Source organism: Podarcis tiliguerta, assembly GCF_965153285.1.
Source record: "Podarcis tiliguerta genome assembly, chromosome: 5".
In the NCBI taxonomy this organism is placed as follows: Eukaryota; Metazoa; Chordata; class Lepidosauria; order Squamata; family Lacertidae; genus Podarcis; species Podarcis tiliguerta.
Window position 1 is genome coordinate 61,047,136 of NC_139538.1, and position 142,912 is coordinate 61,190,047.

The 142,912-nt window shown below is 41.7% G+C and overlaps 2 protein-coding genes and 1 long non-coding RNA gene across 15 annotated transcripts; 1 reads left to right on the plus strand and 2 right to left on the minus strand.

Annotated features, from left to right (window-relative positions):
* Nucleotides 1-11,506: 11,506 nt before the first annotated feature.
* Nucleotides 11,507-105,670, plus strand: BLNK (B cell linker). 7 transcript variants are annotated; one of them, XM_083443519.1, is made up of 26 exons: nucleotides 11,507-11,593; nucleotides 12,173-12,254; nucleotides 17,114-17,176; nucleotides 50,051-50,097; nucleotides 73,222-73,287; nucleotides 77,427-77,483; nucleotides 79,294-79,340; nucleotides 80,458-80,492; nucleotides 81,754-81,907; nucleotides 83,302-83,459; nucleotides 87,130-87,217; nucleotides 88,543-88,638; nucleotides 90,872-90,897; nucleotides 91,690-91,715; nucleotides 92,513-92,617; nucleotides 94,631-94,673; nucleotides 95,126-95,159; nucleotides 95,481-95,553; nucleotides 95,962-95,992; nucleotides 96,406-96,448; nucleotides 97,664-97,742; nucleotides 99,165-99,196; nucleotides 99,400-99,479; nucleotides 101,037-101,120; nucleotides 102,227-102,382; nucleotides 104,118-105,670. In XM_083443519.1, exons 2-26 carry the CDS (start codon nucleotides 12,252-12,254, stop codon nucleotides 104,235-104,237), a joined length of 1,746 nt encoding a protein of 581 aa, XP_083299645.1. In that variant the 5' UTR covers nucleotides 11,507-11,593; nucleotides 12,173-12,251; the 3' UTR covers nucleotides 104,238-105,670. The 7 variants fall into 7 exon arrangements, 6 of the variants coding, with proteins under 6 accessions (XP_083299645.1, XP_083299643.1, XP_083299644.1 ...); XR_014512060.1 differs by lacking the exons at nucleotides 11,507-11,593; nucleotides 12,173-12,254 and adding an exon at nucleotides 14,133-14,320 and having other exon boundaries at nucleotides 104,118-104,488; nucleotides 104,540-105,670; XM_083443517.1 differs by lacking the exons at nucleotides 11,507-11,593; nucleotides 12,173-12,254 and adding an exon at nucleotides 14,133-14,320.
* LOC310678967 lies at nucleotides 77,551-79,281 on the minus strand. The gene is made up of 2 exons (XR_014512069.1): nucleotides 78,730-79,281; nucleotides 77,551-77,649 (listed from the first exon to the last, which is right to left on the minus strand). It is a non-coding gene; the product is annotated as an uncharacterized lncRNA (long non-coding RNA).
* Nucleotides 105,671-106,540: 870 nt separating the features above from the next.
* Nucleotides 106,541-121,645, minus strand: ZNF518A (zinc finger protein 518A). Of its 7 annotated transcripts, none has more exons than XM_083443473.1 (5): nucleotides 120,100-121,645; nucleotides 116,894-117,010; nucleotides 114,272-114,311; nucleotides 114,023-114,139; nucleotides 106,541-113,603 (listed from the first exon to the last, which is right to left on the minus strand). In XM_083443473.1, exon 5 carries the CDS (start codon nucleotides 113,496-113,498, stop codon nucleotides 109,011-109,013), a length of 4,488 nt encoding a protein of 1,495 aa, XP_083299599.1. In that variant the 5' UTR covers nucleotides 113,499-113,603; nucleotides 114,023-114,139; nucleotides 114,272-114,311; nucleotides 116,894-117,010; nucleotides 120,100-121,645; the 3' UTR covers nucleotides 106,541-109,010. The 7 variants fall into 7 exon arrangements, with proteins under 7 accessions (XP_083299599.1, XP_083299602.1, XP_083299601.1 ...); XM_083443476.1 differs by lacking the exon at nucleotides 120,100-121,645 and adding an exon at nucleotides 120,013-120,031; XM_083443475.1 differs by lacking the exon at nucleotides 120,100-121,645 and adding an exon at nucleotides 118,862-119,769.
* Nucleotides 121,646-142,912: the final 21,267 nt, after the last annotated feature.

Below are 142,912 nucleotides of genomic sequence, written 5' to 3' on the forward strand. Positions count from 1 at the left end.
TAATTTCACTCACTCAGTGCCATTATTATGTAAATGGGGGGGAAATCTTTGGGTGTTTCTCTGGAACCATTTTCCAATGGCCTGAAGATGCCAAGCTATGCATTCTTCCCAAGATGTAAGATCCATTGTACTCACTAGGATTTACTTTGACGTCTAAACCACAGAGCCTAGGGCTTGCCGATCAGAAGGTCGGCAGTTCGAATCCCCACGACGGGGTGAGCTCCTGTTGTTCGGTCCCAGCTCCTGCTTACCTAGCAGTTCGAAAGCATGTCAAAGTGCAAGTAGATAAATAGGTACCGCTCCAGTGGGAAGATAAACAGCATTTCTGTGCGCTGCTTAGTCATGCTGGCTCCCTTGGCCAGTAAAGTGAGATGAACGCCGCAACCCCAGAGTTGGTCACGACTGGACCTGATGGTCAGGGGTACCTTTACCTTTACCTTTAAACATACATATTTTGCTCTGTAAGGAGACCTTTGGCTATTTTTTATTTTATTTTCTCTACCTCCAGTAATCTGAACATTTCAATCTTTGAAATGTACCTTTAGATACCACCCGTAATTATTGCTAGGTTAACTTGGGATAGAGGAGAAAGCTGGGAAACAAGAGGGGCATCTAATATTTTCAAACAAAATATGTTAGCAGAGTTCCGCAACAGTTTAATTTCAGTTATACTGAATCAGTTGAATAGTGAATAAATACCACTATATGGTACACATGGGCCTGTGAATTCCATACAGGATCAAGAATCATTTTTAATTACTTAATTTACTACCAATCAGGAACATATAAAAAGCATTTACTGCTATCACCTGGTGGGTAAATTTGTTCTGACTTTTAAATCGCTGGGTCACAGAAAATGAAAGCATCGCTTTCACATTGACAAGGAACGCAGAGCAAGCAAGCTCGTGATCTCCCCCTTCTGGTTCCCATGAAATCTGCACGGAACGCTTTGGTTCCACTTTTTGCATCACTCCTTCCCTATTAAAGTTTGTGAGGGAGAGAAAAAACAAATCTGCGTGCAGAAGAAAGGAGTCAAACAAATAAAGATGCATCAGCAGGTGAAGAAAAGGGATCTTCTTAAGCACATGCTGGGAAGGTATCAGATGTTCTCAGGTGGTTTGACATTCCCTGCTAAGTATGTTAAACAATAATAACCCACTGGGTGGGCAAAGGGCCCAGTTACAAAATAGCTGCTGTATTTTAAAAGAAGGTAGATCTAGACCTACAGGTAAATCTTGGGTCTGTAGTTAGTGGACACTAGTCCATTAGAGCAAATAGGACATTGCCCCAACAACCTCAGCCAAACAGGAGTTTCTAGTCCAGCAATTTTAATATCCCAAACCAGTTCAGCTCTTGCCATTTGGCATTATTAAGTTATGCAATTTCCCTAAGCGGAAGCTCCATTTAGCAATGATAGCTAATTCTCAGGCAATATCTCCTAACTCAAATGGATATTAACTTACTGTTTGATTTTGCCTGAAAATTCTAGAACCTTTGATCATTCCATGAAGTTGATTTGCAATAACTCTATGACAAAAAAATTAAAGGAAGCCTTTTTCCCCCCTGCTGAACTCATAATTCATTATCAGAATTATGCTTTGACGGTCACTGACATTGCCCACCCAGGAAAGAATTTTTAGCAAAATCCACAGCTTGCAAGTAACTTAAAAGCACCATCCAGCTGTTAGAACAATCAAGAGCTGTTAATTCGCTCAACAACCTGAGTGACCTATTGCACCTTCTTTAAAATACTTAAGAACAAATTAAGCCTTAGTTTTCACTTTGGAGCACGAAGCCATCATTTCTATTCCAAAACAGATGCAGTAGAGGATCCTCCCTCACTGCAATTCCTACATCTAAGTAAGTTTCAAACAGTCAGTCTGGTCAGATTCTATATGTGGAATGAGACGGGTGCCATTTTGTCTTTTGCCTCAGGCAGCAATCTGCCTTGTGCTGGCCTTGGGCTGTGGGCCAGTTCATAAGAGCATTTGAGCAATGATCTCCCCCCACCCTGCCATCCAGTTACATTTTCCAGTATAGTGAAGATAATATTTTTTTTTAAAAAAAGTTAAAGTACACACAGAGGCACCACCCATGGATATCCACAGGGGAGACAGCAAGTCACCCCTGACCACCCACCCACAGAAAGACCTCCATTGGCTCCCAGTACATTTCTAAGCACAATTCAAAATGTTGGTGCTGACCATTAAAGCCTTAAATGGCCTCAGCCCAGTGTACCTGAAGGAGCGTCTCCACCCCCATTGTTCAGCCCAGACACTCAGGTCCAGCTCTGAGGGCCTTCTGGTGGTTCCCTCACTGCAGTAAGTGAGGTTACAGGGAACCAGGCAGAGGGCCTTCTCAGTGGTGGCACCCACCCTGTGGAATGCCCTCCCATCAGATGTCAAGGAAATAAGCTATCTTACCTTTAAAAGACATCTGAAGGCAGCCCTGTTTAGGGAAGTTTTTAATGTTTGATGTTTTATTGTGCTTTTAACATTCTGTTGGGAGCCACCCAGAGTGGCTGGGAAAACCCAGCCAGATGGGCAGGGTATAAATAAATTATTATTGTTGTTGTTGTTGTTGTTGTTGTTGTTGTTAATCCACAGATTCCCAGATTCCATTGTTTTAAACAAGGACGTTTCAAGCATTTGTATAAGTTCAGCTATCATAGAAAATGCACATGCACTCTTGTTCTCATTTTTTCTAAGAAATCAGCCTGACTTCCCACTTTTAATGTTTTTATTATTATTATTTTAAAAAACCCTTGGGGGGAAATCCTGCAGATGCCCCTGGTTCCCCATCTACTCTACAAATGTGGAGATGGCTCTTCAGCCAGTTTTGTAGTGTGAGCATTTCCTCTTCCTCCCACCTACCCAAACAAACAGAAGAACAGCCCTGCTGGATCAGGCCAATGGCCCGTCTAGTCTGGTACCCTGTTCTCACAGTGGCCAACCAGATGCCTGTGGGAAGCCCAGAGGCAGGATACAAATGCCTCTTTTTCCCCTCATGCACTTTCCAGCAACTGAAATAGCGGAGAGCATTTCAGTATCTGGAAGCAACAGGGACAGCCAGAAAGGCCAGCTGTCACCACTGACACCTCTGCCTCTCACTTTCAGCAGCTAGGATTCGCCCCTCTTTCCCTCAAAGGCTGAAGAAGAAGAAGCCAGCTAGGCAAAATGCCATTGCTGCCACCTTTTAAATAGGCTATTAAAAACCACATGCATTTATTTATTTATTTCACTTGGTTTAATGATGTGCTATTTCTTTTGCTGTGCTTATTATGCACTGGAGTATGGTCAACAGGGTAAAAAAAAAAAAAGCTTAAAATAAATAAGTCAGCCTACATAGTTTATTACTGATTTAGTAACTTGCTTCTGCAGCTTGGGAGGCAAGGTGGGAAACCTTTACTGCTTTATCCTTGGGCTCTTCCTGGTTTTCTGGAAAAAAGCAAACTTCAGCAGTATAGAGAGAGCAGCACATACTATGACTTTACTGCCCAGGTTACTGTAATATCTTTCACAGCAGGAGATGTGCGTTCCAATAACGTGCTCTGTAAATATGTAGTTTCTTAGGATGCTTCTGGACAGGCACCTAATATTGCAAATAGGTCATTAGATTGTAGGCAACCGGTGTGGTATTTTTAACATATCACACTTTTAGCAGAAAGGGTATATCCAGGTTGAATAGCGAAGGGAGCGGGAGGATGCCAGCTGCCATTTTGATGCCAGTGACATCTGTTAGATAGTGCTAAAGATTTTCATGCATTGGGAGCACCCGTCTCACAATAAACCCCCTGTCTGGAAGTACCCTCGGTGGCAAGTTCAGATCCAGTGCAATTATTTAGTTTTCTCTTTCTACACGGACGGCCCTGTCATTAGGCAGAGTGAGATGGTCACCTCAGGTGGCCGATGCTGAGGGACACAGAGCGAATACAGAAGTCGGACTCATTTTCTCTTTGTACAAGAACAAGCACGAAGGAGGTTTCCCAGCCCGTTCACAGGTCCTTATAATACCAGTGGAAACAGCTGATCCTGGCGAGTATTAACCGCTTTCAATTTTAACCTGAGGACTTTCATTTGTTCAGTTTTAATTTTAATTTATTTGAATTAATTTTGGGGTGCATTTCAATTGATTGATTGATTGATTTTATGCATATTGTATTACTTATATGATGTTAGCCACTCTCAGCCCGGCTCCAACCGGGAAGGGTGGGGTACAAATAAATAAATAAATTATTATTTATATTGTGCCATGACCTGCACTCTCTTAGATATACCTTCTGCATTTGAGCAAGCATTGTTTTCAAGACCTTGCCCCTCTACTAGGTGTTGAAGTGAGGTTTAAGTGCCTGTTAGATCCATTTGCATACATGAAAGTGGAGGCCATCTTTGCCTCAAATAACTGAATTTCTTGAGCCAGCCCTGTACACACATGAGAATGCTGTCTGGTGTTATTCAGATATACTTTGGCGAATTTTGTTTTATGCATCCATCCATCCTTCTGAAGCCAGGCCTAATGTATTTTTTAAGAGAATGTTTATCGAATCAAGCTAACAACAACCATTTATCATCTTATATCAGTCTAAATTGTTGTGTGAGAGAGAGGAAAGAGAAAGAGAGAAGGAATTGTTTTAGCTAATCAAAGCATTTGCCAGAGAAGAATTTTGTTTCCGTGAAATGTACTTGCTAAGGGCCTTCATTCTTCACAATTGCACTAGCTGTAATTTGTCGGATATGGAGAGTGGCAAAGGCTTGGCGGAGAAATGTTTTGTGTGCACATCCAGGACATGTTTATCAATTTGAAAGATCCAAACCCAGACAATGTCCCCTCTCTAGTTTTCATGCCCCCAAACCAAAAAACCAAATGAATGGAATGAACAAGCATTTAAGATGTGCTAAAGCTGCTGTAATCTGAATCAATGGCACTATTACATAGTCAAGCCATGCAATATTGCACAAATGGAAAGACCTCTTTGCAGGCCAATTCAACACAAGACTCTTTTGTGCAGTATTTTCTGGAGCAGTATGTAACCACCTCAGGTGGAATGAGCAAAAATCAGGAGATTCTCAAGAGAACACCAAAGAGATTCCAAACTGAAATATATTGTTGTGGCAAACAGAATGGAATTCACCTTTGGGGTCCTCTTAAGAGACCCCTGCAAATCAAGAACTGGCGTTTGATCTGCAAAGCAACAGGTATAGCAACCAGAGCCCACTGAACTGTCTAGCAGGGCCAGAGCAAGGGCTGGTTATTCCCTTTTGTGGGGAAGAAGTCAAACAGCTCTTCCTAACTGTGGAATGAGAAGAGGAGGTTAGGGAATGGGGGAGATTTCAAAGCCCCATCTCCAAATTCACATGTCAAAGGCAAGTTTTTGGGGTGAAAATCTTTTAAAATATATTTACCAAGTGTTTTAAGATGTTTTAAAAATTAACTATGGTTTCATGTGGATGAGACGGAAAGAACAAATATTACCGGTAGCTCCCACTCATTATTTGTTTGGGAGTGAATCAACTCACGAGCTCTGGTTCACACATGATGTAAATCCAGCCTCTAGTTTATCCCCCCTGCCCTGCACACCTCCCCATCCAACATGGCAAAATCGGGAGTGGGAATAGAATAAAGCAGGGATCTTTAAACAGCACGCACCAGCACACTACTTATTCACATTAAACCATATTTTAGAGGGCTTTTTTAATGAAAGTTTTTTTTATCAAAACTTGAAAAACAAAACATAGTTTCATTTTTAACTATGGTGGTAGCAAACAGCATGGTGTGAGGGCAAGTACTCACCTGGCCTCACCTAAAGCTGAGTCACTGCCGTGTCATCACAGCTTCCATGGGATGCAGGTGGCACTCTGGTCTAAACCACTGAGCCTCTTGGGCTTGCCAATCAGAAGGTCAGCGGTTCAAATCCCCGTGACGGGGTGAGCTCCCATTGTTCTGTCCCAGCTCCTGCCAACCTAGCAGTTCGAAAACACAGCAGTGCAAGTAAATGAATAGGTACTGCTGTGGCGGGAAGGTAAACTCCATTTCCTTGCGCTCTGGTTTCCGTCATGGTGTTCCATTGCACCAGAAGTGGTTTTGTCATGCTGGCCACATGACCCAGGAAGTTGCCTGCGGAAAAATGCCAGCTCCCTTGCTATGAAAGCGAGATGAGAACTGCAACCCCTTAGTTGCCTTTGACTGGACTTCACCATCCAGGAGTCCTTTACCTTTACCATCACAGCTTCCACTACTGAACTATGGTTTAACCTAGCATGAGAACAAGGTCACCAACTCTAGGGCCCCTTGCCAGAAAAGTCTTAGACCTTCTGTCCCCAATGAGAGCCAGTGTGGTGTAGTGGTTAAGAGCAGTAGTCACGTAATCTGGGTAACCGGGTTCGCATCTCCGCTCCTCCACATGCAGCTGCTGGGTGACCTTGGGCCAGTCACAGTCTCTTGGCCCCACTCACCTCACAGAGTGTTTGTTGTGGGGGGGAAGGGAAAGGAGAATGTTAGCCGCTTTGAGACTCCTTAAAGGGAGTGAAAGGCGGGATATCAAATCCAAACTCTTCTTCTTCTTCTTCAATGCTGGTATCAGAGTGATACACTGTGATAGACATCTTTTGGTGACAAAATGTCCTTGATAGAAACAAACTTACTCCATGCTTTAAAATAAAAGTTTTGTTTTTGTTTGTCGATATCTTAAACTGGCAAATGGATGAGCTCCCTAAGGGGTATGGGGATTACACTTTCCTCTCCGTACTGAGGTAATAATGTAGAGCTGGCGCTTCAATACAGCAGGATACAATAATTCTGAAATGTAAATCCCTGCCTGACCCATTAAGGATCAACAACAAAAGAGATAAGAGAGTTAAAAGAGAAGAGAATGGGTATTGACATTACGCAGTTCCAACATTATTGGTTTTTGTAAAACAAAAATAAAAAGAATCCCTTAACATTGATTTTTCCCAATGTTCACTGGCCAGTTATTCATTGATTATCATCTAGTGCATTTTTACACACAACATAACCTAACAAATTTAACAATTGGGCTTGTCAGGGAGGAAATACCACTGCAACTGTTCTGGCAATATTGGTCAGTATAAAGCAGTAATGTGCTTTTATGTTGTTTTTATTAGATTCACATGAAATTTTTACTGTTCTTGTAAAAGGCTCGGTGGAGATTAAGGTATTATTCCTAGCATACTGTTGACACAGCTTTTTGAACCTGAGCTGCTGAAGCAGAAAAAAAGCACGTGGAGCAACTGCAATCAGAGCTCCTTTAATCCCAATTCCCTGGCTTTAAAGTGCTGCTTAATCAATCAAAACACTGTGTTAGACGCCATGCGGCTTATAACCAAGAGCTACATATCATCTTTAAATAAAGTCTTAAGTTGAAAGCTCATTTCATGCTTAGCAAGAATTTTCTTGCTGAATCGATATTGCCATTGTATGTGCCCTTTGAGCAAGCACCAGTGGTTTCCAGCTACAACTTTGGAGTATTGCAGCATTGTTGGCCGAAACATCCTATAGATGTCTAGGCCACGTCTAGACATCCTAACATTTAAGCTGCCACTTTAAACAATCAGGGCTTCTCCCAAAGTATCCTGGGAACTGTAGTTTGTTAAGGGTGCCAAGAGTTGTTAGGAGACACCTGTTTCCCCCCAGAAGGGTACAATTCCTAGAGTGATTTAACCATCAATCCCTCTTCATAAGAAACTCTGGGATCCTCCAGCCTTCTTCAGCAGATCCTGAGGGTGCCCTTGGGGAGACAGGGAAAAGAAAAGGGTAGCAAAGCACCAGCAGAACAGCTGCATTGGATACTACCCAAGGTTTTCGGGGACGTTTTGTGACTCTTGAATAAAAAAAGTGCAGTTTTCATCCCACAAATGTTAACAGGAAAACATTCGGCACAGCCCTGTTATTTTCACAATACATTTTTTTCTTTTTTTATCATAGATTTTGCAAATTCCTTTTGAGTAGGCTTTTGATATTAACCAATTGCCATAAACAGTATACACAACAGAGACTCTGAAAAGCCCAAGATATGACTGCAGCCAAAGAACAAATATAATTCAAAGAAATTGCCCAATTAAATTGAAAAGCACATTGAAATACACACGCACACAAAACCACAACTGAGCACTTCAGCAACAATTGTTAAAAAGTGAAAGATGAAACGGAATTCTTGATGCTTAAGTAGCAAGAGGGTGACAGACAATTTTTTTTCTTTTTTCCCCAGCTTTACCATGAATTTATGATGGAGTAGTAACTAAGGCAGATTACAATGGTTTTAACATTTACCTGGGAACAGGGGGACCAGCAGGATTTTCTGGGCCCAGGAAACTGTGGGTGAATTGAGGCCCCTGCCCCATCACAAACAAGAACTGAGACTTGCATATAAATTTGAGGTATGTATAGAGGCAAATTTAGAAATGTCATACATTTCACCACAGTGGGGCAGAATGTTACTGGCTGAGGTGACTTTTATAAGTATAAACTTTGTAAAAAAAAAAAATGCCTACATGAAGGTAGACCGTGACCTGAGTTATGTACATTCAAACGTACATAATTGAGATGGTTCAATAATCAGGTAATGCCTCTGTATATCTTCAGGTGGCACGAGAGGCAGCATTTGTTTGAAAGAGGGATGTGGGTCAGGGAATTTGATTTCGTTTGCATTTCAAGGTGAAACCTACCTAATTTGCAGTTTCTAAAACAATATGAAAACCCCAACAGAGGCACACTTCAAAGGTCACACTTTTCTGAATTTTGCACTGTGAATCTCCAGCCACCTAATGTGCACAAAAATGCATAAACTAGGTAGAGTGTTCATTTTTTAAAAAAAAATGCATATATTAGTGAAAATAACATCAACAACACGTTATATTTGAGGAAATGGCTTTGCAAAAATATGTGTGCGAGGCAAAATTTCATAAATATTGCAAAATACACATGTGTGTATTAGGAGAAAATTGCACTAACAAACTGTTGAAATTTCATGGAGACTTAAAAAAAAACTGATGTGGAAACGTGGAGTAGGGGGTTGAACTCACTGGAATTTTTGCATCCTTTCATTTTTGGAATTACCTTGTGCAAGTATGGCTCGTTGATGTCATTTGGTTTGCAAAATGCCTTTTAACCTGATGCCAAATTGTGTTGTTGGGTTTTTTTGCGAAATTGGTGCAAGTCGCCAACTGTATTTTGTCTGCCACAAAAACAATTGATTGCACAACTGAAGGTCTGCTAATGTGAATCTTTGGCTGTCATCTCCACAGGTGTTATTGTGCTCCTGCAGTCTTCCCCAACTTTTTTCTCAGCAAAATGAAGTTTTTTCTTCACCTTAAACCTCAATAATCACACCTTCCTGCAGTTTGTTTCCTCTTTCAGGAAAGGCTGGTTATCTCACTCAGCTTGAAAGGACAATTCATTCTTGTGGTCATTTGATAGTTCAAAGTCACAATTATGCCTTTCCTCTTTTTTGTCAATTTGATTTATCCTCATTCCTCAATCATGGATCCTCATTTTTGTAGTCCGTCTAGATTTTGGAATGGGTGATGTTCGCGCTCTTTCACAGCCAATATACTAAGGCTGAGGTTCGAACCATTTTTGCCTGGGAGTAAGCCCCATTGAATGGAATAGGACTGACTGCGTAGCCATGCTTAGGACTGTGCCTAAAGGAAGCTGTAAGCCTGCTCCTGACACCACTCATTTTACTTGTAGGAGTTTGGTCTCTTGTAAAAGCAGGATTTTGATCTTTTGACTGGCAAAAAGATTTTGATCTTTTGTCTTGCACACACAAAATATTTTTTTAAAGATCTGTCCACCAATGGCCAAGGCAGGGTATGGCATATATGCATGAATTCTGTGTGTCTCTTTTTTATAAAGAACTACTTGCTCAATATAAAAAAGCATTGTAAAAAAACAGTTCAGTAACATTCATATTTCAAATGAAAACAAAAACTGTCTATCCTTCTCCTCAGTGGTGAAAAAGTGCCTGGATTGTTTTCTTTATAAGAACTAAATGAAAAACATGACAAAGTGAGAATGAGAGATGAGCACATTGAATAGAACTTGCGTAACTCAGAATGACCTGTTTTCTTGATTAAGCTCTGAGGCACAAAGCCCCATTTCAGTTTTCCCACCATTTCCCACTACCACCAATGACATACATGGCTGGCTAGCTAGCTAGCAAATAGGATTTGAAAGATAGCAAAGGGAAGATAAAGAATGTTAATGGCTGCCATAAGCAGAGCATATAGGAATCCTCTTCAAATGAGAAAAATAGTTTTGACATAGAAATTGGTTGCTGCATTCACCATAAAGCAGCCCTTTTTTCTGCAGTGATCACAGGAATCGGTTCTCTAAATACTGAAAAAATCCTTTAGAGAAAAGCATTAACTCGACAACTGCAGTTGACATTCGTAATCAAGCAAATCTGTCTCCGTTTGAATGAAAGCTCGATGGTTGCAAAAAATTGAGTGTAGCCCTAATGTGGAGAACTGAACTTAAGACTGGAAAACCAAGACGCTGAGGAAAACCAAAATCAACAGATTTGCCCCTCCCTAGTTTGAAAGCACCCTCCACATCACACATTTGCCATGCCTCTTGCTGACAGAGGGTGGTATTCAACTAGGTTTTTCCTCAAAGTAGACCCATTGAAATTAAAGGACCTAGCTTAATCATGATAATTAATACTGCCCATAGTACTTTTTATGATGTGGGGCAGGGGATTACGTGGACACAATTTCAAACACATTTAATTTAAAGTGATATTTGGTGCAAATGATGACACCAGTTTCACCCAAAAACATCACTGGTTCAAGCAGAGAAGCATCTACCACAGGCTTCCTCAACCTCAGCCCTCCAGATGTTTTGAGGCTACAATTCCCATCATCCCTGACCACTGGTCCTGCTAGATAGGGATCATGGGAGTTGTAGGCCAAAAACATCTGGAGGGCCGAGGTTGAGGAAGCCTGATCTACTATATTGAAGTAATGTTACACAACATAGTCTAGTCTTTTCTCCTTTAGTGAAGGAAGCAGACTACATGTGCAAGGCAAATGTGGCAGAAGCATGTAACCATTCACCTCTTGCTCCTAGCACTGTCCCGGTACTAGGGGAACATTGTCGTTCCAACAGCCTTTTGCATGTGGCACACAGTGTACTTAATAGTAATACACACCTATTTTACTCCAAAACGTAGCATCTCATGCCCCCTCCCACCCAGTTCTCAGTTCCACATAGCAAAATTAAGTAGGCAGTTTCAATAAACGTAAGCAAATTTCACTAATTAATTTTCAGCACAGAACTGGGGGTTTAAATGTTAAAATTCCAGACCTATTCAGGCACCAGTGAAAGCTATCAGTGAATTTTGCAAAGAGGATTATAATAATTGATCTTCCTGGGGATATTGCAAGGGATTTTATGCAATGCATTCCCTGAACTAGTTTATGAATTTAAAGGCTTCTTGTTTCCCTCCCACTGGGCACAGCTAGCTTGTCAATCATCCTCCAAACACACAGAACAGTTAGCTTTCAGAGGAATAATAGACAAAGCAACTGCTCTGGACTTTAAGCAGTTTGATGACTAAGAAGAACACTTGTATGTGGTAAGTTGTTCTTTAAATACTCTATACACAGTATCTTCATATCTGTCTGCATTAGGCTTGTTAATAAAATGCATTTATGCTTTAAATAACCACAGTGCATTGATAGTTGCTGCTTCTGTAATGCCAATATTGATTTTAAAGGATGTTGCATATTTCATATGTTGAATGCTTGATAAAACACCCATGGGAGCAAGTTGCTACAATTTAGCAAGTAGGTTAACAGTATAATTTCGAATTAACTGCTGCTTTAATGGTACAGTGAGAAATTACTTTAACGACTACAGTAGTCAATCCATGTAAACAAGGCTTAGGAATTTGCTTCCTGTTAAGTAGAAGAAGAGTTTTAAATAGTTTGGATTTTTAAAAAAGACAAGAAATATGCTTGCGTCAATCCCTCTAAATACAAAAACTCCAACATAGGAATGAGAGATTGAGACCTGACTTTAAAGTAATAACTTCAGTCTTTAAAATATATATTAGCACAGAAAGTACTAAACAGGAAAAGGAAAAGCAGGATGTGGAACAGAATATCCTCACCCTCCAGTCTTGATGGAAACTTTTACATTTGTCATGTCACAGTGACTCAGGATTCCCGAACGAAACAAGCTGATTTCTGTCGAAATGAGTGATAACTTCATTCCTCCAGCTTTATTTCTAAATGGTAAGGTTCCATTGTATCTTTTTTTCTTCCACTTCCAAAAATGCAACGTGCTTGTTACTGACTGATCTTTAAAAGGCAGGATTTATGCTGCTTCTATAGCTGTATAATTATAAGAACATGGTGGGATTTAGTTTACACAAATGCAGCTCTGTTTTCTCCACCGTCTATTTTAGACTGTAAGCTCATTGGGAGAAGGGACCTATGTTGCCTAATTCTGATTATGCAGTGCACATTAATGACATGGGGCATAGTAACAACAACAAGAACTGCAGAACCCTGTGATCACCAGTGTGACTTAAGTGCCGGAATTTGCTTTGGAAGCAGGAATATGTTGGTGACAAGTAGGGACATCTGAAGACTTGGTTTGACCTGCATTTTTAAGCAAACTGACCTGATATACACTTAATGCACCAGAAGGGCAGTTTCCTCTTCAGGTTTCTGTACTTCTCCAAATTCACGTTATAGTTGAGTACATAAATGCATGCAAAGGATATCTGGAGAGGAAATGCATGCATGCATGCAAAAAAATGCACATTTTGTGGAAAGAATACATTCAACATGTGATTTTTGTGTGTGTGGCTTTCAAAAAAATTAACAGATTGTGAAGCTGAGATGGCTGAAATAGGCTGATTCATATATCCCTAGTGCCAAGATATTCGTTGTCAAACTAACCTTAGTTTGTGTGTGTGTGTGTTTTGTGGAGACCAGAAAAAGTTCTACACAGTAGGCTTGGCTAATGGGAAGCTCATAGGAGGTGCTCTCAAAGGCCAGTTTCCACCTAGCAATGCCCCAATGTGAACTGCAAGGAAAGAACTGGACTTGAAGGATACAATCTCTTCAAGGTCAATTTTGCCATGAAGCTTTTTTTTGGGGGGGGGGACAGGTCCTCACTTAGGTTTGTGCATCTATTTTATCATGAACATAATTAAGGGGGCTTATTTTGTTTGCTTGTTTATGGCATTTCCGCTCCACATTTTAACGTATCTGTTCTCAGGGTAGCTTGAACAGCTTTACTGTCATGTAAAACACAATACAGAAAAATAATAGAAACAAAAACAAAAGCAAGGAAACAACAATGAAAACACCTCGAGTTAGTCCCCAAATGCCAGACAGAATGAACATACTTTAAGTCATCTCCAAAAGGAAACTAGAGAAAACCATAAATGGGCTTCTTTTCAAGAAAAGTAATGTAAGAGCAACAACTAAAAAGGCTCTGTTCCCAGGAGATGCCAATCTCAGTACCCCCAAAGGATGCCACCTGGAGCTAAGTTGAAGAACACAGAATGTGAGTGCTGAAAATCCCGAATTAATTTTGGGGATTCTAAAAATACAGCTGTTTCTCTCTTCTTTTTTCCATGCAGCAGTGAATGTTGACAATAAATTTTAATAGGGATAGCTTGTCGGCATTTACTGGCATATCTCTGAATTTCTGGACAATCACAAATTTATCTGGCATTGCAAACATTCGCTATAACATATTCATACATACACTTACATGAAACAGAATGCCAGAAGTCAGGGCTTCCAGCAATATGTATTTTAAGATGTGATTTGATCAACAATAACACTGAAGAAATCAAGATAAAAGATTTCCTACATACAAAACTTAATACCACCAGTACATGTACTCCAGTAAAGGTCACATTGGCAATACACCATTATCTAAACTTGCTGTTGATGGTGGATATGCTTTTGATCTTTGCTTTGCATTTAGTGGTGAGACATCTTTGCCTCCTTGTCATGTTCATCGCAGCTTATGAGCAGAATGATTGTCACTGAATGAAATGTGAAATGATCACACTAACAACTGTGCAGCCACTGTAAAGGGATGTGTAGCTTTAAGCAATGACGACCACAGGGAGAGAAAAAAAAAGTTGCGAAGGACACTTCCTCTAATAACTTCCAGAATCTCTCAGCAATGTTTAGTAAAGCAAACAGTTTCTGCTTTACCAGAAGAAGCAGGTCAGTTTGCCCTTGTTGTGTGACCCAGCATGGCCACAAAACTACCCTTCCGAGAAGAATGTGAGACTTGGACTGCTATTCAAGTGGCAGATCTCCTGAGACAGGTACTGGACTGATATGATATTCTAGACAATTGACTGTCCAAAGATTAAGAGGCAGGCACGGTTAAAGAGTTGATGTAACATTACTCCATTCTTTTTGAAGACATTGGTGGCAAGCTCTTAGAGGCAATATGCTTGTGAAATTCTTCTATTATTAGCCTAAAGCACCAAGAAAGGGAATATTTCAATAGTCACCTGTGTTATACTGAATGTTATCACAACATGTATAGTTGTCAGATTGCCATTAGGAATATGAATCTGGGTGCAGAACAGTTAACGTATGTAACATTTCAACTTCAAGATCCTCCTCTACATGCAGCCATGAGCAGACTCATATTCTTGACTTCAAAACTGCCTGCACCCTCTCCTCTTACCCCCAACGCAAGGACCTGCCTGGCCATGCAAGATGCAGGGTTCAAGAATTCTTGAAGGGGATCATCCCTCCCCCTCAGCTATGGCGGCCATGTGACACCCAACAAGTCAGCTGACAGCTTCAAGGGGCTCACCAGGCTGTAAGTTGTATTAGGGGAAATTGCTTTGCAATACAAGTTTATGTTAGGCAAAAATATGTACATAGATGTTTACATTTGGAAAAATTCGCACTAAAAGGATTGATTTTATGAAGATTTTTTTTAAAAAAAATGCACACTGGCATTAATAAAATGAAATGAAAATAAATAAATAATTGTACCCTGCCCATCTGACTTGAGTTGCCCCAGCCACTCTAGGCAGCTTCTAACATGTATAAAAACATAATGAAATATTCTGCACCATGCCAAACCTTGTACTATACAGTGTTGAAAGCTGATTGATAAGAGAGAGAAACTGAAATCGTTAGATTTGCCCATCCCTGTACCAGCTCTTGGAGAATCTACTGTACTTGGAGAATCTACTGGAGGACTACTCCAGTCTAGTTTTAAGGGAAGGGTGGGAATTAACAGCTGAATATTCCTCAAATGTGGACAAGCCCTAAGCAAAGCTTGTAAGATTCATCCGCAGCGGAGGCAAGGCAGCAGAGGAATAACAGCTGAAAACAATATTCCTGTGTATGTGTGCACAACCGTACTGGTAACCAGTGTTTTTTTTCTGGGGAGGGACACTGGGGTACACATAACCCTAAACATTTTGTGAATCTTTGTACTTTTGACCATTTACTGTATTTATTTTTCCCGATCTGAACTGTAAAATGGTGATTTTCTTGAGTCAAACTGAGAGTATCCCTAAACATTTTTTTAGAAAAAAAGCACTGCCGGTAATTATATGTGGGGCACAGGTGGTGCTGTGGTCTAAACCACTGAGTCTCTTGGGCTTGCTGATCGGAAGGTCGGTGGTTCAAATCCATGTGACAGGGTGAGCTCCCATTGCTCTGTCCCAGCTCCTGCCAACCTAGCAATTTGAAAGCATACCAGTGCAAGTGGATAAATGGCGGGGAAGGTAAACGGCATTTCCATGTGCTCTGGCATTCATCATGGTGTCCCAGAAGCAGTTTAGTCCTGCTGGCCAAATGACCCGGAAAGCTGCCTGTGGACAAATGCCAGCTCCCTCAGCCTAAAAGCGAGATGAGCGCCGCAATCCCATAGTTGCCTTTGACTGGACTTAACTATCCAGGGGTCCTTTACTTTTACTAGTAACTGTAGATTCCCCTTCCTCACTCAGGATAAATATTTATTTTCTTCCTTCTCCTCATATTGCAGCCTTGTTCTCTTCAGTAGTTTGTCCTGTCCTGGCTTCTGAAACAAGCAGGGGGGCGGTATTATTAAACTGATCGCACCCTTGTCATTTTCACCATTTGTAGAATGTGTGATCTCACAGTGGCTCTGGTGGTGCTAATCAGAGAATAGCTGCAACCCATGACACACTTAGCAACACTTACTACCTGGTAAGAGGTTATGGGGATGTGGAAGTGAAGCAAGAACTCTGCACTCACAAAGCCTTTTTGTCAAAATATTCTCATTTAGCAAAAAGGGCGTATATAATACTGAGGTATTTATGTCATTAAACAGGGCAATCCTGAAGGTGTTTGCTTTTCACTTCTATTCCCTTCTATAAATTCACAATCTTTTAGAAGTCACATTTTATTGTACTGTTTTTCCCTGACCTTGCATTTCTACAACGGATGTCTGCACCGCAAAAAAAATTTCCACTCCTGCTAACTTCCTCTTTAAATCTAGACATACAACACATCTGTCCATGGTACAGGGTACAGGTCAAGAAAATATGACGTTTTCAAAATAGTGTTGTGTAAAATTTTTAAAAAAGAAAACAACTCCAAAGGAAATGACCCAGCAATCTTCTAAAAAAGGAACGGTGGAGAACTTTCTACTGAAATACTTAGTACAAACTTATCCTACCCAAACTGCCTATTAATAGGTCATGTCACTGGCTATTTTACAACACAGGTCACACGTGTGGCATAAGCAACAGCAATTTGAGACACAACTGGATGCCAGCAGGAGGGCTTATGTCTCCTTTTCTGTGGCTCACATGCCTAAAAAACTGTTGGCCATCGTGATACTAGGCAGATTATGTCCCAGGGGCTTAGTCTGGTACAGGGGTCAGAGTATCAGAATGGGATGTAGAGACCCATGTTCAAATCTCCACCCAGTCAGGAAGTTTACTGGATGACAGTCACCCCCTGTTCACTTAACTTACCTCACAAGGTGGTTGTGAGAATAAATAGACACTGTGCTTAAAATTACCATTCATCAAGGCACTGTGTCAGCCTGAAAGCCATCTAAAAGGTTTGTGTAATGTACATATCACCAACTCTAATCTCACCTTTCCCTCCCTTTTCAGTGTGGGATGCATGACTGCGCTCGGATAGCGGAAAAATTAAAGATAGACGGAGCTCGGTTTTTGGTAAGCATTTTTCATAATTTCTCTTAGAAATTGTTAACAGAAAGATGGCCTCCCTTTTAGTGAAGGTATACAAGCAGCAATGATCGTGCCCTCACACTGTATAACACTGATAAGAGTAACACCAGTATTCAGCCTCAGATGCATGAAGGCAACAGAAAAATACCAATATAAAATGAACGCAAAGAAAAGTGAACGTTTCCCTTACCTTAAACATATAAGCCAAGCAATATATATTGAGAGTTCTTTTCCAATTGTGTTGCAAGAAGTGATGAAATGTCATGTGACAAAAGATCTGGAGGAACTTTCATGGGCTCTTCCACTTTTCATCACAATTTAATATTGTTCAACACGGTTGACAATGTAACATCAAATCCATAGTAAATTTATTCTTCTGCTGGCATTTTGCCAATGCTGAGTGATTAGTTATGTGCAAGTTAGGCTGCTTACAAATCTAGAACTATTCATTTAAACTAAAAAGAAAAAGAAATACAGGCACAAATTAAAATTAAAATATTTGGAAAAAGCTTTCCCTGCCTTTCCCCTTCACTGACCTTCCCTTCTGTTAGGAGTCTTGCTTTATTTAGACTGTAAGTCTGTGTCTAATTTTAATTTTATATACAGAGCCTGCTTCTTGAAGGAAGGCTGTATGAAATTTAATCATACAGGAATCATGAAGAGAAACTAGCATTTTATGGCTGTATGCACTCTGCCAGTTGACGGTCTTGAAATTTGCACAGAATATGACTCCCTGGAGGGTTTTGTTTTTAGAAGTGTGTGATTTTAGCCCTCATCACTGTAGAGAATTTGTTCTAAAGTTAGGGAACAGCCTGCAGATCAGGGAAACAAAAGTACACTTTATGTGCTATGTTCAGTGGGATAAAGCTGTGAAAACATTATTAGTCTTGTGCCCTATGACACTCTCCCCCCTGTGTACAATAAAGGAGCTATACTAAGTTTAGGTGGCTCCCTAATCCAACAGTCAGAGAATGCAACTTCATTAATGCTAATCACTAACAATTGTAGAACTTGAAAGTCTTGTTATCACCTCATTCACTTGCCAGAGCAAGGAGGAACCATCAAATTACGCTGGCAAAGCGGAGCAGCTCCCCCCTTCCGACAGCTCAGGGTAGGCTTGGGAGTCACAGCAGGCAGCGCACCAAATGTCACCCCCGCAGCGAAGACACCCGGGGCGGGTGATGACATCACTCCAGCTCTGAAAAAAGGCCCAGAGCTGTGCTTCCTCACCCTACCACACTAACTGCTTTCTCCCCGTGGGATTGGTGCCCACACCCCAAGTCTAATATCAGCTTGCTCTCCCTGAAACACTGGCAAAAACAAGACTGGTTTAAAGCTTCCAGACAATAGGGCCTTCCTTGTACCAAATGGGTTTTCAGAAGCAATCCACAGGCTATTACTGAACATGTGTCCTTTATTTTCTACATATATTTCCACACATAAACCTCCATCACACTGGTCCTACTGCTCATCCAAATCCATACCGTCTTTTACCTTCCACTGTTCATTCCTTGCACACATATTAAATGATATTAAATATTAAGATTCCAAATAATGTAGGGCCAAAAAGTAAAAACTAAGACTCCAAAATTGTCAAGATTTTTTTCAATTGACTTGCCCAAGATCCAGGACAAAGCACCCCCTTTCGGAAATTCCACCGGGACATCAATTCTATCTTTGGAATCCCAGTAATGTCTGGGGAAATCCAGACTTATGGCAGCCCTAAAATAATGCAATCAAATCAATTAAGCAAAGTAAACCTTTGGACATGTATGTATTTCACTGTAATTAAAATCATGAGGGCAGAATATCTTCAATGGCATTTTATTTCTCCCTCCTCCCTTTCTAGATTAGAAACAGTCCTGCTTTGCAAGGCATTTTTCCAAATTAGGAGACAGTTGATTCAATTCAAAGGGTTTTAAATGCCAAGTTGAGAAGACGCAATTGGCTTCATTTTTCTCAGAGCACTGAACATTCATTACCGAGGGAAGAGAGTGTAGTAACAGAACAAACATATAAAACTATTGCTAGGGGGTGGTTTAGTTTCAGATCATATGTCAAACACTGCACGTTAATTGAAAATGAGTCTGAGCGATTCAATTGGATAGAGCGCTAAAACCTGGCAATTAACGCCATGCAAATATCCAATGGTGCCATAAAGCAGGCCAAAGCATCTTCAGTTAATTGGTCCAGAATTAAAACAACAAGCACAAAATTTAGTAATAAAACTGGCACTCAGATTCATCCAGAGTGTGCCTCTTTTGCGCATTTCTCAGCTGCCTTGGGCCTATTATAGCCCAACTGCTTTTGTAGTAGTTCTGTGTTGCAATGACAAACTCATGGCATCTTAAGACTGCTGGCTTGTTGGTAGCCGAAAGGGTAATCATTAGACAATTGCTCTTAAGTCCTCCAAATGGTGCAAAAGCAGACATTGCCTCACCCCCACAGCTAAGGATGATGTAACCTCAGTGTGTCTGTATGAAGAGAAGCAATAGAAACTGCCATTTAAGCAGGGGAGTGAGACAAACTGATAATTTTCCTTCCTGTTAAACTGTGATGGATTTGATGCAGGTTGCCTCTGACAGTTGTTAATTGGTGCTAGCCTGCAGGCTCAACATCTAGATCAGGTACAGGCAACGTGTGGTCCTCCAGATGTTGCTGGATGCCAATACCCATCAGCCCCAGCTTGCAGAACCAAAAATATAGTCAAGGATAAAGGGAATTGTAGTCCAACAACATCTGGAGGGCCACAGGTTCCGACCTAGATTCAAGCAGGGCCAATTGTGAGGCAGAGTGAGGTGGCTGACTCCGGAAGCAGACACTTAAAGGGAAGGGAGGTTGATTTTATTTAATATTTGCATTCTGCTTTTCCAACAACAAATGTTGAGCTCAAAGCGGCTCACAGTAACCACAATAGCATTAGGAGGGGGAAAACATTGTAAACACCATAATATTAAACACAGAAACATATAAATAAAGCAAACAACAATAAATTCATCAAAACAGCTAATAACAGTTCAGCAAAATCAAAATATGGGAAAGAGCACCAAACCTGTACCAGATTATTTCCTCTCTCTTGGAAGGTGCTTCTTTGCTCATGGCAGCAGGTATCACACACCCCAAGCAATTTTAAACTTGACTTCTTTTCACCCTACTGCTCCCTTGCTTGATCTGGGCACAGGGCTAGACCCAGACCATCTCCAGTTTCTGGTTCTCTTTGAAAGGTGACCCAACAACGATAGTAAGGACTGAGCTGCATGTGATGTGCATGAGCTATCTTGCACCCCCTCAAATCTGAATTGCTATCCTTAGAAGATGCAGAGGAGGATGCTGTCCTGTTGCATTGAAAGGAGTTTCAGCTGTCAATCCAACTGGCTTCTGTATGTGGAATTGAGAGGGGATGCCATCTTGTCATTTGCTCAGGGAGCAAAACACTGTGGGCTGGACATGGATTCAAGAGAGCTGTATGGAGGGTCACACGATTATGAATGCATTTTTTTAATGTCTGAATGTTGCTCTGGTGTTTTATCCTCCCACATTGAAGCTCATTGATCATAGATCATTCAAGTTAATGCTGGTATTCATAGATAGGGTTCTAAAGGAAGTAGCGTCCTCAGCTGCTGCTTGAACCCTGTGCTGCTGCTAGTAGCTCCCCACTTTCCAGACTTTTAGTCTGCATGCCCCTACACTGGCATTCTGAAAAGCTTCTGGGTATGGGTGGTAGGTAATGTCTGTGGTCCCAGGCAATATTATATCCATGAAATTCAGAGCCAGTACTATTGTCATTTGTGTTTGTTTGTTTGTTTGTTTGTTTGTTTGTTTTTTAAAAAAGGATGCCTACTATAGTCATCACCATTCCTTAGCTGGAATTAAAGGACCTCAAGTGATATGCCATAGCTGTGCATGATATTATTTCCTTATAAGTAAAGGTAAAGGTACCCCTGCCAGTACGGGCCAGTCTTGACAGACTCTAGGGTTCTGCGCCCATCTCAAAGAGGCCGGGGGCCAGCGCTGTCCGGAGACACTTCCGGGTCACGTGGCCAGCGTGACATCGCTGCTCTGGCGAGCCAGAGCCGCACACGGAAACGCTGTTTACCTTCCCGCTAGTAAGCGGTCCCTATTTATCTACTTGCACCCGGGAGTGCTTTCGAACTGCTAGGTTGGCAGGCGCTGGGACCGAACAATGGGAGCGCACCCCGCCGCGGGGATTCGAACCGCCGACCTCTTGATCGGCAAGCCCTAGGCGCTGAGGCTTTAACCCACAGCGCCACCCGCGTCCCTGTATTATTTCCTTATAACTGGCAGTATAAAAATACTCCATTCAGCTACTGTACTGCTTTACAATACATATCCTTATGACAGGAGTTCCCAACACCAGTATTATAGTGACAATCCTAAAATTATCTTGTAAAAACAGAGCACTTGTATTAATCCCATTTTCATTCCAATGGTTTTAAGTTGTCTCAGGCTTCCCATCTACGCTTCTTTATAGCCTTCCTTAAAATCACTAGCTATGCTGGAACTGCCTTGGAGAACATACTGAAGCCCTTCATTTTCAGGCTGCTGCTGATCTCACAAGACCACCAAGCTCCTTTTCCTTTTTGAACCCAAAACTAGAGGATGCTCTTAGGTTGAACTGAAGTGAACCCAGAGTCATTCCAAAGGGCAACTAGATTCAAGAAGGCAAAGTAGAAAGATCGAGAGACAAACTTATTTCATAACCAGTGTTCAAAAACTTATATACAGTGGTACCTCGGGTTAAGAACTTATTTCGTTCTGGAGGTCCGTTCTTAACCTGAAACTGTTCTTAACCTGAGGTACCACTTTAGGTAATGGGGCCTCCCGCTGCCACTGCACAATTTCTGTTCTCATCCTGAAGCAAAGTTCTTAACCCACGGTACTATTTCTGGGTTAGCGGAGTCTGTATCCTGAAGGGTCTGTAACCTGAGGTACCACTGTACTAGTAATGAACTCTTTATCCAAGTGTGGATTATTATGTAGCCAAAACAGTACAATCTATGCAAAAGAGGGAGGTATCAGCAAGCTTCATAGCCATAGCCAAAGGGGGGCAGGGGAGCAGCTGCCCTCCCTAGATTAAGTACAATAGAAATACTTAACTGACCAATCACATTGGTTGTGCCCCACCACAAACAAAAGGCCTGCTCCCCCTAAAAAAGGCCTGCCCCCCCCCAAAAAAAAAATCCTGGCTATGCCCATGGCAAGCTTAGGGAAATAAAAAGGTTTGCATAAGGGGGGGGGAAATCTGAGGGTGGCAAAACGGATCAATGAGGACTGAGCATGCTGGGTGCATACCCTCCAACATTTCTCCAATGAAAATAGGGACGTCCATTCCGTAATGATAATTTTACTATTTGTACCCCACACATCTTATTGGGTTGCCCAAGCACACTGGGCAGCTTCCAACGTATATAAAAACACAATGAAACATTAAACATTTTTTAAAAAGAACCTTCCCTATACAGGATTGCCTTCAGTTGGCTCGGGGTTGGAAAACTCCATACCCTCAAACATTTCTCCAATGGAAATAGGGACAGCCAAAGGAAAAGTGAGACATTCTAGGATCAAATCAGAAACTGGGACGGCTTCCCTAAATCAGGGACGTCCCTGGAAAATAGGGACACTTGGAGGGTCTGTGAGTGGCTATGGACTGGAGGACCCCCTTCAGACTGGTGGTGTTTTGTGGGTATACACAACATGCCAGATACAATAATTGTGCATTAATAGTGGATTCATACTGTGCTGTGTACACATCATTCTGGTTTACTGATTGTTCTGTGATGCTTCCCTAATGATACCACATTACTGTATCCTCTTTGTCCCACTCTATGGTCTTCTTGAACCACAGAATGGGACAAATAAAAAACAGCCTAGGTGGAAAATTTTGGATATAATGTTACAGGATTTTAGTCGGTGTTTCAAGACATGCTCTGATCGGAAACAGAGCATATGTTTCCCTTTGAATGGGAATATGAATGGGAATATGAATGTTCCCTAACTTTTGCAGATGTAAGCAGTACTGAAAGTGGGGCCTCAAGTAACTGACTATTGGATGGGAATGGAATATTTAGGAGGACGTTGTGGTTGGCTGATAGATCTCACTTGCTCTGCCTGATATTGGTTATTTTAAAATGGAATAAATAATGGAGGAAATAAGCACTTTTGTCTCCTCCATTTCTAGTTCAAACATAGAAAATACAAAATGGAGGAAACCCCCATGCTCAGTATTTGCATCATCCCTGCACATGCACAGCTGTGCTAGAACCTTGGAGAATCTCTTCAGACAATGAGTTGTTTATTCCTGTTCTTTTAATCTGTAGTTCTTTCTTAACCTCCTTGGCTAGCTTTATATTTCCTGGCTCCCTCTACTTCCCACATCCCTTACGGCTGGGGAGTGCTTGCACTACATCGACAGTCCCAATGCCCTTCATTTGCAGGCTGCAGCTGATTTCAGAGGCCACTAAACTCACTTTCCAGTTAGAACCACAGTGAAAAGGTGTTTCTGAGGTAGAGTTGGATGTAGAGTCATTCCCAAGGGCTACCTTATTTCCTAGTTACTTTTCAGCATTCAGCTTTATACTGGCTGTTGTGGCCAAAACATAAATTGAGTGAAAGAGGAAAGATATCTCCCCTTCTAGATTTGTGGTTTTAAAAGAGGAACGACAGAATTGTAGGGTGGGATGGGACATGTTTAACACTTGCCTTGCAGTTCAGTGTGAACCTAATGCTTTATTATAGCTGTCAAGATATTGCTTCACTGTGTGTGTGTTTTTATATAAAGGTATGTATCATCAATAATACTTTAAGTAGAGGAGGGAGCTACATTATTTATGCTTACTAGATGTTACCAATGACAACCGTGGCCTAGTTAATGTACTGTAAGCATGCCAGCTACTGCAGATAAAGAAAGGGAATGGTGCCTTTTAAAAAGATACAGATAGAATTTACAGTGCTTGGCTATCTGCCTCAAAACACTTTCAATCTATGTTTGCTGTGTTGAGGAAGGGCTACTGTTCATCTTAGAGTTATTCTTTATGTTAAAGCTTTCTGGATTAACCTTGACATATTGTTCTCCACTATATGATGCATTTTTAAGCCTTTTGACTGGTGCAACTCCCATCTGCCCCCAGTCAAAGGCTGGTGCAATCTATTGCTAGCAACGTGTGACACTATCATGAGCATTTTTCAAAGAAAGAAGCCGAGGGTTCTAACAAGTAAAGGTTGTTAAAGCAAACGGCATTTAAAGCAAACGGAATGAGGAGACCTATTTTAAAACCTGAGTTTAGAGGATTTAATACAGTGGTACCTCTGGTTTCGAACTTCATTCGTTCCGTAGGTCCATTCTTAACCTGAAACCGTTCTTCAACTGATGTACCACTTTAGCTAATGGGGCCTCCTGCTGCTGTTGCGCCGCTGCCGCACAATTTCTGTTCTCATCCTGTGGCAAAGTTCTTAACCAGAGGTACTTGTTATGTACTGAAGTTCTCACCCTGAGCCAGCAGGGGATACTGTAGATAGTTTTCACTCAGGTCCACATATGCAAATAGGGGATTGTAAGTGACGTTCAGTGATTGGATAGTTACAGAAAGTGGTTACTGTTGCGTTGTAGTGGAGCTCTATATAAGCAGGCTGGCTGAACCCTTCTGTTCTGTTCTGTGAATAAACAAGAGCTGTCCGAAGAATTGCTGTGTTGTCTGATATGTCCACCCACAACTTAACAGTACTACTTCCAGGTTAGCGGAGTCTGTAACCCGAAGTGTTTGTAACCTGAGGTACCACTGTAGTTGAGTACATTTGCACTCCTCGGCAATTGCTCTTAGTCTCTTTAACAAGCTATGTCGATATGCCTCCAATGGAATGTAAAACTATAAAAAGCGAAGACATATTTTTGTCTATTTCTTCCTACAAGAATAAGACAGAAGCCAAGTTGAGCATTGTTGTGTAACCATTACTGTTGATGACTAAACTGTCATCGATCTGTAATAAGCCAAGTAAATGAGTGAGGAGAAAAGGGCAAAAATATGGAAGGTTCATCTAAAAAGTCAACACATATGTTGTTGTTGTTTAGTCGTTCAGTTGAGTCCGACTCTTCGTGACCCCATGGACCAGAGCACGCCAGGCACTCCTGTCTTCCACTGCCTCCCGCAGTTTGGTCAGACTCATGTTTGTAGCTTCGAGAACACTGTCTAACCATCTCGTCCTCTGTCGTCCCCTTCTCCTTGTGCCCTCCATCTTTCCCAGCATCAGCATCTTTTCCAGGGAGTCTTCTCTTCTCATGAGGTGGCCAAAGTATTGGAGCCTCAGCTTCACGATCTGTCCTTCCAGTGAGCACTCAGGGCTGATTTCCTTAAGAATGGATGCTTATATACACATAGGCTTAATGCGTTTCCAGTGCTGGGTTTTTAATCCATGGGTGATATTAATCCAAAATGCATATGTAGCCTTTATTTTGCTATAAGATGCTTCTGTATGATGCAGAGTCCTTAAGCTTTAGCATTCCCACTCAACGGCACCTCTTGATGTATGCACAAATTGAAGCTGTGCTGATATGAAAAGCTAGGGGGCAAAGAGCTGTGAAACTCACTGGGAAAACCACTAAAAACCCTGAGGGAGAGAACTATGAAGGTTTCTGAATAAAACAGCCCTCCCCAAGCTGGTGCCCTCCAGTTAAGTTGAACTACAGCTCCAATGAGTCCCAGCTACCATAGCTAATGGCCATGGATAATGTTAGTTGTTGCTCAAAAAAATCTTTAAAGCACCAGGTTAATAGAAAGCATAATTTCTCAAGTTGTTGGGGATCATAGCAGCCAATGCCTAGGAGCTAAGCTCCCTTGTCCCCTCTGAATATTTTATGGGATTGCCATTCAAATGGTGTCTGTGTGCTGTATCTTATGCAGGATGGGGCTTACCTGGGCTCCCCCCTCCATATTCCCTTGTTGAGAATGGGGAGTTACCAGTTCCCTTTCTGGTTTCTAATCCATCAGCAAGTTATTTCTACAACAACTACTACTGCTAGCTGTTAATGTACATTTTACAGGGAAACAAGCAGAAACAATCCTTTCCCTATGAGGAGTTTTCACTCTAAATGTTGATAGTGAGAGAGGGTAAGAAAATCCCTTCTGGATCAAACCAAATACTAGTACTTCTTTAGTCTAGCATCCTGTTGCATAAATTGGTCAACTAAACCATGGTGGCTGTTATACACTGGGGCTATAAAAAAGGTAAAGGACCCCTGATAGTTGTCCAGTCGCGAACGACTCGGGGGTTGCGACGCTCATCTCGCTTTACTGGCCAAGGGAGCTGACGTTTGTCCGCAGACAGTTTTTCCAGGTCATGTGGCCAGCATGACTAAGCCGCTTCTGGTAAACCAGAGCAGTGCATGGAAATGCCGTTTACCTTCCCGCCGAAATGGTACCTATTTATCTACTTGCACTTCGACGTGCTTTCAAACTGCTAGGTTGGCAGGAGCTGGGACCAAGCAATGGGAGCTCACCCCGTCACGGGGATTCGAACCATCGACCTTCCGATTGGCAAGCCCTAGGCTCAGTGGTTTAGACCACAGCGCCACCTGCGTCCTAGCACCACTCGCTATAATAAATAATAATAATAAATGTTTTATACCCCTCCCATCTGGCTGGGAGGCTCCCACTCTGGGCAGCTCCCATCAGAGTATTAAAAATCCAATAAAACATCAAACATTAAAAACTTCCCTAAACAGGGCTGCCTTCACATATCTTCTAAAGGTCAGATAGTTGTTTGTTTCCTTGACATCTGATAGGAGGGTGTTCCACAGGGCGGGCGCCACCACCGAGAAGGCCCTCTGCCTGGTTCCCTGTAGCCTCACTTCTCACAGGGAGGAACCACCAGAAGACGCTCTTTCAGGTATACTGGGCTGAGGTCATTTAGGGCTTTAAAGGTCAGCACCCACACTTTGAATTGTGCTGTTATTGTGGAAAACAGGGAGGCCAACAGGAGGTGGAGCCAGAGCCAATGACTGGCAGAGCTGCACCCTGACTTTTCTGTAAGCCAGAAGGCAGGCAGGGGGGCTAGTAGAGCCATGCCCCTTTCACCCTAATGGACCAGCCTCCATTGCAACCAGATGCCTACGAGAATCCCACAAGTGCAATAGTCCTCTCTCACTCATGATAATCTCCAGAAATGGGCATTCGGAATCATACTGCCTTCAATACTGGACATAATATATATCAGTCATGATGAGTAGCCATCATTAGCCACAAATATGTCTAATTGCATTCTGAATGCATCTACATTCTCAACGCAAAACAAGCCAACCCAAATTAAAAAGTGGGGGAGGGGAGAGGAATGCTAGTACAACAGCAAGGATGGTTTATCATAAAAAGATAGGGTACAAATGCAAAAAATAAATAAATAAACATAAATAACTCATATTCGCATTAAATATAGATCAAAAGAACATCCTTTGATGTCTAACCCTTTGTTCTTAAAGTTTTACAGCTATATTTTCAAGTAAGATGAAAGCTGTTTCTTGGAGGTAACATACTCTGGGTGCTTGTAAGTGGCTTTGTAAAATACGCCCCCCCCCTTAAAAGAAAAAAGAAAAAGAATCCCATTCAACAGTAGAGAAACTTGGAAAATTCACCCAGCATTTACATCTATTAAATGATGCCCAGTTGCTGGCCCATAGTTCTTAAAAGTAATTTTCTTAACTCTCATTTTAAAGAGAGCAAGAACCTTTCCCACCAATTTCAGTGGGATTTAAGGCAGAGCAAATAACTTTCTCTGTATTGCATCTGAGAGGTGATATAACAGCCACCTTCAAATATCAAAAGGGCTATCACATGGAAGATGGAGCGAGCTTGTTTGCTGCTGCTTCAGAGGGTAGGACCCAAACCAAAGGATTCAAATTGCAAGAAAGGAGATTTCTTTGGGAGGAAAATAATGAGCTCTGTGATCCACATGTGGGAAAACAAAAGAACTAGTTGGATTCAAAACACCAGGTTTTATACACTCTCTAGTAGGGGAAAACCCACACGGGAGAAAATTAAGCAGCTGTATACCATGGGAATGTAGGTTGTTAGACCCCTATTATATTGGCTTACAGTACTCGCCCCTTTGTTTGCCAGAGGGCAATGAACAGACCACACACTGTTAAGTAAGTTTAAAATACTTTACTTACAAAACCCAAAGGTCTGATTCATGTGTTATTCCATGCCACAGCAAGGAAAACACAGGTAGAATACGCTTGGGTACAAAATACAGAAATAGCTTCAAGCATGCTGTCTGAATTGAGGGGGTGTGACCTAACCGAGTCTAAGAACACAGCTCTGTGGTCTTAACCCCTTCATGTACTAACTAGCACTCACACATTTTTTACTGTAATTTCTCAGAAGGTGGCAGACTTTTGTTCATTGGAAGTTTTTAAACAAAGGTTGGATGGCTGTATGTAGCTGTGATTCCTGTATCACAGTGGATTGGACTAGATGGTTCCTGAGATCCCTTTTAACTGCAATTCTATGACTTTTTCTCAACACCCCCTTCAGCAAAGAGCTGCTGATAAGACAAGGGACCTTCTGCTCCCCAAGAATCAGAAACTGTAGTTTGCCCCTCACAGACCTATAATTCCCAGCACCCTTAAACTACACTTAAGGGTACTTTAAATGGGCTTTACATTTATGGTACATATGCAGCCACCATTTTATATTCATGGTGCCTTTGGGGAAGAATTTGGCTCAAAACACATTGGCCTCAATAAATATTTTCTCTTGTGCCTCTTTCCTTCCTTTTCTTCTTGTCATAATACCAGATAAGTTTGCCTCGAGACAAGCCAGTGGGCTGGTGACAGCAGCCAATCATTATCACTTTTATTCTAACTATTATTCCCCAGCCCGCATGATTCTTATAATAGTTTGGCACCTACTTCCAACCACACAAAGCTTGTCAGAGCTTCTCAAATTACATTTAAAATTATGCTTAGCTAGCAAAGCTGTTAAAGGTGGAAAGGAACTTCCTTGATGGCTTCACAGAAAAAGTACAGACTGAACACTCAGGATTTCCCCTCACTAATATGATGACTCCATCCTGCCTTCTCCTAAATTACACCATCTGCTATGAATATGAATGAAGCCAAACAAGCAATGGCAGGGACAGAAGAAGCCAGAAGAGAAATCAGCATAGGCCTAATCACTAATTAGTGTCAACCTGCAATTGTTCTCAACTTAAAAGGCAAAAACCACCAGACTTTTCAGGGTTGCCGGCTATCTGCAAAAGGGGACAACTATTCCTTTAAGAGATTTGCCTAAGAGCCACTCAGGGGCTGTGTCAAGCTTTCTTCTCTGCGGGAGCTCTTAAAGGAACAGCAGTCCCCAACTGGGCTGGAACTGGCAACTCCTGGTGAAACACGAACAATCTGTCCATTGTCAGCATTCTCTGCCAATGAATGAAAACTAGCAGACATTCCTCTCAGTGAAGCAGAGGAGGTTATTAAAATATTTATCAGCCATTCCATATTTTAAAACCCAGGGAGTTTGCCCCCGTTACAAACAAATTCAAAGGAAACAGAAGAAAGGCTTCGATTGCGGAGGGTTGTGGTCCCCCCCCCCACCTGCTAGCCCTGTTTGGTTGTTCAGATTTTAACATTGTGTAATCTTGTTCCAAATTTTGATTGCATTTGATTGCACACACACACACACACACACATATATATATATATATATATATATATATATGCAGGTTTTGGTGTCCTCGGGTGTCTTCCCGTGTAAAAGTTGGGGTGTCTAGGCGACGTTTCGACGAGGTCTCACTCGTCATCTTTCGACCTCGTCGAAACGTCGCCTAGACACCCCAACTTTTACACGGGAAGACACCCGAGGACACCAAAACCTGCATTCCTGTACCCGTGAAAATCTACGAAAGCAAATATATATATATATATATATATATACATGCGCAGTCTGGTGTCAACCAGCATGGGGAGAGACTGGTGAGAAAATATGGTCCCCAAAGTTCTCCCAGTCCTGTGCATAGCAGGAAATGCTTAGATGTCTTGATCATTTTAGAGCTCTTAGGCTCCCATCCTATACTTGCTTACCCAGAAATTAATTCCAGTGAACATAGTGGGACTTGCATCTTTACTGCACTGACTGCAATTCACTTCATTATTCCTCCTATGGACAATCTACAGTCCAATGTCTGTCCTGACTATAGTATAAAATAGTATGTTATGTCCAGGGTTGCACTGCTCAAGGCAGTGTTGTACAGCTCCACGCCCCCCCCCCCCCCCGCTCATTGGCTTTTACATAAGATGAGCCTGCTGAATCACTCTAAGGGCTCCTCCAATGGCCAGTCTAGCTCTTACAGTGGTACCTGATGTCTGCAGGGTGCCTATGAACAAGATCAACAGCAACTGGTAATTCAGAGGGATCTGACAGTGGAAGCAGAACCAGAACCACTGTCTACCGCCATTCAGCACTGGTAATGCTTCCAGATTGGTTTTACTTTTCACGACTAGAAATGGTTGCATTTGGAAGCTAAAATAAATACCATGTTAAGAAATGGGACAAACAATGGCTTCCTACAGAGGTAGCTCATTCCCATCATCCCTCATCATTGCCCATGCAGTTTGGGGCTCATGGCGTAGGGCATGTTGTTTTAGGAGGTGAAACTTAATTTTTGCAAATTGCTTCAGTGGTGGAGGAGCTTAAAAATATTTCGGGGGTATGAGGAATTCAAATCTGCTACTAATTCTTGTAACTGGACAACATTTAGCTTGCTAAATCTACATTTGATTAAAAAAGCACATGAACTGATCTCAGAAAACCAAAGAAACTTGATTTTACCTTCTGAAAATGTCAGGTAATACTATCAAATAATTAGTTTCTCTGCATATAACTTATCCTACAAAGCAGACAACATTGCCTTGTAATCATAAAACATTAGAAAGTAATGGTATCGGTTAATAAGAAACTCGTCGGTTAAAAAATCAGTTAATAAGGAATTTCATCAAGTCTTGCTACGTTCTGGGACATCAGTCACCAACTTGTTTCTTGGCCTCACATTTCTCATGTGTGTATACCCTACTTGCTGCCTCTGTGACTTGTTTCACACACCTCTCTATAGACTGAGCATGGCAGGGCCACTGTGGAACTTGCATGGGCTTTTCAATGAACTTATTTACTTCCATTGAGTAAGTCTACATGTCAAAGGAGGTCCATATACCCGTCAGACCAGTCCATCAGTTCCAACAGGGACAAAGCACTGGGACTGATGGAAGATGTCCTACTTGGACATAAATGTCTCCCAATACGCCATCATCTCCATCCCTCAAGTCAACAATCTTTTGGACACCAGCTGTCCTCTCCTGTCCCCTGAGCTCAATGATCAGGTATGAGGAGGTTGCAGTCCCGCAACAACTGAAGGGCCCATGCCTATCTTACAGGTTCACCCACTCCCCATCAATGAAAAGGTCAGGAATGACAAACAAATTTGAAAGACATCTTGCCTAACCATAAACTATTCCCTTACACTGCACCGATTTAGTGGAGTGTTGGGTGTATTCTAGGGCACACTGTGAGTTGAGGAGACTGGGTGATATCAGCCAAGGTCCAAGGGTTTTGCTGCTCCTAAAGGAAAAGAAATAATGCAATATGCTCGATTCCACATGTGTACGTTTAAAGTTCATTGTTAAAAGTAGCTTCAATTTAATTGTGGTTGATTGTCTTTGGGTGCTTCTAGAAGCTATTGTTCCCCTTGTTAACTCTGCAAATGCTCTGGGGAAGCCAGATGGCATCATAGCATGAAGGCAGAGCCAGACGGTAGCCCTTTTTGGATCATGCAGCTGCCATCTGCATTGGTGAGTGAACAGCTTTGGCGAGGGGTACTCCTATGCCACCCTGTTCCAATTTCCAAACAGGAATAAAGTCCCTTCTTGTGCTTCTTCCTGCAAGAGATGGAAATGCACCCCAGTATAGTGCTCTTCAACCTGCCAGCAACCCAAATAAACTGTGCAATGCCTGTCTGGTGGGTCATCAAAAGCCTATTAGCATGTCATCAGGTGGAAATAGCAGTTTGTGAACTCTGTTGTGCCTTGGCCCTCAAATTCTTTGTCCCCTACCTAATTTCCATAGCAGCCAACGAGAAACAGACAACTCTCTGAAAATAGAAGCCAGCATTATTTTATTAATTTCGCAGTGAGGTTTTTAGAGAGTTTAGATTTTACAGATCAATATCTGTAAAAACAAGAACTGCGGGCTCCCCCCCCCCTTTTTTTTTTTTTAGAAAATCTTTGTCTTTTTCATAAAGAACAGTAAATCTGCATTAAAGTAATTTCCCCATAACTGCCCTCTCTGCTCATTTGCAGCTCGTTTAAGAAATTGGTTTTTCTACTTCCTGATTTGAGAAGTTGCGCCAGCAGAGAAAGTATAGCTTTTTATTGCTCTTCAGAGAGTTAGCAATTTAATTGCAAAAGAAAAGCTGGCATTTGTAGTGAAGCTCTAAGGAAATGGAACCTTATATCTGAAGGGATGAGATCATTGCTGATGGCAAGGAGCCACTAATGAAAAACAAAAGCTGCTTTGGCAAGTAGCGCTTAGTAATATTTAGTAAGCCATTAAGTAGTTTGGTAACAAAATTGCTTTAATTAAAATTGATTGAAATCCCCCAGTTAACACTGTGTTTTGATTCTTCTTGCTTAAAGACGATTGGCTCCCCACTGACAAATACCCTAATAAAACTGTTACTTAAGCTTTCCTAACACAGAGGCTGAAGCTGAATAACCACAATCTATTGTGAAAATCCATGCACTGCTTGCCTTATGCGCATAAGCAATTGTAGAATTTCAATATCATTTACTGCTTTTGAGGGAGGGAGAAAGAGACTGAGGGGGCGCATGCATTGGTAAACACCCGCAGTCTACAGCAGCCTGAAATAAACAAATGTGCAATACCCCTGGTACACATCTTCTTGGTGCGTAATGGGTTGTGATTTGGTAACCAACATAAGCAACCACTTGCAGCTCATTCTCAAATCCTACTTCAGCTAAATGCCATCCTTCTGCAGAAGAAGTTGTACAAAGCCATTGAGACAGTATTAAATCTTGCCTCACTACAGGATTTCAATGGAGCAATCATGACCCTTCCTCCCAAGTATCCCCTGAAGCAGGGATGAGGATCAGGTGCTCAGGGAGTTGTTAGATGCCAACTCCCACCAGTCACCATAGCCAATCATCAGGGATGATGGAAGCTGTAGTCCAAACCCATCTTTACACACGTTTGCCGCCTGTGTCTTGAACCAATTTACCTCCCTCCCTCCCTCCCCACCCACTCTACTGCACTATGTAGAAGGCGGGGGTGTTGTTAGGCGAAGCCAGCCTGCTTTTGTAGAGCAAGAGGATAGATGAGGTTTCACTATATGCTGCCATGAGGGTGCCAGTGCCTGATCTTTTCCTCTGCTCCTCTTCACAGTAGAATTCTGAACCAGGCTACTTGACTGATGAACAAAGACAAGCTTCTGGGTTCATTCAGCAGTCTGGGGGTTTTTTGTGTTTTTGTTTTTGTTTTGTCTGTAATGCAAAACTCTACTGAACATTGAGGTATAGAAATGAAATTTAGGTGCACTCATTCTAGGTGTAATTCCACAGTTCAAATTTGTGAAAATGTTGAGCCTGTGCCTGTTTTCAAAGAGGTGTGTGGGAAAATCCAATGCAAAGCAGTATCTTACTTGAAGGTTCACCCCTTTCTATTCCCATGTAAAATGAACACATGAGCAGGAATGAGAATGCTGAGCTCTGGTATTGGTAAGCCCAATATATATGTAGCTCATACACTCAGACTGATTTACTTCTAAAAGATATGCAATGGTAATATTAGCATGAGACAGTTTATGCTCACAGAATCCTCATCACATCAGTAATTGCACTTATTTTAATGGGCCTATCTGCTATTATAAAGAACTCATTTGATGAAGGGAGGGTTTTGGTTTTTAAAATGCAGTAGTGTTCTCCAGTCCCCCAAAGTATCAAATGCTATTATGGGATACAGAAAGTATGGTAATGTATGTTTAGCTAGGAGCCGTATTTCAGTCATGTAGCACATTCCACCTGTGCTATAGTATGATCACCATACTGCAACAGATAATGTTTACAAAACAGCTGAGGAGCTTTTATGCTTTTTTAAATACAGTACATGGTAGATTTTTACTAAGCCAGCTAAAAGCATAGGTTTGCAGCATCCTTGGCTGTCTTATATATTAAATGGGTACGTTTAAGATATATGTTGGGTGGAGACAAAAAAATGGTAACCAAACATGGGGTGCCAGTTCTTCAGTGCAAAATGTTTAAATTCATGTAATTCAGCCATTTTTAAAGCAAATTTTCTGAGATTTGGTCCCATCCAACCCCTGCCTAATCCATTCTTATAGGACAGTTGGTGCTTCTCATGCTGGCAAATTTGTGGCAGAAGTCACATACAGTCATACCTTGGTTGACAAATGCCTTGTGACTTGAACGTTTTGGCTCCCGAATGCCACAAACCCAGAAGTAAGTGTTCAGGTTTGCAAACGTTCTTTGGAACCCGAACGTCCAATGCATCTTCCACAGCTTCTGATTGGCTGCAGCGGCTTCCTGCAGCCAATCAGAAGCCGCGGCTTGGTTTCCGAACATTTCCAGAACAGATTCCATTCGACTTCCCAGGTACCACTGTATTATCATTCACATCATAATAACAGCCTGCATTCCTTGCTCCCGCCTCCTTTAACCCAGATTTATCATTTCTGGGTAAAAAACAAAAAACCAATGTTGTTGGGTTTTTTAATGTTGCCAACTACCTATTTAGGATATCTCAACAACCCATTTTCAAACTAAGCACCCAAATCTGGAAGCACCAGAGCCAGACCTACTCTTAGGCAGAGTGAGACTGCTACCTCATACAGAAGTCACTGGGGCTGGGAAGGGGCAGCAGGGTGTTGGAAGATACAGCTGTGTATGCCACACAACCCAGCCTGCAGCCCCTTCTACTACCCTGCCGCCCCCAGGTGCAGTGAAGGACATGGTCTCCAGTCTGGTTGACTTCTGTGTATGTGAAATGCTGAGGGAGAGACCTTGTCTTTTGCCTCAGGCAGCAAAATGCCTTGTTGTTCCTGTTTACACTCCCCTCCTTTTCTCATTCTCCACTGAGCTATTTCCCACACTTTCTTGTTTTTCTCATCCAGATGCAGAACAGGAGGGACAGAGAGAGAGAAACAGCTACTTTGGCAGTCAGTGTCAGCAGGGAGCGGTTCTGCACAGTTCCCAGGCCCTCAGCCAGCAGGGACTCATTAGAACACAGAGGTGACTGACCACAGTCTTCAGTCACAAGCTCTTCCTTCCATTAAATTCTTGTAAACTCTCATTCTCCCTCTCCCCTCCAATCCAAATGTTTGCCTTGTGAATAGTGACTGAGGAAGGATCCGCAGAAGATGATGGTGCTTAAGGATGTGGTAGTGTTAGTCCTTTGGCTTCAGCTACTGCTGGAGTTTAACCTGTGTTCTCATGTCAGCACTCAGCTCCAATCAGTTTCATTTCAAAGAGTCATTAGGCTATTGCAAAAAAAAAAGAAGCAAATTTAGCTCCCCCAAAATTACATAATCAAAATGAAGCTGATACAAATCAAATTTACAAACGTGCATGACTTGTTTAGCAGCAAGACACTTGTATAAGAGCCAAACTAAACAGGACATTTGATGCATATAAGCATTTCACATATACATTTTTAAACATTTAGATAGGAGCCAAAGGAGGGAAGCAGGTGAGGGGTGATGAGGATGGGATTTAACCAGACAAAACTTGCCTCAGAGACTGCAATTATCTCTGGGAGGAAAGCTTCCATTGGTGACAATTTACTTCCATTCTTATTTGTTAGAGAGCCAGCAAGAACTGCTTAAAACAAAAATGATCTGCAAGTTATAGCCACAGATGAGCGTTCTGCATAAATGTTGCAACTGATGCAAAGAGAGAAAGAAACCTGGTCCAGAACTATTTGGCCCTTCCCATTTCATTAAACACTGTTACAGATTTATAGGTGTTAGGATTTTTTTGAGGTTTGGAGGTGTCAAAGCTAATTTCCTTGGAAGAAACAGCCATACCCAAGTGTGTATTAAGGCTGTGGTGGACTCACTGATAAGCCTGTGTTATTGTAAAAGCTAGTTAAGTAGGCACACTTGCTGGGTTTTGTATTGGATATTGTAATCCTCGCCAAATCAACAAGTGTTAATGAAGTTAGACAAACTTCTTTGTGAGATGACCACCTGGGAGAGTTAACCTTTAGGAGTTCAAAGCCTCAGAGGAAATAGGTGTTGGAATGCAAATGAATGGAGTCTTCCCTCTGTAGAACCCCTGGCCTACCTGGCAGCAAGTCAGTATGTCAAGTCCAGGGATCAAGCCACACAAGCAAAGTCCAAAGGTCAGGAAATGCAGTCCAAGGTCAATCCAAGAAACCAAGTCCAGCAGTCAGGATACAGTCCAGCATCAAACCCACAGCACAGTCCCATAGAGGCCAAGGTCCATCAACAAGGGCAGTTCAGCAGACACAGCACCTCAGCTCTGCTTCCCTTTTGCAGCATCTGGGCTTGATGAGGCATGTGACCCTCACCTGCTCAGAGTCTGCTCCTGCTGAGGAATCACAACTATCCTCCCAGAGCTAATGAGCCCCACCTGGCCAGCTAATGAGCTGGGTTATGGGCCCTTGCCTGCCTCAGCCTCCTAGAGCACCTCTCCTGCTGCTCCCTACATCTCAGAGTCTGCCATGTTCATGGAAATAGGGCCCCCTCTGGCTCTGAGGATGGGTCCTGCTGCTCTGGTTCCTGTGCATTGACCTCCACCCCCCTGCCAACCTCCCTCACACTGTGAGTACTTCCTTCCCCATCTCCTGCTTGCCCCTGTGTGTCCCAGGCCTGGCTACGCCTCTTGTCATGATCCTTTTCCTCCTCCCTTTCATCCTGCCAGTTCATGACAAGGGTTTAGTTTAGGGAAGGGGGTTGGCAGGGTTGTAATGAGGAAGCAGAGAGGAACAGTTAAGCTGGCAAGTATCCTGCAGAGCAGGAGAGGCTATGAAGAAAAGATACTGATACTATGGAATAAGTTGGCATGTTTTGGGCACTGCTGCTGTGAGCTCCTCCATAAGCAGGTTCAGGTTATATATCTGTGAAATTAAAACCATATCTCTTAAAGACACTTCAATCTCTATTGTGCCTCATTTTTGAACCCTGGTTAAATGCCAAGACACCTGGAATCTTGTGCACAGCTGGGCAGGGGTTGGGGTGACCTGTAACAATATGGAACATCTATTAAAATTGCCTGACAAGAGTGGAGATAGATTTCCCTTTCCTTCTGGTGCAAGCAGCATGCAAAACATATACAGTAAAGGCCAAATACTTTACTGCCTTGGCTCAGTAAATGCGGAAGCTTGTAGTTGAACTCAGCAAACGCAGGTCTTTAGAGCAGGGAAATCTCATGGCCCATGACCCAGTACTCAGATGAGAGCAAAGTTCAGGATACCAAGGGGGAAATGGCCAGCTGGGAGAACATCCAGGGCTCTCCCAGCTGGAGGACACTGTCCTGCCATTACCCTCTGACTCGGAGAATGAGTCCTCAGCATCTCTGCCTCCTCAGCCTTTCAGAAGCTAAAGACTACAAAATAAGGTGACGGCCCTTGAACCAGCAAGTCAGCTCCTCTAGGGAGGTGGAGCCTGCTACACTCCAGGCCTGCTCAGAGGACATGAGTCTTCATTTGGCTATAGCTTCCTCCAAAAACACCTCCTATGGCTGATTTAGGAGGGCCACTTGGAGCTGTCCAAAGCCCTGTATGATCCCTGCATTGCTGGGGCTCTTGACTTTGCCTTTTTCTCCTGAAAGATCCAAAGACACACACAGACTGACAGGTTGGGAAAGGTGTGACTATCCTGATGTTACTGGACTACAATTCCCATAATCTCTGATCATTGGTCATGCTGCCTAGAGGTACTAGGTACTGGGAAATATCCATAGGGCCACAAGTTCCCCACCCTGGCTTTAGAGCGTTTTCTTGCAAGAGGCTGAAAGGCAGGAAGTGAAAAGTTTTGTCAAGCTAAAGGGGGGGGGAGTCATAAAAAATGAGGAGGCTACTGGGATAAAGCCACATTTGAACCATTTTGTGTTATCATCTTTTTTTTCCTGTACCACTTTTCTTATAAACTCAAGGCAGTAAATAGGAGTTTCTTCCCCTCCCCCTTTCCATTTTATCCCTATTTAAGCCCTATGTGGTACATTAGGCTGAGAGATGGATATTGCCTAGGGTCTAGGCAATATCCATCTCTCAGCCTAATGTACCAGGAGTCTACCAGGAGACAGCGGGCAGCATTCTAATACAGCATGGCAGAAGCCTGCTGCCCCTCCAACTCTCATCAGCCCTAGCCAGAATGGCCAGTGGTCTGAGATGGTTTGAGGTGGAGGGCAATAATAACTAGATGGCCTGTTCTGTACCCCTGGCACATCTGAAGCTGTGTTGCCCCCTCCCAAATCACTAAGTTCTTTGAGCAGGTAACAGTAACAGTAATAGTAAAAACATTGAAATACAAATTTAAACCATAAGATTTGGCTTTATCTCTTGTTCTTGGTGCCAGGTATGTCCAGAAGGCCAGGTTTCCATGGAAATATTTGGGCTCACTGCAAATCAAGAGTCAGAGATTGATCCAGCTGCCCCAGAATTGTCTATTAACTGGCCTAACCTCCCAAGCAAAAGGCTTAAGTATGCAGTTGATAGTTAGCATTGCTACCTGATTAGGAATGCACACATTGCATATTAAGTTCCATCCAGCAGTGGGCTGAGTTGGATGCAGTGCAGTGCTGGTCATGTGTCCATTGGTGCTGGGGAGCTGTCAGCAAGAGCTCCAGGTCGGCAGTGGCTATACATATTTGCACATCTGCAGGATGTTGCCACTGCCAGCCCAGAGCTCTCCCAACCTCACTGTTGCCTTGGCCCACCCCACCTTGATCGTGGTGAGCAGCAGCAGCAGTGCAGCTATCAGGAGAGCACTACAGCCACTGCGTCCTTCCTCAGGCATTGCTGCAGCCTCCACCCTGTGTAATGTTCCATGATTATTTGAAGGAAAGGACATCTGAATATAAGAGCCCTGTTGCATCAGATGCAAAATCTGTATCCCAGAGTGGAACGCAAGACTAAACACAAAATATGTTGCATTAGTAGAAGAGGGCTGGTCTAGATGATTGCATTCCTAACCCACAAAGTCTATTCTGGATAAGAAATGAGCCCATTTCCCCAAAATAAAAAGTCGTTATCTCTAGGGCTGGATATTGCTTTTACCTGACCTCTGGCCACACTGTCAATATTCAAAGGGGCCAAGAGACACCCATGTGTTCCACCACTGGAAACAGTCAATTGACCTTTTAATTCTGAGCAAGCCCTTGAAGTTGTAAACCCCAAACAAAAGGAATCTGACATCCACATTTAATTGACTCCTTTTCTTTCTCTCTCTGAGCGATTCCCTATGAATAGAATCAAATGCTGAACTCTGATCAAAAGGTATCTTCCCATGACCATGCAGGCTGGGTGACAAGATGCAAAGTGTTGCTGAGTTGTTCAACAACTTTTCTAAAACTAGGTTATACAGCTATGAGAGATTTCATTTGCCCAGGATTCTAGGGTTCCTAAAAGAAGACCAGCATAATGTTTGGCAACAATATTGATCTGCCTTACTGAAGGTTAATTTTTTGTAGTTGATCCCCACCCTCCCATACATGCCCCTTTCTTCAACTCCAGAACAAATAAGGCTGCAATCCTGTGCACACTATTGTGGGAATGATGCTCACTGAAACGAATGGGACTATAGTAGACATGCTTTAGGGATGCTCTACATAGTATTCTGTTACAGAGAGGATTGATTTTGTATCTTCTGTCTTTTGAAAGGTCTGGAAAGGGATGGGGAAACTGGGGCTCTCAAGGTGTTGTTGGACTCCACCTCCCAAAGTGCTTTGAGACATGTGGGTGAGAAGTGTGTATAATTTTTTAAAAATTAAATTATTCCTGACCATAGGCCATACTGGCTATGGCTGATGGAAGTTGGATTTCAACAACGTTTGATGGATCAGTGGTTAGACATCCCTGATCCAGAAGATGGAGGGGCTTCTGGGAAGCAGTTCTCTAGGTTGAAGGAGGACCATCCTCCAGCTAGGAAGGCACAGGAGAAGCTACTGAAGGTTCTCCCCTGTGGAAAGTGTCCTGAGCCTTCTCTTCACCTGAGCTTTCTCTTCAGAGCTGGGGACCATGACAGGCTGGGCCCCTGAAGGCACTGACAACCGTCTTAGAAATGTCATTCAAATAGAAAGCAAATCTAGCAGGTATGTTACCTAGAGACAAAAATGGACTTCCCACGTTGAATGCAGGGGGCGAGCATCAATGTTTGTATTAGTCTCATGAACGACAACTGCCAAAAATTAGAGGAGTGTCTACCCAAAGCAGACATCTTCTGTTCATGCCAGAGATCCTTCTGATATTCTGTCTTCTTCAACACTAGAGTTTTATATTCTCTTGGACGGGCTACCATTTATTGTTATTTTTGAAAGGATCCCTCCCACCCTATTAAAAATAACTTGAATGGTGTAGTCATCAGTAGGCTGTTTATCATCTGATTTAGAACAGCTAAGGAACCTGCTGGTTTTCCCAACCCATTGATTCAACAGAGTACAGTTTATCTGTAGCAAAATGCAGTCGCCAAGGTAGCTTCTGCACTGATGCTAGGACTATCACAATATTCAAAATATATAAGTAGTACGAAGGCAGGCTTAAGAAGGAAGGAAATATGCTGGCAAGAGGAACATAGAGCTGGCAGGCTCAATCAGACTAAACTGCAAGCTGCTATTGCATCATTGCAGCTAAATATAGTTTTACGGGAACCTTGATACAAACTGAAATAGTCTAACCTTCAGAGGAAGTTCTTCTCTGTGTGCCATGGCTCGGCGAAGCATGTTATGTGGTGATGAGAGAAAGAGCCCTCTTTGAAGTGATGTCCTACTTTTGGAATGCCCTTCCCTTAAAAGTGTACTTAGCACCCAACCTTTTTATCATTTTGGTACTAAGGAAAGACTGGCTTGTTTGCCCCTGCATTTTCAATATTCTATTGTATTACATTGAAATGATAGGTTAGCCCGTTTTGTGTTTTTAACTACTTTTACGGTTTAAAACGGATTTTGTATTATGTGATTTTGTGTTTTGGGTATTTTCTACCCTGCTGTGGCACCTACTGAGTGGAAAGACAATATTTCAAATAAAGGCTGAATTGTATCCAAACTTAAGTAAGAGTGGATCTGTAGAAAGCAATGGGCTTAAGTTACTGAAGTACATTAATTTCAGTGGCTCAACCCTGAAATTATTTAGCTGGATACAACCCATGATATTAGCTTCTGTTGGATGCAAGGACACACAAATTGTTAGGAGAGTCAAAGAGGCATTTCATATGTGACACTATACTGGAGTCACAAAGTGGTTTCCAGTCAAGCGGAAACACCAGAAAGCTCCTGTTGGACCCTTCTCCAGCAGTGAACCACTTCTAATCTACTGCTGGTCATTTGCAAATGCTACCACACTTGGGGCATCCAGAACCCAGAGGCAAATTACTAGAATGAATGAACTCCAATCTGTCAGAAAGTCAATGCCAGTCATAGTACAAGTCTATCCTTAGAGCTCTCAGATTTCAGGAGAGACCTGTGTCTTTGAATACACAACTTGGGTGTATTCTTCTGGAGTTGCTATTGTTGTTGTTGTTGTTAAATTTTCCAAGTAATAGTGAAAGAATACAACCAGTAATGATAAATATAACAGCTTAGAAAGGCATAAGATTACTCAGCCTTACACTTTCAAAATAGAATACTTCCAAATAACACCCATATAGAAATATTTTTAAAACAGAAAATTAATAATTTATCCTTACAGGTTTTTATGTAAACACCCTTATGAGTTTTTTATAACAGAAACATGAAGAGGCAGAATTTGAAAAGACTGTTCCAAATATAACATGCAGCTGAAATGTGTCCTGTCTGGCTCTTATGTTGGCATGCAAGGATAGTTTGCACATTATTTTAATTTGCAATATGTTATGCTATTAAGCTTTTTGGATGGTTTGAATCTATTTTGCTCTTTTTATTAACCTTTTAAACAATATGTGTGAAAGCTTTGAGAACTGGGGGGGGGGGGCAAGTCTTATTCTTTTTAAATTAAAAAAAAATTATTTATGCTTTTACCGTAAATTGGTACACCCAATATATTCTTCATTATCCTATATTATTTGACTTCCCCACACCTCCCACCATGGTGTTCCTTTTGACTCTTAGTTGTGCTACATATCTTTCTACACCTTGTAATTAATTTAGCTGCTGTTCCTATATCTAGTCCTACTTGGAGATTTATGTAACTGCTATAACTCTTTAAATATTCTCCAAAGGTTTCACACTCCTCTCTTATGGTATGTTCATCCTGGTTTCTTAACTTTGCTGTCACCACATAGTCTATTAACTCATTCCGCCAATCCTCTTTGGTTGGACTGTTATTGTCCTTCCACATTTTTGCATAGGTTATTCTGGCTGCATCAGTTGCATAAAGAAAAAGATTTAATACATTCTTAAGTATCTTTTATTTATTTTACTCATTCATGCATACTTATCGCGATGTTAGGATTTGGAAGATAATGTGGTCCAACCTTAAGGCAGGATCCTGAGTGCTTGATTCTCTCCCACACCACACAAATCTCTCATGGGAGTTTCAATCTCCCATCTGTAAGACTGGAGCAAAATTAACTGTAACAGGGATCTGTTCAACAGGTCTGTTACGAAGTTGAACAGGTGTTGTACATCACTTTTACTTTTTGATTCTCTCCCTCTTTATCACACTCCAGGCCCTTGTTACTGGTTCTGTGGTTCCGCCGCTCACAGTTGCCCTTCTTGTCAATGTTTGTTCATTTCCTTTCTGAAACACCACAACTGCCCTTGTTTTGCAACATAAGTAAAGGTAAAGGTACCCCTGCCCGTACGGGCGAGTCGTGTCCGACTCTGGGGTTGTGCGCCCATCTCACTTAAGAGGCCGGGGGCCAGCGCTGTCCGGAGACACTTCCGGGTCACATGGCCAGCGTGACAAGCTGCATCTGGCGAGCCAGCGCAGCACACGAAAACTCCGTTTACCTTCCCGCCAGTAAGCGGTCCCTATTTATCTACTTGCACCCGGGGGTGCTTTCGAACTGCTAGGTTGGCAGGCGCTGGGACCGAACAACGGGAGCGCACCCCGCTGCGGGGATTCGAACCGCCGACCTTTCGATCGGCAAGCCCTAGGCGCTGAGGCTTTTACCCACAGCGCCACCCGCGTCCCTATTGTTTTGCAACATACTCATGCCTTATTTTAGGCTTAATTTAGCACATTCCTGCTTCCAACAAGTGGAATCCAATAAAAGCATACAGATTAATACATGAATGTTTCTTTTAGATGCCTGCAAGGTCACTTTACTATTAAATGAGAAGTGTAGTTTTAAAACTCTTCTCACCTTTAGTTTTTCCTTTGTTCAGGATATGGCCTATTAAAGTTCTGGTGTGTCTGACACGATCCAGTCTTGCAAGTTTTTCTAAGTTCTAATTTTGTAGCTCTGGCCCAATTTGCAAGAAACAGAAAAGCAAATTGTGTTGCCCAAGAGCATAGGAAGAAAAGGATAAAACATGACAAATGCAGGAGTCATTGCAATAGTGAAAGAGTATGAAATAACCAATTTCTGGACACAAGAAGAATGTTAAGATAAATGACCAAGCAACTTTGGTGTGAACAGGAATCGTCTTCCTGACCACTGGCATATCTGGGAAAGCAGCTTGAATTCTAGATGCCACAAATACAGCACATCAAAGCACACAGTACATTCATAAGAAGAATTTAAGTGATATAAAAGCCCTTTTTCATTTCTTTTTTTCCACAGTTAACTTCACTTTCATTTAAAAATATCTCAGAACCCTGGCTTTCAATTCGCATGACATAAAACAGCTTCTGAGAAGAGTTTTTAAATGCACTTTTCATTAAGACCGCCAGATGTCAGAGTTTTCTACACTGCAATGGCTTTGAAACCAAATTATCTCCTTGCTTCAATCAATGCATATTTTCCGTTTTAACTGGTCACATGCCCTCCTCTATGTTTCCGAACTCTGGTTTTCCACCAGATATCCTCACATGCCAGGATGAGAGGTGCTATTTGACTTTGTAACCTCAGTTTGTGGCTTAGAGAAACTTAGACGTACATACATTACTCCGCAACCTCAAGGGTATTTTCACACCTTACATACTTTAACCAATACTGGAAATATAACCTTCTCTTGACTTCCACATCCTTCTAGAATACATTTCAAAGAATACGACCATGATCCTCCCACTTGGTTCAGTTCAAATTTATTAATAGTCTACAAACCTTCATATTCGGGGAGAGGTATTTGATTCCATACACTGCCAGTAGTCTATATGGTTTTTTTTCCTAATTGTTTTGCAATGTTTGGTAACTGATACATTCTTAAATTATGTTTGTGTTTGTTAGTCCTCTTCGGTTTTGTTTTGTTTTTAAGAAAAGTGGAATATGTTTAAAATGTTTTCTTTTTAAATGGGAAGAAGATTTGGACTTCGGATCTTATTTTGGGGGAAGTAGGTTATTATTCAGAACATTCAGATTTTAACTTTGAACTCTGGGAAGAAATTCTGAACTGACTAATTCATTTCTGTATAGCTCATAAAACAAGCACCATTCCATACTAATTAGCCCAATATTTCTCTCTCTTTTTTTGTCTAGCTGCAAGGAATGCTGGGAACCCATTCCAAGCTCTTGTTAGAAAAGCTTTGGAAAGCAAACGATAAGAGTCCAAAAGAGACAGGCGAAAAAAGGATTATCTCAGTATTAATTTACTGACTTGGCTGACGCAGCTAATTAGAGGTTGTAAAAGCATCCACTGGTTGCCAAATGCTGAAATGGTCACAGAGGGCATTAGCAAATACTTCCATGGGGAATTCTAGGAGTAGCTGGGATATTTTAGAATTCAGAATTGTGTGCGTGTTTTGCTCATATCCCACACCCACTGTTTGGTATTGTACAAGAAAAGTAGAGCATTAAACTGCAAATGTACCAGCGTACACATAAGAAAAGCGACACCTTTCCTAGGGTGAAGAGTGGGTTATTGGTGTTTGCACACATGAATTCTTTAATGTTGCCTGAAGAAAGTATGATGTGGGACATTTGCGTAGCCATCAACAAGTTTGCTTTAGGAAGTGACTTCTCAACAGATGTTACAATGCAGGAAGTTTTTATTTGAAGGCAAGAGCACAGTCTACTTCCTTAAAGGCAAATGGTGATTTGTTTTTCTTTTAAACTAAGCATGCATGGTTTTCAGGCTAGCCGGCATGTGAGCAAAATCAAGAGGTGGAGGAAAGCCAAAATGAATGTTTGTGCCAGAGTTTCTGAAGCATTTTATACAGTGGTACCTCGGGTTAAGTACTTAATTTGTTCTGGAGGTCTGTTCTTAACCTGAAGCACCACTTTAGTTAATAGGGCCTCCTGCTGCCGCCGCACTGCTACTGCGCAATTTCTGTTCTTATCCTGAAGCAAAGTTCTTAACCCGAGGTACTATTTCTGGGTTAGCGGAGTCTGTAACCTGAAGCGTATGTAACCTGAAGCCCAAGGTACCACTGTACACACGGAAGAAGGGAGTTACTACAGCACAATGCTAGAGTAACTCATTTCTAGGTTTATTTTCAATTAATCACATTCCAGTGAACTTGAGGTTCAGACCAATGAGCTATCAATAAATAGTACTTACTATCTAACTACTAGATGTGGTTTTATATGTGTTGTAAGCTGTCCAGAGTGACTGGGAAAACCCAGCCAGATGGGCAGGGTATAAATAGTAAAATGATTGTTGTTATTATTAATAATAGTTAACTGAACAATAAAATCCTTAATTACTCCCTAGATGAATGCAAAAATCCTTCTAGAATAACCAAAAAGTTGACAAAGTGAACCGAGACTTTCCAAACATTAAGCACTCTGTTTTATAGGAAGTATATCTAATATGTTAATTCCCAAGATCAATCTGTCCAAATGATAGTAACTGTTTGACTTCCAGTTTTTGGTGGTAAATTGTTTTGGCAAATCCTAATAAATACTACCTCGATTTCTGATCTGAATCAGAATAGTGACTATACTAAGCTGCATAGTATTGTAGTAATTCCTTTCCAGGGTTGCCAACTTAAAAATAAATAAATAAATAAAAATCCCTCATCCATCCTACCACGGACTCCAGGCATTGCTACATGGCCTCTCCCAAGTCAGATGTTAGGGAGCAATAACCCTGAGTATCATCATCGTACTGACCCCAAACTCCTAATTACCCCTCCCAGCTGCTTCATATATATGTTAAATAGCAGTTGGGTTAAAGCAAGTACCCTGTGGCACCACATAGTGGAACTGCTAGGGAGTCAAAAAGCACTCTCCCAATGCTGCTCTCTGGACTTGGTCCCGTAAGTAAAAAAGAAAAAAGGTAAAGGATCCCTGGACAGTTAAGTCCAGTCAAATGCAACTATGGGGTGCAGCACCCATCTCGCTTTCAGGCTGAGGGAGCTGGCGTTTGTCCACAGACAGCTTTCCAGGTCATGTGGCCAGCATGACTAAACTGCTTCTGGTGCAACGGAACACTGTGACGGAAACCAGAGTGCACGCAAACGCCTTTTATCTTCCCGCCACAACGGTACCTATTTATCTACTTGCACTGGCATGCTTTCAAACTGCTAGGTTGAAAGGAGCTGGGACAGAGCAACAAGAGCTCACCCCGTCACGGGGATAAGAACTGCCAACCTTCTGATCGCCAAACCCAAGAGGCTCAGTGGTTTAGACCACAGCGCCACCCGATCCCATAGGTCCCGTAAGTAGGACTGGCACCGCTGTGGCACAGCACCCCTGATTCACATTCCCCAGAGCCAGCCCAGGAGGATACCATGTTCAGTGGTATCAAAAGCTGTGGAGAGAGTGAGAGAGCAAGAAGCAGGAGCAAGGTTCCTCTCTCCCTGTCTTGCTTTCCATAAAAGTCATCCTTTACAAGTAACTCATAACAGGCTTGAACCCAGACTGAAACAAATCTGCAAGGCAGATCCTGCTAGAGCATGTTACAGTAGTCAAATCAAGATGTAGCTAATACATATAGGACCATAGTCAGGTCTGAGCATATCAGGAATAGGTGCAACTGATGTACCAGCCAAGCGGGGGAAGCTCTACCCATTAAATTTCTGCTTCTCATGCAGATCTTAATGGCACATGAATTGAGGCAGAAAAAAGGCTGCCTGCCCCTTTCCTTATCCATATATATATATATATATATATATATATATATATCTCCATAGGAATTTGCTGATTTCGAGACCTAGTCAGGCATCCCCTAATTATGGTACATGCAGTGTGTGAAACTGGTTTTCTGTTTTGTCTTACAGTATAATTACAGGATTAGTATTAAATATAGATGGTTTTCTAGAGTCTGAAATGCCACATTTTCCTAATGCAGATAAGAATCATAATGAGAAGCAGGGATACATTTGAATTTGAAAACAGTCTGTAGATACACAGTTTTGCTGAGATACTGCATATGCCATATATATATGGGTTGGGGGTTGGTGGAAACACTTAGTTCCACTCTGAAATCAGTTTTAGCTGAGCCAGCAATATTCCGGATTAGATTTCAGAACCTGGACTGCATTCCATTCCATGCTTGTGAAGAGAACAGGATTGCCAGTTCTTGAAAATAAACATTGGTGAAGCATGGATTTAAAGGTGAAGTCAAGATTACAGAGTTTTTAGGTGGGTCCGCATGTGGAGTTCAGTGGTCTACATTAGGCTTGGAGGTAAAGCTCAGAGCAAAAATGGACTCTCCCAACCAAACTTTCCTAGTAGTTGCTCCCCCCTTCCCCCCCCCCAAAAAAATCCCAACCAGGATTTACAAAATGTTAATAATAATCAGAAACCAGTGGGGCAACAAGATCACTCTGCTTCTGACCTGAAAGTCAGCACTAGTTAACAACGTAGGCAAAGGCATACTAAGGCTGAAACTGCAGAGCTAGAAATAATCAGATTTAATTTTGCTCATTTGAGCTTGGTCAAGATGATTTGTTTTCTCACTACAGCTGTTGAATAGCAAAGCTAGGAAGACTGAAGAGGTGCATGGTCACTGAACTTACCTTACCTTTGGGCTTTGTCCCACTGACAGCACCTCTAGCATTTCTTGGCCTTTTGGACAGACTGTTTGCAATTTGTTTTTCTAAACCCATTGTGTGTTTACCTGTGCATAGGTATGTGTCAACCTTCACCCCACAATCAATATATTAGATGTCCAAAGAGTACGTCTTGCTTTCACTGCAGAACTTCAACATGACTATCACTCTGGATTTGTATTGGCAGAAATCATGGATTTCAGCTGAAGACTAGTTAACTTAAGGTACTTTACAGAACAAAAGTTACTCTTCCCCATGTCTCATCCTACATCACTCAGGAAGGGCCCTTGACCTTCTGGAAAGGTTTGGGGGGGCGTGGATAGTTGCAGGGAGGACATGAACTTCCTTAAGTTATCTTATCTGAGGAACCGAACTCATGCTTTCCATGCTATCTGGTTCTCATGCTTGCTGCGATAAAGTTGGGGTTTTAAAGCCCTGTTTTGAAGTTCACCCTGCTTTTTGCTTTTAGAACACAGCAGAAATGGTAAATCTATCAAATTCAGCTTGTGTGCAAGTAGACAGATGGTTATAAATTTTGTAAAAATAACACGCTCAAGCTTATGTTACATCAAGATAAAAAATGCAGTGAAAACTTTATAAACAGAACGTTGCTGTCTTTGGTTTGAAAGGGTCTGCAAATAAACACTGAAGTCTGTGCTAAAATATATGTTATTTGTCTGAGTGATAACAGTAATAGAAATTTGTCATTGTGTGCAATAGTAATATTTATAATCCTAATGATACGGCGACCCAATAGTTCAACTGGAGGAAGCCAAAAAAAATCTTCTAAATAAATAGGAATAAAACTAGGTTTGGTGATGTTAAGTTCTATAGATGAGGAGTCATGGCCAAGGGCAAAGACTCACTGAACGGCAATGGCAGAGTGGAGGGACACTGGATGCGGCCTTCACTGGTAGAAATCAAGACTTGGATGGCATCCTGCCATGCATTCATGAGCATAAAACTTGGTGAATGATGTTTGCTCCAAATCAGCTGTAAAGAGTGAGTTTTCCTGAGGAAAGCAGTGGGGCAAATGGAAAACTGCTTGGACTCATGCCTAGAAAGTATGGGACAAGCAGAAAACTTTGGACCTGTGCCTTCTAGCCATGGGGCAAGTGGAAGTATGGGTAGCCCTGAATGCCTTCATTTCTGAGTAGCAGTGTTCTTTGACGCCTCTCCTTTCCCTCAAACCCTCAAGGATTGCAAGACTCCTGGAGCCTCAGTGGACATTCTGTGGAAGCTCCAAAAAGGAGACTCATCCAATTCATCCTCTTGCTTGCAGTTTTAATAATCATTCATTAACCTGTGTGTGTTTTTTTATGCACAGCATTCCTGGGAAGATTTTGCACTGTACAACATGTGCCACTTCCCCTCCACAGTATCACCAGGTGTTAGTAATAAAGAGTTAATAAGTAACCAGGACTTAATCCTTCAGTGGCATTAAAAGAATATGATTACTTAACTCCACAGAGTAATCTAACTGTCCTCCAGCTAAAGTCAAACTCAGTTTCAATTAATTCCTCATTTGTTTTGGCTGTTCCCTACAAAAACACTTCTCTCTCTCTCTCTCTTTCAGAATTTATCAGAATATGAGATGAACAGATTCTGTATAATGGACCAGCCGTAAGTTTTCACTTTTTTGGCCTTCACAAAGTGGACAGATGTTTTGTTGCAATTCATAGTTAATTTTGTATGATTCATATTTAATTTAATATCCTCCTTTCATCCCCCCCCCTTTTTTTACATAGAAGAGAATCAGACCATAACCTCATCCAAACTGCTATATTTATTTTGTGTTTGGATTAGAACAAACTGGATTGGCTTTGCAGAATAAATTCCACCTTTCGTTTGGGTATATCAGCCTATATCAGCCATAAACACTATGAGTTTATTTTGTAATTCAATCATGCACAAAGTAAACTGAAAAACAAGACAAAAGCAAAAGCAAAAAATAAATATCAGTCTCAAAGCAGCAGATTGGATACAATTATATTAGTCTGTTCTTATTTCTGCATTATATATTATTTCTGCAAATATATTAAGTACATTAAGTATATTCACACACACACACACACACACACACACATATATGTAACACATAAATTAATATATACAATGTATAAATGGTCTAAACATTATAAATTATTTCCTATAAACAGTAAAATGTACCATTATCAAAAGAAGAAATATTTGTTTAAAAAGCAAGTCAAAAATATATTTGCAAATGATACAACTTCTAATGGAAAGACAAATTAACCCAGTCTCTATTAATTCAGCATTACTTGAAAACCACGTATGGTCTGTTCTGATCCCTATATTCTTTTCTTAATTATTTGTGTGACTAAGTACCATCTATTTGATACTTCACTAAGTATTGACATATGATGCCATAATGTTAATTTTTTATCACTTCCAGCTTGTTCTAATAATTTCCAAATGAAGTCCTGTTTGCTAGACATGTGTCCTTACTTCCAAGTCTGAGCTTAAAAATCCTTGCTAGTGTAATTATGCGCAGGACAGGTTACACTTTTTTTAGTTGCAGGTGTTGTGAGGTTTGCATCTGAGCCCGCAGGTGTGTCCAGCACTCGCACATGCTCAATGCACACCTTCAAGAGAAAGTGGAATCTGTTATGAATACACATTTACCCTTAACCTTATGCCCCACACTGGGAAAGAAAGGTTGGTTTATTACATGAAATAAAGGTGGGAAAGTATATGGATGCTGTTTCAGACAGCAAACTTCCTGCTACATAAAAGTAAGTCTTAGGTTGTGGTTCCATACACACCTATGTAGGATTAAATACCAGTGAACTCTGAAGTAAAAGAATTCTGATCAGGACTCTTGTGTGAAAATACCCTCCAATATTTGTCATTCAGGACATTTTCTATTTACGGTAAATATCTTCTTAATTTCTAAGTGCCTAAACATTGGTCATAGGTAAGTAAAAGAACCCTGGAAAAATAACATATTTTTGTAAACATTTCGAGCCCAGAACTGTCTTTGTTTTCAACACAGTGACTGCACCATAATTATATCTGCTTCCTGAGAATATATTTCCAAATTACAGGCCCAAACCAGACAATTATCTGTAAGATTCACACCAGTTTTTGCAACATGCAAAGTACTAAATTCTAGTCTCCCTTGCAGTGCTCATTAAGCAGTATCTCATGTGAGTTATGTCTGGAAAGGTGAGGGTGAACACAGATATTTCATATTTTATATTCACATTTTTAAAAAAAAAATATTGCACATTGCTCACTAAAGCTTCATGGTATTCCTTGATTGGTACCCAGGAAGATTTGGCTAGCTTAGCTTAGCCCCCAACTTCCAGCTCTATGGCTGCAGAGTTTATTCCTCATAGAGCTACAATTCCCAGCACCCTTAACAAACTATAACTCCTAGGTTTATTTGGGGAAGAGGATGTGCTTTGATTGTGCTTTAAAGGTATAGTGTGTGCACAGCCTGTTTCTCCCATACGAGCTCTTTCCTAGAATGTTTCTAGTTGGTCTAAAAAGTTGGTGAATGTGCATTTTAAAGATTTTTGTATCCAGTTTCCAGTTTTATTTTCGTTACAAAAAAAACCCAAAAACTTATTTCAGCTGGTGTTTGTATGGGCAATTTATTTGCTGGCAGCCATTCCCATTAGTAAACAAGGGTCTGTCATGTGCTGATTCACATTATGTAACTGCTTCCTTATGAGAAGAAATTATGCACCTATATTTACCAGAATGCAATAGAAGATAAAGTGTAACCAGGGTGCCACAGTATCTTTTCAAAACTTCCTCACATGTTGCACTTGCTGGGTAACTTTGTACAAAGTCATGATCTTTCACTCTATGGCCATTTCAACGATTGCTTGGGAGACTTTCACTTACACGTAATACATTAATTTCCTACTCCACATCCTTTGTTGAGAAACTATTGATGTAAGAATTCAGATTCAGCAGGGTCAAAATGAGAAGGAAGCATATCTTTGGGAGTGCCTGAAGTTTCATGTGAAGAAATTCCAGGAAGTAATCAGCCATCATATTCCAGAATTCCCATCAAAGAGTCTCTCTCATATACTCTTATATAATATATTCTCCTTGATTTATCGGGATTACTGATAAAGGAAGTCTATAATTATGGAAATACATAATTTTTTCTTTGTGAGTATCTGGAACAAATTATGCATTTGGATATGAATATATTCCACACACACACACACACATTATGGGATTAACATGATTTCAGAATGTGTGGCCATTGTGCATATTGAGCACACATCACAGAGAATTTGCTGTGTTTTAGCAGCATCCAAGTGAGGAATTTGCAAAGTGGAAGAGTAATGCATGAAGTGCCCTATTCATGTTGCCAAGTCATGCACATTTCCCAACATCACTTGGAGACTAAACGTATTCACCTGACAATGTCCCCTGTTTATGCTGTTCAGTTTTGCTTATTCACCATGGTATCTGTTGAATCTGCACAACGGCTGACATTTATGCACATTATCCAATGACTTCACATTAATTACACATGCACTGACTTATTTTTACAAAATGATGCATTGTATCCTCACAGTGGGGTGGGAAATGTGTGCATCAAAACGATTACAATTCCAGTGCAAAGAAACCAAAATTCTTCAGCATGAAAGCTCAAATGTATTCAGAGGCATGCAACCCAATACAATATATGCCTATACAGTGGTACCTCGGGTTACATACGCTTCAGGTTACATACGCTTCAGGTTACACACTCCGCTAACCTAGAAATAGTGCTTCAGGTTAAGAACTTTGCTTCAGAATAAGAACAGAAATCGTGCTCTGGCGGCGAGGCGGCAGCAGGAAGCCCCATTAGGTAAAGTGGTGCTTCAGGTTAAGAACAGTTTCAGGTTAAGTACGGACCTCCGGAACAAAGTACTTAACCCGAGGTACCACTGTATTGCTTTATTCTGCCACAGTAAACATATCTTAGCAGCAGGGCACTTTTGTACACATTTGTATATGCAAATTTATATGTGTAGATGAAAACTTATGGGGAGAAAGCAAAGTTGATTATTTTCAAAGTTTTTTGGAGGGAGCAGTTAATCTGAGACGAGATGGAAAAACCCAGGGTGCAAGACTCCTGTACCACCTCCAGCAATACCACTGTTTACAATGATTAACAATTTGCCGTGCTCATCTGAATCAGAAGGCTCCATGCAAGATAAAATAACAAAGATGAAGCCTTGCCATTTTTGCAAGGTCTGAGCCCCCCACCCTTCCCTCTTTCCAGACAGTCTGGTAGAAAGTACTGCACCTGGACCTCAGCAGTGAGAAGAAACTTGCCTTTCACTCAAGCATGAAGAAACTGCACATTTAGATTCTCAAGCTCTGTAAGGAAGGAAACTGTGAACAGATGCATCAAGTAATCTGAAGTCCTATCTCTTTCGCATTCGACACTGAAGTTATTTGTGCCTAGTATGCTGTCGCCATACGCCAGGCCTCGTTCCAATCTGAGGACCAGAACGCTCGATTGTTGCTATGATTGCCCCATGCTATAAAAGCCATGTCACAAAACACAGCTGAAATTGCCTTAAAGTATTATCCCAAACAAAAAGAGAAAAGTATTCTCAAATTTAAAACAGTTTTAGCTAACTAGTAATAGTTTGAACTATCTTTTCTTTTTAATTGCATATTGCAACCTACAATTGTATTTTTGCTATTTCATAAAAAAGATAAATGTGCAAATGATTCCACATTGGCACTTTCCCCCCTGTCTGTTTTTCCAATTCTGTTTTGTTGTTCATAGCATTCTCTAATTAATTTCATTTATTTGGAAATACTGGTCTTTAATTAGCACAATTACTAATGAATTAGCACACTAACTGTGAACTTCCGTGCATGTTTACTCAAGTGTTAAATGGGGCTTACTCCTTGATGAGAGCGCATAAGACTGCAGTCTAAGTGGGAAGACAGTTTACCTCTTTTATGTCTTTAATACATATTTCTCCTGGACAGCTCACTTTTAAGAAATGCAAATTCAAAATTCTGTTCTCCCATACAAGGTACAAGCCCACTGTCTTTTTGTAAAACAACAACAAACAAACAAACAACTGGCACAAATAGCGCATTCAAACATGGGAAAACAAAATGCTGTTGTCTTTTAGTTTTCTTATGCAACAAAATAAACCCAATTCCTCTGCCATTATATGTCATGGTATCCTAATAATGGAAATTTTAAATCACTCATATTCCATGGTCTGAGAGCTGCACAAATAATGGAAAAAATTCTGTGGTAAACCATTTTCAAACAGCAAATTTCCAGCTTCATGTTACATTCCTAAGACATAAAGAGGGAGATGTTTCTGTCTCTCTACAGAGTATAGAGTAACCCTATACTCACTTACCTGGCTGTGTGCCCCATTGAACTCAGTATGGTTTACTTCTGAGTAGACATGTATAAAACTATGCTGTGTGTTTCTTTAGCTATGTTGCTTGGTTAAAACATTTGAAATACTTCAGGAAGAAATATTTTTACTGATATATATATCTATTGCTTTAATGAGATGCTAAAACAGTACATTGTCAGATTTTGACCTGAATCTTACTGCTAAACAAAAATGGTTCCATATTGAAGTCTCGGATTCAAACCACTACTTAATAGTTAAGCCTAGGGTCTAAGTTATGATCGACATATGGTAAGATCCAGGCATCCACAGCACCATTGGGTGAACCTGTATTTCAGGGATGGAGAACCTGCAGACCACCAGATCTTTCTGGGCCCCAGTTCCCATCAGCATAGGCAATGGTTAGGGATTTTTAGAGTTGCAGTCCAATAATGTATGCAGAGCCTCTGCTTCCCTATCTCTCCTGCATAATAACAGGTAAGGCAGAAAATCAAGCCTTTTAGTTGATATGAAGCAAAAGTCCCCCACTGACTGAAGAAGCAATCAAAATAATTTTTTAAAAATAATAAAAGCAGAAGTGTTAACTGTACCTCCAAATTGCGATTTTGTTCTCAAGGGAAATTAACTGTGGCTGGAACAGTTGCTAAGTGAATCATGAAGACAGATCCGGCATGAGAATGTGCTGTTTTCATGAATGCCTTCTGACTGTCAGTGTTTCCTAGTAGAAGTGGAACTCTACTACCTAAAAGGAGTACATGTGGCCCTCCAGATGTTGTTGCACTGCAACACTCAACATCCCTGGCCGTTGGTTTTGCTGGCTGGGACTGAAGGGGAACTGGAGTCCAATGAGGAATCTTGGATGTGCATTGACACAACTTGTTTTTACGTTGGGACTGGAAGATTTTGCAGATCCTGAAAAATACGGTAACCTCAACAATGCCAGGCCGGAATGAGCAGGTTGAGGACCAGAGAGGTTGTGTGATTGCTCTGTCATATTCCAGCAAGAACCCTAATTACTCCAAATCTGCTAATTGAGTTACCCATTACAGGACTGTAATGTGCAAAAAAGAAATGTCCCAGCTGCCTTTAGAGCCGCATTTGCAGAGGAGGCATTTAAGTAACTGAAGCATCAAACTGAAAACCTTCTGCTGGGTGTCCTCCCCTCCCCCCCCCCAATTTCTCTTATTATTAATCTGGACTTCCATCAGGAGGAAGGGCATAATATAAGAGCAATAAAAGAAAAGGTGAGGGGAATGAGAAGGAAAACGCATACATTTTGAAATCGTAAAACACAATTCAACACATCTCCTGCAGCATTAGAAATCTTGGTGGAGTTGTCCATCTTTGTGCATGTACAGTCGTACCTCGGAAGCCAAACAGAATCCCTTCCGGAAGTCTGTTTGACTTCCTCAACGTTTGACTTCCAAAGCACGGCTTCTAATTGGCCGCAGGAAGCTCCTGCAGCCAGTCAGAAGCTACAGAAGCCCCGTCAGACGTTTGGCTTCCAGTGTGGTGTAGTGGTTAAGAGCGGTAGTCTCGTAATCTGGGGAACCGGGTTCACGTCTCCACTCCTCCACATGCAGCTGCTGGGTGACCTTGGGCCAGTCACACTTCCTTGAAGTCTCTCAGCCCCACTCACCTCACAGAGTGTTTGTTGTGGGGGAGGAAGGAAAAGGAGATTATTAGCCGCTTTGAGACTCCTTAAAGGGAGTGAAAGGCGGGATATCAAATCCAAAAGAATGTTCGAAAACCGGAACAATCACTTCCAGTTTTTGGTCATTCGGGAGCCAGAACGTTAGACTCCCAAAGCTTTCAGGAGCCAAGGTAGGACTGTATGTATATTTAACACACATGACTGTCCTCAAAGAAGCCTGGGAAACATAGTTTGTTTAGGGTGCTGGGAACTGTACATCTGTGAGGAGTAAACTACAGTATAACATTTACGGATTTGTCAAGGTCACAAAACCTTACAAGAAGAGAAATGATTCATTTTGGAATTAGGTTTCAAACCCTCATGGTTGAAACCAGGTGGTGACATTGTGAAACTCCAAGAGGCACACAAAGTACCAAAAACAAAATAACATAACATAAAATAATTTTTAAAAAAACAATTCCTTCCAGTAGCACCTTAGTGACCAACTAAGTTAGTTATTGGTATGAGCTTTCATGTGCATGTACGCTTCTTCAGATAGCAAAGAACAGGTGTTGGAGGCACACTGAAGAAGCTGCTTAAATTTTAGCGTCTTCCTGAATTTGAGAGCATGATAAGATCTGTAGTGCCCAGACCCAGCATTAGGGATGGTGCAACTACTACAGTGAAGACTGGAAGCACTCTTCTCAAAGCATCATAACTTCACATGACCCTACAAGATGCTTCAGCCCACATGACTGACCAGAATGGGACCAGAGCGGGTGGTGCTATGGTCAGTTCCTTTCCATTGGGCATGAGGGGGAAGTACCCAACAGAACCCAGTCAGGATGCAATGTGGAAAACATCTGAATACACCTCTGCACTTGGACTTGAATGCCCAGGTTCAGTGTCCGCCCCATACATTCAGTGCACGCGGCTTTCCCCAAAGAACCCTGGGAACTGAAATTTTCTAAGGCTGCTGGGAATTGTAGAAGTCAGCTACAGTACTCAGGATGGGGAAAGCCAGGTGCTTTAAATTTACAGTGTGGGTGTGTGAGTCCATTACATGACAGTGGCCAGCAGCAATGAAAGTGCATTGCCTGTTGTTTTTCCAAAAGTGTTCTGTTGTGCCAGTAGCGGTTTAGTCATGACCCGGAAAGCTGTCTGTGAACAAATGCCTGAAGCGAGATAAGCACAGCACGCCATAGTCGCCTTTGACAGGGCTTAACCATCCAAGGGTCCTTTACTTTTCCAAAAGTCCTATTTGAGATCTGTAACTCTCCAACTGTTTGAGTTATGCCAGACTCCCAATGTAAATTTGACTCCCAAGCTGCTGTTCAGCCATTGGTGCTACTGGTAGCTTTCCTTCCAAGGCAAATAGCAGCTTTGCAACTACCTGTGGGTACATCATGACTGTGGTATTGTTCATCTCCTCCTCCCCATGCAGTAAACATAGTTCAAAGCCTAAATCCTGATCCTATTTAAGCATTTTTTTAAAAATAGGAAATGTATTCACCCATTTCACACACCATCCCACTGACGAGATTTCAGCAGGCGTGCACACAAGCTGTAGTTCATTTCAGCCACTGCTGTGGCTGCTACCACAATCAGCTGACAGTTTTTGCCTGGTTCCAGGTTTAACAGTGTTTTAACATGCAGCCCCCTCACTTTTCAAGTTCCTTCGCAAAATCTGTTCTTGCTCATCGAAGAGGAACAAAGGGTAGTGTTGCAAAACACAGTTGCCACGTTACTCTCACTATACGCGGTATCTTCACAGCCCCTCGCCTTTGTTTAGATCAGTGTGTGTTTGCTGCTAACACTCCCATGGTGACCTTTCTTTTCCTGCGAAGGGAGGGGGTCAGCATGTTGCATTCCCATGTTAACCCTCCCTCTACACTTTCTTTTCAGCAGCATTCCTGGGCCAAAAGCAATGAGGTAGCACAAATGAATAGGCACTTCAAGAAAGATACCGGTTGGCAAAGACTAAGGTTGTGTGTGCGCATTACTGATTTAAAACACAGCTTGGTCATTCTTCCCCCCCCCCCCCCATATCCATCGAAGTTCCTTTAGGAGAAATGCTTCAAAACACAGCATTTCATAGGAAACAACAGGGCACCTGCAGGATATGGTTTGTACAGCGCTTGCCCAAGCAGTGGTGGGTGCACATTGGATGCAGGGTAAATGGAAGTGTGTGCACGTTGTTGTTGTTGTTTAGTCGTGTCCGACTCTTCGTGACCCCATGGACCAGAGCACGCCAGGCACTCCTGTCTTCCACTGCCTCCCGCAGTTTGGTCAGACTCATGTTTGTAGCTTCGAGAACACTGTCCAACCATCTCGTCCTCTGCTGTCCCCTTCTCCTTGTGCCCTCCATCTTTCCCAACATCAGGGTCTTTTCCAGGGAGTCTTCTCTTCTCATGAGGTGGCCAAAGTATTGGAGCCTCAGCTTCAGGATCTGTCCTTCAGGTGAGCACTCAGGGCTGATTTCCTTAAGAATGGAGAGGTTTGATCTTCTTGCAGTCCATGGGACTCTCAAGAGTCTCCTCCAGCACCATAATTCAAAAGCATCAATTCTTAGGCGATCTCTCACTTCCATACATCACTACTGGGAAAACCATGGCTTTAACTATACGGACCTTTGTTGGCAAGGTGATGTCTCTGCTCTTTAAGATGCTGTCTGTGTGTGTGCCCAGCCTGACACAAACAGCATCTCAAGCAAAAGAGAGCATGAAATGATCATGGGAAGCATGATGCGCACACATTGAAATCGACACGGAAGAGAACATGCTTGCCTTTCATGAGCACAGAAGACGCAATCTGCGCAGATCCTCCACACTGAAAGAGAGCCACTGCAGTGTAGCAGTTAAGAGTGTCAGACTAGGACCTGAAAAGCAGAGTTCAAATCCCCACTTGGCTATGAAGAAGGCTCACTGGGTGAACCTTGGGCCAGTCACTGCCCCTCAACCCAGCCTAGCTCACAGGGTTGTTGTGAGGATAAAAGGTGCTGGAAGGAAAACTATGTACACCACCTTGAGCTCTTTGGAAGAAAAGTGAGATATAAATAATAAAAATGGGATTCCAAATATGTTTGGATGCAGCCCGCTTTATGGAAGGAGCATAAGGAGAGTCCTGTGGGCACAGATCCACAGAAAACCAACATTCCTTCTCCAACAGCAAGTCGGCCGGGCACACCAGGAAAAACTCTTCATAGAATCACACCAGGAAGAACCCTTCCCGGTTTCTTGTCTCCAATATCTGGTATTCCGAGGTAGTCTGCACTGGAACATGGAGGCTCTGCAAAGCGAACTTTGTGTGTTGTTGGGGGGCGGGCGAGGCATCCCATTGCAAGAGAGGAGGGCCTTTCAAGGCAGCAGAACGTGCAGGAAACTCTTCCAGGTAGCAGCCGCTTCAAAGCCCCGGGACGGCGACAGGAAGTGTTCCCAGCTTGATCCCTGGGATGAAACGCCCGCGGCGCACGAGGCAAAGCCGCCAGGACGTCAGGAAGGACTTCAGCCCCAGACGGGGGTGGTTTTGGACACGCCCAATAGGTGCGGATCTTCTTCAAGTTTGCACAAACACCCTATTGCCAGCCAAGCTGGCTCCGTCACATGACCCCCTCGAAACATGAAACCCGGCCGGGCGCTCGGGCAAGTTTTGCTTCTCGTCCCAACACACGAGGAGTCGCCTGGCGGGCCGCGCGCAAAGGCGGCGCTAAGGGGATCCGCGAGGAGGCGAAGCAGCCAGGGGAGTCATCAAGGGGAATCCAGCCTTTCTCTCTCGGGAACGAGCCAGGAAGCCCCCCTCAGTCCCTGCCGACTCGGATGCCCGTTTGTCCGAGGCAGTCGCCTCGCCTGGCAGCATGGACAAGTTCAATAAAATCACGGTGCCAGCGGGACAGAAGTTCAGGTATGGTTTGAACCGTGTCCCTTGTTTTCCTCTCGCGCTTTTACGCCAAGGCGCAGAGGCTGTTTCTTTCTCGGAGGCGCGCACGAGAGGGATCTGGGGGACAGAAGCAGGAAGAGATCGTGTGGCACCTTAAAAAAAATGGGGGGGGGATAATAGGGTTTCCTTTTCTATCTGCCGAACTGACTTGTCTTCCACGAAGGCTTATGTCAAAAAAAGTCTTGAAGGTGCCACTAGAGTCCTTGCTTGCAGCAGGCTGACAGCCTTAACCCTTCTTTGGAAATGGCCAGGGAGGATAAATTTGTGTGTAAGAAGATAAAGCAATCGAGGGAGGATTCAAAATGGTTGTTAGGGTAGCAAGCTGCAGAGCTGTACAGTTTTCTCAAATGGGACTCAAAAGCATTCAGGGAAGAAGACTGTCTCCAGTACTTTGATGGGATAGTAAACAACAACAACAACAACCTGTGAATCGCTTGCTTCCAGATTGTTGCTAGCTTGGGGAAGGATTCAGTGGCATACCAGCAAATTCAGGTTGGACAATTATGGTCTGTTGGGAGGTCTTGGGCAACAAACTCACTTTCCCGGAAGATTGGATGTTTGGTGAGAAGGAATGGGAAAGGAATAGGCAACATCATCTAACCTCCCCACTAACCAAGCAGAATGCGTGCTCAGTGAAATAGCCAAACATCATCTCATCTCCCTGCAAACAAGTCAGGATGAATGTGCAGTAAATATGTCATCTTGAAGCACCTTACATTTCCCTCTTGAGAAATGCTTCTTCCTTTGTTGAGTGGCAGCCGGTCACTAAAGGTGCCGTAGCCCAACCAAGCTGGCAGGTTTGCACCTCAATATGCCAGCACGTATTCAGAACGTTTGGGAGCCTGACATTTGTTTAAATGAGGATACACTAATGCTCCCTGTGTTCCTTTTTTGTGCTTTTCTCTCTTTTTTTGCAAATTCAAGAAGCATTGCTGTTTATCACATTGGTGCATGCATCCTTCCTCTGTGTGGGCAGTGCCACTATCTTTGAGCTGTTCCTCTTCTCTGCGTTGGGCATCCGTCTAGAATTTGCACAGGTGCTGCACAGTTGGCAGGAAGTGAATGTGCGAGGTGGTGGTGGTTTTTTGCATGAAACTCTTCAATAGCTTTTATGGCAGCTTTCAGATTTATGTTGCAAAGACAAAAATTAGTCATGGTCGGTTGACCGGTTACTGAATGCCTTCCAAAGAGATCTCCAAAGAGCAGGACTTCTCTGTCTGCTTCACAAGGGAAAGCCAACTACTGCAGATACACATGTGTTCTACAGGTGTTTCTGCAGCAAACATGTCAAGTGTGGGTGATGCCACGCAGGTGTGACTCAGGTACACCTGTCTGGGAACTTTATATCACAAACTGGCCTTGAGACAGAGTGTTTCTGAAAGTGCTGTACTGAAAATTAATTTAAAGAAACTGATGGCACGAGGAATCCAGTGGAGAATTAACAGTGCCCACGGGACTTTTGATGATGGGACATGTAAAAATGTTCTGTGAGTCAATTGATCTAGGGGAAGATAATTTGGTTGGAATAAAAAGTAAAATCTAAGAAGCCATATTTTTATGAATTGCATTTCTAGATTTCCCTTTGTCCTATAGGAGCACAGAGCAGTTAACAAAATAGTAATATATAAAACAAAAAGTATATGCCTCTTAATTGTAGTAAAATTGCAGTAAACATTTACAAGAAACATTTAAGCCATCAGTAAAATCATCGACAAACAATAACAAATCAGTAATCGTAAGCACTTAAATTTACATACCTACAAATGCCACAGCAATTATACTTTCCAGCAGATTAAAAAAACTATTAATTAGAGGTTTTATACAGATATCCCACCAAGCAGCTCAAGGTGACGTACATGGTTCTCCCCACCACCACCACTTTATCTTCACAACAACCCTGTGAGGGATGGTGCCTGGCCCATGCTTACCCAGTGAACTTTGTGGCTGAGTGGAGATTTTAACTCTGGTCTTCCAGGTCCTAATCCAACACTAATCTCTACTACACCATACTGGCTCCTTGATATGACGTCAGTGAGGAATGTGGGGAAACAAATGCAATTACATACACATAAGGCAATTGGATGTTAATGAGTTACCAGTGCTTTGATGATGCAGGAAGGAACAGGTATGCAGTAAAGGTAAAACCCTTGTCCGATGTTCATCACTGTGCTTGGAGCATGGATAAAACAGTACAGGAGCACTGACAAAGCATGTAATTCGTCAGCCCATATTAGCTAAAGCAATTATTGCAAATGAGCATTTGGCAGAGGATGGCTGAATAGCTAAGCCTATGTCTGTAAATTTTGCAGGACTCTCTGTTCTTTCCTGACAGAGACAGAGAGAATTCATCTTGCCCAGTGTGCTAATTCATCTCAAGTCTTGCAAGAAGGCAGGATATATCTTTAAACAAATATCTAACACAATTGTATAAGTGTGGCTGCTTGAGTTTAGCACTGTTGTTCAGGACTTTTCTCCACAGAATAAGGGAGGAGCCTGGAGTCAGTGTTGTGTTGAATACCACCTCCTGCCGAAACTTCTACATGTAGTAGCATGTCGGTACTGCTAGACACATTTCAAAGAGGTGCAGTCTGCAATCCCACGCATATTTGGTCGGGAATAAACACTACCAGAGTTAATAGGACAAGAAGTGCTGGAAAGTAGGGACACAATGATATGAGGGAAAACTTTTGAAGCTCCCCACCCCCACCTCAATGGTGAGAAAGAACATCCCACAAACTCATGCATACACTCTTTGGACACTTGCTGCCACATCAAAGCTTGTTCCTCCACCACTGCTCCGTCATAGAAATTAAAAGGGAAATGAAGCAGGATAAGAATTAAAGACAATAGCAGAGCTTGTTAAGAGTCTTGTGGACATCTGGGAGAAGACAGCATAGTACCCAGAAAAGCAGTTGCTCAGCAAAGGCCCAGATTCTATTAGGAACATAGGAAGCTGCCTTATTCTGAGCCACACCATTGATGCAACTAGCTCATTAGTGTCTACACGGACTGGCAGCAGCTCTCCAGGCTTTTGGACAGGGGGGGCTCGCAGAACTATCTGGAGATGCCAGAGGTTGAGCCTGGGACTTTCTACATGCAAAGCAGTTAACTATATGGCCCCTTCCACATTCAGGTGATCTGCTCACACATTAATCAGTAAGAGGTGTTCAGCAGTGGAAAGGACTAGCTCAGAAGGTGGTGGGTGGACTCTCCTTCGTAGGAGGTTTTTAAGTAGAGGTTAGATGGCCATCTGTCTGGGATGCTTTAGCTGTGATTCCTGCATTGCGGGGGGTTAGACCACATGACCCTTGGGGTCCCTTCGAGCTCTGGACATCTATGATTATAGGAGTGAGGCCACACTGATCAGCTTTGCCCTTGGCATTGTGCCTTCCCGTTAGCTCCACCTCTGGCATTCTCACTTACAGCACATTGTATCCTCAGGGTTCCAGATCACACGGAATGCACAAATGTTCTCTGCCTGCAAACATTTGCACTGCAAGTCTGGATGCCAGCTGGAGCATGCAAACTAGCGGGTGCAATCCTGTCCACACGTTGATTGGACAAGTGAACACGTCCCTTTAATAAGGCTACCAAAGTAATAAGTTGTAGGAGGGAATTTAGAAGAAAAGAAAATAATTTGAAAGACAGAGTTTCTGGCTGTTCCAGAAACTGAGGATAACCTAGCAGAAACCAGTAAGGTGGAAGTTTAAGTTACAAGGAAGATGATATATGAGATTGACCTTTTTCCCCAATACAGTGGACTCTCGGGTTGCGAACATGATCCGTGCGGGATGCACATTCGCAACCCGCTTCTGCGCATGCGCAAAGCACAATTTACCACTTCTGCGCATGCGCAACCGCCGAAGCCCGGAAGTAACCCGTTCCGGTACTTCCGGGTTTCCGCGGTCCGAAGGTATGACTGTAGTCTCTGTGCCGTTAACAGGCATTCAACAGGCAGAAATGCAGCAATCCCCACACCTGAACAGCTTCACCCCTCTGATCACATTGAGTGAAGGCGAGATCCAGGTTTCCTCAAACAGACTCCTCCACGTGGCTGGGAGCCCCATCTGTGAGGGGCTTCCAGTCGCATGAAGGAACCTATGGAAGTCAAGCTGTCTTCCACCTTAAGACCTTTACCAAAGAGGCAGAGATCTGCTGGGCAGCATGTAACCTCACAGGTGGGACCAGCCGCCTGTCCCTACTCTCTCTTATCGAAGCGTTATCCTTCAGTGCAGCAGATATAGGAACAGGGCTTTATAGCCACACAATCAGATAGACCGCATTATTCCCCAGAAGCACTGGGAACATTTCGACTACCTAAATACTCCCAGAATTATTACTGTCATGCACTTCCTAAAATATGCACTGGGAAGTTGGCTTGAAACATGAAATGATGACGGTCATCGTAAGAGGACCCCCCTTTTAGCCTATAAACATTGCAGCTAAAGAAACAAGGAAGCTAACGAAATCCCACCAAAGCAGCCGACGTTCATCGCCATGAGCAGGTCTAATGATAGCTTAGAGACGGTATAAAGAAAATCAGCCGTACAGGCCACAATCTTCTGCTTTCGCTCCAGCTACTTCATTGTATAAACAAGCATTCATCTACCTTAATAACATGCTTTGCCCTGCTTCACTTTAATAGAACTACTCATGCTTAACAGAAATTATTTGAGTGACCTTTCGAGATACAGCTTCAGGTCCAGTTATGTGGAATGAAATCAGTGGGACTTACTTCCCAGTAAACGTTATGAGGACTGAAGTGTTTGGCAACCAGCATTTTAAAGCTTGGTTTCCCATTTTGTATGTACAGGAATAAATGGGAGGTGGGGGTGTTCTGCCCAGGTTGAGGTGTGTACATGTCATATGCAGCAATGACTGCTGTACAGTAAGCAATAGAAACAGAAATAATGTGTGTATAGGGGCGGGGACCAGGATAGAAATATGTGGGGGACTGTTTTCCCCCAAGCATTTGTTTTATTTTTTCCAATGGAGAAAAAAATTGGGAGAAATTGAAAAACATCCTTATTATCTACAGTGGTGCCTCGCAAGACGAAAAGAATCCGTTCCACGAGTCTTTTCGTCTTGCGGTTTTTTCGTCTTGCGAAGCAAGCCCATTAGTGGAGTAGCGCTATTAGTGCTATTGGCGATTTAAGGGCTAAAAACGGCTTTTTAAGGCTTAAGGGATTAGCGGTTTTGCTGCTAAAATGCTTTTAGCAGCTTAGCACTTCAGGAAAAGGGGTTTTGGAGCGGGGGGGGAAACCTGAAAATTTTCGTCAATTTTCATCTTGCGAAGCAAGCCCATAGGGAAATTCGTCTTGCGAAGCGCCTCTGCAGACGGAAAACCCTTTTGTCTTGCGGGTTTTCCGTCTTGCGAGGCATTCGTCTTGCGGGGCACCACTGTATTTTCCTTTTGTAGAATAACAAAGATGACATTTTTAAGGCAGGTTTTACAAGTATTCCTTAAACTGCGCTGTGCTCCCTTAGAATGATTTCTAGTACCAGTATACCGTATTTTTCCATGTATAAGATGCCCCCTATTTTGGGGGACTCAAAATTAAGAAAATGGGGAGAGATTGCCCCCGTGTATAAGACTACCCCCTTTTTAACATTCTTTTTTAGTAAAAAAACAAAACAAAAACAACCTAATCTTATACATGGAAAAGTATGATAATAACTATGTGATGCAATGTAAAGTGTTGGGTAATTGCAAACCCCTCCATTCTTGCGGTGGCTAATTTGCAACCCCTGCAGATGACATTGTGGGACTCCAGCTCCTATCAGACCCAGCTGTACGAACATATGAGGAACAGCCTGCTGGATCAAGCCAGCATCCTGCTCTCACATTGGCCAACCAGGTGTCTTGTGGGAAGCCTAAAGCAGGGCATGAGCAGAAAACACTCTTCTTCCACTCCTTTGCTCCAGCAACTGGTATTTATTCAGAGGCATGTTGGCTCTGTAACTGAAGGCAATATGTAACCCCACCATGTCTAGTGGCCATTGACAGCCTTAACCTTCTGCATGGCCGACAGTTAGGGATGATGAGAGCTGGAGTCGTGAAACATCTGGAGGGCCAGATGTAAACCGAAGACAACAAATCCTATGCTGCTTGGCTACAGATAGACATTAACTCTTTTAAAGAGAGGTGGAGACAGTTTGAAAGAGGAATCATTGTTTCTTGCATTTTAATCGTCCCATTTTGTGGAGATATAGATATTTGTGGTGGTGTTTTTTTCTGTTTCTGGATCATTATTTCCTAAATCAAATGTGTATTTTTAAAAACAATAACAAAAAACCTACCCTACTACAGCACTGTTTTAACCTTCCCCTCATTTCCCCCCATGATACTTTTTGACGCTTCAGGGTGCCTCAGTTTTGATGCTCCATCTGGGTTTATTTGTAATGATTTGAATAAACTAACAGTGTAATTCAATACAAGTTTACTTGGAAGAAAGTCCCGCTGCATTCATTGTGGCTTACTCTAAATGTGTGCTGGGTTGCAATTGATAGAGTGTATGCTTCTGAATTTAACAAATATAGCCAACATGTACAATTCCATGTACTCTGATATACATAATGCATTTTAGGTTCCAAACGTAGTAAAATAGGCTTAGAACTGACAAGAAAGTAAGTGCTGCATATATTTCTATTTCCACACCAATTTCCTTCTATTTTAGAAGGAAGAGTGAGGATTTCCCTGTCACCCTCAGCTTCGAAATATTTGGAAATTGTACATATTTTACCATTCTTCTACATAAACCATTTTTCTCAATTTGTCTCTTTAAAAAAATGGATAATTGTAACACCTCTGGAACACTGTTACAGTGTTACAGAGGAACAATATGAAGCACATCTTTACACAAATGCTGATGAAACAATGACTTGGTTCACATGTCATGCAAGGCCAAAGCAATGGCTTTAGTGCAGGAGTGGAGAACTTCTGCCCCGGGACCGTAGGCCAGTCTTGGCCCACAAGGCTATTTCTCTGAAACTACATTCATCTGCCAGTCAGGTGACATAACCCTGATCAGGGAGGGAAGTGAAACCCTCTAGAAAGAGGGCCTGAGCCCTGAGTCACCCACCAATCAGCTGATGGACAGGGGAGGTCAGTCCTGCCCAGTTAAGAGTGTGCAATAGAGCTCTCTGCAATAGAGCTCTCTTGTACACCTGAACCCGGCAGAAGCAGGACAGAACGTCAGTCGTGGTCTGTTCAGGAGCAGTAGGTTCCCTAGTGCCTGCCAACCACCTGTCAAATCATCTGACACCCCAATATGTGTGACTGACAAGTGGGTTGTTAATATTACTTTCATTTCTTGTTGAAGTAGAATGCCAGACTTTAAAAAGCAACAACAACAACAAAAGTGTGCTATTAAATATCAGCTCCACTAATTAAAATAAATTAACTAAGCAACTAAAGCAGTAGTCAATTCATCCCCTAATTAAAGTTGGCATACTTTAACAAAACAAAAAAAAGTTTGTTTTGGTAAGAGTTCTCTCACTGATAAGTATGTGATCGAAGGACATTTTAAAAGTAACAAATAGCCCGTGCAGTCTCCCAATACTTGTAATTTGAAAGAAGCTGTGCAGTGCAGTCCCAGACACACTCACCTGGGAGTGTATCCCATTGAATTCAATGGAGCTTACTTCTGAGTAAGCATGGGTAGGTTTGCACTGTTAATTGTCTCAGGTTTCTCAGGACCCAAAGGTACATTCAGCAAAACATTGACCCTGAGATGTCTTTAACTTTGGGTTCACCTGCTTCTATTTTTTTATGAAGCTAAACAGAAACCTGTTTGACCTCTTCTCAGCTGTTTGTTTTGTATGATGGCTGTCATTTCAGCTTCTTACTCTGCACGCTTGTTTCCCAGACCTGACTGACGTTATAATCACATGTCATTGGCCACCAGGCTTTTCTAAATAGAGAAGAACCTTCAAGGAGTGTGACGCTTAATAAAAGGAAAAGCGGAAGTACTTGATGAAGATAACCACACAAAATCTCAGCAGGAAGGCAAGGAAGGGCAATCTGTAAAATGTGACAAAATTTTCAATAAAGATCCAGTAGAGCCGTGTTGAAAGCTGGTGTTCCAAAGGTTGCAAGGAAGGGCATGGCTCTGGGGAAGCAAGTGTATCTCACATTTGGTGGGACATCATTACAGCTGTCATTCACATCCCCATGAGAAGCAGCTGCTTTTCCTGTATAAACTTCTCAGATGGGGAAATCTGACCCATGGGTCAAACTCCATGCACTGATACCACAGTTATCACCAGTCCATCGTGGGCATGAGTGTTTCCCTCCCATGCTTGGCCTTTTGTATGTTGGGCCCTCTTTTTTTGTACATGACATTTATTGGCATCTGTCTGCCTCGGGAGACAATGCAGTGCGCTTCCAGGGGTGAAGTCAAACCACTGCATTAGCAACACCCAAGTGACCTTTCTAGGGTGCAAGCTTGGGCAGTGTATATGGAAAGCCTGGGCTGCCCAGATGACAGGACCTCCCTCTTGCCCCCTGATGTGGTCCAAAGCAGAGCAATATGTTTGCTTGGCTGCATGAGTTGGTGGAAGGTGGTGCACAAGGTGCTATCCAACCGTCTTAGGGACTCCACTCCAGATCTGTGTAGGGTTTATTCCTTAGCCTCCCCCTGCCCAAGGCAGTGGACGTTCAGGATCAGAGTTATCCTTCTAGAAGGACTACCTTCCCAGGTTGATGAGCTCCATCTGCTCTTCAGTTCCCTCTACAGCATGTGCAGAAACCTCCTTCTTGACCCACTATTGGTCTCGTCCGCTCAACCACTGGAGCTTGTCATCGCATGCAGCAGGAAGTCCCTAATTCACTGAGGGCTTGAGACCCATCAGCTACCCTCACCTGGTTTAGCCTGCCTGTCAAAGCCATTCCTGGGGTCTGGCCGCTGTCACATGCAGCTCTAAAAAACCCTTTAGCTCTTTCCACAGGAAGGAGTTCATCCTACATCCACGTTGTTTGTAGCTAAGAGTGAAATATCATTGTCAAGTGTGCATATGCTGAGCACGTTGCTCCAAAACATGATCTCACAATTTTGTTCTTGAGTCCTGCACTTATAAACGCCAAACCTTTCAGGAGTAAAACATTTACTGGAAGTAAAAACAGACTGATTTATGAGAATGAAACAAGTGACAGCCCAAAGTTAGTCAGCCTATTGCCATGAATGTTTACTCAGAAATAAGTTGACTCCATAGGACTTACTGCCTAGCATTGTATAATTTGTTCCTTAAAACTAGAGGGACTTAGTCACAAATCATTTGCCCTGTTTATTTCGGCAGGATTTAAAAGTGGCTTTATCTAGATTGGGACCCCATGCAGGAGAGTTCTCTGGACAGGGACCATAGCTCAGTGGTAGGCAGGGCCACCCAAGACATTTTGTGGCCTGAAGCAATGGGCGAGGTGTCACCTTTCCCCTTCCACAAACAGTAGCCACATACTCAGCTGGCAGTTGAGTCTTACTTCAACACTGATGATGGCACAGCTTCTTCCGTTGCATCTGAGGACAGCTTAAGGGGGGCAGGGCAGTTCTGCATCTGCCGTCTGAAGCAGTTGCCAAACTTTCCAATATTAGGAATGGCCCTGATGGTAGGGCACATGATTTGCATGCAGAAGGTTCCGGGGCAAACCCTGCCATTTCCAGCATAAAAGCATGAAGTTACAGATGACTGGGGAGAGCTCTGCTGAGTCCCCAGAGAACTGCTGCCAATCACAGTAGACAGTCCTAAGGTAAATGGATAAAATAGCCTGGCTCTGGTATAAGGCACCTTCCTGTATACTAAAACTCTGATTTCTATCCTACAGAAATGTACATTTAGAAGTTAGTATATTGTGCGTCAGGATGTGCCTTGCCAAATGGGAGGGTGAAGAGGGAAGGGATCCTTGACTCTTAAAACATTCTCCAAATCGGCTACTATGTTTTTGCTTTTGTTGTTTTATTTGGTGCTGCGGTTTACCTGTTTCATTACTTGTTTTTATATATGTATTGTTTTTAGTAAATCATTTAGAGATTGTTTCGGTATTAAGCAATGGATAAAGATATGTAATAAGTAAATAAATATAATAAGAAAAATATATTTACAATATCCATTATTGACTTAATATTTGCAAATATCTGCAAAATATTTGGGGGTGGGGTGGGTAATTCTGCTTAGACCTTTTTAAAAGAAAAAAGAAGCAAGTTCCTAATTTATAACTGGGGGCGGGGGGAAGCAATGGATTGTATGCAGAGTAGCGCTAAGTGACACATTCCATCAACTCAAGAATTTCTACTTGTACAACAGAACTTTGTCCTCCCCTTGTACACCTCCTAAATCTGTTAACAGGATCAGGCCAATGGCCCATCTAGTCTAGCATGCTGTTCTCACAGTTGCTGACCAGATTGTGCAAGCCGAAATCCATTGCCCTGACAGAACACATTAGTTGGATACCTACTGCCTAGTGACCTTGGCATAGATACAAAAATCAATGCAAGTGGCAATTGACTGTGTACTCCTTTGTGTGCCTACTCCTTGGAACACCTGGTTGCTACTGGCAGCTCAGACACTTCCCATCTTCCAGTTAAGAGGGAAAGGGTAGCAGAATTAAGTCACCAACTGAACAGTGCTACATTTGAATGGCATTACCTTCCTTACTGGATTGATAGCATTTGTATTTGACTTTGACAATTTTAGAACCAACAACAATATTTCTCTGTCCTAAGTTATTTTTTTGAGGTTGGGCATAATGCTGAGAAACCAGTCTGATACCCCCTTTTGAGTGAACACATCCTGATTAGAGAGTTACTATTTATTTTACCTGTCTCATTGAAATAAAGGGAAGGACTGTGGGGGCATTCCTAACTTCCAGTGGATTTTTACAATCTGCCTGGAGCTGGTGAGCTCCATTCATTGCTCAGAAACTATAATCCTCTCTCTTTCTTTAATTTCTGTTTCACCTGCACACCTGTTTATACAAAACTAAAAGTCACGTCTACCAAAACAAAAACGAGCTGAGAGGTAATTACTATGTCATTGCCTGAGTACAGTCCAGCTCCATTGAAATAATATTGACTAAATGGGAACAAGCTCTTTGACTCCCTTTCTACAACAGTGAGGTAGAGGTGAAATATGTCTCTTCTACCCCTCAATGTAGGGGCAATACTAGAGTTAACTTGTTTTCCAAGACCATAGGAGCTAAAATTGTAAACTGGTGACATCAACTTAACATCAACTTGATGTACAAGAATTAGCAAATAAGGTTGCTCATGGCATGGGTATAAGCTTTAGCACTTGATAACATCTGAAGAGTTGGGGATGCGGGTGGTGCTGTGGTCTGAACCACTGAGTCTCTTGTACTTGCCGATCAGAAGGTTGGCAGTTTGAATCCCTGGTGTGGAGTCAGCTCCTGTTGCTCTGTCCCAGCTTCTGCCAACCTAGCAGTTTGAAAGCATACCAGTGCAAGTAGATAAATAGGTACCACTGCAGCGGGAAGGTAAACTGCATTTCTGGGCACTCTGGTTTCTGTCACTGTGTTCCATTGTACCAGAAACAGTTTTGTCATGCTGGCCACATGACCCGGAAAGCTGTCTGTGGACAAACGCTGGCTCCCTCAGCCTGAAAAAGAGATGAGTGCCGCAACCCCATAGTCTCCCTTGACTGGACTTAACTGTCCAGGAGTCCTTTACCTTTTACCTTTGCCTAACATCTGCAGATCAAATGGTTCAGTGTCTGGCTTAGAGATGGGGAATATGTGGCCCTTCAGTATTGCAACTTCCATCACCCTGAGCACTGGCCATGCTGGGTTGGCTGATGGAAGTTGGAGTCTAACAATATTTGGCAGACCACAGGCTCCCCACCTCTAATTCATAATACTGCAAGGATGCTCTAATTCTGCAAGGATGCTCAAAAAAGGTGTGATTAAATGGGAGGGGATTCATTATGATTGCATGTTCTTTTGCAGGACAGATCAGGTTCTGGAAAAGGTGTCTTGAGCCTACCAAAGGTCTTTTAGTTGAAATCTTCCTTTCCACTAATTAACTGATTTGGGTTAATAAAATTACACGTGGTACCGGGAGAGACCAGATAGAGAGAAGAGTGTGTGTGCACTCTCTCGAATAATACTAGAATCTGGTTTATCCAATGAAGCTGAACAGTGAAAGATTCAAGACAGACAAAAGGATGTACTTGTTCATACTATGGATGGATCAACAATGGGATTTCCTAGCCCAAGATCTGGTGTTGGTCACCAATTTAAATGGTTTTGAAAGCAGATTTGGACAGATCATAAATGATGACTATATACTACCTCCAGGACCAGTTAGTTGCTGAGAAGCAACAGTGGGGAAGACAATTGTCCTCATGACCTAAATCTCTTAAAGTTTGCAATCTTTTTTTAAAAAAAATAGAAACCTTTTGTAAACTAAAAAATGCCAAAGATTCCCAAAAAAGGAATGCCATAGATTCACTTTCTGAGAAGTTGCTCAATAAACTGGTTGAATCATTGTCATCAGACCAATGAGAAGATTTGCACTGTAGCACTATGGATGCTTATTTTAGATTGCCGCGGTACAGAACACTTTGATGAGTTTTTCTCAACAGATGCTGGGTTTACCAACAGCTTCTGAGAAGAATTAACACTTCCACCAAGAAAAAGAGTGAAAGAAAGAAGTGGTGTGGGGGGGGGGGGAAAGGAACATATGACAGCAAATATGGGGCTTTTGATGTGTCTAGTTATATATGTTGTAATACACCTTCTTGTTCTATTAATAACCACAGCCATGATGAAAGATGTCCATGCTTTATTTTCTACAGGCAACTTCAAAAGATAGTACACGATATCAAGAAAAATGACAGCGGAATAATGAGCAAGTTCAAAAAGTAAGCTATGCACATCCGTAATTTACATGATTGAATGTTTTACTCATTTTAGTGCCTATTTTTGATACATGTTCAGCAGAAGACTGTGCATGCCTACTCAGAAGTAGGTCCCAGCATGTTCAAGGGGGCTTACTTCCAAATAAGTGTGCATTAAATGGAACACTTTGTGGTATGTGACGGGGGGCCCAGATGCCCAACTGAGCATTTTGAAATTCTCAGTTTTGCTCATAACAAACAGTTCTAAATAGTCTTCTTAATAACAGTATGTATATGAGGCCACATTCACTCCATACCTTTAGAGAACTATAATAACACTTTAAACATGAGAGCCAGCATGGTGTAGTGGTTAAGAGCGGTAGACTCATAATCTGGTGAACTGGGTTTGATTCCCCGCTCCTCCACATGCAGCTGCTGGGTGACCTTGGGCCAGTCACACTTCTCCAAAGCCTCTCAGCCTCACTCACCTCACAGAGTGTTTGTTGTGGGGGAGGAAAGGAAAGCAGATTGTTAGCTGCTTTGAGACTCCTTAGGGTAGTGATAAAGCGGGACATAAAAAAATCCAAACTCTTCTTCTTCTTTCTCCAAGTTGTGGGCTCTGTAGTCTGTTAAGGGTACTGAGACGCCTTATTTCCTCCCAGAGAGCTACAATTCCCAGAGTTCCCTGTGATTGGTTGTTAAACTACTCTGGAAAATGCAGTCATCATATGACACATGCGCCATTTTGAACCTCAAAGATGGTGTCTCGGATTTGGGCAGTGTTGTGTTGGAGGATATGCATAGATGCCCATAACAAAGCAGTTTACCCAACAAGCCGTAAAACAATCCATCAGTCAAAATAATAAAGTGCTGTAACAAAACCAAAGGTAGATAACCTAAGTTCCGTAAATGACTTCCTTAAAATGTCTGCTGAAATACAAAGGTCTCCGTCAAGCATCTGAAGTCTAGCAGAAAGAGGGCCTGTCTCATCTCAGGCAGGGGAGGGGAGCTTCACAGTATCATCTCCACAATGCTGAATGGTGAATACAAATCATGGACCTGAGCCATAGGAGATCCCTAACAGAGACTTACCCAAGGTGATCCTTAAGGTAACCTTCACCCAAGTTAAGGGCCTTGTTAATTGACACAAGATCCTTTAATGTGACCCAGTAATATGGGCAACTGGTGCAAGCTTTAAAGCATCAGACTTATGTGATGGTGCCTCCTTGATCTCCCCTGCAGTATACATACCATCTGCACAAATGTCAGCTGAAGAGTTCTCTTCAGATGTTTCTCAGTGACAACTCACCACTGTTCCTAGGTGTATGTGAGCTTCAGATGGTCTGCTTCATTGACATTTGCTTGCAAACGCAACTGATTAAGAATTACGGCCTCTTCTTTGTCTGAATGAGCCAGCAAAAGACGAGGCAGAAACTCAGGTGTATGTCAAAAGCTGGCTGAAAGTTACATCATGAATGGTCTCAGCCTCAGTAGGAACACTGTTACTGCTCCTCTGCCTCATGAAATGCTTATGGTTAGGAAGCATATCTCCTTGTGACGTGCTGTTCTACAAAGATTACCTCAGAAGGTGATGAACTCTCCTTCATTGGAGGTTTTTAAACAGAGGTTGGATGGCCATCTCTCAGTCATTTTTCGCTTGGATTCCTGCATTGTAGGGGGCTGGGCTGGATAACCCTTGGGGTCACTTCCAACTCTACAATTCTAGGAGGTGAAGGAGAAATAGAAGTAGCATGCAGATCACCTTGCAAATAATTCCACTGAATAACCTACAGTGGATTCATTTCAAAGTGCTCAGACTTACAAACAATGCAATCCCAGCCACGTCTACTGAGAAGTCCAACTGACTTCAGTGCTGCTTGCTCCCAGGTACATGGGTTTAGGGCTGAACTTTTATAAGGGCATCCCTTTTTGACCCAGCTGTTATGTATTGTCCTCCTATTGGACAAGCACTTTCAACAACTGCGTTTAAACTGGCATCTCTGTATTACAATGGCATGATAGCAACATGTCTCAACAACTTCTGTTGCAACAGACCTGATAAACCAAATCAACAAGGTTGTTCTCCCTCCTTCAAAGAGCTTGCAGCAATTCTTTTCTTTAGAGAGAGAGAGAGAGAGAGAGAGAACCAATTTGCCCCTACCACAACTGCTATGTGTGTGCTCTTAACTCTGTATTTATCCTTAAAACACTTGACTAAATATAGATGCCTACAGAAAGGCACTCTGGAGCTAGACTCGTTTTATATTAGCTCATATATCACTCCTGCAATTATTACCTTCCTTCCACTCCAGAAAATGCTTGTGCTTCTCCTTGGCTCTAATGGCATCAATAGATAGCTGTGGGCAAAAAAAAAATTAGTCCCACAATCTGTTACCAAGAACAAGCAGCCAGTTTTGCTCACATGCAGGGCAAGAAGGAGGTATACTAAGTCCCCCATTCACAGCTGCTGCAACATCTATATCTTACATTTAATGCACTCTTATACTACTTTAACAACCATCATTCACCCAAAGAATCCTGGGAACTGTAGTTTGCTGAGAGTGCTGGGAATTACAGCTCCCTGAGAGGTCTGCTAAAAACAGATCCCTCTGGGAGATCCGTATGGCTGTATTTAATCAAACTTCTTATATTTTGAGTGCTGTGAGTTTTGTTGTTGGTTCCTGTTGTGTTCATACTGTTTTACTGTCTCTAATTGACTCTGCTCTGACCCTCCTTAGAGAGAGAAAGAGCAGGATAAGAATGATCATCATTGAATAAATCACAATGCTAAAGTGATGAAAGAAAACGCACTTGGTGTAACTTTCTTTTCTGTGCAGAAGTGTAGACATCCTTGAAGTTGTACTGATGGGCTCGGCCGTTTCTCTGTTAGCAGAAGCCTGGTTTTGAAAGCATCTGCCAAACACCACATGAGTAACCTTGCACATGGGCAAACTGGCTTACAGGCGCATGCATGACCGAACACACCACATTTGACAAATACACGACTTCCTTTTTTATTTACTGTAAAAGCAAAGCTACTTTGGAGTACAAGAACCGGGTCACCATCTTTTGACCCTCCCACAATGGGAAAACGATATCAGTGAAAATAGCTACATTTTGCATGCTGACTGTGCAGTCAAGGAAATGAATTGAAGCATAACATGAAAGGGGAAGCTGCACTGAAAGGAGGGCCATAAATTGTAGCATAACTGAACTAAAATGGGGAACTAGAGGGGTTTATGGCAGAATATCTAGGCCTCTAAACCTTGTGATGATGATGATGATAATGGAACATCAATCATGTTCTCTCACCTTCAGACAGAGGCTTTGTTGTGCTACTTGTTGCAAAGAAAAACGTAGGAGTTTTTCGTTCATCAGGTTTGTTATCAGCCTGATAACTATTGTGAAATTTTATTATGAGGGTTGCAAACTTTTTCTGCAGGATCCCACTTTGTGGCTTGATCTGCAGATATCAGTATCGCTTGCTGTTTGGTGCTATTAACAGATACAAGAGCAGGCATGACCGGTTTCTTTTCCCCTAGTCCATCAACAGTACTGTTCTTAATAGCAGGGGCTGAGAGCATGATCTTCCCAGATGTTGCAAGACTACAGCTCATCGCCAAGCATCGTTCATGCTGGCTGCGGCTGATCAGAGAGTCTGACAACGTCTCGAGGGCCACAGGTTCCACAGCCCTGCTTTATGGTCAAGCCTGTAAATGTTATAATGCCAGTGATTCCCAAACCAGTTGAGCAAGGTTACGTGACCTGTAAATGGTTCCATTCCATTGACTGCTCACCAGATGCACACATATTCAAGCAATACACACACACACACACACACACACACACACACACAGGAGCTTTCTGTTTACTTTCTCTAGCAGCAGGTTCACCAATCTGAACAGCCAAAACTCACAAGACATAAAAATGCAGCTGAATGATTACTTTAGCAGCTATTGGGTTGAAGCAACTAGATACGTCCTCCAAATGCACATGTGGAACTCATACCATCAAAGACTCACTATGTGATGCTACAGAAATACCAGTAGTGTGCATTTGTGGTTTCGTTCCATTTGCAAGTACGAGTGTTACATCTTTCACAAACTGACAGACCTAACCTGCTTGAGAAACGTTTGTCTTTTCTTCTCTCTTTTGATATTTAGGTTCCAAAATGAACAAATGGCCATAATTTGCAAAACTGGAAAAAATACATGGGATCGGTATGGCGATTGAGAATTGCACAAGTTTTGGTTGTTCAGCATGAAGTCTTGTTGCCTGCTTTCAGTGTACTGTTTTTGTGTTTTTTGCCAAGGTTTACTTGTAGAAGCAGAGCCTTCTCTCTCCTGTCGAGTCCCTAGACCATCAGCCTCTTAATTTTCTTTTTTCCTAAAAGTACATAGACAGAGCAAACTTGAACATCCATTCCACCACGGGACCATCTCATGGATTGTTTTTCCAGCACTTACCTGTGTGGTGTATGTTAAAAATGTGACACATAGTGTTTAAAAGCATGTTTAAGCATGTGTTTGATGTGGATAGCTGCTGCAGGAAATTCCAACTCCTTGTAGCCTTGTAACTGTATCAAATGATTTATGGCACCTACAGGTATTTTGTGAAATCCGCTAACAGCTCAGGGCTGTAGAAGCTGGAATGCATTTTGTTTAGTTAAACCCACAAATAATTCAAACAACCATGTCATACTTCAGGCCAGTCCCATTTGAAAAAGACATCTACTGCCATCCTGAAAAACAGATAAATTTCACTGCACTCTCATATACTGTGATCAAAGATAAACTCATCCCTTTTAAGCATGCCAGCTATGGTTAACTTCATTGGCTTGGATTCTAAGATAAATTACCTTAAGGAAGCTCACAGGAAGAAATACTTCCTAAATTCTACTCACTACTGCGGTCACAAGAACAGAAAAGAGCCTCATTGGAGGGTTAGGAAGCCCCTCTGAACAATCTGAGATAGGGCATGGGAGGCTGAGAATCGGCCACCATTAAGCAGACCTCCGTCAGATTTTGAATGATTAACAATGTTATCCTCTACATGCCCACTCAGAAGTAGGGATGAGGGAGACATTCATTTCAGTTTGTATTTAAATGTGCACTGATAACATTAAAAATCTAAACAGTATAGGGATGAATAAGTAGACACAGCAATAATTGTAAACATCTTTTAAACACTTGCTAAAAGATGCATGGCTTTTAAACAGTGCTGGGGGACATGTGGCCCTCGAGATTGTTGTTGGACTCCAACTTGCATCAGCCCCAGACAGCATGGCTAATAATCAGGAATGATGGGAATTGTAGTCTAACAACATACGGGAGGCTACAGGTTCCCCATGCCTGGCTTACATTGTATCTTTCAGATGCTACAAATTCAAAATCAGATTGGACATTTCTTGGAAAACTCCCATCCACCTAACTAGGATCATTCCAGCTAAAACAGCTTATGAATCACCATTATCTAAGAACCCAGCTCTGCTTAGATTTGCATTCATCAGCAGCTCCTCTTAAGCTGGTCAGGATCAGAACTGGTCCCTAGGCCCTGGGGAAAACAAATTGAAATTTTGATTAGCAAAGAAGAAAGGAACTTGTTTTCAAGCAAAGAAGCTAGAAACCAATATTGAGATGCAGAATCAGATTCTGATTCAGAATAGACAAGAAATACTGGATGCATTCAAACCTAAAATTTGCAGATTAAGAGGACATTTCACTATTTAACATTCTAAATGTTGTATTGGATAGTTTTGTAACTAACAATCTGCATTTCTTACATCCTTAATTGTCTGTCCGTTGTGTTTTCCTGCAGAAATATCCATGTTCATTACATGCATTCTTTCCCCAGAAGTATCACAAACCATAGATTTGTTTGCATCTTCATGTACCTCTTGCTAAGTGTCTTTGTCGTGGTCTTTTGTCACCAGCTTTTTGTTACAGTTCGTTTTCGCCAAGTGCTTTGTTGCTGTGCAACTATTATTTAATGGTTTGGAAGTGTAATATAATACTTTTGTATTTTTCACAGGCTAACAAATAAACCACCACCAAGTGTGCCACCAGTAGATTATAGAGGTATGAACATGAAACTGTTTATTAACTGTTAATTAAGTCCTGTGGTTGGTACCAACCACAGTTTAGGGAGTTTGGGGCTTATAAAGGAAGGCGAGGGGCAAGTCGCATGTATCTTGCCCTTGGGGGTGCCCGTTCCTTGGTGGGGGCCCATGCAGTTGGCCCCCACCCAGATGGTTGGGTTAATTAAAAGTTATCTCAGCTACATGGAAACCACTCACAGAAGTGGTTCCGACATGGCTAGGGCATTGGTTAAATGGGCACTTAATCAATGACTTCATTGCATAGTGTCATGTAGCTAACGTGAACACTGCATCCCTATGAAGAAATTTGAATCATTACCTCGGCTATTAGATGTGAAAAGGCAACCGCAGAAAAGCTGCCTCAGCTAAAAGATCAAACCATAAGAAGTACCTAATGAAACATGACCCTTTGCTAGCTTTCAGAATAGTATTTAGGAAGCCTCAGGAGAAAAGTAGTACTGTACTACATTTAGGCATTGGAGGCTGTGATTTAAGAAAGCAGTTTTGGATGCCCATTATACACAGTGCCTTGGCCTCAGATTTCCTGAGTAACGTTTTGCAAGATGTTTCCTCTCCTTCTTGGTTCCTGTTTAAACAGAGATGCTGACTTTCTTCAAGAAGAGGGGTGCCTGCATTTGCCTCGTTCCTGTCAGAAGATTGTATTAATGTCTCATGCAAATGGTGTGCAGGCAAGGGATAGGAAATCAGTGTTGCAGACTGGCTAGCATACAGCTATTGGGGATGGATGGTCAGGCATGCAGGCTTCCGCTGGGAAAAACAATAGCTGCAAATATCACAGCATCTGACAGCCTATGAGAAGTGGCCAAGAAGATAAACAAAGGGGAGGGGGAGCAGCTTTCCCACTTTGCCATAAAATGCAAATGCCGTATATTGTAGCACATGGTTATCGAATTGTTTCCTCAAGTACCAGTTCATTTCACTACCATAAATCTAAGATACAGTATTGGCTAGCTGTATGAACACCTCAGTTAGGAGCATTTTGTAGACAGAGTTTTGCAAGAAGGAAGTATTTGACATCTTGCTAACCTGCATGCTCTTCAGTGGCTAGCAAACTAATTTTATTTGTTTTTACGCAGAGGCAGAGGAAGAGGAACAGTGGTCAGATGAATTTGTAAGTATATTCATCACACTTCTACCATTGCACCTAAATAACTATAAATCTGAGTTGTGGAATTTTTGACTCCAAACCATCTATTTTTGCTTCCGTTTATATAAATGATATTATCAGTCTTCTAGTCACACTCTTGAAGAGCTGGAGATGTGTGTATGTGTGTGTGTATCTGCATTACTACCAAAATGCTCACAGCAGTGGTCTTGTGTCTGGATAATAAGAAGTTGTCACTTAGATCAGAACTGGAGTTGGGAGTCCAATAACATCCAGAGGGTCACGGGTTCCCTATTCCTGACCTATGTAGTTCTGATCCCACCACCCATTTCCTCCAGCACCACTGCATGACAAATGCTGATAAGGTCTGCTATTTAGTACTGTCACCTCGCCTCACTGGCTGCCATTAGGATTCACCATGGGGCATAAAAACCCACTGAGTGTGCTACCAGCAAAAAAGTCACTGGTCCTCTATTCAAATTATTTCTTGTCTTGTTTTCCCTGAAACCCACACCCACATGGCTCTGTTCCTCTGCACCCAGGGTGGGGAACATCAGGCCCATGGTCCAAATGTGGACCTCCAAGTCTTTCCATTTGGCCCTTGGGACTGTCCTCAAGCAAAACACCCACAAGCCACACACACCCTTCTTTCTTGTCTGGAATGGGTCCTTGACCCCCTGTGGTAAGGTTTCTGGCCTGGAAGGAGAATGGAGGTGTTTGTATATAGAAGCCTCTGACTTTTGCATAGCTGGAATGTAACTTAGGCATGTGATCAGAGTCCCATTCTTTGCTTAGTCCACTTTTGCAACTGCCCCTGCCCACCACTGCTATGCCGCTCTCAGAAGGTGGCCTATGAAGGTATGTAGCCCTTTGCCTGTAGTTTCCTTGCCCCTGCTCTTCCCCATAATCGTAGGCTGCTTTGTAAACTCAGGACAGGTTTAGATTGTCAACTGAAGATGTGGACTGTCCCAGAAAAGATTGCATCCAAGTTGTTTATTGAGCGCTGGGGAATGTTCTCATGTTGTGACTAGTCTCTGGCAGCCCATTCACATCGACAGGTAATCATTATACATCACAGGGACTAATCATGTTCATGTAAACACAGAATTAAAAGACTTTGGGGGAGCTGCTTACTTTTTGGGGTGGTGTTAAAAATAAACAATACTATAGCATATCTCAACCCAATGCACGTATTCTCTCTAAGAGTTGCATCTTACAGGGTTCTAAGAAAATGAATGATGCCCTATTTTTTTTTTATTTTTTTTAGGATAGTGATTATGAGAATCCTGATGACCACTCTGATCCTGAGATGTACGTGGTTCCCACCGAAGAAAACCCTGATGACAGCTATGAGCCCCCACCAAGCGAGCAGGAAAAGAAGATTCCAGCAGCCTTCTCATGTGCTGGAGGAGAATATGCAGGTAATCTTTATGCCTCATTCTATGCAGCTGTTTTCCTATTCCAGAACATAATGAATGGCATAGAATTTGAAGGAAGCAGGAGGGATTGAAATGGTGGTCACACCCCATTTCCCCGGTCTCCTAATCAGGGCTGAGCCTCAGTAGGATGATCTTCCTGCATTCCTAACTCCCACCTTACAATTGTTTCCTTTATGTATCTGCCAAAGTGGGCTTGAGTCCATGAAAGCTCATGTCACAGTAAGTAAATTGGCCTTTAAAGGCCACAAGCTCTTTGTTGTTGTAATTTCTAATTGTCAGCTGAGGTTACAGTACCGCTCCCCCGCCTTTTTAATGGCACACACAAGTCTAGGGTCATTCATTGGGTGCTTTTCTGGGAGGTGGAAAATTAAATTATAACAGAACTCAGAGCTGAGCTGCACATGACACCCTTCACAAAATTAGCACAAGTGACTTTTCAAAAGTCAATTTCAAGGGCAATCTGGACCAATGGGGCAGAGGGAGTCCAGATCAGGCTCCCCACATCTGCAATTGACTTTTAAAATGCCAGGCATAGAAAAGTCCACAATATTATCCCCGCCCCCAAGATATGAAGTTCCTGTCCAAACAATAAAGGCGTTTAAAAAATATATAGCTTGTTATTAAACAAAAAAGCTTTATTTTATTTTTTTAAATTGCTGTGCAAGCTGATATGGAAAATATTCAGAACACTCAGTTCTCTCAGTGGTGTTGTTTTCTCAAAAGTGATCAATTCCAGGAGTCGGATGATTTTTATGACTTCCCATTCTGTTGCCGGGGAGTCGAGGGTAGGAGGTATTTACAGCGCCCAGTTTTAAAATCATGCATTTTATGTCAATCCCCAGAAGTGTTTTTTTGCTGGGATCTTAGGGAGGGTTTCAAGCACAAGTAACTTTGACTGTTGATCCAGCACAATATACTGAACCTGCTTTGCAGGCACACTAAACCATAATAGAAATAAGCTACAGTTATTGTGTATGAGCAGCGTGCTGGTACGCACTGCCGAAACCACTCCTGCCATGCTGTTAGAAAACAAGCCATGGTCTGGCTTGGCATGTCAACTTAACGAAGGCTTATGGTTTGTTTGGTAGAAACAAACCACAAGCCCAAGTTCAGATGTCACAACTAGCCAGGCAGCACAGCTGGAGTGGGAGAGGAGTGACGTGCCCATAGTTTCAGCAGCATGCTGTTCATTCACATTAAACCATTGTTTTTAACTATGGTTTAATGCACCTAAGGTCAGTTGCATGTCCTGTTCCCTTTACATCAGTCGCACATCTGAAACTGATCTCAGTCTATGACTAGATCAAAATGGAAGGGGATGGAGGCACCCTTTTGAAAGTTAAGGATTCTTACTGGATTTTCTTTCTCGTTTACAGACAACAAGCAGCCTAGTCCACAGAAGCCTTGGCCCGTCACCAAACCACTGCCTACTTTGCCAAGCAACTCTTTATCTAAACCAAAGAAACTGGCCACTTTGCCCTTGCCGCCTGCTGCTCTCAGGCCAATACAACCACCTAAGCCTAAGGATGATGAGGTAATGCTGACAGATAAATCAGGATAGTTATTAGATACAAAAGCTAGGCACGGCCACCTTAAGAATGAATCCTCTTGAACATGGCGATAGGGAGGTCACAATTTAAAATAATAAAAATGATGACAGTAATGATTTAAAAATTATTGTTCTAGGACAATTTGCCCATTATATGAATTTAGCACATTTCACATTCTCTACATACAAAAGATTCAGAAGTAGAAGGGAGAGTTGTAGGAAGCCGCATGCTTATTCCTGTAAATAATATTACCCTGGCACTAACAAGCACTTCACATACAGTTTATTTATAAAAGCAGGAAGAACAGAATGGAGATCAAGATAATCAAGGCATAGGGAATAGGCACACAACTAGTGGCAGAAGACAAATATTAGAATTTCTCACTTGCTGCTGTTCTTAAAATAATAAAATAAAAGGAAATAATAGTAGTTATTTATCTATTATTATTATTATTATTATTATTATTATTTTCTTCTTCATCATACTAATCTTAAATCCCTGGGACTGGCAACAGTGTTAAAGTGATTGTACCATCTGAGGTCTTACAAACCTTCACATGCTCAAAGTGGAGACGTGCAAAGGGTCTCATTTAACAGAATGGCAGTGTGCTCATTTATTGTTTGAAGCATTCATTGCATTGCTCCCCCAGTGCTCACATCACTTGTCATACTCCCACAGTTGTACTAAAACCTCTAGAAGAGAAAGGCTCAGAACAGGTTCTCAACCCAGACCTGTCACTCCAATCCTCGTGTAGGAGCTCGGATGTTCCCTGTGCAGTTCTGGAAGATCAAGGGATGTTCTGCTCCTTTCAGTATTCAGAGGATGTGCCCATATTAAATGGGAATGGCGTGTGTGTGGAGCATTCTCTGCCGTTGAAGAAAACTAGCTGCTCCTGCACATGTGGAGGTCTTTGTGTGTGCACAAGAGGCCCCATGGAGCTTTGACTAATGGACAGTGAGTCACCCCCAAATTATTCACATGCAGTCGCAGTCAGACATAATCCATTCCCAGTATTACATTCTGTCCTTATAACAAACAGCCTTGGTCCCGCATACATTACGGAGCATCATTCTCCCATCCTTTCTTCTTCTTTGGTTATTTCTTTGTCTTAAGGCTTGATACATTCATACCCCAATCCAGGAAGAAATGCTACGGAACAAGAAGGAATAAAACTATTCATATATCAAATACAATTCATACACGGTTGATGCACCGAGTTTATTTTTTTATGAATTTATTGTGTTTTTATGCTGCTCTTTGGTCACATTCCCAGGGCAGTTGGCAAAATAAAAACCCACCCCCAGCCCCAAAACAATTAAACTGTAAATACAACTGTGTTACTGCTGTAAATACATTTTGCAGAATGCAAAACAAAAAGGGGAACCTGGTTCGTACAAGTAATAAAGCAGGTGCAACAAGTTTTAATTTCAGTTTAGTACATTGTTTTCCAAAAAAAAATCAATACAAGGATTCTGTTCTGTTGAAAATTTAAGAATGGGTTCCCTAAATGAAAAGGTAGCAAATTGTTATCTTTGAATGTCATTATGATGATTATTATTTCCTTTTTTCTACCAAGAGGGGAGGGATAGACATGTGAGATTTTCTGACTTGGGTCCCAAAAGAAGCTTCCATCCCTTAATCTGACCACATCGCTTAGTGGTCTCAAATTGATTAATAATTGCATAAAAAATCCTTGTGGAAACCAACAAGGAGAAGGCACCTACTTGTACAGAGCAGACATGGTGAACCTTTGGCCCTCCAGTGAAGCTGAACTATTAACCCCCATCAGTCCCAGCAAGTATGGCCCAATGGCTAGAGACTATGGGAGTTGCAGTTCAGCGACATCTGGAGGGCCAGAGATTCCCCAAATTTGCTGTAGAGGAGAAGTAAATCATAGCTGTTGGCCCAACTGCTATTTATTTGTTATTGGATCCATAGCCAGCCTGCTGTCTCAAAATCCCTCACAGCACCTTACAACATATAGTTAAAAACATTAAGCCAAGCATTGTAAAAGTACAAGTAAAGTAGTACCAAAATCTTAACTAAACCAACAACCTAAAACAGTTGAAATCACCCATAGGTCTGTATGGAGCAGTATGGCAGCCATGATGCAATGGACCCCACTGCAGCTCAGTCCCTCCCCAACTTCAGAATGGCCCAGCATAAGGGGGGTTAGTATTGCACCTGATGTCATGCTCAGATTGGACATTGAAATCAATGGACTGAAGCTTCTTGTTACTTAATTAATTCCATTCATGTCAATTCATTCATTCTTGAGTCGGATACAACTCAAAGGTCTCAAAAGGGCCATTTTTTATCAACTACAGTCAAACCTCTTCTTACGTCTGCCTCCGCTTGCATCCATTTTGCCCAACGTCCGTGGCAAACCCAGAAGTAACCGCCGGGTTTGCTGCCGTTCGCACATACACAGAAGTGGGAAATCGCCGCCTGTGCACAACGGCGCCTCTCCCAGTGACCCATTTTGAACTCCAGTCAGACATCCGGAACGGATTATTGTCGCAGGTAGAGGTTCCACTGTACTTAAAATCCTGGTGATGGATGCCAAGCAAGCAGACCTCTTTCTTCCATTGTTCAGGTGCTCCCACAGAAAAACCTATGCTTCTAGCGCAAGACAGTTTCAGCACATACATGACATAAAACCCAAAACACTCAGTTAATCTTGGTTCACTGGAGCTGGGGGGTATTTATGGGAGAGGTTTCCCAAGCTTCGACCTTTGTGTGTGTGTGGTTTTTTTTATAAAAAAAAAAAGTTTATTGAATATTTTATAATTATGAAAAGAAAGACAATAAAGAAAAACAATACATAACTTCAACAAACAATACATCAACAATAAAAAGAATACAATACAACAACACAACATAAAGGAAACAAAAACATTTAAACACACATCCAAATTTTATGTCTATATCTTTCATTTGCTTATTTCCTCGACTTCCTCACACCTCCCTTTTTTGTATTCTAGTTCAAATTGCTGGTTCAACAAATCCTTTCCCTCTTCTTCAATTTTTATTCTATAATTTATCCTAACACATTTTAACTTTGAATTTTCCACTTTATCCCATTAATAATAAATATTCATATAATTCTTAATAACACTTCTGCTAAAACCTTATAATTTCATTCCAATATTCTTCTAACATTCATTAATTTTGCAATATTTCTGTAAATATACTTTGAATTTTTTCCAGTCTTCCTCTGTTTTTTATTCATCGTCTCATAAAGACAATTTATCTAGGTGACATACTACATCTTCAATGTGTAAAACAAGGCTAAAACACAACACTGAATCCAAACCCGGCATAAAATAATGAAACAAACAACAGCCATAGCAACGCAACTTTATAACATGAAAAGAGAACAAAAACGTACCAACCCCCATCATCCAGCAGAGATGAATGTTAAAATGATTGGAAGGGGGTTTTCCTCCCAAGGAAACTGGCTATTAATGGCTTTGCCAGGACAGAAAAGATAACAGTGGCACTTTCTACATCTCATTTATTTCACAGGAGAAATCTAATCGTGTACTGAGAGCTCTGCATTGAAACCGCAGGGGAACGCACAATGGTCTCCGGCTGGGTCATGTGCTATTTTATACATACCCTATATTAACTCATCTCTGCATTTTCCTTCAGGCAGATTACGTTGTACCTCTAGAAGATGACGATGAAGAAGATAATTATATTCAACCCACAGAGGAGAGCACTCCGCCGCCTAAAAAACGTAAGCATCTGGGTTGTTGTTTTTTTACACACAACTTCATGAAGCCAACCAAGTGGGCAAGGTATTGGATCTGAAATGTGTAGGACTCCATTTCTGTCCAACAGACAGCAAGAAAATTCTCAGAATTGGGCGTGCAAATTTAGCTAGCAGGGCCATTCCTTTTGATAAGATCCGGTCTCTTCCCTTTCCCTTCCAAAGGACTACAGAGGTGAAGGGAAGAATGCAGAAAATTAGGGCAAGCAAAAGCCACATTTTGAATCTGAGAGGTGATATTTTATGTACCGTATTTTTCGCCCTAGAGTACGCACTTTTCCCCCTCCAAAAATGAAGGGGAATTGTGTGTGCGTCCTATGGGGCGAACACAGGCTTTCGCTGAAGCCTGGAGAGCGAGAGGGGTCGGTGCGCACTGACTCCTCTCGCTCTCCAGGCTTCAGGAGAGCCCAAATGCCAGCCCCACAACCTCGGGGGACAGCGGGGAGGTGGAACGCCGCTATCCCGCTGTCCCCCGACTTGGTTAGAAGACTGGCGGGGGGGAGAAGCCTGCTCCTCCCAGTCGCCAGCCCCGCAAACTCGGGGGACAGCGGGGAGGCGCAGCGCGCCATCCCTCTGTCTCCCGACCTGGTTTGGAGGCTGGCGGAGGGCTTCCCCCTCCCCCAGCCCTGCAAGCTCCCAGAGCGAAGCCCTCCGCCAGCCTCCAAAAAAGGTCTGGGTCCCGTTCTGGGGGCTGGGGGAGGGGCTTCCCCCTCGCCCAGCCCCGCAAGCTCCCAGAGTGATGCCAAAGCTGCACGCAGCTTCGGCATGGCTCTGGGTCCCGTTCTGGGGGCTGGCGGGGGAGGGGGAAGCTTGGGCTTCCCCCGCCCCAACCCCATGCCGGGGGGGGAAATATTTTTTCCCCCTTTATTTCCCCCCCCCCAATCTAGGTGCATCCTATGGGCCAGTGTGTCCTATAGGGCAAAAAATACGGTACATTTTTAAACTTTCCATAGAACTATGAGGGCTAGATTCTTGGCTGCTGATTTTAATATCTTTCTTTCTTTTTCTTGGGGTTCTGCACATGCCACTAGATTTCTGCTGTAGGATTGCTGAACCATGTCTCTCCATGTTTGAACAGACCGCTTCCTTTTTAGAAAAGGAGCTGTAATGCATATTTAAGTACACCTCTAAAAGAGGGGGGGGGGCTGGCATATTGCTTGCAGCATAAAAGAGCAAATTTCAGTTTCAAACAGTTTTAAGGAAACTAATTTAGCCAAAAATACTACCCCCCAATACATGTGACTTTGGTTTTCATTCGTGTGACATGCCTATGTTTCTTTCATCATTTTAAGCCCCAGTGGTGAACAGATTGATCAAGCCCATGCAAAAACTCGATCCTCCCAGTTCGCCAGCATTGCCTCCTGTTCCTGCATCGCCTTCAACATTAGGTATGAAAGAATGTGTATTAGTATAATTATAAACACCATTTTATATGTTTTTAAGTTGTGGTTATATTTTGCAGTCCTTTTAAAAAGCCATCATAAAAGCAAGATCTAGGTTGGTACATATATAACCATTGGCTGTGCTCCTTGAATTTGCAGCAAACTCGGGGCTGATTTTGCATCATAAGTCATCCTGGATCTACTATGTTGCCAACTAGAGGAAATAGCTCACTGTTTTGTCTGATAAGACTAGCAGGCTTCATTAATGCTGTACAGTGTAAACAAGCCACACCAGAGAAGGGAGTTTTTTCTACGCACATTGTTTGGAACGTCAGAAAGTTCATTCATAGTACTGATTCTATGATTCTACTCCTTTCGGTTTCTTTGGATGGTAGCAATAACTTTGCTTTCAAATAAAGCAGCACCCCCTAGTGGAATTTATTAATGCTACAACTATCCCTAATTTCATCCTTTGCATCAATGACAAGTGACATTATTATTTAACACAGTTAGGAAAGCTGGGTTTGAATCATTTTTCCAACCAATTCCTTCTAATAAGTGAACATACACTTAGCCATAACAGACAGTAAAACACTGCAAGACAAAAGCTTGACTTTGTTCCTGCTGAAATCGATGGGATTTAACTCATTTGTCCTGTCACATTGATTTCAGTGAGGCCTGAATTCGCATAATTTAGTCTGGACATAACCCAATGTATTCAAGTCAGAAAAAAATAGAGCTTTGATCAAATGCAGTATGTTAGTAATATGCTTAAGAATTTTTTGCAAGGATCCTAAGATAAGTGAGCAGAAAACTTAACAGAAGGGAAATTTTCCATTCCCTCCCCTCAGCCTATATCCCCTTAAAACAGTGATGGCCAAACTTGGCCCTCCAGCTGTTTGGGGACTACAATTCCCATCATCCCTGGCCACTGGTCCTGTTAGCTAGGGATTATGGGAGTTGTAGTCTGGAAACAGCTGGAGGGCCAAGTTTGGCCATCACTGCCTTAAAAGCTTTTCTGAGATGTCAGGGGACCTTCTTCAGTAATATGGGGGTGGACTGTTCAGGAAGAGCAGTTCCTGTTATGAGCCCCATGGAAACACCTTGACAGGAGTCGGTCGATGGGGTGGGAAGAGATATGGGAACTGGAGGACTCTGACCCGCAGAGGGTCCCAGCAGAATGGGAGGTGCTGACATAGACCTGGGCAAGGGGCCGCGTTGGTTGTCAAGAATACAGCCTGCCTTAGGGTCATCTGATACTCCCAAGTGTAATGTCTTAGCCAGTTGATGTGACTCTGCTGCTACTCCCAGCCAGCGAAGAGCCACTCCCAAGGGGAGACACAGAGGGATCAGTCAGACAGTGAGCTGGCACTGTCATCACCAAGGAAATTGCAGCAGTGCAAACAGACTTCACTCCCTCAACCGGCTCTCAGGAGTGCTTGTTTGTTTGACCAGGCCCAAACCTTGGGGCATCACAGTGCCTCCAGGAAGCCCTCCAGCAGGAGCTGAGGATAATAGTTCTCTCCTGCTGTTTGCATTCAGACCTCCAAACCTGGAAGTAGCACATAGCCACAATGGCGAGTACCCAGTGATAGCCTTATGCTCCACAGGGTTTGTCCAGTCCAGGGATCACCAACCTTTGGGGGCAGTGGGCACCCTTGGAATTCTGAGAAACTGCCATGGGCTGCTAAGGGGGGCATGGCATAGCACACATTATAAACTGACATCAACTGCATAAATGAAGGTGTCCATCACACTCTTCAAAAGGAGAGCCCAGGGTGTGCTTCAGAAGCTTAGGTTCTACCTAGCCATGAACTCTCGAGCTCTGCCATGCCTCCAGGATTTGTGACCTGTAACCCAACTTATGTTTAGGTACTGTAGTGAATTTTGGAATAAAGCTTTCCCCCCTAACAACCCTTTGTCTTACCCAGTATTGTCAGTGAGGTCCCTGACCGTTTCTTTCAGTGAACTTTTTTCTTTTCACTTATCTTAGGACTGGAGCCAATGATGCTTAATATTGCTAATATTTTTTGTTTTATTCTGTTCCTAAATATCAGTGGCTTTTCACCTTTCAGAAACATTTTAGCATGATCTACAAGTATCAAATGTCCTGCCAAAACTGGTTATCATTATAAAAAAAAAATTGAACTCTCTCTATATATAGTCATTCCTGTATCTATATTTGTTCATGCCTGTTTTGAGTTTTGTTTCTAACTGCGGAACATCCTTCTTTTTCCAGATGTCTATGAAATTCCTGAGGAAGAGGTAAGACCTTATATACATGCTTTGAAAACCAAAATCTCACCTGTGCAGAAGGATCCTGTTTTTTACTGGAGAGAAGACATATTCCATCCCCAGAGTTGGAAATGGCATATGGTCCATTTTGTGCTCAGATGAAACCGTGTGCATGTTCAGAACAGTATTTCACACATTTGAAATATCAAAGGGAATACATTCTGACCATACCAGACATGGAAGTTTCCTTGTACAGTGGTACCTCGGGTTACATATGCTTCAGGTTACATACACTTCAGGTTACAGACTCCGCTAACCCAGAAATATTACCTCGGGTTAAGAACTTTGCTTCAGGATGAGAACAGAAATCGTGCTCCGGCGGCGCAGTGGCAGCGGGAGGCCCCATTAGCTAAAGTGGTGCTTCAGGTTAAGAACAGTTTCAGGTTAAGAACAGACCTCCGGAACGAATTAAGTACTTAACCCGAGGTACCACTGCATCTATAATATTGTGACGCAGGACTTCCAAGTCCCTTTCCATTTTCATCACTTCTTTTCCTCATTGCCAGGAATGTTCTGTTCATAGTCCTTCTTCTAACTCCATCCAATACAGCTTATGTCTCGACTCTGTCCTCTTGTGGGGCAGGTTTTGTACAACCTGTCTTTTATTTGGATGGGTGTGTTTTAGTTTTTTTTAGGTTTTATTGGCTTGTTCAATTTTGTAATTGGCTTTAGTGTTTATACTGTTTTGGAAATCACTTTGGGTAAACATGACTAAATAATAATATTATTATTAATAATAAACAATTCATTCTCTCCCTGCAGGAAAAAGCACTGCCTCCATTGCCCAGGTAATGTGAAACCTGTGTGAAATTCTGTATAAAAAAATTATTATGTGATTCCCTGCACAAATGTATGTCCTCCTAGAGGTGTATTCATCTACTCCAGATACTTAAGGCACATTTAGATCAATGGTTTATGAATGGACTAGAATTCAACTTGACTTAAGTGGAAATAAGGTGGGGGGGGGGGAGAGAGATCAAATGAGAGGGAGGTTTGGCTTTAGGCACCAGGCAAAAATGCTCCTCTTCAACCAGGCCTTGGGCTAATTAACGTCCAATGCCCTTTTAAATGTGTTGTGGGAGGGGGCATCCTTGATTGGTTTGTTTGTTTTTTCTTATTTTATGTTATATTTTGTGTTTTTTATATTGTATTTTTATGTTGTGAACCGCCCTGTGATCTACGGATGATGGGCAGTATACAAATGTAAATACTAATAGTAATAATAACAACTAACACCTTTAGGATTATGGCCATAGTCATCTGACTGGTTTACCTTATTTGCAAACTGAAACCATATAGTCTCTAATGCTACAACTGAGACCTAGGAATTTATTAGAAGATGGATGCATATTTATGGTTATCTTAATAGGAAAAATATGCCCAGCACCATCTTTTTCAAGAAATATGTCCTGTAAACTTCTTCCAGCATCTGTCTTGCCTTCCAATTATGAGAGTATCTGGGCAAGAAAACTGCTCATTAATCCAAATTCACAACAGCTGGGCAAAACTTGTGGGCTAGTTCACATTTTTTGTAAACATAAACTTTTAATATGGAACCTAGACTTTTAATATTTTCATCCCTAAGGAATTCCAAGCAACTTCCTCCAAAACCTGGACAGAGACCTGAACCCAGAGGACACTCACTTGAACACAGTGCAGCTAAAGAGCCCTTTAAGCCTGACGTGCCCAGGTTAGTTATGAATAATAATAAGAATATCTGTAACAATCGATGAGTATGTTACACGAAAAGGGGTTCACACTGAGCATTCAGTTTGGCATTGTGGGTACTGCATGTTCCATTTCAAATGCCCAGGCTCCATATGCACTATGCATTTAAGGCAGGATCATACCATTTTAAACAGTCAAGGCTCTCCGCAAAGAATCCTGGGAAGTCTTGTTTTTTAAGGGTGCTGATAGGAGTTGATAGGAGACCCTTATTCCCCTCTCAGATCTACAATTCCCAGAGTTGGGAATTGGGGTTGGTTTTGCTCTCTGCATTTTTCTTGAAGCTGTTGAGCAGTGAAAATTGTGTCCACTGTCCCGCTAGAAGGTCGAAAACCATTTTGGGATTCAGGAAGGGTAGCCTCGGATATAGTTAGGAGATGTTTTGCTAAGATCCTTGCAAGAATTTTGCCAGCTGCAGCTAATAAAGAGATGCCTCGATAGCTTCTGCAGTCTGCTCTATCACCCTTTTTAAAACAGTTGATAATTTTGGCATCCCTAAAGCCTACTGGGATCTCCTCACTCTCCCAGATTTTTTTGATGAGCTTGTGAAATTGTTGTACAAGTTCAGTTCCACCCACTTTGAAGAATTTGGCAGGTATGCCATCAGGTCTGCTGGTTTTGTTGTTTTTCATTTGGTTAATAGCTGTACACAACTCTCCCAGATTTGGAGATACTGCAAGCTCATCTCTAATTTGTTTTGTGGAATTCGTGAGAGGACCTCAGCAGCCACGGGGGAGTTGCAGTTAAGGAGATGCTGGTAATGTTCTTTCCAGCACAGTACAATAGCTTCTTTATCTTTTAGAAGTGGGGCATATGCATAGGGGGCATATGCAATGATTTATTGATCCATAGATGGTCTTTGTAGCTTTAAAGAAACACTCTGCATCATGAGTGTCGGCTAAGTGCTGGACTTCTTGAGCTTTTTTTATCCACTAAGTGTTCTTTGGTTCTCTGGTTCTTCTTTGAACTTCAGCCTTAGCATTGGCATAGGTTTTTTTCTTAGTGGCGCAGTTCTATCTCTTTGGCAGATCTGAAAGGCCTTTCTTTTCTTGTCAATAATGTGTTCAATCTCACTATCATTCTCCTCAAACCAGTTCTGATGTTTCTTGGTTTGGTGTCCAATAGTTTGTTCACAGGCTGCAATAATGGAGTTATCAGGGAACTCTGAAAGCAGATGGTCCTTAAGGGTTGTTTGGAAGCAATCTCGCTTAATAGGATCTTGAAGGGCTTGAGTGTTCATTTTGTGCCTTGATTTCCTTCCTTGAAGCCTGTGTTTAGGTATAATCTTGATAGCCATTGTGGAATGTATTAATCAGTGATCTGTCCAGCAGTTGTCGGCACTCGTCATAGGAGAACATCACAGCAATATTCAGCTTGGACAATTACATAGTCTAAGAGGTGCCAGTGGTTTGACTGAGGGTGGTTCCATGATGTTTTAAATTTATTTTTTTTTGTTGAAAGAGTGCGTTGGTAAATAACAAGGTTGTGCACTGCACGTATAGTCAAAAGTAGGATTCCATTCTGGTTGCTGTTGCCAGTTCCTTCTTTCCCAATAGTCCCAAGCCACAGATCAAAATCTCTCCCAACTCTTGCATTAAAATCACCTAGGAGGATAATTTTCTCCTTAGGCATCTCTGATAGGATGGCATCCAGCTAAGAATAAAAAAATTCTTTAATGTCTTCATCGATATCCAGTGTTGGTGTATAAGCACTTAAAAATAGTAGCCTGTTGGTTTTTGGTGAGTTTTATCCAAAGGGTTGAAAGTTGTTTAGTGCTGACATAACAGCACTAAATGTCAGACTTCTCTGCTTTACAGGAAGTCCACTAGTCTCTCTCTATATATACGCATAGTTCATCCTAATCAGGGTGCTCACTACAACAAAAGTTTCAGGTGAAACTGAAATTATAGCAAATCAGATAATTACTGTTACAATTAAGAGCAAAAAGTTTGATTGAAACATTTTATATGCTTTCCAGAAATGTTTTGCCACTTCCTAGGAACCGGCCTCCACCAAAAATTGTAAGTTGTTAACCACCTACCTAGTTTGAAAGGCAATTACTTGCTGTTGCTTGAGGGACAGAAAACCAATTACCTTCTGATTTTTGTGGAGAAAGAAGTCCTCTTGTCCTGCTCGTAGGCTTCCCATTGGCATCTGATTGGCCACTGTGGATAATAGACTGATGGACTAGATACTTCTTTCTTCTTATCTAGAAAGCTTCTTTTTATGTTGTGCTTTGAACTAACGAAGATCTTCACCAAAGGATTGGAAAATGGCATTTCTTTTTCTTCCAGTTTTGTCTAAATAATTTACGAGAGCTCATCTCCTCTGATTAAGATATTTGTTGGCTCAGAATCCTTCTCTGATTGTTCCTTCAGTTTTCTGTGGCTTCATAATCTGGCTTTTCTTATTAAGTAAATGTTGTTTGGTATATTTATATACCAAAATCTGACAACTGTTATTTTGATTTCAGGAACCGGATAGCCTCGGAATACAAGATGATGACAGTAAGTATATTCTGCCCTGGACACAATTGAGGGGCCTTTTGTACTATGACTGGAGGGCATCAAAAGCCACTCCAGCACCAATTTCATGCCTCCCTCTTCATTCCACTTATACTGAAATCCTAACAGACTGGGGCTATATTCATACATCTGCACTGTTAATATTCTCTGTGTATCTAATGCATATATTTCTGTGGCATATGTATTTCAACCTGGAGCCCTCCAGATGTTTTGCATCTATCATTGCTGGGTATTGGCTACGCTGGCTAGAGATGATGGTAGTCAAAAAAGGGGGGGCACTAAACATTGTGTCTGGATTTTCAGCTCTCAGCAGCAACAGTGCTCCAGAATTCAAGGCTCCTTCTGCTACAGTCCCATCTCCATTTCCACGGATTCCGTAAGTTATAAAAAGATTCTGTAAGTTTATAAAAAGCATGTACTGGAGGCAGTAAAGTAGAGGCTGTCCTATGCATTAAACCCATTATATAAAGGACCCCACTGGATTCTTTTTAAAATGCTCATCACCATTAAGCTGAGCAACATAAAAGTTGGGTTTCCATGGGCTGGATTCCCCACTTCTCAGAGGGCTTTCCTGCCTCCCTGTTCCCACTGCAGTCCTCTGTAAAGGCTCTTGGAAGGTCTAAGGATTTCTCGGGCACTTGATGTGGCAGATGGGGCTGGAGGAGGAGGAAGGGGGGTGGATTCCCCTTGTGTGAACCAAAATGCCTTTCACTCCTGTAGTGACACTTTTGCCTCCAAGCTTATGAATCACATGCAATAACTCTCTCTTTTCTTTCCCTTGCAGGAAAAAATTACCAAATCCAGCACTGCCATCAGTAAGTTGATTTTGATTTTTAAAATATTATTACACATTGGATAATAAATGAGAATACAACAAAACTTTCAATCATTCCAGAACACTAAACAGTGCTTAACACAACCATTATCCTAAATCAGCCACGCTGTTCCAATTTCTCGGTGCTAAATGGTAAAGAGGCTATTTGTACAGTGAATTTTGCTTCTGCTGACAACCCAATCCTCAGTGTGCTACTGAACGGAGCAGAAATTTATTACAGCTAATTGCTGTGGCAGATATTTGGTGCTTCTCTTCTTACAAAGTACTTCAGTGCCTAGTGAAGGATATCCTCTACCACAAGCCTAGAAGGGAGCAGGGATCTCAGTCAGATCACTGGTCGAAGAGCATTTTACCACACAATCTTAACCCAATTTACTTCCTGTCTCCTCGTAGAAACCAAGCCTCCCTGACAGAGACCACCTAAGTGTTATTGAAGGTAAACTACTTCTACTGTTCAAACATTTGTCTACCATCTTCTTATTAATAATGTGTAAAACTCTGTAGTGCCGCAAGGCCACATACACTATTGAATCCCACTCAAGGCAGGATTGATTTTGTCTAAGGCTACTACGAAAATTTCAGACAGGGGTAGACCGTAGCTCAATGGCATAGCACATACCTCCATAGCATCTCCAGTGAAAAGACTAGATAACAGAAGATGGGGAAGACCTCTTCCCAAGACAATGGAGGACTGCTTCCAGCTAGGGTAGAACATATTGGGCTAGATGGAACAACAGCCTGACTACTAGAAGGCATTTCCCTCTATTCCAAGAGAGCTTTTGCAAAGTAGAATTAGCAAGGTATTTACAACCACATCCAATTGCTAGATGTACCAACTAGCAATGTCATCTTCTCCTAAAGTGTTTAGTATGTATTGCCTGGATTTGTGCTATAGGGTGGGAGGGGGTGCAAGTAGATTGGTCAGTGGTCTACTGGGGCTTCACCAGTCAGTGATCTGCTGATGGACCATCTCCTGCTTGCTGGGCTTCTTGCAAAAAGTGCTGAACTAAGTAGTCTACATCCTCCAGGTCATGAAATATAGACTAGTAAAACCTGTTAAAGAGAGACTGGGTATTCGCTTTTGCTTTGCAAATTTATCAAGTGCATGTGAACCATGCGGATTCCCCAGAGAGAAGACCACCACACAGATCTGAAGTCAACTCTGGCGCAGTGCACTATGCACCCATCTCATTCTGCTCATTTCAACAAGGTGCAGTGGGACTGGTAAAAAGTCTCGCTTCGTTGCAAGGTGTTGAGCAAGTGGTATCCAGTTTCCCTTCCACCTGTACGTATAATGCCACTCTGGTTGTAGAACTGAGGACTGAAAGCCTGAGAAGCCCATTTTGCTCTCCTCTTCAGGATTGTACCTTGTATTGCTTTATAGCCAGAAAATGAATGCTGTGTGATATAAGGCACAATTCAGATGAAGATAGCCAAACCAGATTCTCAGCAGAGAGCAGATGAAGGACTAAAAGCTGTTGTGCCTTGACTTTCAGTAGTTGCAGCTGCAGCACAACAGAAAGTGGAAGGTCAAATCACAAGGTAGTGTCCTTGCCGCTCATGCAAGCTGAGCTACGCAGTATGTCACCAAGGGCAACCAAGACCTATTTGCATCCTTTCCCTAATCAGACTTCTCTTTTTCCACATGTAGATAAACCTATACCAGCCGAACGCCGGCGCGTTTCCAATCATGATATCCCTCTTCCACCCATCCCACCCAGCATCCAAAAGTAAGCACATAATTTGCTTTAAATTTTTCGTTTTTGCTCCTGAGTTGTGATCTGCTGGTTTCAAAGTCTAAAAAGAAAGAGAATCCAAAGTGGGTACAACTGATTATTAGGCAAGAGATGGAATTAGGTACAAATGTCTTCCTTAACAATTTGCACATTAAATCCTCATAGATGAGCACACTGCCATGTATTTGTATTGGGGCCCTGATCCCCAGTGCAATCACTGCCATTGCCTTTCACCCTCAGAAGAGGGGGAAATGAGCTTTGGAGCACCTAAAATTAAAGAGTAAAAAAAAAAAATCCCAAGGTGCAAGCATAATAAAAGTCAAGAAAAGTAGTTTTAACCAGAACAGCATGTAAGCTCCAAAATTTGTAATACTGTTTCTTTAACCTCCTGACATTGTTGCACAAATTGGAGTTTAAGTGCTATTACTTGAGGAAGCTACTGACAATTTAGAAGATGCCCCTCTTTTCTTTGTGGCAAATATTTCCAGCAGTTGGGCGGGCATCATCAGCAAAACATAATGGATTGGATTTTAACAATTGTTCTTAACTCCTCCCAACTGCAGCTCTGCATCCTTTTCTTCTACAAGCAGAGCATAGAACAGGCTGCAGTTAGAAGAGAGAACTGTGCAGGTAGAGCTGCCTCCTGCTCACACTAAGGTTCTGTGGATACAACCCACTGTATTTATAAACAGCAGACAGGGGATCCTGCAAGAGCTTGAGTAAATTCTTCTCAAAAAAAAAACCACAGGAATAAACCAGAGGAGAACATTTCCTCAGGATTATAAAGGATGTATAAGTTTCCCCGAAGGAAAAAGCATGTCAGAAGAACCTTGCTGGACTTCCAGCATCCTATTCTCAAAGTGCCAACCAGGTTTCTCTAAGAAGCCCACAAGCAGTACCCAAGCGCAAGAGTAATCTCAGCACTTACGTTCCCCAGCGATCAGTGTTGAAAGTTATACCGCCTTTGGTAGTGGAGTCAGTACACAGCCATCATGACTAACAGCCATTGAGAGCTTTCTCCTCCATGAATTTGTCAGCCATTGGTAGCCACTGTGAATTTGTCTAAGCCAGGCATGTCCAAAGTTTGTTTCAGGGGCCTAATCCAGCCCCTTGGTTGGTTTAATCCGGCTCCCGTGGCAGTTTATTTCCTGGGGTAAAACCCTAAAAAAAACCTCACTTTGGTCGGCCCTTCACTTCATCAAATCTGGCCCTCTTTGAAAAAAGTAAATAAACTGCCACGGTAAGCTCTTTACAGTAAATACCACCCTTTTTGCTGCTTTGTATTTTTCTTTATTCCCTGTACGGCTTTCTCCTTTTCTGGTTAAAAGAAATGGTGAGCAAAATGCAGTTCCCTCGCTTACCTCAGTTGCAATGTGTAATACCATCCTGCATTTCCTCAATTTCTGTTTGTTTCAGACCGCTGCCTCCGAAGCCAGCAACACTGCCAAGTAAGCCCTTCTTCATTTGACTTAAGTTGGGGTGGGTTTCCAATTCATGCATCTTCAGCACGATTAAGGAAGATTCCTCTCATGCTGTCTTTATGACTGGCATGGCAGCAAAGGCAATAGGCAAATGGGGCTGCAATTTTATATAACAGAGCCCTCTCTTGTTTAAACATGGAATGTTACAGCTTGCCTTGTATCTTCCCCAGGACTCCCAGAACCTGTGAACCGCACCTCATGTGCTCCACGTAGCAGTAGCCTGCAAGGTGGTTCTACTGCAGCAGAACAGGTACGCCACTATTGAAATTCATTTTTAAAAAGAGGGAGATTGGAGAGTGTGTTCCACAAACATTTGGTCAAGATATAATACAGCCGTAGGGAATTTCCAGGCCCTGGGCAGGGCTCCCCATTTAGCACACCAGGTCGTTTCAGCCAAGCCACTCTCACCTACCTTACAGCTGATGTCATATATGATGTCAGGTGTGCGGCAGGTAAAAACTCAGCCGGGAAGAAGAAGAAGAAGAAGAAGAAGAAGAAGAAGAAGAAGAAGAAGAAGAAGAAGAAGAGAGTTTGGATTTGATATCCCGCCTTTCACTCCCTTTAAGGAGTCTCAAAGAGGCTAACATTCTCCTTTCCCTTCCTCCCCCACAACAAACACTCTGTGAGGTGAGTGGGACTGAGAGACTTCAAAGAACTGTGACTGGCCCAAGGTCACCCAGCAGCTGCATGTGGAGGAGCGGAGACGCGAACCCGGTTCCCCAGATTACAAGACTACCCCTCTTAATCACTACACCACACTGGCTCTCAGAAAGGGACGTTTGCAAGTGCCAATGATAAACTGGTTGTCAGCACTTGCAAAGTGCTGTGCCTGTGTCCACCTGGGTGAAAATGGGTCACTGTGACATCAGATGATAAGCCTCACCCACCTGTCAAACTAGACATGCAGGGAGAGGGTACAACAGATTCCTCCTATTATAAAATGCCAGTCCTCAGTTAGGTCCTTCAGCCAGTTCACCACAGACAAAAAGCATCTTTTAAAACAAATAACCTGTTTAACATTCATTTCCTTTATGAGGAGTTAAATCTGTTGCAATTACCATACTCGGTGTGTGGACTGATTACATTTAAGGCCACTCTACCAGAAACTAGGCAAGTGTGGGTCTAGATGGGAAACCTCCTAAGGACCACATGGGTAGGTCGCCTTGTGTTCCATGATAAAAGAAAGGTGGTTAATAAAATGTTAGTAAATACAGCAGAAAGGTATGTGGGAACAACTATTAGCCACACAATTAAGTAAGGGATATAAGCTCTTTTGTCATGAATTCTGCAGCCTACATTTAAAAACTCTTCATAACCTGCATTTTAAAAATAGAACAAAAGTCATTTCATGAATAATTCTGAGAGTACGAAAAATTACACTTGTGAATGTCTGGTGGTTCCCTCACTGTGAGAAGTGAGGTTACAGGGAACCAGGCAGAGAGCCTTCTCGGTAGTGGCACCCACCCTGTGGGTGTCAAGGATGTAATGGATGTCAAGGACGTAAACTATGTGACTTTTAGAAGACATCTGAAGGCAGCCCTGCATAGGGAAGTTTTTAATGTTTGATGTTTTATTGTGTTTTCATTTGCTGGAAGCCACCCAGAGTGGCTGGAGAAACCCAGCCTGAAAGCTACGCAAATGCTGGTTCATTTATAGATATGTATAAATTTATACATTGCCTCTTCATTCATATATGCTTCTGATCTTAAATATGTATTCCGATCTTAACATTGGTTTGCTAAGGCAACACAGCAAATCAGTGCTTTTTTTTTGAGTGTGCAGATGGAAATGCCTCTCCTTTTCACAGGATGCCAGCGTTCATGGGAAAGCATGGTTTATGGCTTCAAGTGATCGAAAAACAGCTGAAGATGCATTATACAAATCAAACATGGTAAAAAATAATTTTCCAAACACTCATAGCTTGTAGTAACTCCTTAGAAGCATAGAAGGGGAACGGAACTTGAAATTTACAAAATAAACATCAAGAGGCATATATACTGTATGTCTGACGGGAACAAATGATACTAGTTACAGGCTTTTCATACAATATAATTTGGGAACACTGATCGCAGAGCCCTCTTTCACAATGCATAATTCAGCCAGTTTGTGCAAAGATTAAACCCTTCCAAGTCTCTTAAGAAGGCTGAGGGGTTCGCTGCAGGCTGACACAGAGTAATGGGATAGAATTGCCACCTTACTGATCTTGCAATGTAAGTGTACCATAAAGGCAAAAATGCACATTAGACCATGCAAGGGATGAAAGGAACCACCAAAATAGGGATCCAATCATTCTTGTTTGGGTCTGTTTAAATTGATGGACCCATTCTGTTCCACAGGAAAGAGTCTTGTAGAACACATGTATTTAAGCATGAACACATGTATTATGGCATGTGCTGTCCTGGACTTCACTTCATCAGTGAAGTATTAGCCGAAGTTGCAATTCCATAGGTACATTGTTAGATGCTATGAAGATTTATCCTGATGTAGAACCTGTCACGAAAAACTGATTTTCCAGTCTGGGAAAGGAACCCACTTCCTAACTACAGAATCCTGCATTCTAGAACAGAATGCAATATTCTTAACAAATTCTACACCTCTCTCTCTCTCTCTCTCTCTCTCTCTCTCTCACACACACACACACACACAATTATCTTGTCACATTCTGTAGAAAAAGGCCATTTCCTCACTAGTACATGTAACACTAGCATAAGCTATATATAATAATTCAGATACAATAATGCAGTTTGCCTCGGAGACTTTTAAGCACCATTGATGTTAATTGTAAAGGTAAACAATAGACTTTGCCCAAGGGGAGTGGGTAGACACCAACAGGGATGAGAAAACTAGAAGACCCCCATGCTAATATTTGGGAGAGCTGCACATTAGCTAGCATTTTTCAGTCTGTTAAGATCTTAGGAAAGAAAGGGTTACAGGGGGAAATGAATATCTATGTTATGAACCCTCATTAGTATTTGCTTTTTCATATATGACTTCTAGGATGGATCTTTCCTAGTAAGGAAGAGTTCAGGACAAGACTCAAAGCAACCATATACACTTGTTGTGCTTTATAACAAGAGAGTATATAACATCCCAATCCGATTTATTGAATCAACAAGACAGTATGCTCTGGGCAGAGAAAAAAGTGGCGAAGAGGTAGGTGATTGCATTTCTGTTTTATTTGGATGGAAATTTTAGTTACATTGCTTCTGGGCATGATAATGTATAAAAAGAAAATCTTTTTAAAAACTGATTTAATATTACTTTTTCTTACACATTAAACTAAACAGAAAAGGAGGTGATTCAAATCCAAACGAGACCTAATTAAAATGTGAGTGCAGTTCTTTTTAACAATCAAGCCCTTCATTAAAGAACTCCCACTGGGAGCCCCTAACTGTAGCTTTTCCCTTAAAGACAATAAAATGAAAAGCACACCAAAATACTATCATTTATCCAAACTGTAGGGATGTTGTGCAGGTGGGGGCTTGTGGGGATGATAACAACTTAATTGAATGGAAGACAGATACACTCAATTCCCACTTGTAGGCCACTTCCCTTCACGCTATGAAGAAAATAGCCAAACAGTTGGATCCAAAGGTGTCTTATCTTATCGGAACACTTGCTATACACTTTGCTTTGTGCTAGAGTATGAAACTAAGCCCACAGAGGGGGAAACAGGACTATTTGAACTCTTCTACTACCCTTTATATAAGTGGGGCAGCACTCAACACTACACTAATTTTGCTTGTGAGTAGGATTCAAACAGTCATTAATTAGCAACTTCATAAAATTGACTGTACAAAGGACATTACTGAATTTAACAACAATTGCCGTACTCTTCTCTTTCAGAAGATTTTAAACAAACTCTGCTGATTCTGAAAGTTCTGACCAGTACATATTACTTGTCAGGCAACTAATTTTTGCCCCCCTCCCCACCTCCAAAAAAAAGTGTGTATTTAATGTTTGGGGAATATATTGTAATAAAAGCAAGTGTGTATATTGTCTTCTCACAAAACTGGAAATTTAGTCGAAGTATCCACTGTTAAATCAGAGAGCTCAAAAGTATTGTTTCATATTTTTAATTCTCTCTTGGGGATAGCCTTTATATTGTGCTAGCACAGTAGTAGTACACATTGCAGCCTAAGGCTGCAATCCTAACTGTATCTACTCAGAAATCCCACTGAATTCAATGGGGCTTTCTCCAAGCAAAGAATGCAGCCTTTAGTCTTTTTTAAAAAAAACTAAACTTAAAAATATTGAAGGTCCTTGAAATGTTAAAAACTTTACTGTACTACCCCATACGAAAGAATATCCTTTCACTCTGAAGAGAAATGACATTGTTGAGTTCTTTTGATCGATATTTCATCTTTAAATTTTAAGAGGTGTAAGTTTTAGTTTTTTTTATGAAATGTGGAAGTGTGTTTTTCTTCAGTCTGTCATTAAATTTAAGACAAAACGTTAATTCAAAGCATTTAGTTTCCAGTGTCATGAGTAAAATTTTGCTCTGCTTCATCCACTTTTTAATATGACTCTCAATGGAGCCTTGTAAAACCAACACAAGTGCTGGAATGAGCCTGCTAAGCTCTAAGTAGGTGAAACTCGAAAAATTAGAATATCGTGGAAAAGTTCATTCATTTCAGTAATTCAACTTAAAAGGTGAAACTAATATATGAGATACTCATGACATGCAAAGCGAGATATGTCAAGCCTTTATTTTTTCTAAATGTGATGTTTATGGCGTACAGCTGATGAAAACCCCTGTATTATAATCAAAGTTTAGTTGTTGTTTTTTACCCAAATCTTGATGATTCAGTTTTTGGCTGAACCAGCAAGATTTGTGTTTTCATCCATGTTGAGTAAGCCATCTTGAACTCTTGTTTTCCCAATCCAGCACTTCAACAGTGTGGCTGAAATAATAGAGAATCATCAACGGACTTCTCTCGTTCTCATTGACAGTCAAAACAACACAAAAGACTCAACCAAACTGAAATCTATTGCTAGAGTATCATAACTGCACTGAAGATCCACGGGGGGGAATCTTCCAGCCCTTATCTTCTGAGAATTTAAGATTGAGCATCTTAATAAGCACCATAGCCTGAGAAGACCACACAATGTGTAAGAAGAGAAAGAGAGATTTTATTTGATATAGTTACCCAATCTTTGAATAACCTACTGGTTGGCTGAATGATGAAGTGGCAATTTTACAGTCACACCAGCCTCTAAGTTGTTATGTACTTGAATGTACTTAGGTACTTTTAAGATGTTCCAAGTTCAGGTAAAGTATTCCTTGACATGCAATATATTCAGAAGAAGTGTACCAGCTACATCTTAACTGTTCTTAAAGCAACTTCTTGGGAAAATTCACATTTGTTAAACCAGGATGTCTACGCCAAAATGAGCCATCATGGAACAAGCTAAAAACTGGACCTTTTTTCCCTGGGACAGGTCTAAAAATTCAGTTCTATTTAATGTAATGCAGTAGATTTGTATTGGCTTCAACTGTGCTAGTTGAGAGCATTGTTACATGTTTATTAAATGTACATATAAATAAGAATATAAAAAGCCTATGATAGAGCATAGTTCTATGCAATTGTGACTGAGTGTACTTGTTGTAATCTTTCACATTTAAAGTACAACTTACCTACCTCTCAAATTCTATTAAAATGGGACATAATCGCACACCTCTGTTTTTTTAGAAATGGGTAACAGGCAAATTCCTTGTGCTAATGATTTTACTGATTGTGGGCATTAAGGATCAGCTATCAAGGTTAGACTTAAGTTTGGAATTTTAGACTGTGTACAATTTAGGACAGGTGGGCATAAAATGAAAGTCTAATCATTAACTGATTCTTGAGGGGAGGGGGGTGTATTTTCTTCCATCACAGAATTTAAGACAAGATAGAAGGCACAAAACATGGCTTGGATCCAGCAAGGTAGCCACAGTGCTTATGGAGCTTTTCCTATAATTAGCAAAGAGAGCTCTGTGCATTTCTTGCCTTCTGTCAGTGAAACTAGAGTTGAGATTTTGTTCACTTTCCAAAGGACAACCCCCTTATTTCTAATCAATGGCCTTATTCCCCACCTTCCTTTTCCTTCCAGATATATTTTGCATCAGTTGCATTTTACTATGCCCCAATTGTTATCTAAATAATTTTCCACTTGATTCTGAGTTATGCTAGAATTTTTTGGACACAGAACATGTGGCTTGCCTTCCTGTTACTTCAAAACTGAGTATTTTTCTTAAAACTCCCATTTCAATAATACAGTGTTTCTAAATGAGAATTGAGAGCAAAGACCTGGGGTCACGTTTTTTGTCAAAGCTCTGATAACTACTCTCCTTCAGAAGGGAAATGTATTTCTGCTCAAAACTACACGCTTGTATGATTGTATAGCCAAATGATTTTCAGCTCTCATCTCAAGGTGAATAAAGGTAATTGAACAATGCCTCCAGCACTATCCTAATTAAACCCAAGCCCACTTTCAAAAGTCCTTTTCTTCCAAATCACAGTAAGTCGTGCTGGACCTACACAGGATATTATGGTTAAGACGTGAACTTTTTTCTTTCCAAATCAACCAATTCACTGTTAAGCGCTCTTCAGGCATTCTATGCAGAAGTACATTTCAAAAGGGAGATGGGTTGATGAGCAAGCTATCTCTGCCCACTTCTGCTGCTTCTTTTAGAAATTCTCTATGGATGCAAAAAGCTGCTCTGCAGAGAGTTGCCTTCCACAAATTGGAAGGCAAATGAAATGGAGACAGGTTTCCCCACTGCCTACCCTCACATTTTTACTTATATCCTCATTAGGAACACCTGAAGAGGCCTAGTGTTTTACAGCAAACGAAGCATGTTTTCGGAACCAGTTTTATAGTTTACCATGACTAGGCCTGTCACATACCATGTGATTTGCAAAAACGAAAGTGGAGGAGGAAATGTTTTTTTCTTACCAGTCAGTATCGCTACATTAAGGAATACTTCATTTGGGTTTCAAATTCAATTAATGTAGAGTTAGTTGATGAACAACAAGCTTCAGTAGCTTAGGGAAGAAATGGTAAACCGGCAACAGGACTGATGCTCCAGAGTTGGGGCAAGTATTTTTACACAGCAATCTTACACATTCACTCAGAAGCAAGTCCCATTGACAAAAAACTCAGCTTCTGAATGCAGCAGCAATTTAAGGCCGTTTTCCTGCCTTGAGTACATAATACTAGAAGTGAATGCCATTTAACACAGATATCAAAATTGTATAAAATCTACCGTTTCCTCAAAACCTTTAGCAAATATGTATATAAATAATATGATGCTCTCCAACCTTGTTAACTGTGACAAAGGATTAAAATTTAATAGCAATGTTACAAAAAAAATTAGTGGCAAAGAAATTACAGTCACCTTACAAACACCCACTCATGCAGCATTAAAAGTAGTTGTGCTGTAGCAGAGAACAAAAGCCACATTACAAATATACTGCCTGGCTGCTCTACAGCTCAAGCCATGTGGCTGAACTTTTGTGGATGGCATATAAATATTTAAAAGTCTAGCAACAGCTTTACAAGATCTCCTTTCTGGCTTGCATGTTTGTTCAAACTCTTACATTCAAGCTGAGGCTTGTGTCATTATGAAATATTTTCTTTTATAAATACCCAAAATAATTATGAATATAAAAGTTGGAATGTCCACACATGGAAATAGATGCACCATACTACCTCCTTTAGTAAAGTTACATTGTAGCTACCTTTTTAAAAAGTGTGCATCCTGTAATGTATATGAGGATGTCACCTCAAGTAACTAAGACCATTTTTTAAAACTATAAATTTCTATCGGCAAGGTAATTACTGAATGTTACCATAAAGACTGGTGTGTTACTCATTGTTGAAAATTATTCAACACAATTAAAGAACAATATATCTCTGTAACAAATTTATTAACACCAAGCATGTGCAGGGGAATTTTTAAGAGGTAATTCTGAGTTGCATTTCTTGTTTAAAAGCACATCATTTTCCTGAGATACTTTACTTTGTAGGAACTGTTTAAACACTGGAAAAAGTTAAAAATACAAATGTGAACCTGTTACTGCTCATTACACTTGATTTTTCTCCCTGCCCCATTCCCTTCAGATATGTCTAAATTTTCTACAGAGGACCAATATATAACTTAGGTACTGAAACACTGCCAATACTCAAATTACTCCCTGGCCTTACAACACAAAAATTAAGTATTTGTTATTTCTATCAATACGGATTATTCACAAAATGCCTGCTCAGACTTGACTTGCTAGGGACAAAGTTGTCTCAACACTAGTAGGTGTTGGGGCAGGTATGTTTCTCTTTATCCCTTTCACTTTGGCAGCGGATAGGAGGAGAAAAAGTACTGTTTGATCCAGGCTATCATATACTTATTTAAATGCTGAAAATGTGCAACACATTTTTTTTCCAAAATCAAAGATGCAATGTTCTGTGTTACAACATGGATTATTGCACAATCAGCAATAACTTCTCCAAACTGAGATTTCTCTCCTTTCTGTCCCATAAGTAATATCTGAACAGGCCAGACAATTTAAAGATGTAATCTCTAGCCTACAAGGAGAAATAAAGACTGACTGCAGGCTATAAGAGGACAGTAGTTTGTATAGTGGATTGTGAATCAACACAACTAAAAGCCTGAGAATCTTGAGTAAAAACCTGATACCATTTCTAGAACATAGCAGCCAGTGCTATACTGTTAAAAAGACAAAAATCTATTCAACAATTAAGAGAGCACAATCAAAATGCAAAGAGTTTTTTGTCCAAATCAGAAGATAACCAAATATAAGAGGGTTTTCTTTCCTATTGTGAAGTGACAAATACTCCAGAATTTTATGAGGCATCAATGTATGGGATAAGAAAATCTAGATTGGAGCACTCTTTAAAAACTAAGTTATACTCTCTAGCCACACAAAAAGACTTACAGAAAAATAGCCATAATCCGATTTCTAGCAAAACCAAAGCCACCACAGCCACAGGCTGCCCTTTATATACATCTGGTGGCAAAATTATTCAGTATAACACAAATCATAGGGATGTCAAACATCCACTTGGAATGTTCTTCAATGTACTGTACAAATTGTGAATACATTATATTTACAACTGATCTCATTATCAGGCTTAAACACAGTAACATGTTTATTGATTTATATGAAAAATACTTCACTAAGAAAGTAGACAAACTGCACAGAAATAGTACAAGTGTCATGTGCATAGCAATATAGCTTAAAGCATTCACATATGGCTTTGTTTAAAAGAAACTGTTAGAAAACCTGGCCCTATGAGGGCCTGCAGTTATACAGTTGACACAAAGTAAACTGCTTCACATCTTTTAGGCACTTGCTAACAACAGTGTTCATCCCTGGAAAAGAAAAGGGGGCTGTCTTGAAAGAGCGAGGAAAAATACGGCAATAGCTGTGTGTAGCTGAAAAACATTTTTTTAGTAGTGCATGCACAGAGCTGAAAAAATACAATTCCTGTGCAAGATTTTATAGCAAATAACTGAAGTATAAAAATATGTACACACTTTGATTTTTAAATATATACATAACAAAAGCCCTGAAATTCATTCTCTAAATATATCACATGATAGTAGTAACAAAATGCAATTTGAACTGCAATTGAAGCTATTTAAATTAAATTCATACAGGATAATTTTAGGTGTTAACACATTTGTTTCTCTTTTAAAAACATCATTTTGATGCTGTCATCCAAAATAACCTGCAAGCAGATGAACTCTTTTGTCTTTTTCAGTCATCACAATAAATTACCCTAATGAATTCCAGTCTCGAGTGGCTTCCATTAGGTGACGCTGTCCATGTCCTACCCAATTGTCCTGATTGTCAAATATCCTCCCACAAAACCAGCACCTAAATATAGTTTTCAGCGTATTATCAGAGGTAGTTTTCACAATCTGATAATTGTTTTTGCTCGTCTTCTTCAGTGTTAATTTTAAAACAAACCTTTCTTTTACAGGACTTACAGGTTTGAGCATTTTGCGTTTTCTTCGAGAGAGATCATTAGTAATTATGTACAAACTGTTATAATCTGCTGGCTCCAAAAGAGCATCAATAGTTCTCTTTGACAAGGAGACCTTTAGCACATGTCCTTTAAATTTAGAAATAGTCTTCATAACATTTACAACTTCTGGAACATCTGCATCAGGATGGTTTAGCACTACAACTGGCTGATTTCTTCGGGGGCATTTGATTAATTGTTTGGAATTAAATGGAAGTAGCTTTAGAATCCTCACAGTGTCTTTTGACAATCTTGGTCTACAAGGGGCGCGAATTAAGGATTCAAATTCATTCACATCCATTTGATTTTTCGCTTTACATTTTCGATGCAACATTTTCTTTCTAGGAGGTTCTTGAAGGCCATCTTTAACTTTCCGTTTCAAATTCCTGTTCTTCTGTGAAACCGTAGCATCCGAAACTTTAGCACCAGTTTGCTTTGAATGGCGTTTAGCTTTTGAAAATTTGTTTGTTGGTGGCCCGGTTGACATCTGGGTTCCAAAAGCGTTCCCTTTGTTAGCACTAACTGTTTGTGCTGAATCAGACGGAATCTTTTGTGACCGTGTCTTTAAATTCCTAAGGGAATGTACAGATTCTACAGAAGTAATAGGATCCTTTGATTTATCACTTGCCAAACAGGCATTTGCTGGCATCAATGTACCTGGAAGCAGTAAGGCATTGCTAGGAGAAAAAGCTGCCTTTTTCTGATCTAGTGCAGGACTATTAAGGGAATGCATATTATCGAACTGTAAAGATGACTTACTGTTGCTAATTGACTGACAATTGTCAGCAGCAGGAAAGGTCTTAATTTTCAAAAAAAGCTTTTGTTGCATTGCTCCAGTTTTCTTTGGTTCACAATTTTGACTATTAGCAGTACCTTGAAGAACATTATGCTTCTGTACTAGGGACTTGTTTGGCGACATGCATTTAAGAAAAACTGCTTGTCTACCATCAGGCAAAAGTGCATAAACAGGTTGTTCTTGTCCAACCTCTGGTTGTTTTATTGACTCCAAGGTAGCAACATTACTGCCTTGATGTCCAGCCTGTATTTTCACGGAAGAAATTCTGCTCTCTGAATTTGTCATGTTAAGTTGCTCCTTGTATGACATGCCAGTGGATGAAGCAACCGCTGTCCCACTAGCACCAGAATAATTTCTTATACTGCCAGAGCTGTCTATTTTAAATTTCATACCTGATGTAGCTATTTCTTCTTTACCACACTCTTTAGATGCAATTTTCTCTAAAACCTGAGAACTATTTTCAGTGGCATTTGCAATTGTTCCAATTGAGCCACTACCAAAAGTCAAGATCATTCCAGGTCCTTTGTTTAAAAGTAAAGGTGTAGCTCTTGTTGCCTGAACATCTGGTGAACTGTTTTTTGGAGAAGGCTTCCCTGAAATAACATGTAATCCTTGTTGATGGGCAAGGCGCAAAGGTACAAAAAACCTTGGGAGAGATGACTGAAGTAGCACTGATTTCTTCTGTTCTGGAAGCATTGGACGGATAGCATTAGGGACATTCAAACTGTAGTGCATCTTGTGTTTTTCCAACTGCTGTGCTAAAATTGAATCTGTCTGAGTTTTAAGCAATGCACCAATGCCTGTTGTCCTCGAAGTAGAATGCATTTCGTCTGTTCTATGAGCCATCACTGGGAGTCGTCCTTCATTCCTAAAATACACACCTTCATTCGTTGCACTGCCATTCGCATTCAACTCTCTCTTGAATTTAACAGGAGAATTGGTTAAACTGCATGCAGCAGTTGAATCTCTGAAGTGTGCAAATGTTTTACAATCCATTTTATTATTTGGAAATGAGTTGTCATAACCAGTTTTTATATAGTTGAGTGGCTGAGTAGCAGGTTGCCCTCTTAGAACATCTTGTAATGACTGGTTTACTTCAGGTGACAAATAGTTGGATGCCTGAGTACTCTGGAGTGAGAAAACAGATGTTATTTTAGGCATAAGTGATGTATTTACACAATTAGAGGCATTTTCTTGTTTTGATTTTTCAGCTACATGTTCCACCACTTGATTTACCTTTGTATTCAAATGCTGCTGGTCATCATGATGATTTTCTATAGGATGCTGTCTGTCAGTAGCATAATTGGATTGGTTAGCTGAAAATACTGGAACATTGTTTGTATTTACAAAGCCATGAAGAGACAGCAATGAAGATCTTCTTTCTAGATTTAACACTGTTTGTTGTTGCAGATAAGTGGTTTCATTTACAGGCCTACTCTGGAGAGAAAAGGCGCTGTTGGACATATGGTGTTTGGAGCTATCCAAAGTATCTATTTTGGAATAATTATGGAAAGGCAGTGGTACTTGATTAGAAAAATCAGTTGATGGGCAGTAGATATTACTGTATTTACTGTTGTTTACTTCACCATTCCGTACTTTTAATTCTGTAGGAAAGGTTTTTTTCATAGGGTCATAATGTAGCATGTGTGCACCAGCAGAGGATAAAACCTGAGAATGGTCCTGAGGTACACAATTCCTCCACGAAGAATCTCTGTTTCCAGCCTTAGCCACAAAATCACAAGGAAGTGAAGAATCTGGTTTTGCTGGCAGACGAGTTGTACAGTTTCCTACCATTACAATATGAGGTTCTACTGTTCGAGATGTATTCAAACTAAAATAATCTGGACTTTCTTGCTTTATTTTTCCTGAATATTGATTAGAAAATGACAATGGAGATGATGCCAATGAGTGAACAGAATTATTTCTAGACATTTGCTGATTAATTTCATGAGGTCCAGAAGCGGAAGGTAAATTGAAGTTGTCAGCTGTCTGCTGCAGACATTCAGTTGAACCATCTTTTACCCCATCAACCTTATATTCTGTTGGCAAATTCGGTTTATCTGTAGGTAGCAGTTTTATTACTATATGCTGTTTTCCATCAACCACCTTGAAGCCCATAAATTTAGCACTGTAATTTGCAGGAACAGATATTTTGTTGTTTTTAACCATCAAAACTGTAGGACCATGCACAGCTTTTTTCAGCACACCAGAACCCAAGCCATCTTCTGCTCTACTGTATGGTATTGCTGGAGAGGATTTTGCCCCACTGTAGCTATGCCTTTCATTTAGAAGATTGTTGTCTTCGCTGAGGTGTAATTCTTTTGTAGGCTGGCCTAGCTCTTCAGATTTAGGCTGAATTTCCTTCATGTTTTTGAGAACTTGCCTGTCCTCTTCTCCAGTTCTACAGCTGCCAGTAGTCATTCTTTTACGTCTCCACAGGGCCTTCCTCGATGCACCTGTTTTGTACCTTTTCAAGATAAGTTTTAGTCCTGTTGAAGTTTTCTTCATCTTCTCATTGTTATCTGTATCTGTTTTATCTTTTGCATAGAGGTGGTCTCTGTGTAATGTAATAATATGTTTTAAAAGATAGTTTTTCCGAGATGCCATGTAGTTACAATATTGACAACTGAAAGGAAATGTGCCGGTGTGTGAAGCAACATGTTTCTGAGACTCTTCTTTTGAAAAACTTGCATGGTGACATTTATCACATTTATATTGTATTTCATTGTGCCGATGAATATGCTGAACAAATGTGCCAACATCATGGGTGGAAAATCTACATCTTTCACATTGAAAATGGCCATTTACACAGTGCCTAGATGTGAAGTGTTTTGTTAGGTCCAACAAAGTATATCTATTATCATCATTACAGATTTCACATTTTACTAAAGTGCTACGATGTGTTCGACGGTGTTGATTAAATGATTGGAAGTCATTAGCTGAAAAATTACACATTTCACAGGGGTAAGATGGCAACTCTCCACGATGTAACAGCTGGAAATGCTTCTGCAGATCATTTGGACTGTACTTAACATTGTTTCTGCATTTGGTACAGCTAAAATTCAGTATCTTTGCAGATGTTTTCAATCCCTCCTCATAATTCAGTCTTGGTTTACTATGTGGAATATCAGTCTCAGAAAAGTTGCTTCCATTCACATCCATGTGCATGGAAAAGGCTCTTGCAGGCTTTTCTTTACATTGAAATACTTTCATGTATCTGTCAATTTCATGTGTACATAGCACTTCATTTGGAATATTTACCCTAGGCAGCTCTATTTTCACATTTCTCAATCCATAGGTGAGAATATCTGAAATTGCAGGTTGAGTTATATACCCCTTAGCAGAAGTATCCAATGTAGGAACACTTGTTCTATCTAACTCATTGTTATGTAACAAACTTGTATTTTGGATGCAAAAGGATGGTTCTTGTTCAGATGGCATTTTTCCTAAAGTACTCTGTAATTTACTATTTTTGTACTCTTCGTTATTTAAGAGACTCTTGTGCAGAAGTACTCAGAGTTCCAGGATTTCCTCAGTTTAGTAAATCTGGAATTAAAAGTACAAAGTTAATTTTAAAGGTTAAAAGGGGGGAAGATACCCATAGTTTCACATACTAAAAGCAGCATAATGACTGACACCTGTGTGCTAACATAGCCATTAAAACTAAATAGGCACAAAGCTTTTGATCAACGTTGTTTTTTTGTCACCACAGACATGTCACATTTCCCCCCATTAAACCCATAATCCCCTTGATGTGGATTAAGAATTGAAACCTTCACAGTGACACTCAAAACCTCTCAGCTATTGGGCTCTGCTTTTAGATACTCAGATTACTTTGCTCCTCCCACATACAAGTTATTCTCATTGGTTAATTCCTACATGAGTTAATGCAGTGCCAGAAGCAATGTGCCATTGTTTCAGCCACAGCTTTTCTCCCAAGTCAGTATAAGACAGTCAAACCCTACCTAGTTATGTTCCTGGCCTTCCACCTCCAAGGTGATCAGTAACTCAATCTTCACCCAGTTTCCTATGATCGCCCCATATTCTACACATTTGGACATGATGGATGCTTAACACAGAGGCTGCCAACCATTTTATAAAAAACAAAATACAAAAACAGGAGACTTAATTACCAACAAGCACAGACTGTACCATGACAACATGAAATGAAAGTAACCTTAAATGTCAACTAGGACTTCAAGCAGGCAACTTACCAGAAATCTCAATTAAGTAGATTTTAAAAGATGCTTCACTCTGCAATACAGCAAACAAAAAAACCCTTACTACGTGTTCTGAAAGATAAACTCTCACAGGAATAATATGTATACATCAGGAGCAAAAGAGAGAAATTTGAAAATATGTGCCTCAGTGGTATCAGACCTAAACATTTCTAACACAGGTCTTTCCCCTAAGTAGATGTTTTGCTGTGTGAGAAATCCTCTTGTCGGGGGCAGGGGGTATCATTAAACAGAAGTGCTGTGCAGGCATTATGCCTGAACGAGGAACTGGGGGGGAAATAGGAAAGACAGGGTCATGCAAGTTGCCCCCGTTAGCAACATTCTTGCATGCACCAGCCTTCTTCCCACATTGAGCCAGAAGGTCTGAGGGGGTTTTCTAAGTACTTTTGGTTGAACACACTTAGAAACCCCTTTTAAATCTTACCACTCAACACATGAAGGTCAGGGTAGATCCTGCACATACAGAGACATTGGGCATACAGCAGTGTGTGGGCCTATTCCCCTTCCAGGATTTGAAAATTCTAACACCTAAACAGAGCTAGAGAGGTCTTTGTTTTCCTATATGCTGTTATGTTATCTATAACGTTGTTCACCGAATTAAAGCAATGAAGCCCAAGGGTTCCAACACTGGTTGGTGTTCTCCTTTTCTAGCTCAAAGCATAGTAGCAATGTTTGAAGGTCTCAAATGGAAGCAGCATTAGGTAATTTTGTACTTGGTTCAAATGCCATGTCCTTGCCATTGTGCAACACCTAATGGATACCTCTATATCCAGTCCATCACCAGATCATATAATCTATTACAATGTCAGAAAATATAGCCCTTCCTCTCTGCTTCCTCAGCAAAACTCTGGCCCCTGCCCTGGTAATTTCTTTCTTTAGCTACTGCCATCTCAGGTCTTCCACTGTCCCATCTTCATCCAATCATCTCCATCTAACATTATGCTGACAATGTCACCTCCCTTGGCAAACTGACCATGTGATGCTCCTTCTTAAATCCCTATACTGGCTTCCTATCCCCTTCCAGATCCTGGACGACTCAGCTCCCAAGTATCTTAAAAATTGTATCCATTCATACTGACCTTCTCAGGCTTTTAAGATCTACAAAGGGGGCTCTCTTAGTACAGTGGTACCTCGGGTTACAGACACTTCAGGTTACAGACACTTCAGGTTAAATACTCTGCTAACCCAGAAATAGTACCTCGGGTTAATAACTTTGCTTCAGGATGAGAACAGAAATCGGCAGCGAGAGGCTAAGAATGGACCTCCAGAACGAATTAAGTTCTTAACCCGAGGTGCCACCAATATTCCACCAACCACAGAAGTAAGGGAATAGAACCCAAGAGAAGACTTTCTCTGTGACAGCCTCTAAATTATGGAACTCCCTACAGAGCTGCATTTAGCATCTTCACTATACAGTGGTACCTCTGGTTACGTACTTAATTCGTTCCAGAGGTCCGTTCTTAACCTGAAACTGTTCTTAACCTGAAGCACCACTTTAGCTAATGGGGCCTCATGCTGCCGCCACGCCACTGCTGCACGATTTCTGTTCTCATCCTGAAGCAAAGTTCTTAACCCGAGGTAATATTTCTGGGTTAGCGGAATCTGTAACCTGAAGCGTATGTAACCCGAGGTACCACTGTACAGTTTTTGCTGTATGCTGTAGACAAACCTCTTTTACCCTGGCCTTCAACTGTTTCATGGGACCCATCACTTTTGCTGAATTTATATTGTTCTGCTCAATTTTGAACGGTTTTACTTGTTTTATAATTGTAATAGTTTAGCCTTTTTAAATAATTGCACATTATACTGTTGTAACTCACCCTGGGAACTTATGGTGAAGGGTGGGTGAGAAATCTGACAAATAAATAAATAAATACATTTCTTGTGCTCATCTTCAAATCCTTCCAAGTTCCATGGCCTTCCTCTCCATTATCTCTCTGCTCTTATATCTTAACACATCTCTCTTCCTTTGGCTTCAGCTCCATTACCCACTGTTGTCTAAAAGTCCCATTCTCTCCCTTGCTGCCTCAAACACCTCCCAGAATGTGTCCAACCATCTCCCTTACCTCATTCAAATTTCTCCTAAAAACTCACCTTTGAAACAATCTTCTAGTGATAATACCCTATAGTAACTAAGCCAAAGAAACTTAATTGCATCTTATTCCCCTGTTTTCCACAGCTTTCATTGCCCATGTTATTTTCCTTTGTTAGGTTTCAGATTGTAAGAACATGTAAAGTGCCATGTACACAGATGGTGCTATATAAATAATAATAACCAACATAGGCAACCAGGCATGTTGTGATTTACAAGTCTGAACACATACATAAATGTAACGGGTGATATCCAACTATTCTGTGAACTGCCCTGAGACCTCTGCGTATAGGGTGGTATATAAATTACAGGTATAGGGCGGTATAAAAATAAATAAGTAAGAGCACACTCATTGCAATCAATGGATTTTAAGTTGATTTTGGTACTACTCTGAGTGTAACTAACATTAGATATCACTCAACAGCATTTGATAATACAGGATCTTTTAAACAAAACTCTCTCACAGTGAATTTTTAACTTTAGCCACAGATAAGTAATAAACTTACTGTTTAAAAAGATTAAAAATCCATTCTTCAGTAGTCTGTTCAATACTTTTCTTTTCCAAGAGATGAAAGGCATAAAACAGAGGGTCAAGAGACACTGCATTCAATGTACAAAAAATCCTGAAATAAAGAACATCTTTTTAAAAACACAAACATAGGAACAATTTAGAAGTCACTACCACCTGAGATCTAACTGTGCCTGATCCTAATGTACCTACAGCAAAAAATTAGGTAATTTTACTCTAAATGTGGTCATTCATAATATGGCCAGAAAAGGGGGGGGGGGCTATGTCAATATCTAGAAGTTTTGCAAGTTTTTGTAGTTCTTCACATAGCTGGCACTAAGTATTTACTAATACTCCCTTTAAAAAATGATATTGTTGACTACAAATCTGTAGCATTTTTTGACTCCTGACTTTTAGCAGGATAATCAAAATCAAATAAATGCCCACTATGGCAGAAATTCTAAACAAATACTGTAAACTAGGGAAATGCCAAGTTTAATTTATTCTCCTAAATCTCACCAACCTTATACATCTGTATATCTGTACACTTTGGAATAGAAACCTGCTAGCTAACTTTAAAGCACATGTAATGAGCTTCTTTAATACCTAATATTTACATTACTTATTTGTAAATTAACCTGCAAATATTTATCTGCAGAAACTCGAAATCTAACTATTTCCCAAAATATTCCAAAAATAGTTAAAAGATGTCAGGAATGAATTTGTTGATGTAACAAAACAAAGGCTGCACTCCTACTTTTGAGTAAACACAAAGGGGATTGCACTACACACATGCACCTTATTGATTTTGCAAACTTTAAAATAGTGCAAACACCACTAGTTTACTAAGGGTGCAATCCTGTGGTACCCGGGAAGGACCCCCAGACACCATAAAATATCTCTAGAAGTGGACCACTGTTAGGTGGTTCCCTGGATGGCAACAGTGCTTTCTGCTGCCATGGCTACCCTACCAGTGGTGGGCCCAAAACTAGAAGGATATTAGCATACATTGAGCTGGATCCTACACTTCTTCATTCACCCATCATGACTCCAAATGGAGCCAGAAACCACAGGAGCCTAAGAGCTGGCATACCTAATTCCCTGCAATGGAAAACAACCATAACAGAAAAAATGGTCACCCATTCCTCACCTTCTGCCAAAGCCAGCAAGGCTTTGAAAATGGAAGTCGCTCTTCCACAGATCTTTCCCACCCAGTAGGACTGTTCTGCTCACTTCCCGCTTCCCCAGATTAGATTACTTACAAGTAAAAAAAACCTGTTTAAATTTAGGATTTTCTAGACAGCAGCAACTTGAAAACCAGAGTACACAATCAGAAGCATGAAATCTTTCACAGAGAAAGAGGTCTGTTCTGTGCAGAGGTATGTGCCATGGGGACCAGAGAAGGAACTTAACAGGCTAAATCACTCTGCCCAAAGATTAAAAGCAGATATACCTAAACAAAAGCAAAAAAAACCCCAAACCTCAAATTTAGAACAATTTTAGTATCTCCTTATACAGGCTGAAGCCTAGAATATAGTTACCAAAACATGCATTATTTTAATGGCAAAAAACAAACCCAATAAATCAATCTTACAAACTATCATTCTTGGTTCAGCATTGTAACCTACATGCAATGTAGTCACCTTTCTTAAAAGAGATGTCTCAAGTCTACTGATCAATTCCCTATACAAAATAGCCCATATTTTGCAAGAGTTGAAGGAATAGCAAAGACAAATTATCTCCATAGATTGTATAAAATGTGTCTACTTGTAACACTGCAACTTCTGGTAGTATCTTTCTTATTTCAGAACCAAGCCTTTGTGTTTTCACGTCTCAAGTATATGTGAGCAAGACTGGACTGGCAGATTTAGAATTTTCTCAACTTAAGTTGTAATACAGGTCCATCTTACAAATTATCCACATAGGTACATCCCACTATATTATTATACAGTAATATATCACTCACTATAATTTAGTGAGACGGCCAGTGAGAACAAAAATGATTAGTACATTTCCATGGTTATATAAGAATCTTTGCACTATCTTAAGGAATTTTCATGAACAATTGGCTTTGTTGGTTTTCCTTTCCAAATAACTTCTTTCTAGCTGCAGCAACGCATGCTACTTAACTTCAGTCCTGGGGTAACACAATCATAAATATCAGCAACCAAAATCAGCTCAGTACTTTGTTGTGAGCAAGAGAGGATTATCTTGGCAAGTCTTTTTTAGTGCAAGGCTACACCCAAGCAAAACAAGATGGCAGTCAACAACAAAGCGATCTCCCTTCCACTCTCTCTCTCATTCTGCAAGAAGTGCTTCCTAGCCATTTCCAAGTTAATCCTTTCAACACAATCCAGATAGAGCAACGCTTAGCATCTGCACTTGAAAAGGGCGAAGGGCCTTTGCCCCAAGTCAAGCCCATGATAACCCTTGTTGAGTTTTGAAACCATGGAGTCTGGCCTGCCAACTTGCTGTCTTTAGGTCTCAAGACCTTTAAGGTGCTGGGGGAGTCCATAAACTGGAGGGGGGGGGGAAAGACCACCCAACTCATCTTTCTGCCTGGACACAAAAAAAGCCCTTTCGGGTTGAGTTGGCTTCCTGGGCGCCTCTAGAACTTTTGGGTGCCATAGGGAGAAGCGCTACCAGGCCCCTCAAGTTGTCGCTCAGGGTCACCAACCCCGCTATTTTGGTCCCCTTGAGCTGTGTTTCGGGAGACAGGGCGTGGGGGGGTCAAGCTGCTCGCGCCCCCGTCCTAAAAAGGGGGTCCCTGGCTGAAGCCGCGAGGAGGAGACGGGGCGCTGCCGAACAGCAACTCTCATCCTGGCAAGGCGGAGGGATACACGAGCGCTGTGTTGGTCGAGCCTTTGGCCGCAGGGGCGCAAGCGGCCGCGCGGCCAACGGCGCGTGGCCCCTCAATAGTTCCCCCCGCACCCCTTGAATGAGGTGCACTTCTCTCTCTCTCTCCCCAAAACCAAGCCGCGACCGCGGGACTATTTGATGCCTCGGCCCAACAAGAGGGCGGGTTCCTGCCCAACTACCGGGATTCGCCCGTCCCGCTGAAGAAGCTGCCCCCTCCCGCCGCCCGTATGGGGTGGGGGGATCCCGCCTCCCCGTTACCTAGCTGGGCTTCCAGGGCCCCGCGACTCCCCCGCGACCTTCCCGCCCCCCCCTACGCTGGGCACGAGCGCCGGGCGCCTAAATTACCTCGCCCGTCTCCATAGTCCGACGAGTCACAATTGGCGGCCATTATAGTTTTCCATCCGGGGACTCCGGCAGTTTGACGAGCTCAGCAATGGAAGGCGGGGTGACTGTGGCGGAGGGATATGGCGCCGCACAGGAGAGGGGGCGGAAGGACGGAGGCCCAGCGAAGTTTGGGGGGCGCGAGGAGACGCCTGGGGGGGGCTGCCGACGACCCCCTCTTTGCCGCTGAGGAGGCGCCACGACCTGCGCGCCTTTTTTTTTCCCCCTCGTCGCTTTCACGTACCATGAAAGATGCCTCGGCGGCAACCGCCGGCCGGGGAGTTTTCCTGTCAAAGTAATGAAGGCAGCAGCGGCAACACGGCCGAGTCCCTCCTCTTCCTCCTCCCAGCCTGTTATTTGTGTGTGTGTGAGAGAGAGAGAGAGAGAGAGGCTGTGGGGGTGGATTACTAACACCAATACACACTACCAGATCCAACAAAGAGGCACCCATATTCCCCCTCACGGGTGGCCAACGAAACGGCCTGGTGCCACACAAGCACATACACACACACAAGCAAAGCCCATCCCGGGAAGCAAAACAGGGCGCCATCATGTCCTCTCCCTCAGCCAAGGGATGACGACGACATCACCCACTTCTTCCCCCTTTGCTCATCCATCAGCCGCACGCGGCCATTGTCTGGAAGCCGCCTCCTGATATCAGCAATGTATTTGCCCTCCTTCCAGTGCTCATCTTTCAGTTGCAGATAGCAGTCCTTTTGTGCTCAAAAGAAGAAGGAAAACGCGGCCTGTTTCCCCTTCTCTTGCATGAAGACAATGGCGTTCTCTGCACACTCGCGGAATGCAAAGGGAAGGGGAAATGGCCTCCTCGAAGCAGCTTATATGAACCCAGCTTAGCTACAAAACAAAGCAGACGGGGAAGAGAACTGCTGAGTGGCACAATAAAAGCATGAATAGGTAGCATGAATCGCATTTGTTTAAAACCTAGGTGAACGTTATCAGGAGGACCTAAAAATAGGGGTGAAGCCAGTGCTTAAGCTCTCTTTGTGACAGACAACACAGAGATGCACCTTTGGTTGGTATATGAAAGGTAATTCTTTGCTTAGCTGTTACTGCAACACGGAGGGTAAGCTTTACAAGCCAAAGGATTGCGTCCACATTCGACATTTTTGCAGCCTGGCTGAAGCAAATCCAGAACAGCGTTATTCAACATATGAACAGCCATATTTGGATTTTAAGACCAGAGTCAAATGCAAAGAAGGAAGCTAGCAGGAAAAATATTTGGAGCATAAAGGGGTGGCTTAAATGACAACATGCAGTATAAAGAAAAAAGATTGGCTTCCTGTGTTCTATTGAAGATCTTACACGCAAAACTAAAACAAATGTAACTTTCAAAAAATGTCATCCTTACATTCCCAGGATGGGAGTTCAATAAACAGATTTTCAAACTCTGTTATTCAGAGTTGAATTTCTCCATCAGACTCAACTCTGCAATTCTCTCCCCCCCTCCCCCCGCGTTCTGTATTTGAACTTCCAAAAGCAAATACTGTTTCAACAGTCAGTGCAACTTTTCAATAGACTATAAAACCTTTAGACATTTCATTGCTTTATGAAAAATATGACTATTTATTTTCAATGAACAAACTTTCAAAGCAAATGCTTATCCAAGAACCTACTTACATATTAAATCTATTTTTATTTGGCTTATTTGTTTGAACATATGATATCCTACCTTTCTGTTTATATTACTAAACATTCAATATGGCTAACAAATATATAAAATGTTGATCGCATATACAATGTATATAAATACATCTAGGAAGCAAGATGCACTTTTCATAAATCATGAAATAAAGCATTTGTGACTGTGGAGAGATCATGTTTTACTGGGTTTGTTTTACATACTGTATAGGAATTCGCTATGTGTCCATAGTTTTGTGAAGAGCTAAGTTTAAAATACAAAGTATCCATTGCTGACTAGCAGCTGGTTGTTACATGAGACTGGTCTGGAAAGAAGCAAGGTTCTTTTTTATACTGAGTAATAAATTGCACTTCTGATTGGCTGTAAGATGGAAAGTTATTGGGCACTCATTCAACAGAATAGGTGATCTTACAGGAAGGGGATGAGAATTATTTGGCACTCAAATTTGTTTAAGTGAAGAATACGCTGGCTGGAACATAAATAGGCTGGAGGGGAAGCAATGTCGGCAAGAGGCGATTGCAGTAAAGTGGTGTTTTTTTCCCCAGGGGGTGCCAATACCACTCCTAGCAAGGATACAAGGGACCCTAGGTATGCCTCTGGCTACCAAATATCTTTAGGGCTGGTTCAATCAGCTGCCCCCCCCCCCTTATGGTAGTAGAACTTCATCAATGCATATAACACTTCCAACAGAAGGTTTCATTAAAGAGTACACCCAGGTATCTAAATGAGCAAGTTGATTCTATAGCCTGCTAATCCAAGCACAATCTATACCTAGGAATGTGTCTGTCAAAAATCATAATCTTGGTCTTAGAGTAATTTATAGATAGGTTTTCCTGTCTACAGTATGTGCTGAGGCCCAGTCAGGAAAAGGAGAAGAGTATTAAACCATCCGCATACACCAAGATTGAGATCTTTGTGTTCCTAACTACTGGAGAGGGGGAGTTTGCATTGGGTAAATATGGCACCAAATCATTAATATAAAAGTTAAAACGAATGGGAGCCAGAAGGCAACTTTGCTTCACGCCTCATGACATTTTAAAAGCATTAGTCACATCACCGTTTAAACCTACTCTGACCGTCATTTCTGTGGTGCTGTATAGTTCTTGGATCAATAGCGGAAGTCTGCAGTCAGTGTTGGCAGTTTGAAATTTATCCTGCAGAGTTGAATGCAGAAAAAAGATAAGGTTACATAAAGATTATTCGTAATGCTCTTACTATATTTTCTTATAATATGGTTCAGAATAAAACATTGATCAACAGTACTGCCTCCTCTTCTGAAAGATTGTTTACTCTTCCCTATGTAGCAATTGCCTTTACTATACACCACAAACTGATTTTTCCACCCTCCTAGTTTCAAAAGTCCTTTGCCATGCAAATATGTGGGCGACTACACAACTGGGCAACAGAACTAATTTGGCACCTCTTTGAGTCAACTTATGTCTGCCTCTCTCCATAAAAATCTTTCTTTTTGAGCTGTGTGCTTTCTCCTCTTCTGAAAGGTTTATTTATAATGCTACACACAACAGATACATTTATTCCACATAAATTAATCCAGAATAACTGTCCTCCCCCATTTTTGGTCCTACATTGCTGTTTAAAATGTATTCTTTATTCATAAGTGACATTCAAAAGTAGGAGTATACGCTTGTGCCACCTTCTGTATGTTTTATTCCATGTTTGGAGCAAACGTGGTGAGCAAAAAGCTGAAAGGGTCAATTAAACCACTTTAATTGGATATCTTCTGGATGCTATAACTTAATCATTAGGAAAGCTACTGTATTTTTCCTCCGCCATATAGAATTCATTATTTTACAGAATGTCTATCATGTTCTCATTAACATGCATTGTATTGTTCATCATTATTTCTTTTTTTTTTTCCTGATAATCCAAATCCTGTTTAGAAAATATGCAAGTGAACAAAGCAGAACCTAAAGCAAAACACTCACAAGAGACAGTACAGATGGAGTGGTGTTTTTAATTAAGTCAACTTTTTGTTGGGTGTAAAGAGAGCAATATTTCAGACGAAGTCCCTTGAAGCTGGAAATAATGTATTCATTTTCATTAAAGAATGTTGGCCTGATGCAATATATCAACCTACCAACTTGATTTCTCTCACTTCCTAGTACTCTAATGACAATAGTAATCTTTAGCATGCAATCATTTGTATGTAACAATTGATGGAAGCTGAACAATAGACTGATAACCGCATGCTATAGCTCAGTTATGGAATATGTGTGGTAAACCAGTGGGCAAGACAGGAAATCAGTTTACAAGTGGGCATGCATTGCATCAGAAAGTAAAAGGAAGCTTGAAGAGCTGGAAGGGGTTTAAGAATCCATACAATGGCAAACGAAACCAAGTGAATTAAGATATCTTCTGCAAGGACGGGGGTTAGTAATAATGGTCATAAAATCATCAAGCTATCTAAATTCCAGTTTTTGAAGTCGCAAAATTGAGCTTAATACCAAACAACACCAGTATGATGTTATCTCTCTTAATGAAAGAACTGGAATTAGAGGCCAGTTGGCCTAATTTCTGTACCACACAAATGGAAAGCAATTTTATAAAGACATATGAATCCATGTATGTATGCAGCAGATTGTGGACCAATGGCATCATGCCTCAACAAAGCCAACAGAACATGTTAACGGTGTCAACAGTATGTGGTTAAAGGTGATCCACATTTCAATGTGCAGCATCCACTCCGTATATTCGAGGCACATGGCTTTCCCCACTGAATTCTGGGAACAGTAGCTTATCCCTCACAGAATTACAATCCCAGCACCCTTGAAAACTTCCCCAGGATTATTTGGGGAAAGCCATGTGCTTTAAATGTATGGTGTGAATACGAGGTTGCTTCCTCCCACAGCATTTCAAGTTGCTTTCTTATGCTGCTGTGCAGACCAGAGTAGGGTCTGGTTTGTCTTCATCCAGTGCCCATTGCCTGCTCCCCCCCTGTGTTCACTGAAGGTGTCATCTGTACATGTGCTTTCATCTGCACAAGTGCAACAGCTGCCTGAAATGTATACAACTTAGCTGTTCTCAAATCAGATGGAAACTGGTTTGAGGGAAAGCACCTCAGACAGAGTATTTAATCAAGAAGTTACAGGATACCTATGGATTGTGGTTTGTGTCATGTGTGCTCAGCTTCAAACACCAGTTATGGAAATGTGCTGGAGCTACAGTAAGCATCAATGTGCAATAAGATAGCAATAGCAGAGCAGGTGCATTCATATCTTTGCCAATATCCTGAGGGCTTAGGGTGTATTTTTAAATGGATACAAAATAAAGCAGGTGATTAAATGAAAGGTTTCCTCAACAGAAGTAAATGACAGCGTAAAGACAGAAGTGTAAATAGCGAGGAAGTGAAACTGCAGATTGTACAAAAATGTTGAAACTTCTGTCTGCTAATTTGACATAAAGTCACAATACATGCAAACCTGTAAAATTTAGAGAAGATCTCTCTAACATATAAAAACAGCAAATTGAATTCTGTGTTGATGAGAACAATATGGTATTTGAGAGAAGAACAGGGTTTAAAAATTGCTTTGACTCTAATAGATGGTGTCATATCCTAAATATCACTCAGGATTCAAAATCATTGAAAACATTTGTATTGTTTTTTCTTTGGGGATTTTTGTATTGCTTTAAAATGTTGTTTTGAGAGTGCTGTGGCTACATCTTATATTTTTCCTGGTGCTGAGGAATGCTCCTAGTTGTTACTACATAGCAACAGTAGGGTGGGTGGGTGGGGGAGAGAGACCGAGAGAGAGATCGAGATCTGCACAGTCAGGAACATGAGGTTATAGCTGCCTAGGATGTCAAGAGTGCTTCTCTCTCTAATTCTAGTATTATTCCACAATTTCCATTACAGCCATTTTATGTCATGCCCTCTCCACGGCAATCAATTTGTGACTGACAGCCTCAGCACACTCTCAAACTAGAAATGTGCCTACTAGTTCAAAAAGGTTGGCAACCTCTGCCCTGAAATATTGTTAATCTTAACTAAATTTAGTCCAACAGTTTGCTGGTTTAGCCATCATTAAGATTATCCACAGTTCAGATGCCATAGCAAACTGTGGTTAATCTAAAATGGAAGCCAAAACTCAACTATTTTTCACTGCTGTGCTAGAAGGTGAAATGACCAAGGCTGAGGCTCACGGTGGCTCAATATAGTAATGCTAAATTATGTTTTAGTGTTATGTTCAAACTGGTTCATTAGCTTCATTGTAGATGTAACTGAGAGATTAAATAGATGGGATGTAAACTTATATTGAAGTGTTTAAGATCTATTGATTTCAGCTGAACATTCCTTACTTTTTCTGGATTGGCCCCTATGGGATATTTAAGACAGGAGTATTAACTTAATTTTAAATTACTTAATAGAATTTCCCTCCTTTAGATCTTCCCTAAAAAGTTCCCCCAAAATATTTCTAATTTAATCTTCAATACTTGAATCATAAGTTCCTGTAGTTAGACAAATATATTTATATATAAATATATTCCTGTTTAATATAAGGTTTTTAATCTTCATTAAACAAGCAAGGTACTACACAGAACTGGCTAATGCTAATTTTTGCTGTTTCAAAATATAACCCAAACACTGGTTTAATTATTTACCGTATTTTTCTGTCTAGAAGATGCCCCCATATATAAGATGCCCCCTATTTTTGGGCAACAATCAATTGCCAGTCCACTCTCGGCACTATCCATGTATAAGACGTTCCCAATTTTTTGACATTTGGGGGGGGTAGTCTTATACACAGAAAAATACGGTAAGTGTTTCTCCCTCCAGATACAAAGCAGCATAAAAACCAGAGTTTAAACTCACCGGGAGATCCCAAATCAGTTGTGATGAAACTAGAAAATAAAAATATTTAAATATGATGATATGATCTAGTTATATAATGATATCATCATAACAAGCATCTACTGTAGCAATGTAGGTATGTTTCCATTGACTTTTTTCATACTATTGGCAACCAGATGTAAATTTCAATATTAAAACCACCAGTTTAGTCAAATAATACAATTCCTCTGTACTTTTTATCCAGGGGGATCTTTTAAGCTTTCGGAGCTTTGAGTTTGAAGTGCTAATTAGTCCTTCATCATTGCTGTTTCACAGCTAATTGCTTTTGCTTATATCACAACTAATATGGTTATTATTCTGTTCATATTTAAAGACTAGAGTTTCAATTTTTTTAGTAGCTCATTCACACACACACAGGTGATCAAGAATTATGTAAAGTGGTTGGATAAATAGCTTGCACATTTCATATCTGTATGTCTTCTTTGAAGCAGCTCTACATACATTCTCCGTATATGCTGTGCTGAGATTACTTATACTGTACTAATTAGTGTCTTTACTTTGTATCTGGTATTTTTAAGAGTTATATTTTCATCAGTTGTTCTCATATAGGTTCTATTTTCTGGGAAAGACATTTTGTCAAGACGTGTTGGGACCCATGCTGTGTTTAATTAAAATGTTTCCTCTTCCTACTGAAATATATTTTATTACCCTCTGTAAAAGTAAGTACCATTCATCTTTCAGGGAGGAACAAAAAAAACCAAACAAACAAAAATCCACCACAAATGCTAATGTGTACCACAACATTAAACTAGCTAACCTGCTCAGGGACTCTGGGAACTGAACTTTTGAGGTGTCTCAGATCTAGAAAGGCAGGAAGCTGCCTTATATTGAGTCAGACCATTGGTCCAACCAGGTCAGAATTTCTGCACTGACTAGCATTCCCAGGATTCAGATGGGAGACATTCCTCACCCCAGCTTGAGATGCCAGGGATTGAGCCAGGGACCTTTGCATGTAAAGAAGATGCTCTACCAGTGAGCTACAGCCCTCCCTGAAGTTTCCAGAGAAAGCCAAGATCATGAGCAGAGCGATTCTATGGAGGTGAGAGAGTTTATGGTAGATCTACCACCACTTCCCAAGTCTTATTGGACTAGTGCCAGTGGGGTAGAAGATGCTGGGTGGGTGGGTAGCCTATTACCTGTTTTCCCTTATCCATTTTTTCTTTTTGGAACCAACAGGAGGAGGAAAAGGAAAGGAAAGAGGGAAATGAGCTAGGATGAAAAGGCGGCAAAGCTAATAAACCACTACAGTCAACATAAGCAAAGCACAACACAAGCTTGCACTTTCAATCCCTCCAGGAACCAACAAAACCCATGCCAAAAAAGCTCATCAATATATAAAACAGCTGGACAGCCTATGTCTCAACAGGGCTACCTTGCTTCCTAGCTCTCACCTGGAGCATCCTACATCAGGGGCTCCTCCTCTCACCAGGGAGCCAAAGACATATTTCACTGATTCTTTTTGCAGTGTACACCAACTGGAGAGGCACTGCCTCCCTTGTAATGCTTTTACAAGGTGGTGAGAGAGATAGCATTAACTGAAATGTTCGTATGTCCAGATTAGAAACAAAGGACTTTCCAGAGCCCTTATAAGTGGTGTTGTTTTATTTGCAACATTTGGAGCAACCATTCCCCCTTCCAGATCAGTGGATATGATAAGAGTTATGGAGTGGTAGAGTGTACTTCAAGAGCACTTGCGTGTGCACACAAATACAAAACCAGATCTTTGCCTTTGTTTTGAATAATCACAAGTGATCCTCACAATAAGAAGCGTGGCTAGAAAAGATAAAGCCCTGTTGAGTATTTTCTCTCTCCCAAGTTATAATACTGGGACGCGGGTGGCACTGTGGGTTAAACCACAGAGCCTAGGACTTGCCGATCAGAAGGTCGGCGGTTCGAATCCCCGCAATGGGGTGAGCTCCTGTTGCTCGGTCCCAGCTCCTGCCAACCTAGCAGTTCGAAAGCACGTCAAAGTGCAATTAGATAAATAGGTACCGCTCCGGCGGGAAGCTAAACAGCATTTCCGTGCGCTGCTCTGGTTCGCCAGAAGCAGCTTAGTCATGCTGGCCACATGACCCGGAAGCTGTACGCCGGCTCCCACGGCCAATAAAGCGAGATGAGCGCCGCAACCCCAGAGTCGGCCACGACTGGACCTAGTGGTCAGGGGTCCCTTTACCTTTACTAAGTTATAATAGGGGCTGTGTATACACTATGCATTTAAAACACATGACTTCCTGTCAATGAATTGTTGGAACTATAGTTTCTTAAGGGTGTCGGCAACTGTAGCTCTGTGAGGGGTAAAAACTGTTCCCTCAATTTTGGGTTGGGGGGAGTCATATGTTTTTAAAGTATGGTGTGTACGCAGCCCCGGACAATATAAAGAGACTCCAGCCCCTCACCCACTTGACTAAATTTGAACTAGGACCCTATAGGAGAGAAACCTTAGAATCTCAATTTTTTTTTGTTCCCTTGATAAAACTCTGCAGTCCCTTTACTCTTGATTTCAAAAGACAGATTTGAGGCAGCAGGTGTGCATGTGATTGTTAATTGTGCCCCCAGGCTTTAAGATTTTCAGCTTAATGACAGTGGATCAGTTACTTCTTTGCGGCTGTGATTTCAAAACAGGCTAAATAAAAGTTATTTTTGCAGTTTTTCTTCCAAGCACATTAATCAGCCTGTTACTTTAGATCTTACTCCCTTGAGGCTTTTAAAATGCTGCTTGAGACTTTTGCAGATAGCTGTACTGTTTGGAACCTTCTCTCTATACATATGTTTACTCAGGGCAATTAGTTTTGTTGTGGTATTTTTAATGTAATACTTGGGGGGGGGGGGCGGAATTATGCATTTTGAAATTAAAAACCAGAAGGTAGCATGCAGTTGCTATGAACTGTGCATCACCTTTAGCTACTATATGAAAATAGCTGGAAGGTAGGAAAATTCCTTCATATTAACCAGAAACTTTTTTTTTAGTGTTGTTCTTTTCCCTTTGGAGATGAAAGAGCACACGCAGAAGGGAGATGTGGAAAGATGATCAAATATAGTAAAACACCAAAAGTGTTGCCTCAGTATGTATATCAATGAAATGTCTTATAGAAAGAGCGAGAGCTGTCAGCCATTTTGTGGAGAGACCAATACCAATTCTAATAAATAAATACTAATAAATCAGCCAATTTCATACTTAAATTCATGAAATTGCAGGGCAATCCCATGCATGCCTACTCAGAAGTAACAACATTGAATCATATTAGACTTACTCCCAAGAAAGTATTATAGGATTGTGTACACACCATACATTTAGAGCACCCACCCAATGAATCCTGGAAGCGCAGTTTACCCATCATAGAGTCACAATTCCCCTTACAAAACTACAGTTACCAGAATTGGGAAGGGGGCACTTCAAATGTGTGGTATGTACACTGAGACTGTTGGTCCCACTGAAATAAAACTATAGCAGTGTCATAAGAAAAAACTCCTTTATCCCTTATGGGGTATTCAAGAGCCCGTATGGAGTCCTTATGTAGGTTCTCTATCGGCAGGAGAAAATAACAAAGGACAACCAGAGAATATTGAAAAGCAAAGCAGCTAGTAAGCATGATCTTTATTAAACTGTTGCAACAGAGTCCCCCACTCCCCCATGCAGGGAGGGAGGAGAGGAACCCAGAACATTGGTGTGCAAGCTCTTATATAGACTTTTGAAATTGCCTACCCTGTAGCTCAAGACCACACCCCAAAACACCATACATACATCACAGAAAGAAGTGGTCCCCAGCAGAAATTTGAGTGTGTTGCTTCTCTCCTGTCTGCCAGGATACCTGATAATGCCTTATCTGATTGCCTTTTCTGGGTAGCCTGGCCATTCCTTTGACATGGTAAATACTTAGTTCCTGAATCTCTTACGCATATTGATAAGTGTGCTCAGCTTAACAGGGACTTGCCAGACTGTATTTACAGGGAGGTGTAAGCCCCTGAAGTACAAAGACAACTGGAAAGCTTCTCCCATTTCCTTCCTCCTTGCAGAGAAATATTTTTGGTCAATTTGGGAGAGTCAAAATGGCTTCAGGGTTTTTTCCTGTACTATTTCAGACACATGGGTTATATACTTATGTATGTGTTTGCCTTATACATTTATGAACATTTATTTTATATCTTAGACCTTATAATTCTCATAACAGCAGAGATGAGAATGAATCTGTGGTAATGTCCAGACAACCTGATTTGTTGTCCATCCTGACAGCTGAATATGATCCCTGAGCTGTAATCAGTTCAGTTATTGCCCTACTGTCCCATGCACCAAACAAACAGGATGTATTCCTACTTTCTGCTTCCTGTTATCCAGACTTTTTCCTGATCTACAAGAGAAACCTTGCCTGTTATCCACGACTGCTAACCTTACTCAGGAGTCTTTGGCGTGATGCTTTGTCAAAAGCTTTTTGGAAGTCCAAGCACACAATGTCAACTGGATCACCGCTAAAAGATAAAAGGCAAAGGACCCCTGGACGGTTAAGTCCAGTCAAAGGTGACTATGGGATTGGGCGCTCATCTCTCTTTCAGGCCGAGGGAGCCACCATTTGTCCACAAACAGCTTTCTGGGTCATGTGGCCAGCATGACTAAACCGCTTCTGGTGCAACCAAATACCACGACGGAAACCAGAGCAGAGAAATGCAGTTTACCTTCCCACCATAGTGGTACCTATTTATCTACTTGCACTGGCATGCTTTCAAACTGCTAGGTTGGCAGGAGCTGGGACAGAGCAAAAGGAGCTCACCCTGTCCTGGGGATTTGAACCGCCGACCTTCCAATTGGCAAGCCCAAGAGGCTCAGTTGTTTAGACCACAGCGCCACCCACATCCCTTTTGGATCACCACTATCTGTATGCTTGTACGTACTTTCAAAGAACTCTAAAAGGTGAGAGAGGTCCTAACCTTGCAGGAGCCATGCTTTGGCACAACCTTTTCATCGATGTGTTTAGTAATTATATCTTTAACAATGCTGTTCATTAGTTTTTCCAGAACAGCCTCTAATTCCCCAGAATCCCACTAGAATGCTTTTATATATTTAAAAAATATTGATCACTTTCTACTCCTCAGGAACGAATGCTGATCTTCTGGACAAATTTCACTTCTTTTTTTCAGATCCTAGAATTGCAAACATTTTCCCCCTCCTTTGATGGGTCACAGTTAGGTGAGAAACAATGATTCAGCAGGTAAGTGCTTGGTAGAGAAAGGTGTCTATTTCTCCGGGAAAGCTTTGCTTTCTGAACTTCTCATACAGCTATGGAAGGAACAGGTCTTAAAACAGAGTAAATAAAACCAAGCCATTGGGAATGAACATTGGGGATGTTCCCAAGGATTACTGAAATAAGTGAACTTCACTGCTGACCTCTGAGACATATAAAGGATCAAAAAAAGGATGAGTGTAATATACAGCTTTTCAGAAAGTTCATGCTCATTGTGTGCTAACTGAGGATCAGTTTGCTGAGCAAAGATGCTGCAGATGTGAAATGATACCCAAGGCCATGGATGCTGAGCAGAGAAAGTGTCCTTTTGGAGCTGTTCAGGAAAACATTGATGGTACATGTATAATGCATAAGAGAGGAAACAACCCAGGTTGGCCTTCCGGGCAATGAGATGAGTCACTGCATTGGAATGAAGATGACAAACGCCACAAGCAAATTGTTTGGCTGCCATTTTGTGTGTGTATCTCCAATATAACATTCTACTTTGCCGCCTCAAAAATGGAATAGCATTTCTTCCCCCTCCCCCACCAAAAAAATATGAATTGTGTATGAGTAGAAGGAAACTAACATTGGACAGTATAACGGATTGGATGTATATAGAACTTGAGCTGTAATCCCAGGAGAACCACTTACCAAGTAACCTTGGGAAGCCTGGCTGATCTTGTTATGCAATGACCTCAGCTGGAAATTGGATAGAATCTGGACCTCTGAGAGTAGCAGAGACATAATCTGAACTAACACTGCGATAAAGACATATGAACTATGTTACTGAGCTGGTCCCAGTATTTAGTCACTTTTAATAGATGCAAATACACACCCAGACTAAGGGGGAGGGGGTGAGAGACAGGGGAAATGAAACCAACTACTGTACATGGCATCATAAGCACTGCAATAAGATCAGAAGGCAGCCATTTGCTTTCATGTCCCTCTTTTCCTTTTGTTTGTAATAACATGACGGTATCTTTTGAGGGACTGTGGTGACTTTTGACTAAGAAATTACCATTGCCTTTTATGTTTTCCCAGTCATAAACCTGGGAGCAGCCAATCTGAATTCATCTCCTCCCCCCGCCCCCACAATAAAAGTGTGATGGTACCTCGGGTTACATACACTTCAGGTTACAGACTCTGCTAACCCAGAAATCGTGCTTCAGGTTAAGAACTTTGCTTCAGGTTGAGAACAGAAATCGTGCTCTGGCGGCACGGTGGCAGCAGGGGCCCCATTAGCTAAAGTGGTGCTTCAGGTTAAGAACAGTTTCAGGTTAAGTACAGACCTCCGGAACGAATTAAGTACTTAACCCGAGGTACCACTGTATTCAAAACACTCTTTAAGTTTCCAGGGAGGGATAAAAATGAAGCACATTGGGGCTTGAAAAATTTGATGGGATATTTAAAATGCTGCCTGATCACAGGGCAGCTCCAGTGCTATTAACTGTATTTTTCAAGTGGAGATCATGGTGAGCTGCTCAAAAATTGAGGTTGGTGAATGGGTGGTTGCTAGCATTATGACTGCCCATAACACTTTCTTCTGCAGTCCTCGAATTACAAGGGGGCATGGGCGTAGCCAGGGGGTATGGGGAGGGGCAGTTGCCCCCCCTTAAATCAATAAAAATCAATAAAAGTACATAGCAAACTGAAGTTGTGTCCCCCCTTTAACAAAAATCCTGGCCACGCCCATGCAAGGGCATGGACCCCTTAGCACATTGTGCAGGGCCTCTTAGCTTTGCTTTTGTGTGGCTAAAATTGTGGAGAGAAGAGATGTTAGTTTTGGGTTTCTTTAAGGACTCCTTCCCTTTTATTCCATAATTCAAACACTGAGTTTTCTAATGTAAATCAGTCAAGTTCCTCCTTGCCTTTTTCTCTCTCCTGCCACCATGGAAGGCAAGAGAGATGAGCCAAATTTTCAGGGGTTTGAAAAGGATCACAGCAAGACTGGTTGCTGGCTAGCAAATCCTTCAGCAAGAAAACGAAACAAAAATATCTTCATTTAAATTACAACTGCAGCTTCTCGCTTTGGTGTCTTACACCTTCCAGCTGGTGCCACAGTAGTGATTAGATAGGTTTGGAAGAACATAAATCTTATGCATACACATACATACATATAGGGTCTCCCAGTACTTGAAACTTTTAAGGAAATATTACCGTACAACATCACATGTGGTTGAAACATAATAAAATATCAAAAGTGATGAACGATTCTTGCATTACTGCTATAAACCTACACACACACACACACACACACATGCTCAGCCCTGAAGACTCTTCTGTGAACCATCCTTCATTGATGAAGACTTTCAGAAACAACATCGTGCCCGGGCTGCTCAGCACTGCAAGGAGTTTAATTGTAAAACCATTTTTAATATTTGAGGGAGAGCAGGGCATTCTTAATTGTAAAAGCATACGTGCTCTATTTTACAATATATTCAAAGAACATAGATCACACATTTCCCGATGTAAAAAAACAACAACAGTGTTGGTACTTGAAGAGGCAAAACAGAGTATCTTCTACTGTAGAAGTTATTACTGGCAGGGAAATTTAACCTGGAAATTGACAACTGGCGAGTAGCCTAAATGAAATTAAAAGAAGATGGTGAAACTAACCAAATTCTAGAAATCGTTAGACAATTTAAAGGCTTCTACACAAATTTATATATCAAAAAAACGAAGATCATGGCCACTGGTCCCATCACCTCCTGGCAAATAGAAGGGGAAGAAATGGAGGCAGTGAGAGATTTTACTTTCTTGGGCTCCATGATCACTGCAGATGGTGACAGCAGCCATAAAATTAAAAGACACCTGCTTCTTGGGAGAAAAGCAATGACAAACCTAGACAGCACCTTAAAAAGCAGAGGCATCACCTTGCCAACAAAGGTCCGTATAGTAAAAGCTATGGTTTTCCCAGTAGTGATGTATGTAAGTGAGAGCTGGACAATAAAGAAGGCTGACCACCGAAGAATTGATGCTTTTGAATTATGGTGCTGGAGGAGACTCTTGAGAGTCCCATGGACTGCAAGAAGATCAAACCTATCCATTCTTAAGGAAATCAGCCCTGAGTGCTCACTGGAAGGACAGATCCTAAAGCTGAGGCTCCAATACTTTGGCCACCTCATGAGAAGAGAAGACTCCCTGGAAAAGACCCTAATGTTGGGAAAGATGGAGGGCACAAGGAGAAGGGGACGACAGAGGACGAGATGGTTGGACAGTGTTCTGTGTTCTCGAAGCTACCAGCATGAGTTTGACCAAACTGCGGGAGACAGTGGAAGACAGGAGTGCCTCGCGTGCTCTGGTCCATGGGGTCACGAAGAGTCGGACACGACTAAACAACTAAACAACAACACAAATTTATATAAATATTCCAAACTGGACCAATCAAATGTATCAGAGTAGGAGTTGAATTACAGTAGGAACTTGCACTATTCCTTTTGTCTCCCATCCCTTGTTCATCTCTATAAAAATAAATGCCCTGTATAGCGGCTAGACACTAGGGAGAAAAGGGTTTCTAGCATATGTGGGTTTAAAAAAGAAGGAATTCACTTCCAATATTAGATCCAGAAATAAAAGACAATTAATAGACCCTGAGATATAACTGGCTTCAAATCCACGAAATTTACATTTTATTCAAACCCCTCTGGTCTATAAACAAACTTCTAGGCAACTTGCCCAGAAGATGGAGGAGAACACTGAATGGTGTGGGTTTTTTTCTATCCTGGCTCCCACCCTCAGGGACCGTACTTGGACTCTCAGCTCCAGGAAACTCCAAGAGATTTTTTCAAGAACTCAGCAAGAGGTCTCAGCATTAGTTTAGGGTACAGATTACAGGGGGACATGGATGGCGCTGTGGTCTAAACCACTGAGCCTCTTGGGTTTGCCAATCGGAAAGTCGGCGGTTCAAATCCCTGTGACGGAGTGAGCTTCTGTTGCTCTGTCCCAGCTCCTGCCAACCTAGCAGTTCAAAAGCATGCCAGTGCAAGTAGATAAATAGGTACCACTGTGATGCGAAGCTAAACGGTGTTTCAGTGCGCTCTGATTTCTGTCTCGGTATTTGGTTGCGCCAGAAGCGGTTTAGTCATGCTGGCCACATGACCCAGAAAGCTGTCTGTGGACAAACAGTGGCTCCCTTGGCCTGAAAGCGAGATGAGCACCACACTCCATAATTGCCTTTGACTAGACTTAACTGTCTAGGGGTCCTGTACCTTTACAGGTTACACAATTCATAGGTCTATAAGCAAGTCTGTAAGATTCATGACCAGGCGTTAGCTAATATGCTGTTCCAGCACTTGACATGCCTCGCCCGCTTTCCTTTTTAAGCGGAGGGGATTGTGCAATTCTCATCCCCAATGAGAAGACTGACCTTTCAAGTGTGCACTCCAGTAAATGGGCAGAGTCTGTTTGTGCCAATGCAGATGGCAGTCTGTCCTTGGTGATGGGACTCGCATCAGTTCCTCTGGTTTTTCCTCCACTTCTGTGAGCTAGCTAGCTGGCCTCCACAGCTGCCGTGGACATCCCATTCTCCAGAGATGGGGTAAGGACTGTCTCAATTGCTTCCCCATCCTGCTTGGTGACATCTAGCAATAACAGGGCAGGGACCTCTCCCAGCTCAATACATGGGACTCTCTCCTTTTCCATTCTCAGGGTCCTCTATTCCCTTCTCTTCTGACTGATCCTGCCAGCCCCATCCTTCTTTGGTAGGAATAATATCTCTGGTGGTTAAGAGACAGAGCTTCAGTGGCCTGTACAGCTTCCTGCCGTTCGCCAGAGGGCTAGCAAAAACAGAATAAGGTCCATCAGGTTGGAGGGCACTAGGAAAGCAGTCAATCACATTTATGGTACCTTGAAATCAGTAGGACATGCAGTTTTATCCCATAACGTACATGGAAGTAAGGATCATTGACTGAAATGGTAATTACTCCCTAGAGAGTGAGCAAAGGATCAGATCTTTGAATATATTATAGTGTAGTGCTTAAGGTCTGGTGCTTTCAAGCAAGACATATGCAAGGTACCATTTTCTGGCTTGACCTGTTAGGTGGAAGTTCCACTGATTCCTGCAGGCCTTAGTTTAACATGTTTTAAGGAAGAATAGCAGTGTAAGGGAGGGAAAAGGACTTCCACATTTAACTAAGGAAATACTATTTAATTGTTGTTTTAAGTACAATGGATGTGGTAAAGCTGAAGGAACAACTTCATGCCAGCCTTCAGATAACAAGGCGAAAGATTGTGGAGGCCTGTACTTAACTTCAAATTGCACAGGGAAACAAGATGTTACTGAAAAGAAAGCAGAATAATCCTCCCTCTCAGAACTACAGCAACTGAAAGACCCTGGATGTAACATTGCAGATGTTATAGCTCAGTAAAGAGACCCAATTAAAAAGGTTTCTTTGTAGTCCCCAAACTTGGCCCTCCAGCAGTTAGGGACTACAATTCCCATCATCCCTGACCACTGGTCCTGTTAGCTAGGGGTGATGGGAGTTGTAGTCCCAAAACATCTGAAGGTCCGAGTTTGCCTATGCCTGCTGTGAGCCAAAGTACAACACTCCAGTAGACCACCTGGACTTCACATACTTGTTTTTCAAAAGATAGCAAAATTCCCACAAGGGGAAAGAATATTTACATAGCTGCCAACCTCTGAAAGAGGGAAAGTTTGAATTTCCTACTCCTTCCCACTTCCCAAGCAAAAGAGCTACTTTGCAGTCATGAAAGAAACTGGTCAACCTGGCCAACTAGTTAACTGAAATCCAAGGTCTTGCCAGGATGGCGAGCTAATTTATGAACAAACTCCATCGTTTGCAGAGAAAGCTGGCAGTGTTTGAAGGTACTGCAGTGCCATATACCAAGCCTGTTTAGCTTGTGGGCAGTTTATCTTAATTAACTACATTGCCATTTAAGAAGCTATGTCATAAGGAAATGAATCTGGCCAAAGTGGGTAAGTTGGCAGGTCCGCTATAAAGTTGAAAGGGGCAGAGAGTGGGCCATGAGTGGAATCGGCAGCTAAAATAACAGCGGCTTCTGAAATAACACTGTGTTTCTTTTTAGAATGGGACAAAAATAATTCAAAACTACCGCATCTTGTTTTTCTCTCTACAGTAATGAATGTTGAGTAGAGTTATAAGGAGGATGAATGCAAGGAGGAAAAGAAATGAGCCTATTTTGAAATGTTGTTACCACAGTTTCATATGACCAAAAAAAGAAATAAACCCGAAGACTAAAGCAATTGACCCTTTAGGTCATATTCAGATATAACATTAAACCAGGGCTTAATACTATATGCTTTCCCCACTTCCCCATTCCTGAGGTGACGAGAAGCATCCACTTGAAAAGTGGATGACCATTTTTAAAACAGAAGAAACCAGATGTAGGTGGCCCAAGCAATGGACATGGTGGTGATGTGTCCACACCTGCCCAGTGACATTGTGGGTGGGTGTATACCAAGATTGCACTCAGCACTTCCTTCATCATTTACCCTGGGGTATGTGTAGGGAGAAAATGGTATGGATAACCTAATCAAGGGGAGGGTTTTCAAACACATATCAAATAGCCACACACACCCTTCTGGAAGGCAAAATCTAGATACAATCAAAGTGTTGATACTGACATGTAAAGCCCTAAACAGCCTCGGCCCAGTATACCTGAAGGAGCGTCTCCTCCCCATCATTCAGCCCAGACACTGAGGTTCAGCTTCGAGGGCCTTCTGGCAGTTCCCTCACTGAGAGAAGAAAGGTTACAGGGAACCTGAAGGCAGAGGGCCTTCTCGGTAGTGGCACCCGCCCTGTGGAATGCCCTCCCATCAGATGTCAAGGAAATAAACAACTATCTGACTTTTAGAAAACATCTGAAGGCAACCTGGTTTAGGGAAGTTTTTAATGTTTGATGTTTTATCATGTTTTTAATATTCTGTTGGCCGCCCAGAGTGGCTGGGGAAACTGAGGCAGATGGGCGGGGTATAAATAATACATTGTTGTTGTTGTTGTTAGCAGCAGCAGCAGCATATTGAGGATGAGTGTGAATAATTCCAGATTAGGTGAAACAAAATGAGTGTGTATTCTAAACAGAACTCTTAACAGTATTTTTCTCCAGTGCCTTCAATATAACTCTCTGCACTGAGATAATGTAATGCTGGTACCAATCAGTTAATGGCCTTGCTAAAACCCAAGGCAGCTCAGCTAGGAAACCTTGACTTTGATGACAACCTGATTTTAACCCCTTATAGCTTTCCCCACCTGGTGATCTCTGAACATGTCACACCAAGAGAATAAATAGAAAGGTTGTTGTATAACATTGAGGATTTCCTCAAGTGAGCTGGCATGCCTAATCTTTGATCCTGGTGGTCCCTCTAGAGGTGGAAAACTATTCAGCTTTTTTATAAATATAGTCATTGTACTTCTCTGTCAAACTTAGTGTTGCTGGCAATGATGATTCTCCGCTATTAATAGTGGCTCAGAATGGGACATCTTACACTAGACTACTGTAAAGACTACCTTGTGTGGTTGGTGATAGGGCAGCTATCAAGTTATGCACTTACAGTATTCTCATCAATGGGACTTATATATTCTTGGGATTTTGATCTAGGTAAACAGGCTCCCTTTATTATGACACAGAAGGCTGTGTGGACAATTGCTGGAGTGTAACAGATGTTTAACCTAACCAAAATGTCACTTGATAATGACAAATGCGTGAATTGATCCCAGGTATCCTTGCTGAGCTATCAGCTTTGCAACTAAGCCACAATATGCTTAGAACGTATATCACTTTATTCCCTTTCCTGGATCCTTCTACTTCTTTTATGTCTTGTGGGTATTTTCATTTTGCATTGGGTAGTTTATTGGCTGGTCCCTGTGAAATACAGTAGTTGGAGATGGATTTAAACAAGAACCACCATTGCTTGCATTCAAAGGTGCCCTTTGTACTTAATCCAATTGAGGCTTCCATCAGTGGAATAAGGAGGGAGGGATTTTTTTTGCCAATTTCCCCTCAAATATGTGCCAGAGGGTTGGGGAGCCCTTTGGGACAAGAAAGATGATGCAGGGTGCTGCAGCAAGAGAGGTAACCAACAACAAAAATCTCCTTTCTACTCTTTGGGTCCATGAGCCCTCCATCACTTTAAGGGACACCATTAGACACAAATTTTATAGGTGCGGGCTAGTAATAATCATTTAGCCTACTGCACAAAATTATTGTTAGGAGACAAGGGGGGACCATGTACATTGTCCAAAGCTCTTTGGATGAAGAATAGGGTACTAGATAGATGGATGATAGATAGATAGATAGATAGATAGATAGATAGATAGATAGATAGATAGATGATAGATAGATGATAGATAGATGATAGGCCCTCAAGAAAGTTAGGCTGCAGTCTTACAGAAAAACTTGATTCAACATCACTTGACATAACTAAAAACATCCAGTGTTGCCTTGGGAGAATTCCACACACCACAGGAGTCTCACAACACCATGAAGATTGATAGATTATAAATCGATAACTTATATTTTAAAATATCAAAAATATATTTTAAAAATCCTATCCCCCTACCCTTATACAATACAAACACATGGTAAGAAGAAGCTTTAGCTTCTAGTGCAACATTGCTTCCATTGCCAGGTGTGTGCCAGGAACTAAGAACTTCATGGCTGACATTTCTGCTGTTTCAGGTGCTGCCAGAACATTTCCTGTGGAGCCTCCTGGAGGATTGTGGCACTACCTTATGCATTCCAGTACAAGGGTGGGGAAGCCATTTCAGCCTGAGGGCCCACTTACCCTTGTAGGCCACCTTCCAAGGGCTCCATGCTAGGTGGGGCTGGAGGCAAAAGTGAGCACTGAGCATAATTTTTTCCTTCGTATGGTTGGCTGCTTTCCACACACACCCATATCTTCAAGACGGACAAGTAAGAAGAGTTCCAGGACATATTCTAGCATGACAAAAACACTCAAGGAGAGCACAACAAAGGCCACTGGCATTTCTAACTGCCCGTCTAACTGAAAACCAAAAGCCCAAGTAAATGTTTTTGCCTGGCTCCTATAAACAGACAATGATGGCACCAGGCGTGTTTCACACAGGGAACAAAAAGAAGCACATCAGATGATGAATGCCGTGTACTGGATGTTTCATGGGGGGGAGGTGGTACTTGAAATACTGGGATCCTGAGCCACATTCTTCTTCTCATACTAGCAGTGTACTTCAACAAAGTCTGAAAAGGTGACTCAGCGCATCAAGCATTAAGGCAGGGGTCAGCAAACTTTTTCAGCAGGGGGCCAGTCTACTGACCCTCAGACCTTGTGGGGGGCTGGACTATATTTTTTTGGGGGGGGTGAACGAATTCCTATGCCCCACAAATAACCCAGAGATGCATTTTAAATTAAAGGGCACATTCTACTCATGTAAAAACACACTGATTCCTGGATCATCCACGGGCCGGATCTGGCACCCGGGCCTGTTTGCCTACCCATGCATTAAGGCATCTCAGGCTATACCACCCCCCTTCTTGCTTTCTAATTCCTTCATAGTCAAAGTTGACACCGACCTGCTTTTAGGGTAGCCCTAGCTATATTATGGCTTGGAAAACAAGTCATTTGCTCCAGTTACACAGTGTTCTTTATCCACTTGAAATTTTGCCTTCTTCCTGTGTGAGCGACCATTTTTCAGAGATGCTCCATTGTAAAGCTTAAACACTCTGTTCCCATAGATTTGCTAAAATGGATCGTGTAATTAATGATCCACACAGTTCTTCTAAGTCCCTAATAAATTTTGTCACTTTCTCTGCAATGCAAGGAGAGGGCTGTTATGCTAACTGAAAGGCATGAGTCAAAATCACACTGTGATCTCTCTTATCTATAATCTTTAGCATCCTAAATTTGCTCTAGGGTGTTTGTTGGCCATTTCACCATAAAGCACACACTAGTAATTTAGAAAATCATAAAGTGAACATTGTTCAACAACACACACACCTAAGAGTTTATTGTAGGCAGCACACACACACACACACACTATATATATCCAGGTAGGTAGCTGTGTTGGTCTGACGCAGTCAAAATAAATTAAAAAATTGTCCAGTAGCACCTTAGAGACTATTTATAGTAGATATTGTATCCTGCTCTATGAAGGCATTGTATGTTGCTTGGAAACATCTTGCTTGGACAAACATGGAAGGCATAGTATGCTGCTTGGAAGACACCTTGCTTGGAAAAACAAGATACAAATACCAGGGGGCATATGTACGAATATGCACATCTTGTAGTAGCACATCTAGTTTGGGCCTGCCAATTCTGTACAACCGGGATTGTTATTTACACAGTACCATCAGTAGACATGGCTTGTTACAAAAGATGCTGGGATTCACACTTCCATAGCATGATCAAACAGTCACAGGAGAAGCAAACTGTCTTGGTGTGGTCCAGCCCCGGTCCCAGGCAATTTTGCACCCTAGTCCAGGCTAACTACTTGCACTTCCCACCCCCATTACTCCAAAATTGCTAACATCAATTTTCAAAAACAGATGTCGTGTTGAAAAAATGAAAAGCACAAAACTTGAAACTGCTAAATTTATTTTAGCACACAAATCATTTTGTGTGCCTTTTCTTTTGATAATTTTGTCACCAACTGCTTCAAGTGAAGTGCTGATACTGGGGCATGTTCAACTAGGGCCAAGCCAACTAGCTGCAAAATGTAAGTTTATACAGAATACGGTAAGTTTGAGCTTTGAGGAATTGTGTTCACCACTTGCCATTGACACTGGAAGTGGGGGAAGTATTCTTAGAGCAACAGAAACATTAGGCACATTACCCTGGAGTTTTTGTTGTAGTATAAAGAGATGTACTCCTTGGCTTAACCGATGCCTAAGTGTGATACATGGCTGGTTAGAATTTTCTAATGTTGAGTCAATGCAAAGAAATAATTACAGATCTGTTGAACCAAACTGAAGAAACTGGTTACTTCCAGATAACATTTAGCAGCAGCATTGACTACCAAGTTTAAAGAGTGTGCATTGAAGGGCACAAAAAAGGGAACATGGATTTATGTCCCAGAC

Coding starts and splice junctions, on each gene's coding strand:
- BLNK (XM_083443517.1), top strand. CDS start 14,246: ATGGCCACAAAACTACCCTTCCGAGAAGAATGTGAGACTTGGACTGCT. Junction 17,177..50,050: donor TAGACGGAGCTCGGTTTTTG/GTAAGCATTTTT, acceptor TCTCTCTTTCAG/AATTTATCAGAATATGAGAT. Junction 99,197..99,399: donor GAAGCCAGCAACACTGCCAA/GTAAGCCCTTCT, acceptor TATCTTCCCCAG/GACTCCCAGAACCTGTGAAC.
- ZNF518A (XM_083443477.1), bottom strand. CDS start 113,498: ATGCCATCTGAACAAGAACCATCCTTTTGCATCCAAAATACAAGTTTG.